The sequence below is a fragment of the Megascapheus bottae genome, chromosome 2 (assembly GCF_031878675.1).
Source record: "Megascapheus bottae isolate mThoBot1 chromosome 2, mThoBot2.hap1, whole genome shotgun sequence".
Lineage (NCBI taxonomy): Eukaryota > Metazoa > Chordata > Mammalia > Rodentia > Geomyidae > Megascapheus > Megascapheus bottae.
In genome coordinates, this window is record NC_143510.1 from 67,867,334 (window position 1) to 67,974,864 (window position 107,531).

The 107,531-nt window shown below is 37.7% G+C and overlaps 1 protein-coding gene and 1 non-coding gene across 4 annotated transcripts; both read right to left on the reverse strand.

Moving 5' to 3' along the window:
• Window positions 1-17,779: 17,779 nt before the first annotated feature.
• Window positions 17,780-84,339, reverse strand: Pawr (pro-apoptotic WT1 regulator). Of its 3 annotated transcripts, none has more exons than XM_090328300.1 (7): window positions 83,661-84,339; window positions 43,380-43,511; window positions 36,998-37,032; window positions 26,707-26,845; window positions 24,587-24,691; window positions 22,809-22,891; window positions 17,780-18,024 (listed from the first exon to the last, which is right to left on the reverse strand). In XM_090328300.1, the coding sequence occupies exons 1-7, from the start codon at window positions 84,183-84,185 to the stop codon at window positions 18,018-18,020; spliced, it is 1,026 nt and encodes a 341-aa protein (XP_090184426.1). In that variant the 5' UTR covers window positions 84,186-84,339; the 3' UTR covers window positions 17,780-18,017. The 3 variants fall into 3 exon arrangements, with proteins under 3 accessions (XP_090184426.1, XP_090184425.1, XP_090184427.1); XM_090328299.1 differs by having other exon boundaries at window positions 17,780-18,027; XM_090328301.1 differs by lacking the exon at window positions 17,780-18,024 and having other exon boundaries at window positions 19,568-22,891.
• On the reverse strand, window positions 62,263-62,369 carry LOC150067284 (U6 spliceosomal RNA). The gene has a single exon (XR_016534662.1). It is a non-coding gene; the product is annotated as a U6 spliceosomal RNA (small nuclear RNA).
• Window positions 84,340-107,531: the final 23,192 nt, after the last annotated feature.

Sequence of the window (107,531 nt, forward strand, 5' to 3'; positions counted from 1 at the left end):
CACGGTACCCTGACATTTGCAAGTTTCATCTCTGGTGTCATGCTCCTCAAAATGTCATGTGAGGAAGGGAATACACACCATAGATTTGTGCTGAGCCTTCTATGATTATATGTATTTATATATAAGAACTTACCCCTGGCCTGTATTTTTAGAAGGCTAGGAAAGATCATTGCACTATCATCCTAAAAATAACATGTTGTCTCTGTCAGTCCTTAAGTATCATTTTGAAGTCAAATGTATTTAAATTAATTCGTTATTGTAAAAAAAAAAAAGTCTAAGAGTGTCTCAGACAAACCATCAAACCAAGCTTGTCAAGCTGGGAGGCCAAAGTTCCTACGGTAAAGGCCCTCCTTGCTAGAACACAGCATAACTCCAACGCAGTAGACCATAGAAATAGTTTGAGACTCTGAACAAATGGAATGTTGTCTGGAATGATAAAGTAGAAGAGCGGGGGAAGTTCCGGTAAACACATCAGGCCATTTAACTTTACAAAATATGTTTTAAATGCTACCTAGTTGCTTTCCAGGCACAAGTCGATTTCTGAGGTTTTTATACAGGCAAGAATACAAAAAGAGCAGCTGACCATACAAAAACCTATGCTGATACATATATGTATACACACATAGAAATATACACATACATACATACACACACATTTTATTTTACTTTAATTTGGGGGGCTTCAAGTCAGAGCCTACTACTCTTGCTCTTAGCTTTTTCTGCTCAAGGCTCTACATTTAAGCCATATCATGACTTTAGGCTGCTTGCTAGTTAATTGGAGTTACAAGTCTCACATGTGTATTGGCCTCAAGTGGCTTTGAACTGTAGTTGTCAGGTCTCAGCCATCTGAGTAACTACAGCTTATAGGTATGAACAAATGCTTGGCTTTTGAATGAATTTTTTAAATGATAATCTACTAGAGTAAAATAGTACTTATCTCTCCTTTTTTCTACTCCTTTTCTCTTGCTCCTCTTTCATGTAATTGCCAATGTTTCCTCTCCCCTTCCCTGAATACCATGAAGTAAAATATATTCGTAAAGAAATATAACATCCTTGTTATTTCTTAGCTAATCATTGCAATGGATTTCAGAAAGCACAAGGTGGCAGAAGTAGACTAGAAATGCTACTGAATTCACTCAGTGACCCCAGGCCCACTTAAGCGTCACAGAAACATCAGCAAAACGTTTTTGGTTTTTATTTAAGCATAAAATGGTTTTTTACACTATAATAACAAATATTCTAATAAGGTTTGAAAAAATATGACAGGAAGATGCAAAGAAGAGAAGTGTATCATGAGAATAAATCAGAATTATAGCATCCAGAATAAATGCTTACTTCTCCTTTCTACTGTGATTATTGTGATTACAGCAGATAAGCTAAACTTTAACAACCATCTAAACATTAACAACCCTGTTGGCACATTTTTATAATGCTAGCTCTTCAAATACTTTGCTTACCAAAAGATTTAAGACATCTTCATGTGTCCATATATATTTATAAACCCTTTAAAAATACATCATTAGTTAAAATGTGGCTTATTTTAGTAATATTCTTCTTAGTAATGACTAAGATAAGCAGTATCAATAGAAATTCCTGAGCTGGTAAATTTAACAACAAAAAAGTCATGTAAATCGAGTTAAGTGAATGAAATAGTAACTGCTTTCATTTCAAATCAGAGAATACTTGACAGTACCTTTTTTATTTGAACATTGGCAGATCTTTGTAACATGTAGAGACTACATTTCTTTTGAGCCTGCCTGTAGGTACTCAGATTTCATGTTCTTATTTTTAAATCAACAACTATGGTATGTATTTGTTTATATGTATATTATCTATATCTATATAGTAGATAGTCATTTTATATGCAGAAATTAAATAAGTCACTTTAAGTGGCAATCAAAACCACTTATACTCTTAGAAGATTGTCACTAACTACTTTTGCTTGTGGAAAATTAATCAGAGCATAGTTTGTTTCTATTGTGGAATCATTATCCTGAATGCTATAAAGAACTGCATTAAATCATTTAGGCATTGGCTGGGGACAGGTGAAGTTGCATTATTTCCTTCTACTAGAAGCTCCTACAAGACTTCACTAGCATCAGACAACTAATTGAAAGAGAGGGTATTCAGAAGCCTATACCAACAAATGGGAAAATTCTATATGGTATCTTCATGTTTTGTGAACTTAATTCATACCTTTAATTCACATATTGAAATATGCTAAGTTAAAAATAACAAAAGACTCTTCCCTCTGTTAAATGAAAACTGAATTGGTTCTATTAGGTGCACTAAACAGGCCTCTAGGAGAGGAAATCCAATTGTTGGGATCAAAAGTTACTGCATTCCAGAGACTCAAGCATGCTTAGTCGCCACTTTCTGCTTTGTAAAAACTGACTAGGCATTCACAGGGAATTTCCTTCAAGGATCCATGCTGCTAACAAATCCTTCAAGCATTCCAAACTGCAGGCAGCTTACCAATGATTTCTCTAGCTTCTTCCTGGCATTTTTCCTATCTAATTCAAATATTCTCAGCCAGGTCTGGAAGGGGATTTCTTGAACTCCTGCACCCCACATTCAATCTCTAATGCTTCAAAACATTGCAGACTGACAAAAATCACTGAAGGGAAGAAAGTCAGCTGAAACTCATTAGTGCTACATATCCATAAACTTTCTCAACATTTCTTCTCCATTGGACTACATATCAAATGAAATGGGAATGTGTGACCCTGAATTCAAGCCTCAATACACACACACACACGAGAGAGAGAGAGAGAGAGAGAGAGAGAGAGAGAGAGAGAGAGAGAGAGAGAGAGAGAGAGAGAGAGAGAGAAATTAAGATCTAAGTTTTGATCATTTAGTCATGAATTTAGCAGCAGACACTTTGTTTGCTTCTCATTGATAAAAGTTTCCCAGAAATTGGACTTATCCATTTCCAGAGCCCTGAAAAGATTTTAAAAACATAACCAATGTTAAGTCATGTGCCTTATCTGTAGAGCATACACATTTTAGAAGCCTGGAGATTCTCGCTTGGGAAAGCTAGAAAAAATAAACACTAAGTAGGATGACTGGAGAAATTAATCTGAATTCCTTTCCTGAATCTTGTCTACAAAGTTGTAATAAAAATAATTTAAGTTTTGGCCCTCAGAACTATGCCTTACTAAAACTACTTATCATTATACAAGAATAGTTTCCCCTATTTTTGTTTGTCTGTATTCCCTACTGTTCTATTCTTTCCCACATAGATTAAACCAAAGTAAGATTAGTCAAACTACTTAATTTGATTCTCATCCAAACCACACATCCTATGTCTTTCATTCCAAATCAAGTTTAACTTTTCTGATTTCTTTGGGTCCCAAATGAATGACCTCCTAGAATACCATGAAAAGGGTCACAGAATAAGGTTGCAGGCCAATAAAAGAATGTGAAAAAAAATACAAGCAAGCTTGGAAACAACTGGCCCCAAAAACATAACTTGCATAAAATATTCCTTGTGGAATTCAAATACAAAACATCAATTTCCCCAATGGCAACTAGCAGCCATAAAGCAGCAGATGCCCCCAAATCCATTCATTCATTCACTGAACCATATGCAGAGACCTCCCTGTTCAGGAATCTTTACTCCACTTGACTTGAGGACAGCATTTCTGGCGCCCAGTTTCACACTTCACCTGAGTATTCTTTCTGCATGTTGTGACATCTGTAAGCATAAACTTTTGCCCTTATTTATCTGCTTTTACTTTTCAGTCATTTGGAAGATGAATTTGAGATCTATCTTCCTTTTGATTTTTGTAATCAGAATTAGATCTTTTTTTTTCTTTTTGGCCAGTCCTAGCTCTTGAACTCAGGGCCTTGGCACTGTCCCTGAGCTTCTTTTGCTCAAGGGACATTTGAGCCACAGCACCACTTGTGGCTTTTTCTGTTTATGTGGTACTGAGGAATTGAACCCAAGGCATGCTAGACAAGCACTCTACCACCAAGCCACATTCCCATCCCCTAGAGTTAGATTCTTTTAACCCCCAAAATTCTGGACTTTAGATTAACCTCTCAAGGATAAAATCAGATCACTTGTTTATCCGAGTGAAGAACAGCTAGACAGGATTTTACAGCAATGTTAAGTCAATATTGTTACAACTCATGATAAACTTCCACAATGTTTTGATCCTCAGACTAACTCTTACAAAATAGGGAGAGGAAGGGAGGAAGAAAGATGGGGGTGGAGAGAGATGACCAGGAACAGTTTGTATTTTAGGTAGTAGGTGCAGATATGGGAAATGACATGACCAAGAAGTCTGAGACTTAAGACTATTTGACCATGTCTGACTCTGCTTTTCCCAATTTAAGGTGAAATTAACTTAAACCTTTAACTTCTGGGTGCTTGGTGCTAAGAATTCAAATTCTTCTGCTATACACATAGAAATGTTTTCCTTACAATTCTGAAGATTTCTGCTCAGTCTTCAACCTTGGGTTTTGCTTTAAAAATAAAAATTAAACACATAATACCACACTACTACTTCCATAAATAGAACAAAAAATGTTCACTCTTTAAAGTATGTCAGTAGGTAAACAGGAAATGAGGGAAACTATTTTAGTTCCTATTTTAGTTTTACTTAGTGAGGTAACTTAGGCAAGTCCCTTCAATTCTGTATCTCAGTTTTACACACCATTAAATGGGCATAATATCGCTCTTTAAAATTTAAAAGCAGCACCAAAGTATTAATCATAAATATTTTACAGAGTACCTGGTTCTAGTGGTGTAAGAATTTTGAAAAGAGAGAGGCAAATGCTCATTCATGTCTAGATTCATCTCATATGCTATCCTTATAAATGAGGAGAGTTTAATGCCCTCTTTAGAAGCTTATGCCCACATTCCTTGAATTCTCTAGATTCCTTCTCCCCATATCGCTCTAGATCATGAATACAATATTATATAGGCATTATACCTGTTACATAAGACTGCTTTGCCTGCGTTATACAATAAGCCAGTGGCCAAAAAACTCTGATCAGTCTCCCCACCAGGCCAGGTCAGACTATTCACTACTGGCTATTAACAAGACCCAACTGTGGCATCCTCTTTATTATCTACAGGATTTTCTGAGAACTGTATTTTATCCATCATTTTCCTTTAATTTCTATGCTAAATCTTTTTTTGAACCAGTTCTTCCTCACCCTTTCTGTATGTTTAATAAGCAATAACACAGATTTAAAAAAGAAAGCTGTCAGAAGGAAAAAAAGCAGCTAGATAAACAACAAGTCAGGAAAATTTGACTGATAAGAGATAATTAGATGTATTTCTTATGAGCCTTGGGTAGGAATACAGGGCACAAAGTGAATTTGTAATAAATCTTTATTTTTGTGAAAGTTTCTTAGCCACAGTTTCAAAATAGAGATGAGAAAATGCATAAGATGTGTTACAATAAAGGAGAAAAAAAACACATGTGGAGATTCCATCAGCAGGAAAGAATACTAAAATCATCATCATCTCAATATAAATAATTGGCCACGAAACAATCTGTTCAAAATGTTGACACCGTCCTTAGAGATTAGGAAAAAATATAGAGTGGATAGACAAAACACAATGAAAATAATACCAATAGTTTTGTATTGGCCATGGGACAAATATTGGCCTAGATAAGTGATTTATTTTTGGATGTTTGTATTGGGGAAGCAGGTCCTGAGGCTTGCACTCAGAGCTTAGGTACTGGCCCTAAACTTTCCCTTTTGTTTAAAGCTAATACTCTAGCACTTGAGCTTTTTGGTGAGTAACTGGAGATGAGGGTCTCACTGGCTCTCTTGCCAAGGCAGTCTTCAATCCTTAGATCTCAGCCTCGTGAGTAACAAGGATTACAGGTGCAAGCCACCAGTGTTTACAGCCACAAGTGCTCACTTAGAAATGGAGTTGTCATATCCGAAAAGTTTTTTTTCAATGAGAAAACATTTTTTAAATGCCTTTAAAATTTTTGTGTTTTTTTCTTTGTAGTGGCTTAGTTGGCCATGATTAGGTGTTCAGAAAAATATATTTTCTTCTTTAAGTCTACACTGCCTTTAGTAACCTCTATCAAATTAAATTCCCAAGTATGTTTACTAAAAGATGCTATTTCTTACATTTAATTTTTATGCTCCATTTCCTTTTCTGTGGGGAAAATAGTTCCCACTATTACTGGTTAATTTGAAAAGAAATTAAGCTTCGTAAAATAGCAGTCAATTCACTATATGTGAGAAGAGCACAGAGAATATTATCCAATTGCAATATAGGCACGTGGTATATAAGAAAGATCTAAAAATTAAAAATGACTAATATATTTGAAAATGCAACCAGATAGAATTAGCTTGTGTGTCTAATTTCAATGGTATATACAGTCAGGCAAATAACCATATTAGAGTTAGATTCTTTTTCTAATTTATAAAACGAACACTACTTTAAAAACTTGTGCAATTCAGCAGGAAGGATGTTTTGTTTCTACATTCTATTAATTGTTCATGTGGCTTTCTGACATGATATAGAAACCATTCTTAATGCCAAATGTACAATTGTTCTCTGTCTTGTGCAAATGTGAGTCACAAAAGAAATGTCTTCTGGTTATACAGAGGCTGTTCAGCAAATAATCACCTATTGCTTAGATGCTTCTCTCTTCTTGACTGTCATAAATACTGGTTTCTGGTAATCAGATTCACTGACAAAAACAGAGGAAGACAATTGAGTTGTTGCCAATCACCTGATTCAAACGAATTCACCATTTATTTAGTTTCTATCTTGGTTCATGATACTGATGTGAAACATTTATTCAGTAGGAAAACAGACTTATGTTGAGCATGAGGATCAGCAAATAAAAAAAATAAAATCAAGAAATACATGGAGCCTTTCAAGTAAACTAATGCAAGGAGTTCTTTCCATGTAACAGTTGTTTTTCTTGGCCAAACTCCCAGCCCCTTCTTTCTCTTTTCTTTTTCTTTCTTCCTTCCTTCTCTCTCTCTTTCCTTTCTCTCTGTCTGTCTTTCTTTTTTTCTTTCCTTCTTTTGCCAGTCCTGGGGATTGAACTCAGGATCTGGTTACTGTCTCTGAGCTTCTTTTGCTCAAGTGGTTTATGTGGTACTGAGGAATCCAACTCAGGGCTTCATGTGTCCCAGGCAAGTACTCTACTACTAAGTCACATTCCTAGCCTAAAAGTTGTTTTTCTTTATCCATAACTTTGCTCAAACTTTCTTGAGTACGTATAATTTACCACTGACTGTAGGGAGTGTGATATATACATCAACAACATTTTTTGACATTGCTCTGATTAGTTTCTAGAATATTCTTCCTAGGAAAAGCAAAAATGTAAGAGTAGATATCCAGAAGCTTCTGCATAGCCAGTTTCTTCAGTATCAAGAAAAAAATGACCACTATAACCTTTACTTGTTTGTTGGTGTAATGGGGGCTATCAGCATACATTAAGTCACACTTACACACATTGTTCCATTATTCACAGTGATTTCCAAAGGTCATGCAACTATTTAATAGTAGAACAGGACTCCAATTCTAATAGGTCTAATTTGAAGCTAGAGTTCAAGAGTTAGAAGCTGCACCAGTTAGAATGGCCATGATCAAGAAATCTAATAACAACAGATGCTGGCAGGGATGTGGCCAGGAGGGATCACTAATACACTGTTGGTGGGAGTGCAAACTTGTTCAACCACTATGGAAAGCAGCATGGCAGTTCCTCAAAAGACTAAGCATAGAGCTCCCCTATGACCCAGCAATTCCACTGCTTGGCATTTACCCACTTGTCCAGAAATAAGGACATACTAAAGCCACTAGCACAATGTTCATTGCAGCACTATTTACCATAATGAAGATATGGAACCAACCCAGATGCCCCTCAGTTGATGAGTAGATCAACAAGATGTGGTATTAATGCACAATGGAATTCTATGCTGCTGTCAGAAAGAATATCACCCCATTTGTAAGGAAATGGAAAGACTTAGAAAACATCATATTAAGTGAAGTAAGCCAGACTCAAAGGAACATAGGCTCAATGGTTTCCCTCATTTGTTATAATCAGTAGAAACCTTGGGCTCTCCTAGCAGAGATTTACAGTAGAGCAAACCTAGACACATAAGGCCATATAGGATGAAGCTAAATGAAAGGACCTCCAGGATATAGAAACAAAAGCCATGTAATGAGTGATTATTGTCCTTAATGTATTATGTTATCTCTCATCTCTTTTGCTGTCCCTTGGTTATTTCATATTGTTACAGTATTTTACTTTGTTATCTGATATATTGTATATGTGCTTATTTATTTGAAATCGAATAGGGAAGGGAGGAAAACAAGATGAGGGGTGGGGTGGGGGGAGAGAAATGGGGACCAAGACATGAGAAAAGGTATCAATGTTTGTGAAGTAATGCACCTTCCATCTGGTGAATATAATGTAACCCTTCTATTAATTACGATAAAAAATACATGGAAAAAATGTTAAAAAAAAAAAAAGGAGTTGCAGCTGAGAAGCTATCCTTCATTACTGGTGTGTGTGTGTGTGTGTGTGTGTGTGTGTGTGTGTGTGTGTGTGCAGAGAGCTGTAAAGGAAGCATTCAGCTGGGCTACCATAGCTGATCATTTCAATGTGTTTTCTGGGTTTTCCTGACCATGTCCAATTCATCTACTCTAATTAAGCTCGCTTCAAGTGCTAGGTCCTAAAAATGTGAGTCCCTCAAGGAACTAGACTTTCTCTCCTCTTTGCTTGTGTTTATTCTATTTCCATCTATTCTCTTTTTGTCAAAGCAGAGGGAGTGACTCATTAGGGTCCTTATTAGCTCCAGTTGCTTTTGCTACAGGAGTAGAGAGATTTTGACACTTAAAGACACATTGCTTCAAACTGTTGTTCGTTTAATACTAAATTGAAATCATGTTTTATGGAAGAACATAGATAAAATTAGGATGCTAAAAATAATTTTTATGGGGGGCCAGGAATTTGGCCTAGTGGTAGAGTGCTTGCCCAGCATGCACGAAGGCTTGGGTTCAACTCCTTGGTACCATGTACATAGAAAAAAAAAAGCCAGAAGTGGTGCTGAGGCTCAAGTGCTAGAGCTCTAGCCTTGAGAAAGTCCAAGGACAGTGATCAGGCTCTGAGCTCAAGCTCTGAGCTCAAGCCCAGGAATGGCAAATAATAATAATATTAATAATGAATAATTTTTATGGTCTTTAAGAAAACTTTAGTTTTTCTTCTAAACAAACTTAGTTGCAGCATTATTTTCAACTATTGGCAGATACATAACTTTTTAAATCATTCTATGACCTCAAGGTAAACAAAACACCTCTCTCGGCTTTATTTCCCCATGTGTTGAGACAATCAGCTTTTTAAAAGTAAGTTAAGAAAATATTAGAAGCAAATCTACTTGAGATTAGTAAGAGAACCTTCTCAAATATCCTATGGGAAATAGTTCTTAACAATTTGCAATTTGTTTTGTTAGGAGTATTTTTGTTTTTGTTTTTTTTTGCCAGTCCTGGCCTTGAGCTCAGGGCCTGAGCACTGTCCTTGGACTTTCTCAAGGCTAGAGCTCTACCACTTGAGCCTCAGCACCATTTCTGGCTTTTTTCTATGTATATGGTACTGAGGAATTAAACCCAGGTCTTCGTGCATGCGAGGCAAGCACTCTACCACTAGGCCAAACTCCCGGCCCCAGGAGTATTTTTTTAAGCAAGGTTTATAAGGAAATAGAAGTAAATTCTCCAAAATGAATCTAACTCCCCTTAAAAAAAAGAAAATAATATTTAAGGAAGAATCACACCAAAAGAATAAAATATCGACCACTCAATAACAAAAGAAGTAAAAAGATGATTCCAACCTGAGGAGTATTGCTCAAGTAAGCAGATACCCATTGCGTGGGAAGTATAGTATATTTAGTTCCACCTCAGTCGCAAAGCTCAGAAGGAAAGAAAAACACAACAAGAAACGTTTTATTTAACCATGAGTGGCTTTGGGAATTTTATGAACTATAAGACACATAATTAAAAACAGACACTATCTAGAATAATACTAAAAATGATCAGAATGTACTAGAAATGTGAGGCTATGACCCTCAGCAAGGACTTGAAAGCAACATCCACCAAAGAAAAATTCAAATCGCAAATTAAATTATTGAAAACAAATTTGTGCTCCAAATCCTCATTCACTCTCAATTACTCAAGATGAGGAACATAATTGGTTTTTTTTTCCCCAAATGTTAGACTTAGTAACATGATTTTCACAAAGCAAAGTGCAGCCCATAATATATGTTGATACCATCTCTATAAATAAATTTAATGGAGTGTTTTGGAAATGACCCAACGGTCACCTGGAAGAATAGCCACTCCCTAATCTGTGTCAACACTCTTTCATTGGGTCACTGAGAAACTGAATGGTATGGGCTAGGATTTCTGCTTTGCCTCACTCACCGTTATGTTCCTAGTAAATAAAACAGATCCTAGCCAAAAGTAGGCACCACAATAAATACGTATGAACAATAGAAGTTGCAAAATACAAGAATTCTAGGTTACAGCTGTTCTGGAAGCTAAAAAGACTTTTTCTTGTTGTTTGTGTAGGTGCTGATGGCTCACTCCTGTAATCCTGTCTACTCAGGAGGCTTAGATGTGAGGATCACAGTTCAAAGCCAGCCTGGGCACAGAAGTTCGTGAGACTCTTATCTCCAATTAACTACCAGAAAACTGGAAGTGGTGCTGTGGCTCAAGTGGAAGAGCCTTGAGCTGAAGATCTCAGGGACAACAGCACCCAGGCCCAGAAGTCAAGCTCCACGACCAAAAGTAAAGACCTCTCTTTTTTATTTTATTTATTATTTCTTTTACCAGTCCTGGGGCTTGAACTCAGGGTCTGAACACTGTCCTTGAACTTTCTCAAGGCTAGTGTTCTACCACTAGAGCCACAGCACCACTTCCACCTTTTTTTCTAAGTATGTGGTACTGAGGAATCTTCCTGCATGCTAGGCAAGCACTTTACCACTAGGCCAAACTCTTGGCCCAACCTTTCTTTTTGAATAGAGGTGGTGATAGTAGCAGAGGAAGGGCTTGCCTGTATTATCAGGTGGTCCCTAAGTAATGGCTGCTAGCAACTGGGCCTAATCCAAGCATTTGAACAGATCTTGGTGACTTAATGAGTCAGAAGTCCATTTCATAACCTGCTTCTAGCTATCACCCAATACTTCCTCCTCTCCAGGACTGGCTTACAACCAGCTGTGAAAACTTTCCAATGGCTGGCACCTCTGAATCCACCCTCCTTCAGCCAAGACGAGATAGATAGGAGGTATCTAGTCTGCAGTAAAATTCTCCAGTCAACTATAGTTCAAATATTGTGAAGAAACACAGATTCAATTTGCAATAAATACCCATGATGTCTTTTCACATCTAACTTCATATATAGATATGTTCACATTCACTTTGTAAAGTGTTTTTAACTATTCAAAAAATAGACAGGCTCATGCCTGTAATCCTTGCTACATAGGAGGCTGAGATCTGAGGATCATGGTTCAAAGCCAGCCTGGTACTAAAGACTGTGAGACTCTTATCTCCAATTAACCACTAGAAAATTGGAAGTAGCGCTGTGGATCAAGGGGTAGGGCAGTAGCCTTGAGCTGAAGAGCTCAGGAACAGTGACCAGGTCCAGAGTTCAAACCCCATGACCAACAGAAAAAAAAATTAGACTATTTTACTCAAGCTCTTGAGGTTTCCAGTATGTGTGAGGAGCTGTTAATTTTTCAGAGAAAAATCAAGAAGTATTTAAAATCTGCTCATCAAGTGCACAAACAAGTGAGAAAATAAATGCAGAAAGGCAGAAGCCAAACAAAAACCACCTCAGATTTTTGTCCTCTTCTTAAGTAGTCCTAAGTAAAAGCAAAAGGTTTACATGTTAGGGATTTCAGTTAGGAACACCACAGCTGCCCTGGGTTATCTGAAAACATAGATGTTATCAAGGCTCTAATTCTCTACAAAAGAAAATAGCTCTGGATTCCACATCCTGAAAAGGAAAAGTACAAGAAGAGACTGGCAACATCTTATGCCAGAAAACAAGTAAGCTATCAATAACCAAAAGGATACAAGAGCCAGCTGAGAAGGGTTCCAACTGTCAGCAATCAGACAATTTGGACATTAAAAAAAAATACTGCAATGGATTGAGCATTAAATATATACAACAAATTCATGACTTGCTTTCCAACGTTGCCAAGCAAGATTCTGGCCCATGATTATAAAACTGAGAAGAGCCAACATGATTTTATATTTCTTGTATTTCAGGAAAACCAAGTGGTTGATGAAGAAATGTTCCTCTTTAAAGAAATCCAACTATGAAAGTAAATGGAATGACAGGATTAGAAAACTCACTTTGCGGGCTAGAAGCTTGACCTAGTGGTAGAGTGCTTGCCTACCATGCATGAAGCCCTGGGTTCAATTCCTTGGTACCACATACCAGAAAAAGCTGGAAATGGTGTTATGGCTCAAGTGGCAGAGTGGTAGCCTTGAGAAAAAAAGTGTCCAAGGACAGTGACCAGATCCTGAGTTCAAGCCCCAAGTTTGGCAAAAAAAAAAAAAAAAAGAAAGAAAGAAGAAAAAAGAAAATTCACTTTGCAATACCAAGTAACATCTTTGCTAAAAACAACACATTAAATGATTAGTGAGGAACATTATGGTAATTAAGCTAATAGCAACTAAGCTTACAAATATAAAACTAGATGTTGGCTTCTAATATGATTCAGTAAGAAGTACAAACAAATTGGGTATCTATTATCCTAGCTCCTGGAGAGGCTGAGATCTGGGGATCAAGATTTGAGGCCAACAAAGGCAGGAAAGTCTGAGGCTCTGATTTCTAATTATCAATCAAAAGAATTGGAAGCGGCTCAAGTAGGAGAATGCTAGCCTTGAGCAAAAGAGCTCAAGGACAGTATTCAGGCAATGAGTTCAAGTCCCAAGACTGGTGCGCGCGCATGTGCGCGCGCGTGCGCACACACACACACACACACACACACACACACACACACACCACAAAACCACCCACTGCATCTAAAGCTTTCTATATTTTAAACTTGTAGAAAATAAAGGGTGACAGGACACGTTAAATGACACCACAATGATATAACCATTCAGATCTAGAATGTAGGAATCCCAGAATAAAATATTCCATTTCTGTAACTGAAAGGGGGACACACTTAATCCCAGTTCTTTTGGACAGGCAGAGAGAGAATGAAGGTTTAAGGACAGCAGCTTGAGCAAAAATATCAAGAAATCTTATCTGAATGAAGCTGGGTAACCAACTATAATGGCTAACACTGAATCTACTGCAAGGAGACGATAGAAAAATGGTGTTGGTGGGTCACACCCGTGATCCTAGTGACTTAGGGGGCTGAGATTTGAGGATCCAGAAGTCCATGCAATGCATATCAATGAATCACTAAAAAGTGGATTTGTGGCTCAAGTGGGCAGAGTGCAAGCCTTGAGCAAGAAATCAAGAGATAGTACCCAGGCCCTGAATTCAAGCCTCAGGACTACACACACACACACACACACACACACACACACACACACACACACACACACACACACACACACACACACACACAATACAAAGTATCGGGGAAATTTGAATATAAAAAAGTAGGTGATGTGGCAGCAGGAAACTTCAGGGTAGGTATTGATTGATTGACAGTATTGGTTGTTATGGTCTAAATTCACTACTATCTTCAGCTAAGGCCAATCTTCCTGCTTCTTGCCAATCATGGACAGAAGAGGAACAGAAAAAAGGTTCATTGAGACCTAAAGGTACAAGCACCTTTGGTTGAGGGCCTTCACCAGTCCTGCTGAAATTGTTTTAAGAACTCTCTATGGATTAACAAATCCTGCCAACTATCCTCCCACATCCTCCTTGGGTTCTGACAGCTTTCAGTCTTTTCTCCTTCCTTCCTAATATCCTCCAATAAATCTCTCACATCCTGCTTCTTAAAAAACCTCAATTAATCAGATTTTAAGGAATCAGTATTGATTTTGTTAGATATGATGATACTGGAGTTCATCAAAAGATGAAATTCCTGACCAGTACTGAAAACTGTCAAAAGCATGGAAGCCGGGAACACCCGACACTCACATTTGGGTCTAAGGAGACGTGACCCTAAGTGTAACACACAAGGCTGGATTTGATTGGTGTTGTACAGTGTTTTAGAGAAAACCTGAGAAAATCTGAACCAAATAATTTATTGATATTGGTTTGCTACTTGTAAAAGACAAAATACTAATGTAAGATGATAACAAGAGGGAAATAATACAAAATGAACACGGGAAGAACCTCTACAATAATTCTGTATATTGAAAAGTCTTCTGAAGTTTCTTCCACAGTATATATGTAAGAAAATCAAATTGCAGAATCATCTAACTTTATCCTTATCCACTGGGAGTGCAAATTAGATTTCAAACTGCGTGCCAGTGGCTCAGGCCCATAATCCTAGCTACTCAGAAGCTGAGATCTGAGAATCATCTTTTGAAGCCAGCCCAGGCAGCAAAATCTATGAGAATCCTTAATCTCCAATAACTAGAAAAATGGTAGAAGTGGAGGTGTGGCTTAAGTGGTAGAGACTCAGCCTTGAGATAAAAAGTGATGAATTTGCTACCAGGCCCAAAGTTCAAACACCAGTACTGGCACACATACACAGAACAAACTGGATTCACTCCACTGAGCCACGAGTTTAGAAGTACCACTGATTTTTATTCTGAACTCACAGAGGCATTTTGAACGTGTAGAGTATTTGATGACCACCAGTGTCTACATATATGCCAAAAAAAAAAACCCTACATAAAACAAAAACACTATGCTTGACCAAACATACATTTATTTATTTGAAACCAGTTTGAACACTTGACAAAAATGCATCATTGTTACCAAGGACCTTCAGGCAATAACAGGGATAAACAGTAATAGAGAACAACAACGTTTTCATTCTCCTGTCTCTGGCATTTGGAAGTCCATTTGAGTTCCAGAGATAATACGGAACTAATGAGGTCGTGTCAAGCTGCCAATGTCCAGACTGAGGCTCTTACTGATACAATCTTTCTCAATGAAAGCAACAAGGAGAAGAGCAGGCTATGTTTTAAACAAGTTCATGTGATGTTATTTACATAATGATACACTATCTGAAAGAAGGAAAAAGGGTATTTGTTTAAAAAATAGAAATGCAGAGAAGGGGTCTGAAATCTGTGACAGCCTTAGGATCACCTGGAGAACTTTGTTAGAAACAACTGGAGGCGTTGAGCAAGGTCAAAGAATTTCTGTATTTCTAACAGATTCCTAGGGCAATGGTAACAATGTGGCAAATAGAAAAACCTCAAAATATATTTATAATAGTTACCATGTTACATCCAGTACCACATAAAAAGCTTTGTGGTCAACCAGACTCACCAATCTTGATCTGCTCATTATACAGGAAGAACCAAATACAATACATACATCAAACACACTAGCATGCACACCTACTGAATTACTAACCAAATGTTATTATGCTGCGCTAAAATCAGGGTTGGAGTAAAGCTTAAGTTGTTGCCAGACTCAGTAGCTTTCTGGCACCTAGAGCATACTAATCTTCTAAAAGGGTCCTAACAAGAAGTCTTTTCTTTCATTTGGTCCATTAAAAAGTTCACTTATTCCGACTTATAATGTGTTTGGCAAAAATGTTCAGTTAGTGATATTGTTTACTGCACAGGGGTTTAAATTCAGGACTTTGTACGCCTTAGGCAAGCACTGTATTTAGGACCTTTCCCTACCCACCCACACCCCAAGACCTTGGACCTGTGGGTTTTTAGGTAGGGTATTGTCTTTTTGTCTGGGGACTATAATCCAATTTACGGCCTCCTGCAGAGTGGAGACCACAGACATTCACCACTGTGTGCAGATTAGTTGAGATGAAGTTTCTATTAACACTTTTGTCCAGGCTTGCTTGTAACCATGATCCTTACCATCTCTACCTTCTAAGCACCTAGGATTAAAGGCTTGTGCCACCACACCCAGTAGTGTATGAGCATATTCTTACCAAGAATTTGTTGGTATTTCAGTATGGATTTTTTTACACCTTTGTGTATACTTTTGCATTACAAAACAAACTAAAACCTGTTTTCAATAATTTGCTTCTATAAATCTTAAGTGTCCACTGCTGACATCATGGACTTAGGTCCACCACAGAACACAGTTCACATTTTAAAGGAACGTAAATATTTTCTTTGGATACAAGACAGTAACCTAATAGAAAGATTGTGACTTAATAGATCCTACAGTATGTCTAAACAAAGATGCCAACAGATTATTTAGTAATTAAGACTATAAATAACTGAGCGTATGTTCAGATGAAGATATACATTGCTGTCAAATAATTTTCATATGTATGAAAAATTCAATCCATCTTTTGAATGTGTGTGTGTGTGTGTGTTTGTGCGCACATACACCTGTCAGGAGCTTGAACTCAGGGCTTGTCCTTGGCTTTTCCCCTGGTTTGGGTTCTATCACTTGAGCCACAGCACCACTTCCAGAAATCGAACCCAGGACTTTATGCTTGCTAGGCAAGCATTCTACTACTAGGCCAAACTCCCAGCTCCCTATCTTTCTTAACTGGCTCATACTAATTTATTTTCATGTTGTTCAACTTCTTTGTTTAAAAGTTTGACAGATGAAGACACAGCTCAGTGGTAGAGCACATGCCTAGCATGCTTAAGGCCCAAAGTTGCATCTCTAGTAACATAGAGATACAACTTTATTACTATGTCATAGGTGTTTTTTTGGTAACAGTAATATGTATTTGATTCAGGATTAAGAGAAAAGTGTTATTTTCGAGTTTCCCTTTATCTCTGCAGACATAAAAATGAATGGATTTTAAAGGATCTAGCAACCTAATCTCTTTACATTACACACCCATACACCACACTCCCTAAGAGTTGACCACAAGTAAATATATGTATATTCCCACACTCCCTAAGAGTTGACCACAAGTAAATATATGTATATTCCATAAGATTGATCACAAATAAATTTAAAGATGCAATCTCTTGCTAAGATGAAGAGTAACTAGAAGGATGAGATTAAGAAATTATATGGGTAATTTACAGCTGTTCCCATACAAGTGCACATGCATGCATGCATGCACAAATACAGAGTGAATTTAGAAAGAAAATCCTCAGGGATCTGATGAAGTATGAGATAAAGTGTTCCAGTTTCAATGAAGACTATGAGAATTTGCAAAGATTTTCAGTAAATTTGCTGGAAGAGTATGTATTACATATGGAAGGCATTAACCAAGTGTACTGACAAGAATGTTGTTTATTAGACATATAGGGTCTTACTGAAAGTCAGAATTTTAGAAGACTAATTTGCTTGGGCAGGTGTATGAAAAATAACATGCCATGTAAACATTAAATGAACCATTTACTAAAAACAAATACTAAATTTTCACATTCTCAAACATTCTTATGTCTCAAAACTATGACGGATCTCTGGTTCTTTCCACTCAGATTGAGTTCAGATTTAGTTTATAACAACTGCAATCACCAATCAAGGAATTGTTTAGTAGTTTTAGAACACGAATATAATTAAGATTTGCAACCAGGATGAATATAAAGCACACTTCTTCATTCATCAAGAAGTCCCATCATTAATATATTCAGATCTTAACAAGTTTGTCTTTTAAATACAATTTCTTCTGAAATAATATACCAAATAGATTATTATTGTATATTGCTTCATTTCTTAAAAATAGTGTAGGGACGAAAAAAATAACCAGTGTTGAAAAATAAATGAAAATGTAATTTTTATTGAGTATTTTTTACATGAAAAGCATATTATAATTAAAGCTATATTATGTTGAATATTCCACAATAAAAACCTAAGCAATGGGAATGATCAGAACTGCATGTACAATACTGTATTCAACCATCCCAGTGTTTTTTCATGTTTAGGTTACCTGAATTAGTGATTTTTCAACAAAACAGCAAGCTGCAGCTTTCATATGATCTTTGCTGGTACCAATGGCTACTTGCTTCTTAAAGAAAAACAAACAATAAAAACCTTGTATAGTATAGCCAAGTCCTTTTAAGATACAAGTAGACAAAAAAGTAATATGCATCTTAGTAGATACCCAGAAAGGAAAACAAAATACAAGCACTTAAAACTCAGAATTATTGTCACTAAACTTTTAATATTATTGGAGTGAATGCGAGTTTGTGAACTGATGGGCAGAGGTTTAAATATGTTTTAAGAAGACCCTAGTAAATTAATAATATATATGAAAATACTAACTTGAAATCAGACTTGGAATAGTGTACGTGACATGCAATTCTTTTTACTTCATTCCTTAGTGTTTCTTTCTAAATGCATTATTACCAAAAATAATATGGCAGGGCACTTTCAAATATATATGTTCTCTCGTGGACTGCCCAGTATTTGACAATATCTACTAACTAGATCTAAAAGACAATGGCTGGATAATTAGTATGAAAAGTGCCTTTGAATGAACTGTTCAGATTAGACAAACATGCTAGCTAAAACTTGCTCTATACAATTAACACACACTATGCAGAATGTACTCTGCTAAGCAAGAGTTGGTTTGTATCCATTTATTTAAAACTTCGATATTACAAGTAACACTATACCACATGACTAGAAAAATACTTGCTGAGATAGGTATGAAAAATTCAATATAACCCCTATATATACACTTTCACAATGATTTGGGGAGAGGGATGAGAACAGGATTTTAATGGGCTAGGAAATTCAGATAAGCAAAACACAAAACAATGTGGGCTAAAGGTTTTCTTACATAATGGTTCAAGTCTTTAATCTCAGAATCAAACATCCAACTTCTATAGATCAAAGAGAAGCCAAACAGCATGGGGGGAGGTGTCTTTGTTGATGTGGTTGATGGGCAAACTTGATTGTCTGTACAGGATTATGCGTTTGAGTTTAATGAATAACAGAAGCTCTCAGATTAAGTATTGTGAATTAAAATTTTCATCAATAGGATGTCCTTTACTTGGGAGAGCATATTCCCAATGCAAACCTAGCTATTTACAACAGTAAATTTATTGTTATATATTAGGATTCAGATATATGAGAGGGGTTAATAATTTTAAGTTAAAAAGTTCTGATTCTTGGCTGCTAATTCTTTCTCATTTAACATATTCCCTCTAAGAAAAGGCTGATGTGTTTTGGCTCATATATTACAAAAATATATACCTAAATCTTGGAACAAATTAGCAAAATGATGAGTGATTAGTAATAAGTGCCAGCACTACATGAAACTGACTAGTTACTAACTCATAAATCACAAAACTGAAAAAGAAAAAGAAAAATCCAAAGATTATCTATGTGAAGGTTAACACATCAGATTAATTGTACAATCCAAGATCTTCACTGTTTTGTCTTATGGTGCTGAGCGAGAGTCTTGGTAGTACCCTAACTCACACTGTTTCCAATGAAGTATGCAGACCCAAAACTTTACCACCTGATCTCTAGCTATAAAAATCCACATTGCTCCAGAAAAGATAAACCACATATAACTGAGGTAGGTTTTCCACCTTACCACAACTAAAAAATTTTAATTATGGAAATAAAGACTATTATACAGTGCTTCATTAAAACTTAATTTTCTATATTTTAATATACTTGGACAAGTGTGACAGTGCTTAATCTACTATTATTTACAAGTACATACCCCAACTCTTTCCCTCTTCCCTCTTATGGTATTACAATGAAATAGTGGTACTATAATAAAAGGATAAAGAACTCTACAAAAATGAAATAAAGACTATAATAACTTTAAGGTAGTTCTCTTATCAGCATTGGAGAAGCTAAGTTATGTTCCTTTTAAACAAATTTAATTTTGAAAATGTCATAAATACATTAGAACTTTGGATGTGCTTTATTTTGCCACAAATTATAAGAAATTATGAGAAATAATATTAATAGGACAAAGATTTCACAAATATGTGTTTTATTAACAATAACTATGTCTTCTACGGCAGTACACATGTACTTACATTACCTGCTTAAAACCTTCCCTTAAAATTTATAACTTACTGGTGAGAAATCTTTGCTGCCCATGAATATTACTATGGTACTGGGCTTTGAATTCAAGGCTTCTCACTCTTGCTTAGCTTTTTCCCTGAAGGCTAAGGTTCTCCCACTTGTGCCACGCCTACTTCCAGCTTTTTGCTGGTTAACTGGAGATAAGGGTCTCATGGACTTTCATGCGGGGAGGGCTTCAAAACTGGATCCTCCAATCTCAGTCTCCCCAGTAAATAGGATTACAGGTATGAGCCACTATTACCTGGCTCTTTATACATTTAAAGAGGAGAAATTGTAATAGTCCTACATTTCGCTCACAATTAGTGTAAAAATCCTACAAGAAATAAACACAGTGGGGAAGTACTACATGTGAAATGCTTTGCCTAAAGTGTGAGGTTCCTGTATCTGCACTGGGGGTCATTACAGCAAAAAAGCAAAAACTATTCCCAAAAATAACTAAAGGGAAAAGAATTTTAAACATCTCAGGCTTTAGAAGCATTCATAACTAGTATACTTTTTAAAAGTGAAATAAAATGTGCTTTTATCTACAGAGAAACTCAACAAAACTGAAAGTAATTCTTTCACTAACATGTTTAATTAAGGTAGGATATTGCCAGCATTTTCACATCTACAGAGTTGATACACATCTGAGCAATGAAGACATTTCTGCCACACACCTAAAAATGACTGAAGAGATGAGTACCCCACAGCTCAGGAAGTGACTGAGCCTGGCACATACCCCAGCAATGGGGGCAGCTGATCATGGTTATGCTGCGCAAGTCTCCAAGAAGGAAGCCGTTCTTCAGGAATTCTTGTAGCTGTATCAAATTTTATGAGCTAACACTGAATGAACTTCATGTGAGCAGCAAACATATATATGGACGTACAAAACCTACCCTGGGGTGAGAGGGTGGGACCCTAGGTTAATTATTACATTAAAGGAGGAAAATACTGGTAGCTAACTGGTCAATTCCAGGACCTTAAATGGAAGATTCACAACAGCAACTGATTTCAAAACTATATACATTACAGTAAGAATCAGATGAGGTTTTAAAAGTCTAGAGTCCAGGTCTCAACGTGAATCCACTTAAGAGCTATTAGCCAGCTGGGTGCTGGTGGCTCACGCCTGTAATCCTAGCACAGGAGGCTGAGATCTGAGGACCCTGGTACAAAGCCAGCCTGGGCATGAAAGCTCGTGAGACTCTTATCTCCAATTAACCACCAGAAAACTGGAAGTGGTGCTGTGGCTCAAGGAGCAGAGCACTAGTCTTGAGCTGAAATGATCAGGGACAGCATCCAGGTCCAGAGTTCGAGCCCCATGACCAACATAAAAAAAAAAAAAAAGCTATAGCCAGGGACTCTTTAAAGTTGCTCAAGTGATTCTGATGGCTGGCTAATCTTCTGATTGCAGAGATGTTTAGAATTTAAAAGCTGAATTTACCTATTAGAATTTTTTATTCTATTTTCCCCCATTGTCTCTCATTCCCTAATTTTCTCAGTAAGTCTGGTAAGTGAAGGAAAAAGAGAAAATTGGTCACCCTAAATGGGTTCACTGACTAGACAAAAGACTAGCAGTACTGCTGATTGATATTCAACTGTGAAAAGACATTTCTTCATGTTAATACATATTAAGGGAGGGGGGTTCTTACTCAAAATGAAAGTATGATATGACACAATTCTAGGTACTAAGGTTATTTAATAGAAGGTAATTCCTCCAAAATAACTATTTTTAAGTTTTCAGTATTAGGAAGAAAAGTCCCTAAAATCTGGGATAGAGGAATATTCTCTCACAAAACTGGTATCACAGTGTTTTCCAGCTTAGAAATTAGGCAAAATATCTGGATACTGTTTCTGCTTATATACTGTTCTGTTAATATATGTACAAATGCCTTTTGTGTGGACAAATACTTTGGTTCTGATCTAGCACATGCTAGTAAGCATGAGTTTCCTTCTCAAACACTGGAAATTGTACACAATTTTGAAGCCTAAGAATGAGTAACTTTCTAAGTCCCCTATATTTAGTAATAAACCTTGAAACTCTAAAGTAGTACCTACATAAGAAATTACATATTGAAAATTACAACCATTTCTTAGGAATTAATGTAAAAATTTTCAATATTCAAACACAAAACAGTAAATTGTCACTTACTATAGCATAATTCAAGTATTTCGCTTAAAGTTTGTATTTAACTAACTAGAACATAGTGACTTTTTACACATTGTTTTTCTCTAAAAGACTGTTATACAAAGTAGTGTTTCTGTTACTACTGTAAATCACTTAGAACAAGAGAGAAGAACAAATGACAGTAGACAAATAGCTTTATGAGTGAATCTTCAACATGTAAAAGGCTGCACATATCGGTAATAAGACATTGATAGGTAATTTTCCCAAAGAATGTTAATTCATGTAAACAAAGACTATGTATATTCCTTTACAGAGAAAATACACTAACATAGATAAAATATATTCAAACAACTGACTTAAAACATATATTATTCAAATACCACACAAAACCAAGAAACATTACCTATCATTGTAATAACTGAAAGATGTTGCTTATTCATGAAATAAAAGGTTGATTTTTTTAAACTAATAATGAAAAGTTTTGAAAATAAACACCCATTCATTTTCTAAAAATAAATATACATAGTTATTTTAAGGTACTGTAACACAGGAGTGTTACATTAGCATTAACCGTAACATTCAATCAGTAGTTTTAAAGTATTTTTTTCCACAAAGAGCCTTGAATCTTCTACCTCGTCAGCTGCCCAACAACTTTCAAAAGTGTTTTATTTTCCTGCTTTAGCTGTTCATTTTCATCTTCTATGTCATCTAGGTCCTTTTAAAGAAAAAGAAAAGAAAAACAACACTTTTAAAAGATGGACTTTTGAGCCACAGCATCATGTCCAGCTTTCCTATGTATGTGGTATCGAGGAATCGAACCCGGGTCTTCGTGCATGCTAGGCAAACACTCTACCAGTAGGCCAAACTCCCTGCCCCCAAAGATATGTACATTTTTAAACACTTTTTAAAGTACACATTTAGTGATTACTCATTTAATCAACTAATTTTAAAATGAGAAGTTCTGAAAGTAACTTTTAATGGCATATGTCCCACCTAAAGCAAGCATCTTTTAGTTGACTTTTCATTGTTATCATAAAGATTTTTTGCCAAATTTCTGTTTTTCTAGTAAAATCAATCCACAAATTGGGATTGTATAATTATTAATCTTCCATAAAATTATTATGAAATTCTGAATTTTCCATCATTAAGCAACTTGCCAGATTTCCCTTCCCCCAAGTTTATGTTAACCAGAACAAAAAAGGTCAGAGGTATGCTCCAGTGGTAAGAGAGCCTTCCTGGAAAGTGAGAAGCACTGAGAAACCTCCATTTTGGGAGGGGGAGAATGGTGAACTTCTTTAACAAAATTCTAGCACAAATGCAGAAATGCTTTGTAATGGAACCAAGAGGAAAGACAACATACTAAATGCAAACACTGGCTCATCATATGTGACTGACGATGGCCTAGAGTAAATTATAAACTAGAAGCTTCACTGTCTTCACTTATAACTTGTAATTATAACCTTTGAGCTTTACTAGAACAAGTTTAGATGTTTAATTTTATTTATTTTTTTGATTTTACTGAGGCAGGGTCTTAAACATGCAAGTACTTTACCACCATCTAATTCTTCTGTGGTTAAGAGATAAGACTGGTTTGTGGGTCTGTGTTTTTCTACCCTGAAGCAAACTTACTTCTGTTCTCCATCTTACATAAAATCCTGTAACAAAGCAAAATTTGGAGATGTGTCTCTTATCACCATTGTCTATGTATGGCTTAGTGCTTTGAACAGGAACTCTAGGTCTAAAAACACACAAGAGCTACAAAAAGGAATAATGTAGAGGTTAGGACCTAACTCTAATATTAGAAATACATATAGTACAAGGAAAATGTGTTGAAAATACACCCAAAGACAGCTGGAATCTCTCTCAGTGATAAAGCACCAATTTTTTATTAATGTAATTCTTTCCCAATCTCCTTTTTATACTGGTAGTGAAGAAGCTGTCTCAATCTCCAGACTTTTTGTTGGTGGTGGTAGTGGTCATGGGGCTTGAACACAGAGCCTGGGTGCTGTCCCTGAGCTTTTTTGCTCAAGGCTAGTACTCTACCACTTCGAGCCATAGTGCCATTTCTGGTTTTACTGGTGGTTAACTGGACTTGGTTGCCCAGGCTGACTTGGAACTATGATCCTCAGATCTCAGCCTCCTGAGTAGCTAGGTTTCACAGATGTGAACCATAGGCACCCAGCTAAATCTCCAGACTTTTAAGTAAATAGAACAAATTCACTAATTAATCAACCCCTCCAGGAACAACCATTGAGTTAAACTAGTCACTGTCCAAAGGAAATACAGTTATGAATATAGTTCTCATCAATAAAAGAACTGAAAAATAAAATTAAGTAATTTCTTCATACTTATGCACTTTCATCCCACTGCAAAAAGGAAATCTTATAATTAAAATACATAAAATACTCACTCTGTTTAATAAATCAATTTCTTCTTTGAGTTTTCCAATCATTTCTTCTTTATCCTGCATCAGTCTCACAAGTCTTAGGTTTTCTTGCCTTTCTCTTAGTACTTCCTGGTAGTTACAAGTACAAAGCATTAATAGGGAAGTAACTTGCCCATCTACCCATCCATTCAGCCTGTCATTGTGCTGGTACTGGTGCTTGTATTTGAGACCTTGTGTTCTGACTCAGCTTTTCTGCTCATTTCTGCTCACATCTTGCTTGTTTTTTTCTTTTTTTGTCGGTTGTGGGACTCAAAATCTGGACCTGGGCATTGTCACTGAGCTCTTCAGCTCAAGGCTACCACCCTACCCCTTGAGCCAGAGTGCCACTTCCAGTTTTCTGGTGCTTAAGTGAAGATAAGAGTCTCATGGACTTTAGTGCTTGGGCTGGGTTTGAACTGCCCATCCTCAGATCTCAGCCTCCTGAGTAGCTAGGATTTACAGGTATGAGCCACTACCCAGCACATCTGGCTTTCTTGAGTCACATCCTTAAGTCCTCAGAATATCTGAGTAGCCTCCTGAGTACCTAGGGCTATAAGCATGAGCCTCCTCCTTGAACTAAGGGCCTGGAAGCTGTCCTTGAGACTTTGTTCATGGCTAGTGTTCTACCACTTAAAAACACAGCTCCCCTTTCAGAGTTCCGTAATTTATGATTTATTGGAGGTTAAGAGTCTCACCAAACTTTCTTGCTCAGGATAGCTTTGAACTGTGCTGTCATCGGATCTCAGCCACCTGAAAAGCTAAGATTATACCACCAGCATTTGGCTTGCACGGGGTTGTTTCTATGTTTTGCTTTTTTAGAACAATTCATTTTACAAAATAGTAATTACCCTGCAGGGCCTGAGGCGGACAGCCACCAGAGTTGCAAGAGGGAGGCAGAACAGGAAAGGTCTGGCTAGCTAGAACTTCACTTCTTTTCTACTGGCTCTCAGATTCAAATCCATCAATTAATGACAACTACTGGTAATTAAATTCCAATTTCTCTATTCCGAAACACATTCCAAGGAAATCCCCTGAACATGACAAAATGTTGTCTGTGCTCTGAAGGTCTAAATTTAAATGCACAGAGTAGAAACAAGTACTAAAGCACAGATATGAACTAAAATTAATTATAATATAAAAAGAAAACAATTTCAAAAATTACATCTCTACTTATTAAAATAGCAGTTTAGTAAAATACTTCTTTCACCAAATAATTTACTATCTATGATATTATAGCTAATAAATGAACATTAATATTTTTCTATACAAGTTTTATACATAATACATAGCAGTTCATTTTGCCAGCTCTGACGTCTAAACTTTTCAAAAAAATTCAACATATTAACAGATGACAGAATGAGACTCCCTTAATATACATTAAGGAATAAAGATCTGCTCTATTCCTCAAGTTATAACTTTGTAAGAACTGGGCAGAAAACATTAAACAATGCTACCTAATTGCTATGTACGTTGAATTAAATATGTAAACAAGGGATGGCTATAAGAAGTAGCTGAGGATTATAGCCGGGCTGCCAGTGGTTCATGCCTATAATTCTAGCTACTTGAGACTGAGAGGACTGCAGCTTGAGACTGGACCAAGCAGAAAAATCTACAAGACTCCATTTCTATGGAGGGAAGCTGGACATGGAGGTACACACCTCTGATCCCAACAATGACAAGACTGATGCTCAAGCACATGCCCGAGAAGGAACCAAGCCCTTGAAAAAAAAAAGAAAGAAGAGGGGGGAGGAAGGAAGGAAGGAAGGAAGGAAGGAAGGAAGGAAGGAAGGAAGGAAGGAAGGAAGGAAGGAAGGGAGGGAGGAAGGAAGGGAGGGAAGGAAGGAAAAAAGCCAGCCCACCAGAAAACAGAACTAGGCTCAAGTGGTAGAGTTCCTGCCTAGCAAACATGAGGCCTTGAGGTCAATTCCCAGTATTGCCAAAACACCAACAACAGATGGAAATACCAGTTAACCCTAATACCGCCCATTAGCACTAGACTTCCCCTACCAATTTCAATTTATTTTCTCTCTTACAGATGTTATTAAATTGAAAAAATCCTTATGATACATTCATCTTACAAACCTTGAATAATTCATAGTTCATACCTTTTCAAGATCTTCAATTTTCTTTTCCAGTGTACTACTTGACACCGAATTGCCTGCAACATTTGCATCTCTGTTATATCTACTTCTATCTGTTCTGGTATATCTACTTGAGACATCCTCTTCTGAGGGAGAAGTTATACTATGGAAAGAAAAAGACACATTTTATAAACCCCCTAATAGTCTACAAGAAAATGTCAGGAATATTTTCTACTTTATCTTAAACAACATTTCCTAAGGATATACTGGTATAATGGACAACTTATTTGTTATTTACAAACTAATCATCGTTTTAATTCAAGGAAAAGAATATAAAAGAAATATTGACTCTTCTAACCAGAATCTACTAAGTAACTGTGAGTTACCAAACATTGTCCTAGGTACTGCATATGTTAATAGCAAGCACAGGCCTGAACTTTACTGCCAGGTGTGGATGGCTCATGCCTGTAATCCTAACTACTCACAAGGCTGAAATCTGAGGTCATGTGTTTAAAACCAGCCTGGGCAAGAAAGACTCATCTTCAATTAAGTACCCAAAATGCCAGAAGTGGAGCTGTGGCTCAAATGGCAGAGAGCTTTAAACAAACAAACAAACAAACAAACACTTCAAGGGGCTAGGAATATAGATTAGGAGTAGAGTGCTTGCCTAGCATGAATAGAACCCTTGTTTCCTCAGTACCACATATACAGAAAAAGCCAGAAGTAGCGCTCTGGCTCAAATGGTAGAGTACTAATTAGCCTTGATGAGCAAAAAAAATCTCAGGGACAGTGCCTAGGCCCTGAATCCAAGCCCTCAGACCTGCACCAATAAATAAATAGCTTTCAGTTTACTATAATAGAGCAATATGACGCCATCACAGTAAGACAAAGCAGTCTGTAAGAACTCTAATTTATATACCCTGAATTAATAACATATATCAATCAATATTAACAATAAGTTTTCATCTTGCTTGCTATATTATTGCTACAAAAATATTATCTCAGAATTGTGTGGCTTAAGACAACACATATTTATTACCTTGAAGTTTCTTCTGGCCAAAAATTCAGAGGCAGCCTAGCTGGGTGATTCTGATTTAGGGTCTATTAGGAGCTTATAGTCTACGTGTTGGTCAGGTCAGTGCTTTAGCCATGTAAAGGGTTCCTTTCAGGGCTAAATCAAATGCAAAATCTGCATTCAAATTCACTTGTGACTGACAGCACAAGTGCTCAGTTCCTCCGTGGCTGCTGATGAGAAGCTTCAAAGATCCCTACAGGGTCCTTCCACTTGGGTAATTTTCCATATGGCAACTGACTTTTGCAGAGTCAAAGTGACAGAATAACTAGGGGAGAAGCTGTATTTATAACCCGATCTCACTAGAGACCAGTTATTCCATATGCCTTATTTTACTAGCCATGCACAGCAAGCCCCATACAATGAGAGAGGACCCCCCCCCCACCCCGGCCCCCGGCAATAGGAACACCAGGAAGTAAAGCTCTTGGGGACATCTTGAAGCCTGGCTACATTTGCTAATTTATTTAATCTAGAGTGTACTGATGATAGTACTCACATAGGCTTTATGTAAATCTATACCACTTGCTTTAATAGCAGAACTATGAAACACCAGAACTAATAGAAACAAGATGAGAAATTTTAAAGGAATTTTATCATATTTTTTAAAGCTTTTATCCAATGTGCAGGAAAATGTGCTTTTCAAAGTTTGTCTGCACTCTTTCATATATAGCCAACTGCTATCTGTTGTGTCTAACACAATCATTTCAAAATCTAAAACTTTTAGAGAAAAAAACTCCTGATTTTAACATTTTCCCTTCTATAAAATTAAAATTATCAAGTAAGTTTATGTCATTTCTGACTATATCTCTTTTTCAAAAATGTAATGCCAAAGTCATAAGCTGACTATTGCTACTATATCTGGAACCCAGACTAACTACCTGTAGAAACTTTTACCCAGATTTTTAGCATATTATGGGCTTTTGAGCTTATCAGCCAATGAAAAATATCAGATATGCCCTCCCTTCATAGAAGGCTAAATCATTTTAAAAAAGAAAAAGAGCTATAAGCCAAATAAGTCTAACTCACTTATTTAAAGAGCTGGCAACCAAAGTAGTTTCTTATCTTGTAAAAACACTAAACACTGAGAGTTCAAACCAAAGTTCAAATATTCTCCACTAAAATTTTCCCTTTGAGAATCAATGTATAATTCAGCATAGTACAGTGGATTAGCCTCACTGATAAGTTCAAGACTTTAACTTCCATTTAATGTTTTTGTTTGAGTAGTGCACAGTAGTAGAGAACTACTGCTAATTCAGCTGACAGAGTACAGGTACTGTGTTATTCATCTGACACAGCATTTTCTCATTTCTCTGTGAGAAAAGTAGGACATTGGTTGTATTTCCAGCACATTAACAGCATACATTTGTCTCTATCTGTTCATAGAGTATATGTCTTATGGAACTGTAACCTTTGTACTTAATAAAATGTAAAAAGGGAAAAGTTTTCTTTTTATCATTTTCATGTTAATAAAATCAATGTATTCTTCAATTCTGACAAAATTCCTTTTTTGTTGAAGAGTTAAGACTTCCTTATCACTATCCTGTTCTTAATACATAAACCTACAGTATTGCTGGAAAATGAGATCCAAATTACCTTCTTTGCTACAGACTTATCCAGTGTTTTCAAGCAAACTCTTGTTATTTATTGTATGTAACTTCTCAATATTGACAAGAGACTATAAGAAACTCATAAATTACTAACTCATAAATCTTAAATATCTTCTTCTAATCAACTAAAGTAATATTTTTTCTTCAAATAGTAAATTTGGGTTTGAGTTCATTTATATTGTACATATAAATGCCACTTCAATTCTAATAGTTTTATTGTTTCACTAGCTAGTCTGTCTTTGCAAATAAACTGCTACAGTATTAGCTCTTCTCCACAGATGATAGTCATATAATATTATATGACTATCATACTCCTCATCAAAACAAGTACCAATTCCAGTGCCTTTAAAATGACCTCACTGTCACATTTAATAGACGGCTTAATTTCACAGTCAGAAAAAGTATCTTTTTGTGTCAAAAAGACTCTTGGTTTGTTTTGTCGTTAGTAAACTAAGATTTAAAACATTATTTATTGTATTTATTTATTTATTTTGGTCAGTTGAGGGGCTTGAACTCTGGCCCGGGGCACAATCACTGAGCTCTTCAGTTCAAGACTACCAGCCTACCCCTTGAGCCACCTCGCCACTTCTGGTTTTCTAGTAGTCAATTGGAGATAAGAGTCTCGGGGACTTTAGTGCCTGGGCTGGCTTTGAACCATGATCCTCAGATCTCAGCCTCCTGATTAGCTGGGATCATAGACATGGGCCATCGTGCCTGGCTTTTATTTTATTTTGCCATCCTGGGGATTGAACTCAGGGCCTGGACACTGTCCCTGAGCTCCTTTTTCTCAAAGCTAGCACTCTACCACTTGAGCCACAGTGCATTTCTGGCTTTTTCTGTTTATATGTAACTGAGGCATTGAACTCAGGGCTTCATGCATGCTAGGCATGTACTCTACTACTAAGCCATATTCCTATCCCTAATATAAATTTATTTCCAAGATTCAGATAATACTTATAAATCAAAAACTTAAAAAGAATGAAAACAACTGTTTTTACTTTTTGCTTTATTTTTATTAATTTAGTTATGGTTAGTTTTAATTCATTTCATGTATAGTAAAAATTATTCTAAGTAAAATTATAACAATAATTTAAACATAATGAATGATTACATTTCCTTTAACTTTTATAAATTTTGAGTTCACATGGCTACTGTAAAATATCCTATGCAGTAACACAGTCCTGGACATGACTAGCCAGCATGCAGCTCACTAACACGTGAACCAGCCCAGACTCTTCCCAAAGAAAACCATGGACTTGCAGGGGAGGATGACAATCTGAAATTCCATCAGGTTTCTTCATGCTTCCTATAGTTTTCTACTGAGCTTGTCATGGATTGTGACAATAGTTCAAGGACCACATTATGAGTGGCACTATGCTAGAAAATGTTTACACTAAGATTAAAGAAGCAGCTAGAATGTGCAAATAACTGAAACTAAGAGTATGTGGCCCACTTAGGAAACAGAAAAGCCCAATATGGCTAAAGGATGAAATGTAAACACAAGAGAGATAAGATAAGAGGCCAGACAAGCAAGCAGGAAACATGAAAGCTATTTTATGAAAGAATTTAAATTAATGCTCTCCAAGCTTTTTTTTTTTTTAACATATATACCTATGTTGGTAACTACACTTACCTATGAATACTTTATGGTATTTACATGGATTATATAAAAAGAATATATTTTAGCAAAAAAACAACATAAAAAAGACATTTATCTTTTTACTTATGGTACAGAACTTTTAAAAATGAAAGTAAAATTGATTATGCTTCAATATTTCTGAAATCCTTCTTTAACAGTCTGTGATACAGAGGACGACCAGATGGATTCTAGTTTGTATATATGGTTACAAACTGACTATCAAAGACCCTTACAATAAGACTTGGAACTTTTTACTCAACATTTCAAAAAAAAATTTATATTGGAACTGCAGTCACTGGAATGAATCAAATATCTAGCACAAAAAGAACAAAAAAAATAAAGTCTAAGACAGATGCATAAGATAATACATACACATAAAGAGTAGTCAGGAATGGGAGAACTCTATAAAGAAGGAGATATCAGAAAAGAGATGATAGTAAGAAAATCAAGAGTAAGGTATCAGTGCGGTCATCTCATATTGTTGAAAAGCACTAGAACTTCTTAAAGACTCTTTTACATTTTTTAAAAAAAAGCCCAGTTGTCTTCATAAACTACAATGTATCCAGGCAGAAACTTTAATGCTGACAACTACCACTACACAAACAAGAAATACATTTGTCTTTTAGTTTTTTTGTATTGTGTATGGAACAAGTTTACACACTGTATTTCAAAAGAGGCTGGAGAAAGATCAAGGACGGCTGAACAAGGGACCAAGCACTCAGCCCCCCTATGGAACAGCCAGAACAGCAAATGTTCTGGTTTCAGGAAGGTGACTGAATAAAAACACTGTATGTCAATAAGGGAGTGACACAAACTGACTGTATAGGGACTAGAGACTTGACAGAGCAGCCTAGAGAGAGGAACAAAACCCACCACAAATGTGACCCCGCCCACCAGCCAAGAACAATTCCAAATCACCAAGACAAGCAGGAGGACATCACAGACCTCTATCAATGCCACAAAGCAAGAGAGGTACCATCGTTATTACTGGCTTTGAATCCAATCTGGAGACTACCTGATGTCTATGACTGTTTTGCTCTAAGAAGCAACTCACTTTGGGCCCCTATCTCCCAGCGTCCAAGATGCTGTAAGTATAGAGCCGCCTCTTCAGAACAGAACCACCATCAGAGTTCATTCTGCCAAGGGACTGCAGTCACTTAATCTGCTCCTCCCTGGAGTCCCCACTGCTCTTACTCTGGACTGCCAGCTCATGACTGTACCCACTCAGCTACACAACTGCAACATCATATCCAAAGAGCACCCTGAACTTTAGAACCACCTGAGGATCTACCTCTACTGTACTACTTCACCACCTTGTCTCAGTGCCTCAGCTGCAGTTATCATCCCCAGCTCTCCTCTGTGAAACCCCAGGAAAGTCTGGGCAGAAGCCTGTGTGTTGCCACCATGAGAGATCACGACTGCAGCACTCACCCCTCACAGCGCTTAAGAACTCACTTCAACATAACCTGGGGCATCCCAGGTTTTGAGGGGTCCTCAAGACTCTAACACCCACTTCTGCAGATATAGCTGCCTTCATTTTACAACTCCTTCGCAATAGGCTTGTCAGTATATGAAAGCACCAATATGCCAGGGTAAAAGCCAGGCATAATTACTACTGGAGAATAAAACCAGTGCTTTATCCTCAGTACATATTAGGTATAAAAGAAGTACTATCATAACTATGAAGAACTGGTGACTTGGTTTTACTGCCAAGTGAAACTGTTTATCTAAAAAATAAAAAGTAAAAATGTTTTTAACCTATTTTGTAGACTAGTAATGCAAAATGGAAAGTATTCAGAATAAAAAGTTGTTTCATTAATTCCAAAAAGATTGCAATGTTCTAGTTAGGAATGTTAACACAAAGATCCAATGAGAACCTTTGGGCCACTTGCCCTCATCTACAACAACACTAATTTTAATGTTCAGAAAAGGGAAAATCATAACCAGTATCAACAAGGATAGAAATCACATTTTGCTGGGGGCTTTTTCCCTTCTGAGTATTTCACGTATGTGGAAAGATGGGTGTTGTGTGGGGGAAAGTGAACTGTTATTCTAAAACTACCATGAGAATGACATTGGCAGCATGAAGATTACAGTTAGAGGAATTTTCCGCTAATATAGACATTTTAAAGCTTAGCAATTAGAAGAAATACAAGACTCTTGGGTAAAATCCTGCTTTAGGAATGGTATCAATATTCAGAAGTATAGACTGGATTGTGAATTTCCTACTTGACCAAACCAGGGCATGAGTGGTCTCTGTATTTTCAGCTTCTCTCACTACCTTGCTCTCTCCCACTACTCTACTTCCTCAGTGTAGCCCAGCATCTCTAAAGGGTTCTCTCTTTTTCTTCTTCCAATTAGATATATACACATAACTACAGACTAATCACTAGCAATCAGAATCATGTCTCCAACACTAATAACAATTTTATATACATATATATATATACTATGCAGAAATACAAATGAGCAATATCAGTAACCCTATCAACCCAGAAAAAATGACTATCATTTTCACATGTTTTTTATTTTATTTTTTTATTTTTCTGGATCACAGAAATCTTCAAACATCTCAGTGAAACACAAGCTATCTTCTTTAAAAAAATTATATATATATATATAAGTATAAATATATGTGTATTTTTTGTCAGTTGTGAGTCTTGAACTCAGGGCCTAGGCACTGTCCCTGAGCCTCTCTTTGCCCAAGGCTAGTGCTTTACCACTTGAGTTACAGTACCACCTCTGGTTTTTGAGTGGTTAGACTCATGGGAACTTTTCTGCCTGGGATGGCTTCAAACTGTGATCCTCAGATCTTCGCCTCCTGAATAGCTATGATTATAGGTGTGGGCCACTGACACCTGGTAAGAAAATATTCTTTGACAGAATTTTAGTAGCACATGACCTCAGGTTAAAAAGCATCATATATATATATGTATATGTATGTATATGTGTGTGTATAATAAATATATATAATAAATAAGCCAACTCTGCAATAATGTACATACGTTTTTATTTATGATACATTTTTAAAGCTCTTCTATTCTACGTCAAATGTAGGCAGGTTATAACTTTCTTATGCAATTTGTATTTTTCTGTCATAATTTTAATAACTATATTATTACTATATACATCAATATACCATAGCTTTAATCTGTCTAACTGTTAAGTTTCAGTTGTTCCATTTATAATTTATGCTCATGTCTATCATGCTAAATACAGGGAATTATTCAAAAAATAAAAATCAAACAGAATAGTTTCTTCATCACAGGTACTTGGCTGCTCAACTATTACAGCTTGAGAGCTAGACAAAACAAATTCAGAAAACATTCAAACTATAGTCTTTATATAAGTCTCTTACACAGGCTTTCACAGCTCAGATTGAGTTAATAAATATTTGACATATGATGTCCATTTTGCTTGGGGGGAAAGCCTTAAGAAAAACAATACAAACATTTTTTATGTACTAAGAGTAAGTCAGGATCCCCAAGAACCAGTGCCTCAGGACTATAATCATGACTCCTCAGGAGGCTGAGATCTAGAGATCACAGTTCAAAGAAGCTTGGGCAAGAAACTTTTATCTCCAATAAACCACCAAAAAGCTGAGGTAGAGTTGTGGCTCAAGTGGTAGAGAGCTAAGCTAGAGCAAAAAAGCTCAGGGACAGTGCCTAGACCCAGGCTCAGGGCCGGGAGGTGAGGATGGGGGTGGGGGATAAAACACAAAATCTGGTATGTTTACAACATCTGGAATGTTTAATGTATATTCTCTACCATGTATTATATGCACCTATAACATTTCACATCAGCCTAAAAATCCACCAAGTGATGAATGGCTAAATAAAATGTAGTAGAATTGTGGATTTTCTGACATGCTAAATAAAGGAACACAGACACAAGGACACAATATATATGTGTGGTTCCACATATATGAAATATCTAGTATCAAAAGCAGTGTGGAGGTTTCTTAAAGAACTGAAAATAGACCTTCCCTACAATCCCGCCATACCACTCCTGGGTATGTAACCCAGGATATGATAAGGACACCTGCTCAGCTATGTTTACCTATGCACTATTCACAATAGCCAAGCAATGTAAACAATCCAAATGCCCTATTGCAGATGAACGGATACAAAAAATGTGGTATATATATATATATATACACATATGTATATATATATATATATACAATGGAATACTACATAGCCAACAGACAAGATAAAATAATGGCATTCGCAGGGAAGTGGATGAATCTAGAGCAAATCATATTGAGTGAGACAAGACCAAAGGAACAAAAGGCACATGGTATCCTTAATATGTGGCTATTAGATCCAAACAGCACAAGAGCGATGACTCAGTATTTGCGTACCCAATGCTATGGACATGGTATTGGAAATATAAACACAACTACATAGACATAAAAATTTATGACTCTATAGACATGTTTTATTACATAGATTAATATGCATCTATGACATACAAACCCTAAGCCTAATTTTAATTATGTTCTAAAATCTAAGTGCCAGTGATTGTATATAGAGATTCCCTTCTTGAATACTTGTTTATAAAATACATCATTTGAAATATGATGTAAAAATCAATGTTAAATTCTTTACTATAAAAAGGAAAAAATATATCTAGTATAGAAAAATCTATAATGACTGAAAATGACTTAAAGCAGATTACGCTAGATTACTAATTGCTAGGAACTAGAGGTGGAAGGAGTAAGGATTGATTCCTTAATGAATAAAAGGCTTTCCTTTCATGGTGGGAAAATAAATTCTGGAACTGGATAGTAGTGATAGTTATACCACAGTGAATACAGTAGTATCTGCTGAATTGTACACCTTAAAGGTGTGACTTTTAATGATGTTTGAGTTACAACTCAATCAAACTCTTCATAAACTGAGAATAAAAACCCATGTGGGAGGTCTTACACCTATAATGCCAGCTACCAGGTAGGTGCAGATTAGGAGGCAGATCCGTACAATATTGATAAGGAGACCACCCAGGCCTATGAATTTTAGAAGTAAACCTTCATGAGTTAAAATTCTGTTTCTGCTACTGACTAGGTTTGCAACACCCAGGAAAAGTATTCTATTTTTGAACATCACTTCCCTCATCTATCAAAGGAAAGTAAAATTTATATCTATTTTAAAAGATTAACAGAAAAACTAAGACTGCTATTGAAGTGTCTTAAAACATTGTAAGAACCCATTAATCTATGCCTTTTAGCACATTACGAGCACATTTTGGCAACTTTTATATTCTCACCAGGGACAAGGAAGTTAACTTCTCTGGTACTATCACTGAACAATTTTTCACAATGATTACAATTTTCTTCCTATGCATGTGCACATATAAACACATTCGTATTTACTCATCACTTAGGTATGGTATAATAAACGGATGTTCAAATCCTAACCACAATATACTTAGCAAAAAGCCTTTGAGATAATCAGGTTTAGATGAAGTCAGGAAGGTAGAAGTTCTCGTGATAGGATTTGTGCCTTTATAAAAGTGACATCAGAAAGCCAATCTCCAACTTCACTACAGAAGAATACAAGACAGCTAACTGCACCCCCAGACTTAATACAGCCCCCATCAAAACCCAGCTAGAGTAGAAATATCATCATGAACTTCTAGCCTTCCTAAATGTGAGAAAACTAATTCCACTATGGCCTTATGGCATTTGTCAAATATAGGTGGAATATTCATATTTTCAATAGCTGAATACATGATGTAAGGTGGTTCTAAGTTTTCATTCAGCAAAGTTCATCAAACTATGCAAATTCACAGTGTGGGCAGTTTTCAAAAACTGCATGGTATGTGAGAATAAGCCATGGTCAGACAGACATTACATGCCGACCTGTAATGTAATTTCTCACAATATTAAGGTTTCTTGCTTTTCAAAAAGCTACTTTAAGCAATTCTCTTAGTTAAGTCATGGTCAGACAGACATACTCATGTCTACAATACAAGTCACAAATTTAGGATTCTTACCTTTTATATCTGCCTGAAACTGTTCTAGATGATTCCTGTAAAATAAAAATAATGACAAATCAGTTTGGATATGTTTAATTACTATTTATGCTTTTTAAAAATTTCATATCCAACAAAACTTGATTGTTAAAAACTTGCTTATGGGCCGGGAATTTGGCCTAGTGGGAGTGCTAGTCTAGCATACATAAAGACCAGGGTTCGATTCCTTGGTATCACATACATAGAAAATGCCAGAAATGGTGCTGTGGCTCAAGTGGTAGAGTGTTAGCCTTGAGAGAGTCCAAGGACAGTGCACTTAGGCCCTGAGCTCAAGCCCAGGACCGGCAAAATAAAACAAAAAAAAAAAACACCTGCTTAGCTGAAATCAATCACTTATAAATTGGTTTTTAATATGGTGTGTATTTTATAAGTTCAGAAAACACATGGGTGACCCATCACTTATCAGTGAGCTTAAAGCTTTTAGAAAGCAATGGGCATGACAATTTTAGTAATTCCTCCTTTTTCTTAGATGCCCCCCTGCTCCAAGTAAGGCTACAATTTATCAGATAAAGTGAAATGATTATTTTTAGAGACTATAGCTAAGCTACAAAAAATAGAAAATTTAAAAAAGATACTTATGGAAGTTACCATTAACCATTGGAATGGTTAACACAAGTCATGGGACTTGAACTCTGGGCCTGAGCGTTGTCCCTGAGCTCTTCAGCTCAAAGCTACTGCCCTACCTCTGGAGCCACAGCCCTACTTCCTCATTTTTAGTGGGTAATTGGAGATAAGAGTCTCAAGGACTTTAGTGCCCAGGCTAGCTTTGGACTATGAGCCGAAACTTTCTGTTCAACTTGAGTTTGCTATATAATTCTGATTTGAAAATCAACCTAGAACAGAACTGATAAGGTCAACCTACTAACTGTTCCACTTTAATAGCAAAAAGGTAATTATTTTTCTTGATAAATTTTAAAGGTAAGCATTTAGGGAGCCACAGTGCCACTTCCAGTTTTCTAGTGGTTGACAGGAGACAAGTCTCACAGATTCTCTAACCCAAAGTGGCTTCAAACCACAATCCCAAATCTTAGCCTCCTGCATAGATAGCATTTCAGGCATAAGCACCAGAGCCTGGCTGACTCTCATTTATATTCCTTTTTTTCCCCGCTGGGGGACCAGTCCTGGGGTTTGAACTCAGGGCCTAAGCAGTCCATGGGTTTTTTCCTCAAGACTAGTGCTCTGCCACTTGAGCCACAGCACCAGTTCCAGCTTTACTATGTATGTGGTACTGAGAAAATCGACCCCTGGCTTTTGTAAATGCTCCCGGCTCTCTCATCTTTATTTCTAAATGAAAATGTAAGTTTAGGGAAGACAGGCAATGACTCCTCCTCCCATCCCAATCCCCTTTGATTTTTTTTTTTCTCAGACCCTAGGAAAATATAATTCTGGGGTGTAAGGGAAGCATCACTTGGGAACCAGATACAGAAAGTAAGCAGATAACAGGAGATGATGTTTGTGAGCAGTCTTCCCTGGAAGAATTACTTCAGGGCCAATGCAAGTAGATTCTAACTCTCCCAAGGACGGTGAAGGAAGTCTAGCAAGTAAACTTCAGAGTGTCTTATCAAAACTGAGGCTGAGGAGGCAGAGGCAGCTCTGTACCTTATAGAACAAACATGTGAAACTGATTATTTATAAAAATAAGGCATTTCTGTAGGATAACAACAAGAATATGTTTTACAAATATATTTTGCAATATACCATGCAAATAGTTTATAAATTATTTTGGGAAATTTAGTAACTAGTTAAGTTTTAAATCTCTGGTTATTTAGATAAAGCAAAAAGAACTAGATTCATATGTATCGCTCACTCAAAGTACATTTACTGAATGTGGATGAGGACATTATATGAAACTTCTCCCTGGAATATCAAACAAGATGTCAACTTCCAATTTAGAAATATGGCATATTTAAATAATAAGCTCAAATATATGCACTCCAGACTGGCATTGAATTTGAGACCTTCCTTCCTTTGTGTCCCAAGTGGTGGAATTATAGGCAGCCACAAAATTTTCCCAGTTAAAGGAACTTACCTCTATAATTACTAGGAACTTATATTAATATCTAGTGTAAACAACTACTGTTAAACTTAGCAATCCACTCTAAATATGCAATAATCTTCCTGGACTTGTACTTATTTCATCTTACTGCATATAAACTTTACTCATTATTTCTGAGTTGTCAGTTCCAATCTGACACTGTACCTGTAATGTTCCTGAGACTTCCTTATTGGCTCTGCTAAGCTTAAATGAGCCAGAATGCTTTCTTTAAACTAAACAAAACAGTCGGTGCTCTGCCAACATTTCCTTAGCTCTACAAGGTGTTTTTCCTCCCTTTGAGCAACCCAAACTATCCCATTACAGAGATGATTGTTTCAGGAAAAACATATTTGGTATCTGTTGTATAACAGACATTGGAGTTTGGAGAAGATAAAATTACAGTCCTTGAAACTTGTGAGACCAGTAGTTAATACTTTCTGCAGGCAGTTTCGGTGGAATAGGGTGTCTCCATTTTTTCCACATTTGAATTTCTTATAAGTAAATATGAAACAATAAAAACCATTGGATCTATTGCTGAATGAGTGATCTACAATGTGTAATTTTTAAAAATACAGTTAATCCTTTAAAATTAAGGAAATACACTGTGTAACTCCTTCAGACTCAAGGAAACTGAAAAGAGTCATGGGTAACTAAAGGTACACAATTCTGAGTTATATCATTTCTACAGCAAAAGACATGATTGCAACAACCTGAGTAAGGTCTCAATCAGTAACAATGCATTAAGTTTGATTTCTTATTTCTAAGAGCAGTGGTATAGTTACATAACATTTTATTTCTGGAAAATACAGTAAGTTTAGAGAAAATGAGGGGTCAGAGTAGTAATTTACTATCAAGTAATTTGTGAAGAAAAAGTGTTCCGTACAGTCTTTCAATCTGTTTGGGGAATGAAAATTATGCCCTCTGAAAATTAATAATGGCACACTCACAAAATGGCATTAAGTACAGAAACTGATTATTGGTAGGGCTACTTTATAAGTAACTTAGGCAGCATATATTGAGGATTTTTTTTTTCTGTCGGAAGTGGGACTTGAACTCTGGGCCTAGGCACTGTACCTGAGCTCTCCAGCTCAAGGCTACGGTCCTACCCCTGGAGCCACAGAGCCACTTCCAGTTTTCTGGTGGTTAATCAGAGATAAGAGCCTCAGGAACTTTCATGCCCAGGCTGGCTTTGTATCATGATCCTCAGATCTCAGCCTCCTGAGTAGCTAGGAATACAGAAGCAAGCTACCATGTCCGGCTATATTAAGAATTTTTAAAAAATCTTTAAAATGGTTTTTGGTTTTGTTTATGGTACAGTTAAGTTTCACTCCAGAAATCTGACTAAAGAAATTAAATTCAAACCACATTTATAACAATGTCAATGCAAGTATTATTTAAAATAAATTTTAACTACTAGATTTACCATTAATTTGAAAACAAATTTAAAAAGAAAGTTCTATGCTACTGTAAACATTACTTCTGAGTAAAAGAAAAACTTCCCATACTACACAAAGAACACTTTAAAATATGGTCAAAATTACAAAGGCACATTTCTTTTCATCCAGCAATTCTAATTGTAGAATTTTTTTCTACAGACCTATACATACAATACAATACACACACATACACACACACACACACACTTAGTGTTTCACTGCTGCCTTGTTCATAACAGCAAACAATTATCAACAACCTTAATGATCAGGTGTAAAAATCATAGTTCATCATAGTGAAATGGCATATTCTGCACTTATGAATATATGGATATCTTTACATACTGCAATACTAAGAAGACTGCAATACTAAGAAAAAGGGCAAGTTGCAAAACATGTTTACAATACCTTTTGACCCACCAAAAGTTTACAAAGGAAAAGGTAACCTAGGATGAATTTCATCAAAATACATTATATACAAGTTGTAACTATCACAAAGACACTTCTTGTATAAGTAATTTATGCTAATAAGCCAACTCCTGTGTTGGATTAAGAAAAAAAGATTAAAAATAATTTAATCTTCAAAAGAACAGTGAAGTACCAAATTCATTCCCATTTGTTCTTCATTTTTGAAGATTGACTTTAAGGGGTGCAAATTCACAGATAATATTAAGAAACATACTCTCTCCTAATCAAAAAATCCTTGCAAACATCTAATGATGTCAGCACTAATTTTATCTGCCATAAACCTGCTCTATTGCTTTTGATTTTGGAGTTGTTAGCAGATATTTATCCTTTGTGAGTAATGGAATATATGACTTTAGATAGTAACTGGGATGACAGGCAGGTCATCTGTGTGGACCAAGCATTTCCTGTTCCCACTTGAACTCTTGAGGAGCCAATTTGGGGACCCATGGGAGCTCCTTAGCCTCACTGTGATCCTAAGCAAACAGCCAGGCAAAACAGATACTTGATGCCAAGGACGCCAATGAGGAACACAATCACTAACCCCAATTGCTAATAAAGCAAACAGACAAACACCAGAGTAATGAAGAGTAGGACTAGGAAAAAAAAGCAGAAGAACTACAGCAAAGATAAAGTAGATGAGGCCCAGAACTTCAGGCTCCTGTCACCTATGCTCAAAGAATTCATTCCATATCTTGGAGTATATTTGAACAAAACATTAGACTTTGTGAGTGGGTAATGCTCTCTTTCTTCAGAAAGAAACCAGCTCTGTTTCTAAAGCCACTGCCAGATACTGAGTATTCTACCATTTGAGTATTCTAGAGTAAGAAAAAGACCAAGAACTGAAACTAGGTGTGGTGTGCACTCTTAGTTAAAATGGGGTGTGCGTGTGTGTGTGTGTGTGTGTGTGTGTGTCTGTGTCTGATGCATATATATATATCTTAATAAATAAAAGCTTTCAACTTACAGGAAATGTCCACTGAAATAAGTCCAGATTTAATTTAACTTTATGAGACAGAAGGATGTTTTGTACTACAATTAGTCACAGATGCGAGAAACAGTTGTTAGCTTACAGCACATTAAAGTATGGTATTACTTTTTCCCAAAGCTGTGATGATTATCTATCAAGTCCTAAAAAAATTGTTCAAAAATTGTTTACATCTCCTTCAAAATATTTTTTCTCTACCTGAAGGCTTCATTAATAGATGATTATATTTTGTATCTCTTTTCACCAATAAAATGGGAAATATATTCCTTTGAAATTCCTTTCAACTCTGAAAAAGCACATATAAATCTAGGGGCTGAAAATCTCACCAAGTAATTTAGTAACGTATTATATCCAAGATATTCCTAAAATAGAGTTTATATAAAATGGTTCTCAGGCTGACACTATAACTCTATAGTAGCTTAAACTTGTGTCTGATATAAGCAAAGACTTGGATTTTCTCCCCAGTACAACCAAAAAGCAAATCAGTAGTAAGCTGTATACACTCAAAATAACAGCTAATTATCTTATAATTAAACAGAAATCAATATTTTAGCAATTCACAATATTGTATATTGTTTGTTACTTTTTTTTTTTTTTTGGTCAGTCGTGGGGCTTGAACTCTGGGCCTGGACGCTGTCCCTGAGCTCTTCAGCTCAAGGATGCCACCCTACCCCTAGAGCCACAGCACCACTTCCTCGTTTTCTAGTGGTTAATTGGAGATAAGAGTCTCAAGGACCTTAGAGATCAGGCTGGCTTTGGACTATCAGCCTTCTGAGTAGCTAGGAGTACAGGCGTGAGCCACCGAGCCCAGTGTGTTTGTTACTTTTAAACCTTTGATTCCGACGAAACTTTCTGTTCAACTTAATTTTGCTATGTAATTCTGATTTGAAAATCAACCTAGAACAGAACTGATCAGGTCAACCTGCTAATTTTTCTTCTTTAATAGCAAAAAGGTGGGGCCGGGAGTTTGGCCTAGTGGTAGAGTGTTTGCCTAGCATGCACGAAGACCCGGGTTCGATTCCTCGGAACCACATACATAGACAAAAGCCAGAAGTGGTGCTGTGGCTCAAGTGGTAGAGCCCTAGCCTTGAGAAAATCCAGGGACAGTGCTCAGGCCCTGAGCCCAAGCCCAGGATTGGCAAAAAAAAAAAAAAAAAAATAGTGAAAAGGTAATTATTTTTCTTGATAAATTTTAAAACTGACGATGCTTAAATTAGCTTGTCAGTCAGTCATCAAATATTCCTTGTTTAGGAACTATGAGCCAAACATTGCTTGAGTCAACAAGTATTAGAATATAAAGAAAATTAGTGGTTAAATCCATAGAAAACACTTACAAGAAGCTGATGCTACCAAAATTACACTGGAAATATTAACAGCAACTTTAAAGCAGCTAGTGGCTTCCTGGTAGTTTCAAGTACTTACCTGTGGTAGAAAGGAGCTGCCTGGATCTAATAAGCTTATAGCTTCATTCTGCATTGTGTTCTGTTGAGTAATTGCATCCTCTCGTTTCCGCTCTTTCTGTCCTGCTTCATCATCTTCATATTCATCTAAGCACTGAAAGGAAGAAGAGTTTCCAATTCATTTTCATATATAATTAGGAGTGTTTCGATCGTGTATTGTAAAAAAAAAAACAAAACCAAAAAAAAAACACATACTTGATGGAATTAAAGAAACCTTTGTGCATTCAGGAATTACACAATAAAAATGTTCCTTTCAGCAAGATGTACATTTAATTCCACTAAATTAAATTCTCTGTTTCAAACCAATACCTACACACACACACACACACACACACACACACACACACACACATTCACACCCCTGGCAACATGTCTTTCCTCTAAACTCTAATTAGCAAGGACAAATTTCTTAAAGGGATGCTTCATTTATTCTTCATTACTTCTTCAATGATTAAAACCACTGTGTCTACTTTATACAGACACCCTGAGAGTAATAAATGATCTATTAAAACACATATTTACAGTTTAATAAGGAAAATAAATACGTCAGTGTATATATGGATATGGGTAGAAATAATCTAGTGATAAAGATCACTTTCTAGCTTAGTTTCCCCATGGTAATATAAAGAATATTATCACTGAGGGAGTTAGGAAAGGACTATGTAATTCAAGGATGGGTATAATATGGAGCCAATAATTATCTATCATCATTATCTATCTCCAGACTTCACACATGAGAAAAATAAATTCAGAACAAATCCATGTCCTTATTATATGTAGGTTATATGTGCCTTACAAAACATTTGTAACTAACACACTGATCTAAAAAGCCCACTGAGAGACACAAAATGGAAAGAAAAAGACTCTTCAGGCCTTGTTTACAAAGGCATTAAGACACTCCCCAAAGCACAGTATGCAGGGAAGACAGCAAGGTTTACAAACACTGTGTAAGAGAACAAAACAGATGCCACTGTATAAACCAAGAGAAGTCACTGGATGATCTACAGACAGGAAGAACTGAGGACAGGGTGCTTGCTTGATATGAAGCAATGTGGAATGCAGCAGTGGTAATCACTATGTTGAAAATAAACTATACAACTTGTGGGTAGGGACAAAGAGAAAAATTGGGAGAGGAAGGGAAGAAGTGACACTGTCCAAAAAGAAATATATTCATTCCCTGACTTACGTAACTATAAGCTTTCTGTATATCATCTTTATAATCACAATATTTTTAATAAGCAATTTGGAATGCACAGGTTTTAAAGAAAGCATGTGGAATCTTACATACTTCCGTGACGTGGAGAGGAAGTCTGGGAACAGAATGAGAGAACAAACAAAACAGATGAGCAGACTGAGACTTCAGGTAACTATAGGGTATCAATGTAGCAAAAAACAGTAAAAGAAAAATTGTGGGACCAGTAAAAGAAAAATTGAGCGTGGCCTATTGGTAGAGTGCTCACCTAGCATGCCCGAAGCCCTGGGTTCGATCCCTCAGTACCACATACACAGGACAAAGCCAGAAGTGGCACTGTCACTCAACTGGCAGAGTACTAGCCTTGAGCAAAAAGTATCCAAGGACAGTGCCCAGGCCCTGAGTTCAAGCCCATCAGAACTGGCCAAAAAAAAAAAAAGGAAAATGATGATACTGTGACTGTCTTTGCTGTGGGTCTATTTTGTTCCAGACTCTAACCCAAGAGACTAAAAAGCTTCTGCCAGAATCCACAGGATAACATTCTAGCTTGCAAAAAGGTGAGATGACAAAGCCTCACAATTCCTGAGGTGAAGACTAAAAAGACATACTCCATAATCTCCAAGAAACATGAGTAATTGATCACCTGAGACATTTACACATTTCCTTACATAGCACAGAAGAATGTTAGTATTACAGTTCCTTGGAATATAAGCACAATAAAATAAACAAGGAACATAAACACAATATAATAAAAACTACATTTCAGGAAAGAATCTAGGTACAGTTTATTGCTACTGAGAGTATACATTAATTTATTAGTAATTAATCGATTAATACTAGTTAAACTACAACAGTAATTTGATCCCATGAAAAATTATTAATGTAGGTCAAAAACGGCCATTAGTAAAAGAAATCTCAATGCATGCTACAAATATGTTAGCTAGTCCTAATTTGAAGTCTTTCAGGATATTTAAAAATAACATTCTCATTGGAAGATGGGAGGTTAGACAGTCCCTATAGGTGGGTAGATTTGTAGGAAGGGGGTGTGCTACAGTGAGGAGAAAAAAAATAGAATATTGTCAAAATAAACTATCTGTAATAATAAAATGAAACAAGGAAACTTGTTGGGGATGCTATTTCTTAAGGGTGCAAGAGTATGATACGGGAGTGAAACTGAATAGAATACAGTGTAAACATGTATACAGATTAACAATGAAATCCTCACCCCTTGTATAATTAATACAAGACAATATAAGTCAATAAAGAAATTCTCAGATGGTATATATAATAATGACAGTATTAACAATATGTTATGAATAAAATCAAACTCAAGATATCGATGTCTGCTGTCATGATTCTGGAAGTACTGATAAAATCAAATAAGAAAAATAAGTTTCGATATTAAGAGGGACTCAAAACTTAGATATTTTTATTTAAACTATTTTAGGATGAATTAGTAAGGTGCCTTTCCTACAGTAAGTATGAAAACAAATACATTTCTAAAGTAACATCCATAACAAACTGAGGTAAGTTCATTTCAAGATTAGTATCATTTTATATGACTATAGAAATTCTCAAGTTCTAGATCTAACATCAATAGGCTAAAGTTAGAATTCTAAAGTCATAGGTTTGTGCAGAAAAAGGAAACATTGAGGCAAGTAGCTAGGAAGTTACTGAGTACTGACATATTATTTTATTTATCTTTACTCTCAGTTTTCCCTCCACTCATTTCCCTATTAAAATACAGACTCCCTTTCTGGGTGCCAGTGGCTCATGCCTGTAATCCTAGCTACTCAAGAGGCTGAGACCTGAGGACTGCAATCCAAATTTAGGCCAGGCAGGGAAGTCCATAAGACTCTTATCTCCAACCCAAAAGCCAGAAGTAGAGCTGTGGCTCTAGTCTGACACTTAAAATAGTAGTAGTAATAGTACTAGTAATAGCATATTACTGCTTGACTAATTTTTAGATGTAGGGCACTGTAAAGCACTAAATTCTAGTATGTCTTATAATTCCCACAAATCTTTCAGAAGTAACCATAAAAAAGAATCCAAGAACCAAGTTTAACTAACAGGCTTACTAAAGACATGAAATGGTTGAGTGGTAAGGATAGAACTCCAACCCAAAGCCATTTAACACCAAACCCTTAATTTTCTAATGGTCAAATATAATGTGTTTGTTAGTTATGACCTTGATGTGTGCTGCAATGGAAGTTTTGTTTTGGCCAGTTCTGGGGGCTGACCTCAGGGACTGAACACTGTACTTGGACTTTCCTCAAGGCCAGTGCTCTACCACTTGAGTCACAGTACAACTTAATATCTTTTTTTTTTCCTGGTAGGCAAGCACTAGACCACTAGAGGTCAAACTCCTGGCCACAATGGAGAATTTTTATGAAGAAATAGAAACAGGAAAGAACAGAAATTACCAATGAGTGTTTTTCAAATCTTTTGTTTTGCTTACCTATGAGTTTACTAGGTCACTCTATAGAATCACTGGGCAGTGCAGTCAGTGTACAGGATGATGATTAGTGCAGCCAGATGACCATTACATAAGAGGTCACATGTTCTAGGCTTTTCTGTGTTTACTCTTGTTCCTCTTTAAAGTTCATTTCCACATCTATCTCAGTCACTGACAACAGACCCTCAAGCTTCATCACCACTACACAGGCACTTGTTTCCCTATCCCTAAGATAACCCACATCCTGCTCTCACCCAGCAATGGTAACCCTCGGCTCCCCTTTAGATTATTCCATTGTGTCCTTTACATTTTTATAAGAAACACACTTTGGCCGGGAGTTTGGTCTAGTGGTAGAGTGCTTGCCTAGCATGCACGAAGACCCGGGTTCAATTCCTTCGTACCACATACATAAAAAAAAAGCTGGAAATGGTGCTGAGGCTCAAGTGGTAGAGCTTCTAGCCTTGAGAAAGTCCAAGGATAGTGCTCAGGCCCTGAGCTCAAGCCCAGGACTGGCAAAAAAAAAAAAAAAAAAAAAAAAAAAGAAACACACTTTGTTAACCTCAGATGCAAAATGAAACCTAGCTGGCTCCCTGAATGACTGGGGGCGATTACGGGGGTGGGAGAGAATAACAGCTCTCTACAGCTCTCTCAACAGGAAATGGTTTACTTTCACTTCCTTCACACCTGGTGGTGCCTTTAGTGTCTTCTCTGCCATGTGAACTAAATCTCTGGAGCCAGCCTTCTTTGCTCACAATGCCAGATCTAAGCCATTCTTACTAAATCAGTAGTAGAATTTTTTGGAGGCAACCTTTTGTTCATCTTGATGTGTGAAGAGATGCTACTCGGTTATGGAACTGAAATTTGAAATACTACATTGTAATTTGGAAAATTTGTTCTGGTAAGAACAAACTGAAAGGCTAGGGGTATCTCTATGCTCAGCGGAAGAACACTTATCTTTACAAGTCCTATTCTATCATGGAAGTGGGGGTAAAGGAAAAGAAAACTTACTTATAAACACAAAAGAGGAAAGGGGAGAGCAGGATTTTATTTTACTTTTTAACTGGCAGTGTTTTATGTTTATTACAACTTTTATTAGTACCAAGTGCACAAGGGGATTTCACCTCGACATGTCCACACAATGTACCCTGACCAGATTTCCTCCTTCCATCACTTTCCTCTCTTTCTATATCCTTCCTGACTTCCCAAACCAATCTAGAGCGTCATTGTTCCATTTTCATACATTTACGTAAAGATCTGGACCATTTTCACTCTCCTTCCCCTTCTCTCCTCTCTCACTAGTTCTCCCAAGCCAAACATGATCTGTTTTGCATTCTTGTCTTTTGTTGTTGTTGTTGTTAGGGGTAAGATTTTTAAATATTATCATTATGGAGACTTTGGCAATTCAGTAACAGCAAGTCTATTTATGTAACTTGCATCATATATTTTTCTGTCTAAAAAGTTTGAAAACCACTGTACAATGTTTTTATAGTTACGGGACCTTGTTGGGGGGGGAAACAAGAAACACAAATGCAATTTCAGCATCATTACAGTATTTCATACTCTCATTATAAAACATATACAATAAACATAAGCTGAACTCAATACTGACGTGTGTGGTGTAGAGATTAGACTGATTGCATCAGACTACCAAAAGTCAATTAAGGCTAGTAAGGAAGTATTATTGAATTTCAAAACATAAAGAAACTAGGCAACAATATAAGAAGTTCTTGAACAAAATGTGATATAGGCCACTGGTTTTGGAAGACCAACAAAAAACAAGTTTATTCTCTTTTATACAAATGCCTTAATTTATGTGTCATACACACATCTGACCTTAATAAGTTCATTAGGTATATTCTGTAGTTTTCCAATAGATTTCTGCAAATTCTTAAGTACTTGTCTATGAAGCTCAAGTACAAATTGTTTCTTTCCTCTATTGAATTGAAATGAGGAACAGAATCACAAAAGAATAATTGTGCTTCAAATGTATTGAACTTCAAGGAAGTTCAAATGTATTTATGTATAATATGTCACTTAAATGTGACCCTAAAAGAATGATTGCCAACTCAGTTTTAGACATAGCAAATGACCTTTAGCAAAGCTTTTTAGGAAAACAGGGACATTTATCTATCTATAAGTCTCTACCTGTGGTTGAGACCACATTAAGTACAAACCATAAATGCAAATTAAGAGTCTATGCTTTCCAAAAGGAAAATTACTATGCCCATGACAGGTATTAGTTAGCAGTGTTATGACAGATTCCACTTGTTTCCTTCATCAAGAACCCATCAGTTCTATCTGTCTTGCTGCTGCCTGATCTGCCTCCTGTAGTAACAACCCCCTTTCATCTTCCACTGGACCTTTATCTAGAACACACTGCTGTTATCACTTGGTTCCTGCCCTGCTTTTCTTTACCTTCCAATCTCAGCTCCAAAGACAACATGATTTTTAGAGAACTGAACAAAAACAATTCTCCCCCCAGAGAGAGAGGGGAGGAGGAAGGGAGGGGGAGAGCGCACCAGAGAATGTTTAAATAAGACCAAGTTAATCAGCACCTCTGTGAAAACATTGGGCAAAAATAAACAAGTGATCTCTCATTAGGGAGTGGGCAGTAGAAAAAAAAACTATAGTGTATATCCATGCTGCAACAATTAAAAACTGTTATACACTTACTCCTAAAACAGAAAGTATAAAAGTTGAGTGGAATTAAAGTATCTGAATATCATCAAATACTCTGGTTCTCCAGATGCTAGTGGCTCATGCTTGTAATCCTAGCTACTCAATGCTGAGATCTGAAGTCCATGAGACTTTTATCCAATTAACAGAGAGAAAACCAGAAGTGGTGCTGTGGCTCAAGTGGTAGATTGCTGGCCTTGAGCAGAGGAGCTCAGGTATAGTGCGCAGGCCCAAGAGTTCAAAAGTCCTACAACTAACAACAACAAAACAGAGTCTGGTTCACCTTGCAAATATGCTTGCTACTAATTTGACTTATCACACTGAACTAGCATGCATTTTATAGCAACTTGTCTTGAAGGACTTGATTTTATTGATTTAAAAAAATAAAAATTATTATGTAGAAAAAAATCTTTACTGTAACAAATTTGATCCTTCAAAACCAGAAAAGGGAACAGAGAATTTCCTCCTCCTTTCCGTTCCATTATAATTCTTTATGATCACATCAGATATAATCCAGGCACAGTCAATATCCCACCACACTACTGGGATGGTATCAGATCTCAGAGCAACCCATATCAAGTTCTCTAAATATTCATGATCAGAAAGGCAACAGTCTCTCTGTCATTTGTTTCAACAAGAATAAACTAGAGCTAGGTTCTTTCTGTTTTAAATAAACAATGGTATTTTCCTAATTGTGAAGTTAATTAATGAATACTAGAGAAAACTACAAACAGAAAAGAAAAATAATAATTTCCCAATCTTAAACTGTTATCAGTGTGATTAAAAAAATCTTTTTATTGGGATCTTAATTTGGAGAGTTGTGAGCATCTTGTTTGGAGATGTATGTGCATCACCTCATCATATGAAACAAAATTGCTACTGGCCCCAGTTGTCACTACAGTGTGATTTACTTGTGCGTATTATGAGATACAAAAGCTAGTTTTCACATGAAAGTCGTGCTGATACAAACCTAGATCACCAGCTACACAGGAAGCAGGAGATGGGAAAATCATGGTTTTAAGGTCAGCCCAGGGGAATATGTCTGCCCTATTTCAACCAAGAAGCCAAGAATAGTGGTTTATGCCTATAATCCCAGCTGTATGGGAGATGAAAGTAGAGGAGACTCATAGTCTTACATGCCCTTGGGAATAAGACCCTATCTAAAAATAAACTATACAAAGGGTGGTTGGTATGGTCCAAGTAGGTAAAGTGTCTGCCTAGCAAGTGTAAATCCTTGAGTTCAAACCCCAGTACTGAGGGAGAAGAAGGAAAAAACAAAAGTAGTCAAAGGATCTAAAATTAATTTGGACCTAAAACAATTACAAATAGTAGCCCCAAAACTTTAAATAAGTTCTGAATTACTAGTTCTTGTGGGAATATTTACTTATGAAAACACTGAGGATTTCCCATAGTTAAATTACCCATTGAGATGTGTGTCTATACAAGGTTAAGACTATAGAGCTGAAGGCAATCTACTATCTGTTGAGATTTCTCCAACCCAGAAGGAATCTGCTGAGAATTTAAAAGTATTTGGAGGAAAAACTCTTGACAGAGTAATTTGTATATGTACTTAGACAAAAGGAATGAGAGCAATGAATTTGGGGTTTGTTTGGTGATCCTGGCATCATTTTTATTCTTTGAGAAACAAAAGCAATTTGCTTCTGTCTCCTTTAGTCAGAATTTCCAACAGAATTTAACTTCTGATAAATACTACTAAAACAAAGTTACTAAGCAAGAGAAGATTATAAGAAAAGGAATCCTAAAAGAAGAATGAGCTAGGGGCTAGAGGCATGGATCAAGAGACAGAGCACCTGCCTGGCAAGTGCTCAGTTCACACCTAAGTAAAAAGGACAACGATCAAGTTGATAGTCAAGCACACCTTAAAAGCTCTATGTTCAGATTCTATGTAACATATAATTTTTTTTGTTTTAGTGACTATACCTCAAAACAAGGAAAAAATGATTCATTCTACATTTGAGGCTAAAATAACTAACTGCATGAGATTTTTTAAAGTTAGTTTTACCTCATGAAAGTGACCTTATTTTTGGTGCTTGCTACCATGTGTGTGTGTGTGTGTGTGTGTGTGTGTGTGTGTGTGTGTGTGTGTGTGTGAATCCTGGGGATTGAACTCAGGGTCTAGGTGCTGTTTTTAAGCTTTGTTTTGCTCAACACTAGTATTCCACCATTTGAACCACCACAGCTCCACTCACTTCCAGCTTTTTAATTAATTAGTTAATTGGAGGCAAGAGTCTCATGAACTTTCCTGCCTATGGACTTTGAACCACAATCCTCAGATCGCAGCCTCCTAAGTAGCTAGGATTACAGGTGTGAGCTAGAGAATTTTGCATTAGGAATGGGAAGCTTACTTTCAAAGCTTTCACACTTCTCTACAGTATATAAGAAAAAGACCTATTTATCTTTGACACACTACCACCCTACAATGTGATTAGTAAATAATATTTACTCACTAAATATAGGGGGAGGGTTAGAAGGGAAGAAAAATGGTTATCAGTTCTGACAGTAGCGTTCATTACTGGTATCTGCTTTAGTTTGGTAATCTGAATCTGCGCATTCAATGAAGGTATGAAAATGCAGAATATAACCAACTTTGCCACCTGTAATCTTCCACTTCATACCTCTTACAAATACAAAGCAGAAAAATATTCAGAATAAATTATCTAGCTTCCCCTGTCAACATGTAAATGCTAGTTTGATGAGAAAATTTGTGAAACCTTTCAAAACAAATAGGAGCACAGAATTGCCAGAAAGTCCTCTCAATAGTTGTTTTGGTGGTGCTGGAGATTAAACCCAAGCTTTGCATGTGCTCTATCATTGGGCTACATCTCAGCCCTAGATTATTCTTTGCATCCAACTAATTCTGCTGTTTCAACAAGAATTTTTTTTACAAAAAAATGAGAGTGCGCCCTTATGAAACACAGCATCCACATATAATACTTATTCCAAACCCTAGATATTCAGAAAACACTCACTGTCAGCCCAGAGTTTATTTACACTTGTAGGTTAAGTCTACAAAAAAAAAAAAAATGGAATCACAGTAAATTAAAAAGACAGCTTAAATGGTTACCTGCTATCAACAGTGGAAAATCCTACCAAACTTTTACAAAGCAAAAACTAAAGTGGTATCTCAAACGCTGAGCAGTAGAGAGGGTGGTGAAATCTTTTAGCTGTATGAAAACTCCTTGAATGACACAGGATTAAGAGTTACCATAACAATCAGATCATTTGGTCCATACCTCTCCAAAAATTTCAATAGTTTAGAAGGAAACAATGCTAAGGGACTAACACTACTTTACAGTCTCATAAGTGTCAAAACAAACATTAAAACAACAGTATTTAGAAGGGAAAACATTCCTGTGGTACAATTGTGCTTATTATGTGGTTTCTCTTCTTTATAATTGAAATTTAAGATTTGTTAAAATTGCCAAAATCCTGTACCATTGGGTTTTAGTTTGACTTAAAATTACCCAAAGGTCTTGATCTCATGTCAGCACAGAGAAGACTTTCATAATGAGAAAACAAAATGTCTGCAGAAAAGAAGTCAATTTTTTCTTAATTTGGACTTATACTGAAAAATGCTCTAGAGCACATTCTTTCCCAAGTCTTTTAAAGAATGATAATAACATGCCTTTCTCATTACACAGTTCAAATCAAATTATATGCCTAACAATCACAACTGTGAAGTACTCATTTACATACTTTCCTTCCGTATTCAGAACACCTTTACGTTACTGTTGACCACACTAGAAAACTTAAATAGGTAACACTAGGTATTAAAAAAAACAAACATTTCTTCCTACCTCAATTGTTTTCATATTCTCTTTATCAAATAACCAGTGGTTAGATAATAAATTTCTTCAAAAACAAAACCATTATTCATATTAATGATTCCCTTAAAACAAATCTGTGAGGAGAGATAGGGACATTTATGCTTATTTTACTTTAGCTTTGCAAAAATCCTTTCACTTTAAAAGACTAAAAATCCAAGGTAAGACAACTTGAGATTTAAACTAGGTTTAAAGTTCCCTTGGATTCAAAACAGTCTCGAGTTCATACATCCTAGTGTTAATAATTCTTAAATAAGAATGGCAGTTTCCAAACATTGTACCAAAGGGTGATAAACTCAGGATTCCTCAAAAGACAGTTTAAATATTTGAGGAAAACGCAATACTGGTTTAACAGAATACTGAGGAAAACAGAATACTGGTTTAACAACTAGCTCAAGCTAATTTGGTTTAAAAAAAATTAGATGATGCTGTATTTCTCCCCAGGTCACCCTATCTTCAAAAAACTAGGTCACCCTATCTTTACAAAACTGAGTCTCTATTAGAAATAATAATAAACACTTATAACATTTGCTTGCTATAAAAACAATCTAATAAATACATCACCCTTTCAATATTTTTATATAACGTATTGTGTTGGTCAGCGGAGACATGCAGTTCTCCATATGGAATTTAAGACTACAATTAAGCAAAAAAATTAAAAATTATATTTAATTAACATGTAAATATGTTTAATAACTTCCACCTAAGCATCAATGAAGACATTTTAATGACATTAGCATATAATAAAAAACAGTCCACAAGAAACAGAGAAAAAGAAAAAAGGAATTTCAATGATTAGCAAAAACATCCAATCTGGCATGCTTTATCTAATGAATAAGGTATTAATTCAATGTGAGTTTGGCTACTACATAAACAAAATGGCTTTTCCTTTTGTTTTCTACTGGGGTTTGAACTCAGGGCCTAGGCATTCTTGCTCAGCTTTCTTCCTCAGGGCTGGCACTCTACTTGGGTACATAACTCCCACTTCTGGATTTTTGCTAATTAGTTGGAGATAAGAGAATCTCAGATTTATCCTCCCAAGATGGCTTTGAATGTATATCCTCAGATCTCAGCTTCCAAAGTAGCTAGATTATAGGTATGAGACTCCAACACTGGACTAATGAAAAAGTAAGGCTGGTGCATGGCTCAAGGCAGAGCTCCTATCTAACAGCCACAAGGCACTTAGTTCGAACCCAGTATCACCAAAAAAGAAAAAAAGAAATCTAGTATTGAATCCAAAATTGCAGAGATATTATTCCTTAACCAAGCTTTAAAAGTTTAACTAATCCTAGCTATTCAGGAGGCTGAGATCTGAGGATCATGGTTCAAAGCTGGCCCAGGCACAAAAGTCCACAGACTCTTATCTCCAATTAACCATCAGAAAAAAAACTGGAAGTGGCATTGTGGCTCAAGTGGTAGAGTGATACAGCCTTGAGCTGAAGAGCTCAGGGACAATACCTAGGCCCAGAGTTCAAGCCCCACAACCAACCTCCCAAAAGTAAGTAATTATTAACCCACGTGCTTAATAGAAATGACAGTAATAGGGCCGGGAGTTTTAAGAGTGCTTGCCTAGCATTCATGAAGAACTGTACCATATACATAGAAAAAGCCAGAAGTAGCGCTATGGCTCAAGTGGTAGAGCACTAGTAGCCTTGAGAAAGCCCAAGGACAATGCTCAGGCCCTGAGTTCAAGCCCCAGGACTGGGGTGGGGGGAAATGACAGTAATATAAAAATGTCTGTGAGCTTACTACTGCAGAGATGGGTACTAAACTGAATTGGCAAAGTTAAGGCCAAATAAAATTCTCACAAACTTCAATGACCCCTTCAAATGTAATTCTAGAAACTTACTTTATTAATACACAACTTTACGAACCAAATGCTTTTGGAGTTATGACATAATGTAAGCTGGCTAAACATTCTTCCTCAGGGACAATTTTCCCCAGTGAGTGACAACATTTGGTAAAATTAATTCTTTGAACTATGGTAATTAAAAGTTGTAAAAATAGCATAACAGTAATGGCATGCACAGGGAAGTGGATGAATCTACAGCAAATCATGCTGAGTGAGACAAGTCAAGACCTAAGGAACAAAAGGCACATGGTATCCTTAATATATGGCTATTAGATCTAAACAGTACAAGAAGGAGGACTCAATACTTGCATACCCAATGCTATGGACATGGTAATAAAAATATAAACATAACTATATAGACATAAAAACCTATGACTCTATAAACATGTTTTATTTCATAAACTAATATGCATCTATGACATACAAACCCTTAGCCTAATTTTGATTAAGTTCTAAAAACTAAGTGCCAGTGACTGTATATAGATTCCCTTTCTGAACACTTGTTTGTTAAACTTGTCATTTGAAATATAATGTAAAAATCAATGTTAATAAATTCTTTAATAAAAAATAGCATAACAGACTATAGGAGGGAAGAAGAAAATTGTCTTTCTGGGATTCCCCCTTTATGGATTAAAAAACTAAAGTCCCAGAAGTTAAATAATTTACTTGTAGTCTAAGTTGAGGGGGAAGACAATGCTGAAAGGAGAAAATGAGTATCAAAAGGGAAGAACTCTTTGGTAACTATTTATAATAGTTACTAAGCTGGTTAACATTCCTATATGGATAACATTCCTAATTTAAAAATCGTATAAAATTCACAAAGTAAAGTTACTAAAGACTAGTATGTAAAAAATGGCCAATAAATCAGGTTTGTTTCATTTGGTATTCCTTTTTATCTGTACCCAGAAAAACAGAACAAAACATATCCTTAAATTTGATAGGTCAAAATCATCCTGCTCATTTTATCCTAGCTGAGGACTTAATTACATTGCTGGTTGGTATCAATGAAGAGCCACTGCCAAAAGAATGCCCCTATTTTTTTTTAATGGCCACAGATCTATTTTTCAATGAAACAAAATCTGAAGTTATTGAGCAACCCAGTCCCCCCAAATAAAAACAAACCTCTTGGCTGTATGTATTCCAATTGTATAGTTTGTGTCCTTACAAAGCCAAAGAACATTTAACAAATAACTCCCATACCTGCCTTTATCATAAAAAGTAGTAATGCTGAGAAGCTGAAGGGAAATCCTGATATTCATGCTTTGTAAGTGTGCTTTTAATTTCTCTGATGACTAAAGGCTATAATAATGTCACTAGGAAAACATAAGAAGGCTGAGTGAGCATCTGAGGGTACAGAGGAATGTTTTCACAGGCACCATTGGTAAATACCACTAGCGCTAGCTGAACATTCTTCCTTAACTGAAAGTCAATCACACAATTTAATTTTAAAAATCTTCTTGCTGAGCGAGAAGGGGCCAGAGCGAGCAGAGCCAGGAGCGAGCGAGAGCTGGCCGGGCCGGAGCGAGCGGGGCCAGAGCAAGCAAGGGCCTGAGCGAGCGGGGCCAGGAGCGTGCGGGAGCGACCCGGGCCGGAGTGAGCGGGGCCAGGAGCAGGGCCGGGCCGGAGCGAGCGGGGGGCCAAGAGCAAGCTGGAGCGAGCCGGGCGTAAGCAAGCGGGGCCAGGGCGAGCGGGCCGGAGCGAGCGGGGCCGGAGAGAGCGGGGCCGGAGCGAGTGGGGCCTGAGCTAGAAAAGAGGGCCTAGCCGGGCTGGAGCGAGCAGGGCCGGAGCGAGCGGGGCCGGAGCGAGCGGGGCCGGAGCGAGCGGGGCCTGAGCTAGAAAGGGGGCCTAGCCGGGCCGGAGCGAGCAGGGCCGGAGCGAGCAGGGCCAGAAAGAGAAAGGGGCCAAAAAAAAAAAAAAATCTTCTTGCTACATACAGAAAGGAGAGGCCATACTTGTCCCAATTTAATATACTGTTCCTTGAAATAAAACTCATGACGTTAAACATCATAAATGACTATTCCTTTTTATGCTGTTTCCAATAGAATCTATACCAAAGGGATTCAAGAGGTCAGATTCCACTGTAATTCAATCAACAGGTTCATAAGTTATTCCTCTATGTCTCGTAAAACAAAAGGTTCACATTAAGTTGCTTATATTCATTTTGATTATACATTCAATTTGTGAGTCACATACAAGTACTCTAAAAGGAAGGGTAACAGCTAGTGGGATCCAACACTAAACTTTAGTATCAGAGAAGTCCTTCATTGTAGTATAGGCTAGCAGGGTGAATTAGGCCAGGATAATAAAATAGAATTCTCCACAAACACATCCTGTTGTTACAAATGTGTTATCTAGTTGAGTATTAAGGTGCACACCTTGATAAGAAAAAATACTTGAGGAATGCATAAATCAAAAACACATAAATAAGAACACTGTAAATAAAGTGTTATGCTTGTAAAACACAAAATGTTTTTCTTCACACTTTAAGACTAAGTGACTGACTACTGGATATACTGTGAACATCAACAGAAAAAGAGCACAAATGGCCACACTGCCAGGGACTCACAACTGTAATTCTAGCTACTCAGGAGGCTGAGACCCAAGGAAGGCTGTTCAAGCAAGTGTGAGACTGTACTCTCCAGTTAGCCACTAAAAAAGCTGGAAATGGAACTGAGCCGCCAGTGGTAGTCACTAGCCTTAAGCAAAAAAGCTCAGTACCTAGGCTCTGAATTTAAGACCCTGAGTAGGACCAAAAAAAAAAGGCATACAAACACCCCCAATAAGTATAAAATGTTTACAGTCCCAAAGCAAAGCATCACAAAGAAAAAAAATTTTTTGGTAAGTAACTTGCATTTGAAGCATTTCCTCCATATGTCTGACTCCCAGAGCCCAAATGGGCTTCAACATCTCAGCTCCAACCCTCCAAATGGAGCTGCCTCAAGTGCTATGACTCTGGACCAGGCTTTGGATTAGTTTGTGTCATATTCAAGCAGAGCCAGCAAAAATCTTGAGTGACAATGGGAAAAAAATCAAAGAGGAAAGAAGTAATCCCAATGCTTAAATTCATTGGTCCTTTCCATAGTAGAAATTTAATATGGTAGTTAATGAGTGGATCAACAAGATGTGGTATTTATACACAATGGAATTCTATGCTGCTGTCAGAAAGAACGACATCGCCCCATTTGTAAGGAAATGGAAAGACTTAGAAAAAATCATATTAAGTGAAGTAAGCCAGACTCAAAGGAACATAGGCTCAATGGTTTCCCTGATTTGTCATAATCAGTAGAAACCCTGGGCTCTCCTAGTAGAGATGAAATGAGTGATTGTTGTCCTTAATGTACTGTTATCTCTCATCTCTTTTGCTGTCTCTGGGTTATCTCATAGTTACAGTATTTCACCTGGTTATCCGATATATTGTAGGTATGCATATTTGGTTATTTGAAGTCGCATAGGGAAGGGAGAAAAACAAGATGAGGGGCAAGGGTGGAGGGAGGGAAATGGAGACCAAGACATGAGAAAGGGTATCAATGTATGTGAAGTAATGCACCTTCTATCTAGTGAATATAATGTAACCCCTCTATTAATTACAATAAAAAATATATGAAAAAAAGAAATTTAATATGGTAATATAAGGAGTATTTTATGCATGTGCTATAAAGGGAAAGAAAAGGAAGCAACCCAGTGTCCATCTACTGATGAAAGGATAAACTGTTATATACATTGAGTAAGTTAAACAGAAGATTATTACTGTACATGCTACAATATGGATAAACCTTAGGTGACATTATGCTAAATTAAATAAGCCACTCACAAAAGATCAAATATGGGATTCCACTTCTATGACATACTAGAAAACTCAAATTGAACGGTGGTTGCCAGAAAGTGGAAGAGTTGTAAGGGAAGACAGAAAATTGTTTAATTGCAGAGTTTCTGTTTGAAAAGATGAAAAAGTATGGAGACAGTAGTGATAGCTGAGCACTTAATGCCACTGAACTATTATTAAAATAGTAAATTTTTCATTGTGCATACTTTATTTAAATTTTAAAAGGAAAGCAATACAGCTAACAAACTGCAGATACTCTGAAACAATTTCAAGAGCATTAATAGCAGTTAAATATTTAATGTACTAAATAACACAAAAATATTCTGTAGCAAAATGTACCTTGCAATACAGACTACAACCTGATGGATGTGAGGATTTGAGCTGATTAAGGAAAGGCTTTCAATCACTTTAAAGCTTTTATGTAGAAAAAAAAAGCTTTAAAGATTTGTGATTCTGAAGAGAATGTCTCCTTTGAAAAGACCTTTGGAAAGAGTTTAATCATAACATAAGATAAAAACGTCAAACCCTAACATTTTCCAACCTCTATATTAACCTCTTCCTGAAATGTATTTACAAAGAATGCATATTCTGCAACAAATCTTTTCATCAATGGCCCTGTGGAAACCTTTGGCAGGGATACTGTGCATTCCTAGGAGGATTTAAATTAAGTTAGTGAGTGACTGAAACCTGGCTTCTAAAACCTGGTTTTAGGATTGACAAAGAGTATTCATTTCTAAACAATTTACTGTTTAACCATGACTTTTCATATTTATATTCTCCACCATCAGCAAAAGAATGAGAATATAAAACCCAAATTAAAATTACTGAGACAGCCTCATACACTTATTGTGTAAGCTTTGTCTATTTACCACACTATAGCATTTGAAATCATATCTCTACTTTTAGTAAAAGAGAAAGCAAGACAAAGAGACTAAATTAAATATTCCAACCACAGGAAAGCCTACTTCAATGCATTTATAAACCTCTTAACTGATCTATTTCAGAGGAAAAGGAGTTCTCTACGAGCAAGCACAATCGTCTTGTTTTGTTTTTAATCAATAAATTTCCAATTACCTTAAATACTTTTCACCTGAATATTTTCAATATTTACTTTCTTTTTTTAAAAAATCACCCTGTTGATCTACTTTTTACTCCAAATTAAAATTCTTGGGTTTTTTTTTGAAAGGTTGGTTTTACAAATTACTTTAATTATAGGCTATAGATACTCATCCTATCCTGCAATTTTTACTTTATGCCTGAAAACAAATGGAAAATACCAATACTGTGGCAAATCTCTCTCTCTCTCTCTCTCTTTCTCACACACACACACACACACACACACACACACACACACACACACTGAATGTACTATCTGAATGATGTAAAATCTCCCTGACAATTGCCAAATTGTCAGATCAGCTTAATTTATGTAGTGAAACATATTTAAAAAAAAAAAAAGCTGCTGCAAACCTGAGTGAGCAAGATGAAAAGATTAACAAAAGTGACTTGACAGTCCTTAAAAGGGCAGGGGAAAACCAAGATTCTTGTGAATAGTACAATAGGTCTATGACTCAGGGAAACACCATCCATATTGGCATTCTAACAGTAATTAGGATAATGGATGAAAATCTACCCACAATGTTGGCAGCAACCATTCAATTAACATAAATATGTTTGGTTAAATATGCCTGCATTTAAAATGTATCTTAAGTACAAATACTAAACCAAAGACTAAGTAAAAAAAAAAAAAAAAGAAGAAGGGAGGCATGGTCAATCCAATGGCTATAATGTGAACAAAAATTACCAAAAAGGCAGAGCATGGGATCAATACCTTTTTTTTAAAAGAAATGTGCTTCTAAGGGGGAAGGGGGAGTGATGGAAGGTGTGATAATGATTGGGATATATGGCAAGCTTATATGGAAATGTAACAATGAACCCCACATAACTAATGCAAGCTAAGGATAATTTTTAAAGGAATGTGTTTTATATAACAAAGCTTTGCATCGATTCTAACACAATGGCCCAAAGGACAGCGTTTTTATTCCCTATACAAAAAAGCAATGTGTTACTTCTTCCCAGGAACCAACTGAACAAAACTCTAGTAGGTTTGGATTCCCTTAACCCAGAAAGATGCTTAAGAAACCTGGTTCTGGTAGTGTTTAGATACTGCTTAGAAGGGGGAGTTACCACTTGGGAACTGGTAGAATTTAAATGCCTTTTATTCTTTTCAGAATTTTTTTTTTTCAACCGGATAAAAAAGGGCTGGGAGTTTGGACTAGTGGAAGAATGCTTGCCTAGCATGCACAAAGACCTGGGTTCAATTCCTCAGTACCACATACAAAGAAAAAGCCAGAAATGGTGCTATGGCTCAAGTGGTAGAACTCTATCCTTGAGAAAGCCCAAGGACAGTGCTCAGACCCTGAGTCCAAGTCCCAGGACTGGCCAAAAAAAAAAAAAGTGTGCTAAAGTTACAGAAGTGGAAGTGCAAATCTGTTTTGTTTTTTTTTATGTATTTTTATTGTAATTAATAGAAGGGATACATGATATTTGCCAGATAGAAGGTGCATTAATTCACATATATTGATACCCTTTCACATGTCTTGGTCCCCATTTCCCTCCCCCCCCACCCCCACTCCTCATCTTGTTTTCCCCCCTTCCCTATCCAATTTCAAATAACCAAATACAAATATATCCAATATATCAGATAACAAAGTGAGATACTGTAACAATATGAGATAACCAAGGGACAGCAAAAGAGATGAGAGATAACATAGTACATTAAGGACAACAAACATTCATTATATGGCTTTTGTTTCTATATCCTGGAGGTCCTTTCATTTAGTGTCATACTATATGGTCTTATGTATCTAGGTTTTGCTCTATTGCAAATCTCTGCTAGGAGAGCCCAAGGTTTCTACTGATTATGACAAATGAGGGAAACCATTGAGCCTAAATTCCTTTGAGTCTAGCTTACTTCACTTAATATGATTTTTTCTAAGTCTAAAAATATGGAACGCTTCATGAATTTGCGTGTCATCCTTGCACAGGGGCCATGCTAATCTTCTCTGTATCGTTTCAATTTTAGTATATGTGCTGCCGAAGCGAGCACAGCAAATCTGTTTTTATTTAAGTCACTAAGCAACTGGATTACTTTTTTAATGAACACCTAGAAGCTTGTTAAAAATGCATTATCTGTTTGGTGTTGGTAGCTCATACCTATAATACTAGCTACTCAGAAGGCTGAGATCTGAGCTTGCAGTTCAAAGCCAGGTAGTACAACAAAGACCATGAAACTCTTATCTCTAATTAACTACCAAAAAACATAAGTGGAGTTTGGCTTGAGTGGTATAACACTAGCCACAGTGTCCAGGCCCTGAGTTCAAGCCCCAGAACTCATACAGATAAACACACACACATATCACCACCACGACCACCATCAAACCTTTAAACAAATCTAGTTTCTTAAAATAAAATCTGCATTTTAACAGGAGATTCTGGTCTCCAGTAGTCACATCTGCCAACCAGATATCCTCTATTAGCCCTAGGCTTCATTGAGTAACACCTCAAGCTAAACGTTTAAGCTTTAGAATAGAGGTGAGATCAGCCACAAATCTGAATATGAAGTGACACTTTCAACTTCAAAACTTATATGGCAGGAACTTGAACTATATATAGCACAGCTCCATAATTTGGACTCTATTTGGCATCCTCAAACCAGCTTAACAAAAAATAGTGGTACCCAACACTTACATATATTAAATTACAAAGTAATCAATAGCCAGACTAGGTGACTCACACCTGTAATCCTAGCTACTCAGGACGCTGAGATCTGAGGATCTTGGTTCAAAACCAGCCCAGGCACTAAAGTCCATGAGACTCTTATCTCCAGTTTAACCACCAGAAAACCAGAAGTAATGCCATGACTCAAAGTAGTGCTGTGACTTAAGGGGCAGGGCAGTAGCCTTGAGATGAAGAGCTCAGGGACAACGCCCAGGCCCAGAGTTCAAGTCCCATGACAACAACAAAAAAGTAAGCAACAATAGAGTCAACAATATCTAGAAAGCAAAATATTTATGACTACATGTGGTGAATGAATGTACATTACATGAGGTGGAACAGCAAATAAGAAATACATGTTATTTCAGAACATTCCCGACAGTGATTTAGAAGAACTAGGTAATGGTGATACCACTTAAAGTACTACTTCCAAACCAGGGAATAAAAGAATAACATTTAGCAAGAAAAAAAAATTTTTTTCCCAGTGGGGGAAAAAACAAAGGGTATCCAATAGGCAGATTAGAAAATAGATTTCAAGCTCAAGGGGAAAATCTAGGCTGAAAATGCACAGTAATGCAGTAAGGACTCCACTTCTAATTAAGTTGGAAAATGGGCCAGATTAAAAAACAGAGGGGAAAAAAAGATCAAATATACAAAATAATGTTTTTCAGACACCAAACATAGGAAAGCAAATAGTATAAGTTAATTAATTTCTGGAATAGCTCACAGGTTTCTCCTTATATAATTTTTTTTTTTTTTTTTGCCAGTCTTGGGCTTGAGCTCAGGGCCTGAGCACTGTCCTTGGACTTTCTCAAGGCTAGAGCTCTACCACTTGAGCCTCAGCACCATTTTTGGCTTTTTTCTATGTATGTGGTACCGAGGAATTGAACCTGGGTCTTCGTGCATGCTAGGCAAGCACTCTACCACTAGGCCAAACTCCTGGCCCCTCCTTATATAAATTTAAGCACCAAGCAACCTATGCACAAGGAGGAAATACTCAAGTCAAGGTAGAGAAGTACACCTACGAAGATTAGAGGAAACAGACCTCAAGAAAGTTCAATTAGAAGCCCTGTGGATTTCAAAGTAACTGTGTTGAGAGACTTCAGACATGGAGAGAGGAGGGCACATAATGTATGGAATGCATCATTATATATATATATATATATATATATATATATGATGTAGACTACATATATGTATAAAGGTAAGTAAATGTTTAAAGGTTGTTGGATTGTTCCTTCAATATCTTGCCTGTGTACTTCAAATAAATTCAATAAAAATTTTAAAGAACTATCAGTAACATAGTTGTGCAGGTGGTTAAGACTGCCAAAAAAAAATCCTATTATAGATTTACAAGAGGGACTAGAATAGGACAGTAACTAAACTAACGTTTAAGGATATAGTAAGCAAAGAGATTGGGAAAGAATGCCCAAAAAACTAAGAAAAGAAAATTAATGAGGGCTGGGAGTTTGGCATAGTGGTAGAGTGCTTGCCTAGCATGCATGAAGACCTGGGTTCGATTCCTCAGTACCACATACATAGAAAAAAAGCTGAAAGTGGTGTTGAGGCTCACGTGGTAGAGCTCTAGCCTTGAGAAAGTCCAAGGACAGTGCTCAGACCCTGAGCTGAAGCCCAGGACTGGCAAAAAAAGAAAAAGAAAAAGAAAATTAATGAGTGTGGTATCATTAGAGCAAAATTAGGAGAATTTGTCTCAGTTAAGAGAAAATGAAAAGGTGATCTACAATGTCAAATATAAAATAAAGCTTAAATCCAAAGTACAAAAGAGAAAGATTATGATGTAGGCATCATGATGTAGGAGAAAGAGCACCAAGACAAACAATCCTGATATGTCCAATGACATCTGTCACTTCACATAGGATGATCAAGAAATCGGATACTTTTTTTTGTTTTAATGTGCGATACAGTCGAGGCAGGTAGAGACTATATAGCCTAAAGGCTATGTATGGTCTGTCAAATCATTGGGTACATGTCAGGAAAGACATGTAATACTTCTCATCAGCTGTTTGCAACTTGTCTACCTATACTGTTAAGTGTGTATGGCTCATAATGATGTCATAAATCTCCAAATGGCCCTTGGCAGAAAAAAGTTCACCATCCACTGAATTATATCATCAGCGCTTCTAGAGAATTTTTATTTCAGATTTGACACTTAAGAAAAACTATGAATCCTAGATTCTTTTTTTTTTTTTTTTTGCCAGTCCTGGGCTTGAGCTCAGGGCCTGAGCACTGTCCTTGGACTTTCTCAAGGCTAGAGCTCTACCACTTGAGCCTCAGCACCACTTCCAGCTTTTTTCTACATATGTGGTACCGAGGAATCGAACCCGGGTCTTCATGCATGCTAGGCAAGCACTTTAACCACTAGGCCAAACTCCCGGCCCCGAATCCTAGATTCTTGAATCTGGCATTGCCTCCTATCATGCTACATTCAGTATAAACTATAATTAATTGTCCCTAATTGGGCATTTAAAAGAAATTGTATCAGAATCAGGCTGAGTTATTAATTCACACACTCATTAAGCACAAGGTCTTCAACTTGAAGACTTCATACAAAACAAAATATTTGAAATTCTTCCAGACTTTCTTTTAAATGAGTTATTTATGTCCCACATCTCAGACAAATAAGCAGAGGAAGCAAGATTTTTTTTACTTAGGTTAAAATAAATTTATGCTCACATCATAAGTAAACCTGAAAATTTAAACAAATAAATTAAATTTGCTGAAATTAAACAAAAAAGATCTATTTTATATCACACTAAAATTTTAAGAGTAGAGTCATCCTTCAAGATAAATATGAAATGAACAAACAAGACAAAAGGAAAAGAAAACCAAAATAGCAACGAAAAAAAATAAAACCTCTTGTTTCCATTTTTTGGAGTTCATTTTATTAAGTAAAATATGATCAGACAGTTATCCTGCCTTTGTGATTCCCTATCTGTCTTTGGGAGGGTAAAAAGGGGCAAAGAAATGGAGAGACAAATGATGAGTAAGTGCAGCAGTGACTAAACACTATGTGGAAAATGAGCTATACAACATGTGGGTGGGGAGGGGAGGGAAAAATGGGAGAGAGCAGGGAAGGGATGACCTTGTTCAAAAAGAAATGTACTCTATCTAACTTATGTAACTGTAACCCATCTGCACATTACCTTTACAATAATAAACAATTATTTTTGGTTCATTGTGGGACTTGAACTCTGGGTGTGGGCGGTGTCCCTGAGCTCTTCAACTCAAGGCTATTGCCCTACCCCTTGAGGCACAGTGCCACCTCAAGTTTTCTGATAGTTAATTGGAGATAAGGGTCTCAGGGAAAAACCAGGTGAGGTGGCTCACTCCTGAAATCCTAGCTACTCAGGAAGCTGAGATCTGAGGCTGACAATCCAAAGCCAGTCCTGGGACTAAAGAACAAGAAACTCTTATCTCCAATTAACCACTAGAAAGTGGGAAGTAGGGCTGTGGCCCAAGGGGTAGGGCAGTAGCCTAGAGCTGAAAAGCTCAAGGACAAGGCCCAGGCCCACACTTCAAGCCCCATGACCCATTAAAAAAAAAAAAAAAAAAAAAACGGACTTTAGTGCATAGGCTGGCTTTGAACTGCAATCCTCAGATCTCAGCCTCCTGAGTAGCTAGGATTGCATGTGTGAGCCACCACACCCAGTTAATAAACAATTTAAAAATAAATAAATATGAAAAAGAGCCATGTTTAATTGCTTATTTTAAGTGTTTATATCCAACTTATTAAATATATCAAAATGAAAAAATTTCATCTTTGGACCCTTGACATTCAGTTGTCTTTTTCGGATTTTTAGAATTTTACTTCAAGTGAAAAAAAAGTCTCTGTGATACAGCAGGGACATGTTAAAATAAGTAATCTAAAGGTCCAAATACAAGTATAGTCTTTTACAAACAGACTGGCTTTATTTGTTAATGATAGTAAAAACACTGCTCTGACCCTCTACCTCATGTCATCAGCCTAATCTCCATTTGTACAAAAGAAACACTAGTGAAAAGCTAATAATCCACACACTGTCCAAACCAACCAATCCCTAAAGACTAACACATTCAACTATTTTTTCACAGTAAACCCATTTTACAACCATACACATTTTATCTTCAATCATTCAGAATATTTATTGCATTCTTACACAACTAAAAAGGAACAACTTAGTCACTTGAGCATTCACATTAATTATAAACTCTTAATTATAAAAGTATTAATCAAGTTTTTAAAAATTATTTTATGATATTGAGAAGACTGTGTCTGTGGCTCATCCTGTTTATATTTTTTCTTTTCTGATATTTGACAAAGAAAATATTTGGGTTTAAAAGCCTAAATACTCCTCCAAAGTATTTTTTAGAAAGAAATTAAAGAGGGCAGAGGAAAGACAAGAAAAAAACTTCACCCTCTGTAATAAACTATTTTATTAAATAAGGCTATAAAAATAATAAGTAGAAAATGCTAAAAGTTTCTCATAATACTTAATGTTAGACCCTATGTTAGTATTTTGGAAAACATGCTAAGCCACTAAAAGGCATTAAATGAACATACTACAAACAGGGTATCTGTAAATGTTAATATTTAGGAAGCTTGAAATCATTTACAGGTTGCTGTCCAAAGACGGACAAATTTCTTGCCTAGCATGCACCAAGCCCTGGGTTCAATGCTTTCTGAAAAAGCCAGAAATACTGTGGGTCAAGTGGTAGAACTCTGGCCTTAAGAAAGTACAAGGACAGTACCTAGGCACTGTAAGGAAGCTTGCTATATACAATAAGAATGGTACATAAATTTTTTCTCTAATCTGACATATTTACATGGAATGATAGTACTGCTCATAAGATCAAAAAAATCTAATTTTCTTCAAAGATATTATATAAGTACAAAAATTATTTTGTGTGCCAATACCAAAGCTTAAACTCAGAGCCTTATACTGTTCTTTAGCTGTTTCATTCAAAGTTAGGGCTCTATCACTTGAGCTGTAATTTCATAGTTTCGCTTCTGGCTTTTTAATGCCTAACAGGAGATGAGTCTCACAAACTTTCCTGTACCACCTAGTCAAACCATGATCCTCAGATCTCTGCCTCCTGAGTACCTAGGATTACAGGTATGAGCCACTGTGCCCCACAAGTTTTTTCATTTGCTTATACTCTACAAATACATAACTAAAATAGATCTTTAAAGCAAAATATGATATTAAATTCTTATCTCTACATCAATTTTCATCAGGTCCAAAACCAACAGAGTAAGTCTAACTGGAAAAGATCTTTATGCTGACAGATTATTCCACTTGGGTCAGCTTCCTTCCATCCTTCAACTCATATCTTTCTTCCTGCCAACCCACATTAAATAACTATTTAAACTGCCAAATATTTTAAGATCTATAGATAGTTGGCTCAATAAACTCATCTCAACATATTTCTATCATATCATAAAAATTCCAGAAGTCAATTAAAGTACAGGAAAACAGACTTCACATTTCATCTCAAGTATATGTAAGTAAGGAATTAAGATGACCTTCCCCTTTCATTTGTGTTTAAGGGCAAAAATTAAGTTTATTATGCCTAATTAATCTATTGCTTATGCTCCTCTGCCATATATCTCCTCTCTGTAGACTTCATTCCATTCCAAGTTCTATTCTCTGGGTTTTATCATTTGTGACAGGTTCCAACACATATCTTGCTTCAAGACTGACCAAAATTTGGAAGTAATTCTGGAAGCAAATTAGAAACAGTTTAGTTTAAAAAAAAAAAAAAAACCAACTTCAGCAAAATTCTACAAATCCAAACAGCCTATGTTTTTTCCTCCTATGCAGTTAACAATAACAACTCTCCACAAAAGAGAACTTTAAGCAATCCATAAACATTATCTTCTTAATCATTATGTTTCTATAAAGGAAGCAAACAGGTGACAACATCTGATAACTTGAAAGATTCTCATCCCTTTTAGACTCCTCAAGCAAGTTTCTTAGATTATGTTATTTGATATAGTACTAAAATAAGAACCCTGTAAGACACAAACTACACGTTAATAATTTAAGAGGGCAACTGGAATGAGCAGAGGCCTTCGTTTAACTTGTATCACTCTCTAAGTGGAAGTAGTTCAATTAGTACAAATGGGGTTCAGTCCTCTTATCTTTTTCATGTAGTGAAACAAATGTAATAAAGATTCTATCTCTTCAGCATTTCACCTACCTTATTTGTACAAAATTGTCTCAAGGTAAATTACTGATGACAGAAAATTTCTAAACTATGAAGGAAAAAAGCAGTAACAGACTATCCCATTTTACAACCACTAGTAAAAATGGACATAAGCCAGTATCTACCAAAACACAGTCCAGGAACACTCCTGGGGATCCCTAGGATTCTTTCACAAGGTCTACATATCAAAATTATTTTCCCAATAACACTAAGCTGTTACCTGACCTTTCCACCCTATCTCATTCTTTCATTATTGTACATGTAGTCTCCTTGGGCTACATGATATGTGATTTCACAACAAACTGAACAGTGAAGCAGATAGGCGAATCAGCTGTATTCTGTTCAGCAGGACAATCACAGGAGCTACAAAAATATAAAACCACATCAATCTTTAAGTTTTTATTTTGGCAAATAGTTTTAAAAACTGTTATTCATGTAAGTATGTAATGGGTTTCTTGGTTGTTATGATATTTGTGTGTACTGGGGCTTGAACTCAGAACCTGAATGCTGACCCTCAAGAGCTTTTTCTCTCAAAGCTGGTGATCTACCACTTGAGCCACAGTTCCACTTCTGGCTTTTTGCTTGGCTAACTGAGGATAAGAGTCTCATGAACTTTCCTGCCCAGGTTGGCTCTGAATTGTGATTCTCAGATCTCAGCCTTCTGAGTAGCAAGGATTATAGGTGTGACTCACCAAGGCCCTACTTGCAATAAGTTTCTTATTATTTTTAAAAAGGCAAACACTAGTAAACACAGTGATATTCAAGCAACAAATGAAGTGCAAGAGAAAGAGAAAGAAAGGGAGAGGAAGGGAGGGAGAACATAAAAACTAAAAGGCAAGAGACACAGTAACCAGTTGCAGCATAGACTTTTAGACAAAACATATGTATCAGACATTCATAAAAATTTGAACAGTGGATATTTGATATTAAAAAAAATTACTACCTGATGGACCAGGAATTTAGCCTAGTGGTAGAGTGCTTGCCTAGCATGCACAAAGATCCAGGCTCAATTCCTCGGCACCACATACATAGAAAAAGCCAGAAGTGGTGCTGTGGCTCAAGTGGCAGAATGCTTGCTTTGAAGAAAAAGCCCAAGGACAGTGTTCAGGCCCTGAGTTCAAGCTCCAGGACTGGCAAAAGAAAAAAAAAATACTACCTGAGAGGCAGAGATAGGAAGGTCATAATAGGAGAGTGCAAAAGCATAAAACCCTATTTAAAAAATAAACTAAAAGGAACATAGGCTCAATGGTTTCCCTCATTTGTCATAATCAGTAGAAACCCTGGGTTCTCCTAGCAGAGATTTACAATAGAGCAAAACCTAGATACGTAAGGCCATATAGTATGTCACTAAATGAAAGGACCTCCAGGATATAGAAACAAAAACCATATAATGAGTGATTGTTATCCTTAATGTACTGTTATCTCTCATTTCTTTTGCTGTCCCTTGGTTACCTCATATTGTTAGAGTATTTTACCTTGTTATCTGATATATTGTATATATGTTTATTTGGTCATTTGAAATAAGATAGGGAAGGGGGGAAAACAAGATGAGGGGCAGGGGTGGGGGGAGGGAAATGGGGACCAAGACATGAGAAAGGGTATCAATGTTTGTGAAGTAATGCGCCTTCTATCTGGCAAATATAATGTAACCCTTCTATTAATTACAATAAAAATATATGAAAAATCATATAAAGGGGGAAAATAAATAAACTAAGTATATATTTTACATATAACAGGTGCATTGTAGTTATTTAAAAAAAAAAAAAACAGCCAGGTGCAGTGACTCATGCCTGTAATGCTAGCTACTCAGGAGGCTGAGATCTGGTTCAAAGCCAGCCTGGGCACAAAAGGATCTGAGACACTTATCTCCAATTAACCTCTAGAAAACTGGAAGTGGGGTTTGGCTCATAGGTAGGACAGTAGCCTTGAGATGAAAATCTGGTGAACTGTGGTTATCTTTTAAAAAAAAGAAAAAAACAGAACCTTTATCATTCATAAATTCATACTGCTTACACCTGAAATAAGTATGTAGGATTTCCTAGAAATAATGATAATTTTAAAAGCTAGAAAAAATACAATTGCCCATAAACTGATAATTATTGACAGTGGGTGCTACCAATCATCCATAAGATTCTTTATATTACCTTATTTTCTTCTACTTGGTTGTTTTGTTTTTTCTAAAATGAAATTTTATAAGTTTTTGTTGCTGTTGCTGATTGTAGGACTTGAACTCTGGGACTGAGTTTTGTCACAAAAAGCTACCACCCTACCCCTTGAGCCACAACGCCACTTTCTGTTTTTTGGTGCTTAACTGGAGATAAAAGTCTCATGGACTTTTTAGTGCCTGAACTAGCTTGGAATCACAATCCTCAGATCTCAGCATCCTGAGTAGCTGAAATTACAGGCATGAATAACAGCAACCAGCTAGAATGCCTTTAATGTTTCAAGCTATAAGAAATTTTCTTTGCCCTGGTAATGCGAATCATTTACTCGTAAGCCTGAGGACATTAAAACCTATGTTTCTGCCAAGCGGTGGCTCATGCCTGTAATCCTAGCCACTCAGGAGGCTGAGATCTGAGGATCATGGTTCATATCCAGTCCGTGCACAAAAGGACCCTTATCTCCAATTAACCTCTAGAAAGTGGGAAGTGGGGCTTGACTGAAAGATAGGGTGGTAGCCTTGAGCTGAAGAGCTCAGGGATAATGCCCAGGCCAAGTTCAAGCCCCATGAATCACAAAAAAACAAACAAACAAAAAAAAACCTATGTTTCTCTCTTCATCCAGTTGCCTGATGAGGTGATGTCACTGTCACTTCAATGTTGGATGACTATGCTACAAGTCAAATTTTTCACTGTGGTAAAATAAACCTTCTCGTTTCCCTAATCAGCTTGCCTTTGTCCACAGGCTACTCAACCTCAGAAGAATTACATGGGTAGACTTCAAGTATACAAGAAATGTTTAAACCAACATACTAGAAACATTGACCTTATGTGTATTTAAGGTAAAAACAGCTTCTCCAAATTAAAATATATGCCATCTAGAAATGAAGCTAGGCAAAAAGAAAGTACACAGTCTCTTCTAAAATTACATTGAATCAATAGAAACTAATAAGTAAAACATTTCTAAGGAGCTCTAGAAAGCTAAAGACTTTGGATAGTCAAAGGAAGACTCTAATTTGCTTCTTTTTAAAAACATTTGACCTATATCTAGTATCTGCCTTCCCTGACACATATATCACTCTAGCTATGGACACTTTCCCCTGATTTTTTTTGTCAGCCCTGGGGCTAGAACTCAGGGCCTGGGCACTGTCCTTGGGCTTTCTCAAGGCTAGTGCCCTACCACCCGAGTCACAGCACCACTTTCAACCTTTTCTGTGTATGTGGTATCAAGGAATATCGAACTTAGGGCTTCGTGAATGCTAGGCAAGCACTCTACCACTAGGCCACGCTCCTGGCCCCCTTCCCCTGGTTTTTACATGAACACTCCTTCCTGAAATTCAGATTTCAATTCAAAAGCTTGGTTCCTGAGAGGTTCTATCCCTGACTCCCCTCGGCCACCACCCTGTAGCCCCCATTCTCCAGCTTATCCTAGGATTTTTATCACCAGACTTACTGTCTGCACAGGTTGCACACAAACCTCTTAACCAGAATGTTTTAACATGCATGCATCTCCAAGAAGATTTTTATTTTTCTAGAAAATTTCATACATACATAGCAATAGAGAAAACAATAAAATGTGTCCTCGTTTGTGCATCACCAGTTTCAACAACTTCCAGTTTCACTGACACTTCTATTTGGCTGTACTACTTGGAAGCAAAATCCAAGCATATCTTCATCTCTAATATACTAATGTGTAATCTTTAAAACACACTCTCTTAATGACAACTAAAATATGAATGACTGTTTCTCAATATTACCAAACAGGCAGAAGTTAACTTCCTCAATTGCCACAATTATTAAGTGAGCCACATTAATCACATTCTTGTTATACAAAGCTAGAGGGAAACTGAAAGGAGAAAGGATCTGCTCCTTCCATTCTGCTTCCAGGGACTTCCTCTCTCCCTGTTTCTGTCCCTTTCACCTAAGCCTGACTTTTCCTTCTGACAGTACTTATTCAAGTGGCAGCAGCTGAGCCAGCCTTACTAGCCCCCTAATGTGCCTCCCTCCAGAGTCTAGAGAGCAGAGTTGGAGGCCCCTCTCCACAGATCTGAGTCTTTGAAACTTAGTAACCCAGGAAGAGCTAAACAAAGCCTCCTTCTCAGATGTCTGAGTCTCAGCCCCACAAGCTCAACACACTTCTAGACTTTTTTTCCAGCACTTTTTTCTCAGTAACCTTTTACAACTTTAAAATTTTTAATTTTCTTAATTTTTGAAAAGTAAAAAAGGTTTCTTCTAATTGTTACTTCCATGATATCTTAATATTCCCATTTACCTTCTCTGTTCTCTAACAATACTATTAAATTGTATCTGTTAAAATTTGGTGTGGTTTCGTCTCATAAACAGAGACTAAGTGCTGATTGAGAATGAAATTTCCTAACTCATTGACACAGATAAAAGTCAGTATGAAGCTGATGAGAAAATAATTATCATTCACATCAACTTGGAATAATAACCAAATTAAGTTATAAATTAGTCAAACTTTAAAGTTTGTCCATATCCTGAAACTAATAGTAAGAAAGTGTAAGCAACTCAAAAGGACTAGTACAATGTCTAACACATGACATGAACTTACAAGGCAACTCAATGGAAAATCCAAATTATAGCACTCGTTATAGTCATTAAGAATAACAAGACAGCTACATATTACAGGTATACAAAGATGCTCATAGGATACTGATAACAAAAATGTTGTAACTATTTGCAGAATGATTAAATCTCTACATATCTAAATACTCATTTTATGTGTATAAAAAATAATTTCACAAAGTAGATCTCAAAACTACAAATTACAGTCATTAGATTATGTAAATCACACTTATATACTAAACTAAAAGAGATCATTAACATGTCTGCTTTCAAAAAACAAGTTTAAGGAAAGGTTTTAAAAAATGTATATACAGCTTAATCCCAATGTATAAAAATAAGAATGAAAGAAAATGTGCCAGACATAAATGGTAATCTACATTTCATCTTTCACAATCCTGATTATGCTTATTTCCAATTTTCTACATTATTATAAAAAAATACGCATTTCTTAAAACATGACTTAGAAAAGAATTTTAGTTCCCCAAGTATATAAAAGGAAAAACAAAAGAAAGGAATATTTGTACAAACTAAACAATAAATATTTAGGAAAAAATTCAAAGACAATGATTTCATCCTTTAAAGACATTCAAAAATATGGGAAGAACCTGAAAGTTCAATAAGTGTCTACTTGAATATTAGTGCAGGATAAATTCCAAAGTAATGAACTTCTAAACTTAACTAATAAACTTCTCCACAGTTAGTTATACTCACAGCAGCCTAACAATTTACCATCACTAGAGCCCCTCATCTCCACTCCATTCTATCCACCTATCATGAATCTGGGTTATTCACATACTTATATAAATAACATTTAGTTCCACAGTTAAAAGAATCAGTATCATTTTGCCAGATCCTATTCCCTAGTTTCTAATTTATGATTTGTTTTCTTGCAGGTCTATTAGTTTTAGACCACTTCTTGTCATTCACTATTATTGAATAGATATGTCTTTTCCTGAACAATGATTTCATATTAGGAAGGAGTCACTGAAAACACAAGTGTGAAAAAAGTGGAAGGAAATGTCTAGTCAATAATACAAAGGACAGCAGAATACTGTCTCAATTCCTTGACATGTCATTGGGATCCCCATAACTGGTCCAAGTCATTCCTTCTTACCTCTTATCCATTCACTCTCACCACCATTTTTTCCTTTGTTGGAACCTATCATACTTATTTTCAACAATGATAACCAATGCGTAAGCCCTGGCATCCAAACAGATTTGAAGTCAAAGCAAAGTTTTGCCAGCACGGCCTTTAGGCAAGTCACAACTTCTGTGAGGTTCAACTTCCTCATCTTGTAAAAAGAAAAAGAAAAGCTGCCTTGGGAATTGTAAAGATGAGAAATAACACGGAAAGCCCCCTGCTCAGTGCTGGGTATATGGCAGACATTCACTACAGAGCTATAATTTTCCAGCTGAGCCTCTCTACACATGCCATTTGTTCTACCTAAATACGATGTTCCTGGTCCTTTCATCTGGAAAAATCCTTATGATCAAGAAAGAGTCAGGACTCATCTTGTGTAAAGCTGTCCCTGCTTTTGTTAAATGATGACTCCCTCTTCTCTGCTAGTTCAGTATTTGTTCTTTTCTCTATTATTGCACTGAATTATAACTGCTTTGGTTGGTTGTTTTTCCCCCTTGAGAGAATACTAGAAGTTCCTTAGAGAATACCCTTGTAGCACTGACTCAAGCACACAGCAGAAATGCTGAATAAACTAATTTAAAAAGAATCAATTAACAAATGTTATAAAGCCAGGCCCCAGTAGAATATCCTTACATGGTAAAATGAACTAAAAAGCAGGGCTGAATATCTGAGAAAGGAATGAAATGAGAAGACCTCCGATCCCCAATGGGTAGGAAGTATTGTTAAAAGTGACAGTGGGAGCAGTGGGAATTTTCTAGAGGTAAGATCTGCTATAAATAAGAAACCTGGCTCACGCTTATAATCCTAACTCCTTAGGAGGCTGAGATCTGAGGATCTCCCCTTCAAAGCCAGTCTAGGCACTAAAAAGTCCCTGGGATTCTTATCTTCAATTAATTACCAGAAAACTGGAAGTGGCATTGTGGCTCAAAGGATAGGGTGGTAGCCTTGAGCTTAAGAGCTCAGGGACAGCGCCCAGGCCCAGAATTCAAGTCCCACAACCAAAAAAAAAAAAAAATAGATAGATAGATAGAAATATGTATATGTATATGTTTTGAAGTAAAAGCATTCTGCAAAGACTTAATGCTACTGTTTAAAAACAAAACAAAACATGAACCAGAGATCACTCCCACTTGTACTCCCTAGCTTTTCAGGATGCTGACATCTGAAGATCATAGTCTGAAGCCAATCTGGACAGAAAAATCTTTGAGAGAGCACAAGATCCTGAATTCAAGTACAGGTACTGGCATAATAAATACAATAAATGAACACATAAATAAGATAGTTCCTTTCTTCAAAAAAAACCTTTATTTTAAAAAATTATCTTTAAAGTAGTAGATCAAAGGGAATTCAATTCAACATTTCAGTTTAAAGACAGGATCTTGCCGTGTAGCCAAACTGGACTTCAAATTTTCACTATTTCAGGCTCCCAACTTTCAGATTACAGGTATGGAACCACAGCCAGTTTTTTTCACTAGATCATTTCTAAAATCTTTTTCTGTTCAAAGCATATAGTTTTGTGACTTTTTTCTTTTTTCTTTTTTTTGCCAGTCCTGGGCTTGAGCTCAGGGACTAAGTTGAACTTTCTCAAGGCTAGAGCTCTACCACTTGAGCCTCAGCACCACTTCCGGATTTTTTTCCCCTTATGAATGTGGTACCGAGGAACAGAACCCGGTCTTCGTGCATGCTAGGCAAGCACTCTACTACTAGGCCAAACTCTCAGCTCAGTAACTTTTAATTCTAATGAAAATATCTCTCATTTCAATCTCTTCCTTTCCTCCACTGTCATAGCAAACACTATCAGTATAATTATGTGTATTTAAAATAAAACAGGTGACACTAGGACAAGGGATCAATCACCCAACTCCAGCCCATCTTTTAAGATACTACTTTGCTATTTGTAAGCCTGTAAGCAGTCTAAAACTCCATGTTTAAAACTATGACTCAATTCCCAAATGGTTAAGGCAGAACTCTGCAAACTCCATGTAAAAATTGAAATAAATTGAAGAAATTCCAATCCACTAAACATTCTTGATACCAAAGTCAATACAAACTAACTGTAACAAGCGCCCACATTTTGAGAAACCTAAACGGAGAATATTCCATCACCATTTCTTTCATCACTGTACTAAATACAGAGCTAACACTTGGATACCACCCATTCTGAAGACATAATGAAAAATGAAGATGAAAAAATAAAAGCATTTTATGCCTGATTTTGTGTACTTCAAGAAAAAATAAAACCATACATTTTTTTTTCTCTGTGCTGGGGATTGGATTCAGAGCTTCATAAATAGACAAACACTATTCCACTGAGCTACACAGCTCCAACCCCACACTGTACACTTTAAATGGATTAATTTTATGGTGCGAGAACGATACCACAATTTCTAACAGGAACAAAATGCACTGACAATATTAAGGTGATAATAATTACAAATAATTTTGAATTCTAGAAGACTGTATCAGCATTAATATTAAAAAGCCTAATTACTTTTCAGCTTATATCATAGCTGGGAACCAATATCAAAACAACAAAGAACATGAACAAGCCATAAGTTTGATAATAATTTTAAGTCAGAATTTTAAAGTTAATATTTAAAATTTAGTTCTCAATTTGTTCCACTAAAGTTCCACTTTATCTTTTACAAAGTCTAATTTCAAATTTTATATTTTATATTTCAAATTTTATATTATAGCTGTTATCTCAGCATCTTAAATTGTGCCACACGATCTTAGTGTTTCTTACATGGTGTGTACATAATGCAGCCAAATATAATAAGGCAGTTAGTAAGGACAGACTGCAAAGGCATACTGTCTCTACTTGTCACTACACAGATAACCTCAGGCAACATAGCAACCTGCAGTCTCTGCCCCATTTCCCCTTAGGGCTGCAGTGACAATTAAATGCACCAGTATGTGCAAAGTGCTTAGAATACCACCTGACAATGATCGTATTATCAAAGTAATCTGCACTAAGAATTATTATTTTTATGAGAAATAGCATCCTAGATCAAACAAAGCATTACAAACCCTGGTAATGTTGAAATTTCAATTTGCTTTACTAATAAGCTCAAACACACGTACTTTGCATCTGACTAAGCAACCACGGTGTTTATCCTATATTGACCCCATTCAAAAGCCAAATTTTCTCCAACTCTGAGTCATCTTTAATTTCTCTCTTGACTCATCACATAGCAAGGTGGATAGTCTGGAACATAATGGGATTACCAAAATGCATTTCTTAATTTACCTGGATTTACAGCTTACCAAGTAGAACATGTACTATACAGTACTCAATAGATACCCTGAATAATCATACTCTCCATTGTGATTCTGTGTAAGCGTGCTCTGCATAGTAAATGATTTTTTATCCTCCCTTTTGCTATTCAACTTTAAATTATGGAGTAGACAGCTCATTCTGACAGATTAATGTTTCATTTAAGTAATACCAAAATCTACATTTTTTAACTGCTAGCCAAAAATAATTTTATACTTTGCTGGTGGTCTAGTGTTCAAAATCTAGCCAAGTAAACTATAGATGAGAGGGTAGAAGATCAGAAAGCCATCTCCATACCTACAAATTTCACTTCAATTTCTATTGCTCCACTTTCACTGTTTTCTTCATGTAGATGTTTACATTAATTAAGATGACTTTGATAACAACTGAAGGGGGAAAAAAAAACCTAAGGAAATATGCTAAATAATGGAAGACAGGTAAATTCTCTAAAAATCCCCTCAGATGCACACTTATACAAAACACAAGAATATCTAAAATGCCGTCCAATCACTTTCTTCCTATGCAATCTTTATAAAGTGACAAGTAATTGCACATTTGATTTTGAGGCATTTATTCTCTATGCCTTAATTTGTTCCTCTGAAAACAGAGATAAAATAATAATCAGTGGGGTGCTGATGGCTCATGCCTATCTACTAGCCATTTAGGAGGCTGAGATCTGAGGTTTGCAATGTGAAGTCAACCAAGGCAGGTAAAGTCTGTAAGTCTTTACTAAACTACCCAAACTGCCAAATGACTTTAAGTCTTATCTACTAAACTACACAAAATGCCTGAAGTGAAGCTGTGGCTCAGGTGGTAGACCACCAGCCTTGAGCACAAAAGCATAGGGACAGTGCACAGGCCCAGAGTTCAAACCTCAGAACACACACACGCACACGCACACGCACACACACACACACACACACACAATAATAACCACCACATGAGACAGATAGGATGAGACTGGTATTCTGAATACTACAGCACCACTACACAAATGCAAGCTTTCAATATAGGTTTACTTTTTATTTTTTTTTGGGGGGGGTGGTCATGGAGCTTGCTATAGGTGTACTTTTTAGACTTAAACCAAAACTTTAGTGTCACCACTACCAATGGAGAGCTCCTATTCACTGTGGTACTACCGCTATTAACTCACTGGTATAAATCTATGCAATGGCAGTAACTTCACAGACATTGTAAGAACATATTCACAATTGTCTAGGAAGTTGTGGCCAACTTCTCTGTGAAAGCAGGTATGCTGCTCAGACACTAAACTATATTCCTTGTGTTTTTTCATATTCCCTTATTTTACTTGAGAACACTTGGTGGGCAGTGCCTGTTTTCTACTCCTTCCTATATCCTCAGAATTCCTAATAGTTCTTAACCCGAACTCACATTAGAATTACATGGGGAACTTATAAAAACATCAATGTCTGGGATCCATCCCAGAACCATTAAATCATAAGGGAGTGGGGGAGTGGAGGGCAGAAAGGGCAAGGGGAGCATTTATTTTAAGATCAGCACGTGGTATCATCGTGGTGCCAAAGTTAAACCCTGCACTGTGAAATGTAAAGTACTATTCTCTGTATAGATGTATATGAGGATACATGTATAAATACAGAGGTACAAAAACATATGGGACTCAATCCAAGACTCTCGTCCTCAATAGTATGTCCTAGCACAATTTTTCCCTTTGTATACATAGTAGTCTAACAATCAATTATATGCCTCATTACCACGTTTTTAAAACTGTCACACAGCACTTTAGGTTTTTCATGTAATTATGCCTTATCATTCTTTCTAGATTACAGCTCAATGAGAATGCACGCTGCCTTATTTTTCTTGTTGTCTCCAGTTTGCATAGGATGGTACCCGGAATTGACATGTCAGTAAACATTTGCCTAATCTAACGAACATACACAAAAATTACTAGTAGGAAGTATGTTGTCATGTCTAAATTACCAATCTCAGATTAATCATTACCAAAAAAGTAAATAAAATAAAAACAAAGTAAAATCTAGGAAAAAATTTTTGATTTTTTTTTTTACTTAATAAATGAGAACAAATTTCCTCATTAAAGAGTCCAGACCCAAAGGAACATAGGCTCAATGGTTTCCCTCATTTGTAATAATTAGTACACAAATAGGACTCTCCTAGCAGAGGATTACAATAGCTCAAAACCTAGGTACATAAGGTCATAGAGGATGAGACTAAATAAAAGGAACTCTAGGATATAAAAACAATAGCTTTATCTTGTGTGATTATTGTTCTTAATGTACTATGCTATTTCTCTTCTCTTTTTTTGCCCTTATGATTAATCTCATTGTTACTGTATCTGACTTAGTTACCTGGTATATTGTATATACGTTTGTGTATTTGAAATGGAAAAGGGAAGTGGGGAAAACAAGATGATTGGGAGAGGGCAGGGGGAGGGAAAGGGGGACAAAAATATAGAAGGGAGTATCAATGTGTGAGAAGTAATGCACCTACTACTTGACAAATGTAACTATAACCCCTCTAGACATTATCCTGACAACAAAAAAGTCATCACAGACAATACCCACCCTATTCCCTATCTCCACATCAGTCAGTTTCAGCTCTTAACCTGCTTTCTTTATTAAAACTCTCTGCTACTTGATTTGGGTATCTTTGGCTGCCATTAACAATATTACCTTTACAATAATATCATATAATACTGTCACTCATAACATAAGTTAGTGAAAGCTACAGTGAATGTGTCCTGGAAATGTTTCATATATACTTCCTGAAAGAACAGTCTTTCTGTCTTTCTTTTTTTTTTTGCCAGTTTTGGGGCTTGAACACAGGCCCTGGACACGGTCCTTGAACACTTTTTGCTCAAGGCTAGCGCTCTGTCACTTGAGCCACAGCACCACTGCCAGCTTTTTCTGTGTATGTGGTACTGAGGAATCAAACCCAGGGCTTCATGAATGCCAGGCAAGCACTCTACCACTAGGCCACACTCCCAACCCAAGAACAGTATTTCTTAACCACCAAAATAGGTCCTCTGCCATATGGTAATGTAATATAAACTTGGTTGGGAATATTATATGGAAGTCAGAAGAACCTTACTCAACATCAAATGAAATATATCTACTTTTAACTACCGACAGACTGGTGGGTTTCATCCCTTTACATATTTTTAATACCTGGAAGATTTATAAAATATAGTATGACTTTATGAAACCACAGTGCAAAACTATATTACAACAACAAACCCCTTCTCACTGTTGCAAACTAGGAGAAATAGTATATAATTCTAAAAAAAAAAAAATCTGAAGACCCATAGGAAAGGACTAGCTTCTATGCTTTGCAGTAAATGCCTGAAAAAACTGGAAAGGAGGCATTCAAGAAGTGTGCCTGCTAATTAATTACTGTGGTAAAATATTACTTTGTTTTGTTTGTTCCTACAGCTTGAAACACAGAGAGCCATAGTTACCACTGAGAGAAAGCAGCCCTCAAATCCCTAGTCAATAAAAAAGGTTCAAATTCCACAGACAAGAAAAAAAAATGGTACCCTGGGTTGTTTGTTTTTAAGGAAGATTAAATTTAGGAGTTGCCAACACCCAAACGAAAAACATTCCAAAGCATTAGACTCAATTGTAGTGGGGAGTCATCTACATTCTCAGCACTGGGTTCCCTCACAGAAAGGAGTTAACAAAGGATGATTCTTCAGATCTCCCAATGTACACTCTTCTGATTTCCCCTAGTGAAGATCACTCTTGGCTTTTTAAAGTACTTTAAAATATAATTTTAGTACAGACAGCCAGACAGAAAGTGAAGTTTAACATCTGCCAAGATATTTCCCAAAATAAGATCCCTGTCAGATGAACAATGAGAAAAATAACAAATTCTTTTATTTGGCCCATAAGCTACTTTTTAAAGTCAAAGACTGTAGCATTTTCAAAGTCTTGTCTTCCATTTCCCTTTAATCCCCATATTTTTATGTCTAAAAAAAAAATCCTGGAAATTTGATTACCACTCATAAATTCCTTTGAAAGCAATTTAATGAATAGCAGATATTTTGTACAAGTAGCAAACCACAGAGGACAGTTCTTCTGGCTGATAATCTCTAAAAACATTCAAAGGAAAGTTCACCCTACAGAGGCACTCCAGGTACAGAAATGCTTAATATTTCAACATGAGGTATATTATTGCAAATACTTTCACTTAAATCACAAAGTTAATTTTTCCTCAAGACATAGCTGAGTCCAGTGTGGCCTTGAACTCATGACCCTCCTGTCTCAGCCTTCCTAGCACTGACATAACAAGCCTGTGACACCACACCAGGGTCCTACAAGGCTAGGGATCAAACCTGGGACTTGACACATGCTTGGTGGGAGGGGGGGAAGGTGAAATATAAAAATCTATTCAGAAAAAGTTGTGAAGACTTGAATGAAACAAGGTAGTTAAACCACTTTGCAAACACAGGCACTATAAAGAAGTTACCTAAACTTGTCTGGGGTTGTTCTGTTTTGTTGAATCGAGTTGATTATGCAGATTACACACTACATACATTTTTGTGTGTGTATATCTCCAGGCAGCAGCTGACTGACGAAATGTTTTTAAACTCATCAGAAACACACACAGAACTCACACCTATCACAGACACTTAAATACCAGAAGAGGTCTTTCTAAGCTTGTTGAGTTGTTTCAGCACCCTTTGCTGACCCAAATATCACTCATGGAGAAAAAAAATTTTTTTTAAGTCTGTTGTAGAGCACTAGTTAATAAAGAGCTGATTCATATAGGACCGGGTATGGATGCGATATTCCTAAGGCCACATTTTCTTTACAGGTGCTTGTAAACACTGCTAAGAGGGAAGAGATAAACAATCTTGATAACTTGGCGTGGGCACGTGGGAAACTCCATCATCACTGCCAGGAATGAAATTTTCCTAACTGATCAAACATAAACGGATATGTCTAGTAGGCAAGCTGTCTCTTCCAGCATTAGAAAGCAGTTTTTCTAGCATTCTAAAGCTCTGAGAACTGGAGGGGGGGTGGGTGGGAAGAGAAGGACGTGTCGTCCTTGGGGTTTGGGGAACTTCCCAGGAAGCATTTGCTCAAAGTAAAACTCCATCCACCCTTGCCTGCCAGACTCGGAACAAGGAGAGGCTGCGCGAGCTGGAGCAACACAGAGGGGAGCTAGCACGGCGCCGGGAGGCACCGCAGGCAGGCGCCCCCGCTGAGCCCAGCCCCGGCCCCCGGCCCCCGACCCCGGCCCCGCTCGACTCACCTCCGCAGCGGGAATGTTGACCACGCCGGTGGAGCGCCGCTTCTCCCGCAGCTTCCTCTTCTCGATCTGCCCCTTGCCTTTCCGGGCACTAGGGCCCGAGCTCCTGCCCTTCTCCGGGGCGCCGTCCGGGTCTTCTTCGTCACCCCGGGGAGTTGCGATGCCTCCGGCGGCGGCAGGGGGGTCGTCCTCGGGTCTCCTCGGACCTGGAGGACCGGCCCGGGCCAGGGCTGTGGTGGCAGCCGCGGAGGAGGAGGAGGCGGAGGAGCAGTTCACGCCCCCGGGGCCGGGGACAGCAGGTGCGGCCGAACCACCTGGGAGGTTGTTGTTGAGTTCGTTGGCGGTCGCCAGGGTGCCCGGCGCCCCGACTGGGGGCTTCCCGGCCGGGTCGCCGCCGCCGCCGCCGCCCCCAGTCGGGGCGGCCGAACTCGAGGGGTTCTGCTTGGCGCGCATCTTCTCGCGCTTCGCCTTCCATTCCTCCAGGAAGTCTGTGGTGCTGCTGCCTGTCCGGTAGCCACCGGTCGCCATGTTCCCTAAGGGACCGGCCGGGTGCTCACCTCGGGCCACCTACCCGGCTCCTCCTTCCCGCAGCCGAGGGGAGGCAGAAGGCAGCGACCCCCCCCTCCCTCCTCCTCCTCCTCCGGGCCGGGCAGTCCGGACTCCCGCCGGCAAGCTGACGGGGTGTGTGAGCTACGGAGGTAAACACAAAAGGGGGCGCGGGAGGAGAAGCGTCAGTGCCCCGCGGGTCTGCCCGGGCCGCGCCCCCAGAGCGACCCCTCTGCGCGCGCCCTCGGGTTCCCCCGCCGGCCCAGAGCCGCCGCCGCCGCGCCCTCACCCGCCCAAGTCTCCCCGCGCACCTTCACCCGGGGCCCCGACGGTCGCCGCCCCTGGAGGGGAGGGGAGATGAGCCGACCCCACCCCCGGGGCCCGCCCCGTCCCGTCCCGCCGGGGTCCGCAGCCCCGACCCGACCCCGCCGCCACCTGTTGGCGCGTCCAGCCGTCTCCCGCTCCAAGGTCCGGGCACCGAACGCGGAGCCTCCCCGCCGCTCCCGGAGGAGGCGGGGACGCAGCGGCTGCCCGGCTGAGTGGGGACAGTGAGGGGGGGAGGGCGCGGGTCGGGCGCAGCCCCCCTTACCTCTGTGGAGTTGGCGGGGCACCGGGCGCGGGGCTGGGAGGAAACGCCCAGGTGAACCGATGGCTCTCCGGGCACACGCACGCACACGCACGCACACGCACGCGCCCGCGCAGCCACAGCGGCGGGCAAACTCGCCGTTCCTGAACTCGCGGCGGTCTCGGGGCGAGTGGAGAGCGGTGAGGAGAGAGAGGGAGCTGGAGTCAGGGGCGGCCGAGACCCGAGTGGTGCCGAAGTCGGACGGAAAGAGCCGAAGCGCTGCGCCGGGCAAGGGGCCGCGGAGGGTGGGCGGGGCCTGCCCGCTGACGCCACGCCCACCCTCCGCGGGCCCGCCCACCTCGCGCTCAGGTGCGCGGCCCGGCGTCCGGCCCCGCCCCTCCCCGCGGCCCTCCCTCCTCCTCCGGCGGACTCCGACCGCGCATTCCTGGGCTAACAGCCTGGTGGCGTCGGAGGGGGTGGGGGGGCGGGGGCGGGGGTTGCGGCGCCTCGGATTCCGGGGCGGGAATCGAGCCTGTCTACGCCCCTACTCTCTCTTCTCCGCCTCGTGCGTCTCCCACCGCTCTTCCTTTTAAGTACAAGATCCGCGTGATTCCTGGGAAAGTTTCGGCTGGGGAAGCAAAGTGCGATCAGTTTGGGATGATGATTCAGGATGGGAAAACACCCGGGCGATCGTGTTCCTCCTCTCCGCGCACACACACCCCACCCCACCCCACCCCCCACGTTTTCAGACCTGCTAGACTCGGTAGACAGGATTACAGAATGGATACACCACCGGGCACCCTCCCGATCCCTAACTAGAGGGCCCTGGGTGGCATTGATCAACATGCATTGTACTTGGGAACTAAATGTTGATTGGTGACCCTTTTTGCACGACTACTAAAAGTTTAAGAGAGCTTGAGAGAAGGAAACAAGTGTCCTGGGGAAAGGGCTGAAATTAACAGGGAAATTACCAAAACGTTGCTACTAACCTTAGGCTTTCAGGCTTGTCAAAACTCCTGACTATATACATATATATAACACGTATATTATATATAAATTATTAACATATATTATATAATAATTTAATATAATATTATATTAATATATAAAAATATATTATGTGTATATATATTATATATAGTCTTGCCTATCCTGGTCCCACTTGATATATGACTCTTAATCTTATCTCTACGGTCGCTTCTTTATCAATAGTGGATTAAGCAGCAAAACTCCCTGCCAGAGAACTAAAGCTGTACGGATCTTGGTTGGAGATGAGCCAGAGGGGCTCACGGTCTCTTATTTCTCCATCCTTTTTGAGCCACAGGGTAAATCCTAGATGAAAGTCACCTAAGGGCTCTGGATCAGAGTTGGTGGGCCCACACTGACAACAGAACTTGTGATCTCCAAGTAATGTCAGGGTGCCATTTTGGAAGAAAGGAAGGAAGGAAGGAAGGAAGGAAGGAAGGAAGGAAGGAAGGAAGGAAGGAAGGAAGGAAGGAAGGAAGGAAGGAAGGAAGGAAGGAAGGAAGGAAGGGAGGGAGGGAGGGAAGCCAGCCCAAGGTCAGAGGCTTACCCAACACAAATCCTTCCTCCTACTTATGCGTTTTGCCCAGGTGGCACATGGTAGGTAGGTGTCATTATGTGTCTGCCCCAGGAATGGGAGCAGGAGAAAATAATTCATGTGCTCTGTATCTCCCAGAGAGAAACTCTTGCACAGTTCTAGCCCTTTGATCTAGCTGTTGGAATGAATAGTTTGGGAAACCAGAAAATGGAAAATTTCTTGGAAAAATGTAAAGGCCTTCATTGGGGGTAGGTTTAAAACGGTAATTGGCTATCTGGCTAGCTGGGAGAATTGTCAAGGCATCACCTGAAATTGCGCAGTTCCAGTCTTCCAATTTTTTGTTTTTTTGTTTCTCTTTTTAAGTTTTAAAGATTGTAGGATGAAGATAGAAATATTAAATGTATGCAACTCATGTGCTTTCTAACTTAGAGAATATTGTTCTTGGAGAGTATGTTGGGAACTTGAATTCAAACATATGCTAAGTAGCTAAGATATCTTGCACATATGTTTAAATCTTTGAGCAGTTTTCCTTACTGTAAAATCAGGGCTTAAAAAAAAAATACTTTTGCTTTTGCTGGTGCTGGGGTTTGAATTCTGGACCTGAGCTTTTTTTTTTTTTTTTTTTTTTGCTAAAGTCTAGTGCTCTACCACTTGAGCCACAGTGCCACCTCCAGCTTTTTCTAAGTAGTTTATTGGAGAAGAGTCTCAGACTTTTCTTCCCAGGGTGGCTTCATAATGGCATATTTGAAAGCTGTTTTAAGAACTGGCATTGTATATAGAGTCCTTGGTTCAAGAAAGACAATCTAGTCAATCCTATAAATCAACTGGGAAACAGAGGTTTTTTTTCTTCCATATATTTTTTATTGTAATTAATAGAAGGGTTACATTACATTCGCAAGATGGAAGGTGCATTACTTCACATACATTGATACCCTTTCTCATGTCTTGGTCCCTATTTCCCTCCCCCCATCCCCCTCATCTTGTTTTCCCCCCTTTCCTATCCAATTTCAAATAACCAAATACGCATATATCCAATATATCAGATAACAAAGTAAAATACTGTAACAATATGAGATAACCAAGGGACAGCAAAAGCGATGAGAGATAACATAGTACATTAAGGACAACAATCACTCATTATGTGGCTTTTGTTTCTATATCCTAGAGGTCCTTTCATTTAGCATCATACACTGTATGGCCTTATATATCTAGGTTTTGCTCTATTGTAAATCTCTGCTAGGAGAATCCAAGGTTTCTACTGATTATGGCAAATGAGGGAAACTATTGAGCTTATGTTCCTTTGAGTCTGGCTTACTTCACTTAATATGATTTTTTTCTAAGTCTTTCCATTTCCTTACAAATGGGGTGATGTTGTTCTTTCTGACAGCAGCATAGAATTCCATTGTGTATAAATACCACATCTTGTTGATCCACTCATCAACTGAGGGACATCCGGGTTGGTTCCATATCTTTGCTATGGTAAATAGTGCTGCAACGAACATCATTGTGCTAGTGGATTTAGTATGCCCTTGGGAAACAGTTTTGGTTCTCTTAAAACGTGTCATCCTGGCCGGGAGTTTGGCCTAGTGGTAGAGTGCTTGCCTAGCATGCATGAAGACCCAGGTTCAATTCCTCGGTATCACGTACATAGAAAAAAGCCAGAAATGGTGCTAAGGCTCAAGTGGTAGAGCTCTAGCTTTGAGAAAAAGAACCCAACGACAGTATTCAGGGCCTGAGTCCAAGCCCAGGACTGGCAAAAAAAAAAAAGTGTCATCCTATAAATCAACGAGGAAACAAAGTCTTGATTCTCTTAAAAAATATCTTGCGAGACAGGAAGGCATAGAAGAAGAGGTACTAATATGAACTTGAAAACAATAGACTGAATGAACTAAAATAACACTTATGCCACATAAATTTATCACTGCATCTTTTATACCAGTTATCTTAGTATTAACAGGCTGTGAGTCAGGAGTGTTGGTTACTCTTGCCGTGCATGGCTTTGGACAAGTTACCTCTGTTTACTTACATATAAAATGGGGATAATAATACTTCCTACATTGTGGGAGTGTTATGAAAGTGTTTAAGGGCCTGCGATAAAAGGTAGTAAGTGAGGACCAAGAGTAGTTATTATTAGTCTATAAAGTGCCCAAGGAACTGTGGATGAAAGAGATTATTGAGGTATAAAGCATTATGTTTTGTTATGATTACCACTTATTATAACTCTGTCTTCACCATTCTCAGTATTCCCAAAGATGCATTTCACACCCAGACCGCATCCAACATTGGGCCAAGATATTTAGCTGAATCAGTGCTTAATTGCAATATGCTTGCTTATCATCCGTCTTTTTGTGTAGAGTTTTGATGAAATAATCCTCAAAGACAGTTTGTCAGCTTCTGTTGGGGCTAGATATATCTGTGGCTAAGGGTCTTCCCTGCCCACTGTCATTGGCTTCTGCCTTATAGAGACATCCCCTAATTGTTCTCTGGGGAGCATTTGAGAGCCTACCATAACTAGTTTTAGTGCCCTACTTGCCTTAGTAATAATGGAAAATATGACAATGCTAACAAAATGAAAACACTGATTTTAATATGTCAGTGAAATTGATTATAAATGTTATGGCTTGCTTAATGTTTTTCAGAGAACTAGTAATGACATGAAACACCCAGTTCATAGGTGTTGAAACAATGATAGCACATTGGGAAATAGCCATTTTGACTTTTATGCAAACATTTCTGAAGCTCATGCATTCAACTTTGAATCAAAATAAAAATATAGTATAAAAAATTTAAATACATTAGTCCTATTGAGGCAGAATATTCTAGGGAAAATGAGACATGGTAAATGGCTGCCCGGAATTCAAAGACCCAAGCTTAAAGCGTGTCCATCCACTTCCAGTACAATTAAGGGAACAAAGTCATTTTGAGGGAAATGAAGTCAGATAGAGTAGGGAAAATGAGGTACAGTGAGCTTACAGCAAATACAGGAGATATTACTTCAAGTACTTCCCTTAAGATTAAGAGAACAAAAAGTCATTTTAAGGGAAATGAAGCAGGATAACTTAAGGAAACTGAGGCCTGGTTAAGGCAAGTAAAAAATATGGTATTTAGAAATGGTATCTTTGCTTCAAAGAGAGACAACTAAACGCATATCTCACCCAATTTAACAGCTAACTGTATGTCTTCCCGAGAAAACTCAACCTACCTGCCCAAAATACAGATAACAGGGTGTCTCCTTTTCTCAAGGATAGGCTTCTGTTTTATGGCAGGATGCATTCGTTCTTGGAAACTCAAAGTAACACCAAATGTAATTAGAGGAAAGACAAAGCACCTATCTTTGCATACCCCTTGCCTTTACCCTATAAATACCCCCCCAACAACCCAAGTAGCTGTGTGCCTCTCTATCTCCCTGTGAGAACACCCAGACTCTGAAAGAGCGTGCCCCTGCCCTTCTGTTTGTCTGTTTTTTGTCTGTTTGTCTGATTGCCTGTTTATTTACTCAATAAAGCTCTGCCAAGTTTTCTTTACTTGTCCAGAAATTCTTATTCTGCAATCGAAGTCAAGGACCCTAAGTGAAGAGGTCCTGTATATAAAATAAAGGGAAGCTCTGTCTGGTAACACTAAGAGCACTGCAACAAGACAGCAATCCTTATCTTCCATTCCTGCTACCAAAATCCCACCTAGAACTTTGAACTTAAACTGGAGGATACCAACCTTCAGGGATTTTTTTGTATGTGTGTTATTGTGCTTCCCCTCCTCTGTCATTTTTAGACATTTCATTGTAAGAGAATTTAGCTGCCTTGTACTAGTTACATATTGTCATTCTTTTTTTTTTTCATTCTTTTTTTTTGGGGGGGAGGGTCATGGGACTTGAACTCTGGGCCTGAGCGCTGAGCTCATCAGCTCAAGGCTACCACCCTACCCCTTGAACCACAGCCTCACTTCCTTCATTCTTTCTTATACTCGGGTTTGAACTCAAGGTTTTATATGTGCTTGGCTTGCTTGCTTGCTTAGCTAGCACCCTGCTTCCCATTTGTGCCCCACCCTGCTTCATACTGGTTATTTTGAAGATGGAGTCTCATGGGCTTTTCTGCCCCAGCTGGCTTCAAACCAGCATCCTTTAGATCTTAGCCTCTTGAATAACTAGAGTTACAGGTGTCAGCCATTACACTGACTATATTCACATCAGGATTTTTATTGAATATGGCTCCACTGAGTGCCCAGCAAAGGCATATAGTATACTCTGCATTTCTTTTGTATTTTCTTAAAACTATTTTTCCTTGTTACATAGGTATTTACATTTCCTGAGGTTGAAACTTTCTTCTTTAAAAAAAAAAATCACTGGCATAGTTTTCTGTATACTCCACACAAATTAGGGATGGAGTTGTGTCTGAAGAGGTAGAGTACAAAGGCCCTACATTTAAATCTCAGTATTACCAAAAATAATACAAACATATTGTACAAAGCAACACTACAAAAAGATAAACCCAAATTTTCTTTTTCTCAGTGCAGCTTATCATCAACATTGGGAAACTTATCAGTTCTGTTATTATTAGAAACATTTCTCCTGGAGCCCTTAATACTCTGCTTTAGTGGACTGATTTTAAAACTATTATTCTGTGGTGATTCTGGAATTGTTCTTTCCTGACATCTTGCAGTCATGTGTGTGTGTGTGGGGGGGGGGTGTCGGTCTGTCCGTCTGCATGCAGGGATCCCTTATTATTTTTTGTATGTATGTATGTGTGTGTGCTTGCTCTGGTCCTGGAGCTTGAACGCAGGTTTCTGTCCCTGAAATCTTGCTCAAGTCTAGCACTCTACAACTTGAGGTGAAGCTCTACATGTTACTTTGGGTGGTTAATTGGAGATAAAGAGTCAAGTACTTTCATGTCCAGGCTTGCTTTGAACTGTTTTCCTCAGTTCAGCCTCCTTAATAGCAAGCACTTCAGACATGAATCACTGGCACCTATCTTTCTTCCATATATTTTCCTCTCATTTTGCCCTCATTTTAGAGAAGTACATCCATAATGTATTCCGGAAATGGTAAAAATAACACATTCTTGGAGATCTTGTATGTTGGAAAATATTTTTATCTTCATATTTCTTTGGGGAATAGAACTCTAGATTGAAAACAGTTGTTTGTTTATTGCCAGTCCTAGGGCTTGAACTCAGGGCCTGGGCACTGTCCCTGAGCTTCTTTTGCTCATAAGTACCCCTCTACCACTTGAGCTACATCACCACTTCTAGCTTTTTGTTTATGTGGTACTGAGGAATCAAAACAAGGGCTTCATGCATGCCAGGCAAGCACTTTACCACTAAGACAATTCCCAGACCCCTGATTTGGTCTCTTTTTTTTTTTTAACAATTACCATGTTAGGTTTTTAGTGAATCATTTTAATATGTGATCTTTCTTTTAACTGGGAAATTTCCTCATCCTATTTCTCCGTTTCCTAGTTCCTTTCTTTGTGGCTTGCTTTGTCTCTTTCAGGAACTCCTAATTAGTAAATGGCTAGACTAGTGAGGATTTTCTAATAAATTTTTCATCTTTTCTCTATTTTCCATCTCTCTGGAATATCATTCTACTTTCTGAGACCTGGTCTTTACTTTCAGTGTTGGGCTCTAGTGAATTTTTTGTCTGCCACACATTGTTCTTTCCTGAGAAGACTTTCTGTTCTCAGATGTTCCTTTTCCACAGTTCTTGTTCTTTTGTCACATATCCAGCATCTTTTCCCTCCTCTTACTTTTCTTCTGCTTACACTGGACTGTGTTTCTTGTCTATACTTCCCTCCCTTCCTTTGTTCATCTTCATCTGTTATGTCAGAACGTCCTTCTGCCAATTCACATTTAAGATTAAGGAACGGACGGGTGGTTGGAAGGTCTCTGACAAGGTGGAGCCTAACTCATGGGCTGCTTAGGGAGCCGGTGTTTTTCTAAGGCATTGTGTAGAGACATGTGTCATGCATTAGCATCTTCTGAGCTTGTCTTTGGGCCGGATCAGTTTCCCTGAGACAACCTGTTTCTGCCTGTTAGCAAACTCTTGCCGGTGCCAACTGGGTAGTGTCATTACTCGATGTACCTTTCCACTCCATCCCTATGCTTTATGTAAGTGGTGTGTCCCACTTTAGTATGTTTATGAGTCAGCATCTACCATGTGATCTTTCCATCCTTCTCTGGGATCAACATGGACTGCCTTCTTGCTATAGAGCCATGAACCCCTGCCACACATGGCTCTTGAGAATTGGTCTTCTTTGGACACTTTTCAACTAAGTCTTGTGGATTTTATTCCAATTTTTGATACTTTTTCAGAGGTACATATTTCTGCTTTCAGAGGTACATATTTCTGCTTCCAGACTCTGAAACCCTTTTCAGGTATCTGGAAGAATAAACAAACAAACAAAAAAACAACAACAACAAAAACCCATTTCCATTCACTGTATTCTTTTTGCCAATCCTGGGACTTGAACTCTAAGCCTGGGTGCTGCCCCTGCACTTTTACTCGAGCATAGCACTCTACCACTTGAGTCACCATGCCACTTCTGGCTTCTTCTGTGATTAGTTGGAGTCTTACAGATTTTCTTGCCCATGCTGGCTTCAAACCTTGATCCTCAGATCTCAAACTCCTGAGTAGTTAGGGTTACAGGCATGAGTCACTGGCACCCAATTAAAAAATATATTTTATTGACTTTTTTACTCCCTGTAAGGCTTTAGAACTCACTTTATTTGATCTGCTAAAGTCTATCTGCTTTCCATTTTTTATCATCCAAAATTTTGTGCTTATGTTCCATTCTGTTAGCTGTTCATGGCTTACCATTTTACTTTTGTTTCAGTCAAGTTATTTGAGAGGTATAGATAAATGTATTTAATCTATTATGCTTCATAGGAAGCCTTTTTTTTCTGCTTTGTATATTTGCAGGTTGTCCATCAGCACAAATCAATAGAGACCTCTACTTGTATTTCCCTCTTAAATAAGTTATATCCTAAACTCATAATAATTAGCACGGTGAGAAATGTTTTTCCTTATTTTTAAAGATGTGATCACTTTAAAACAGAATGTTTCTGGGTTTGTTTCCTTGTCGCTTTGCTTTGCTTTGGTCTTTAAAGGGAAAACAGGATGCTGGTGACTCATCCCTGCAATCCCCGCTACTCAGGAGGTTGAGATCTGAGGCTCACAGTTTCACACCAGACTGGGCCAGTCTGGGTAGGACTGGCTTCTTAACCTTCCATTAACTGCCAGTCTGGGTAGGACTGATTTCTTAGTCTTCCATTAACCAATGATAAACTAGAAGCAGAGTTGTAGCTCAAAGTGGTAGAGTACTAGCCTTGAGCTAAAAGGCTCAGGGACAGTGTCCAGACCCTAAAATCAAACCCCACAACTGACAAAGAAAAAAAGGATATGCCACTCTTTTGTTGTCTTTTTCTTAAAGCTATGTTTTATTTAACTGGTAAAATTTTCCTTTTTCAATTGTATACAGGCCATTGTATCTTAGGCCAGATTTTGGCCAATCTGGGAAGACCTGGATTTTATGGTGTCTAAAGTTTATACAATTAAAGTTTCAATTAAATTAAAGTTTATACAATTAAAGTTATACAATTTGATAGACATTCTTTAAGAAAGAATAGGAACAAACATGGTGGCTCACACCTGTAATCCCAGTACTCAGCAGAGGCAGGAAGATTAAGTTTGAGAACAGGAGAAAGAGAAGCAGAAAGTAGGGGAGGGAGAGGAGAAAAGGAAAAGAAATATTTTCAATAAACATGATTTGTTTTTAAATTATAAGCTTAAACAAAGGGACAAATACCTTAAATACAAAAGCCAGACATTTGTACATTATTCATTTACCTATTCTATAATATTTCTATAGTACTATTTCAATGCAATTTATTGTTTGATTCTATTACTCATTTTGGATGCAGAAAATATGTGAATTTACATGAAGATGTACCCACTAATCATAGTGCAAGTATATTCAGGTTTACTTAAATAGAACACAGATGAACTCCATATTATTTCCATCAAAAAGAAAACAATGTGGACATTCATAATTTTTATACTTTATATTACCCAATATATCCATGATTTCTTATTTTAAAAAAAACTTCTTTTTTGAGTACTATTTTGTCAATAAAAACACAAGTCTCTTCATACTTTACACATCTGATGATGGGAAGACTATCCCACCTCAGACTGACTTTAATATCATCAGAGTATGCCACCCCTGTAAGCAGTTTCCTTGTTTCTGTCACTTGTCTACTTCCCACTCATTCTAATATACCAAGGAGTGCCAGGCTCACTATCTTCCTCTTCATTCCCACTTAGGGTCATTTCTCATTGAGGACATTTAAAAAGACAAAGTACTGCCAGGCACAATGGCTCATGCCTATAATCCTAGCTACTCAGGAGGCTGAAATCTGAGGATCGCAGTTCAAAGCCAGCCCGGGCATTAAAGTCCATGAGACTCTTATGTCCAACAACAACAACAACAAAACAAACAAACAAAAAACCCACAAGGTACCAAATCACCTAGAAGCTCAGATACTGGACCTACTTCTCCCAATAACCCCCCCCCTTTTTTTTTCTTCGCCCTTTTTAATCAGGCATTCCTATATCTTGCCATTATCATACCTGTAAATGTATCTCCAAAATCTCAGTTCTAAAATCTGTGTGTTGGAGAGGAAAGGACTAGAGTTTAAACTCAAGTGGGTTTTCCACTCAAGGCTGGTGCTATACTACTTTATCCAACACCTCTACTTCTGGTTTTGAACCATGTTCCTTCAATCTCAGCTCCTAAGTAGCTAGGATTACAGGTGTGAGCCACCAGCATCCAGTTTGACATCTTATTTTTCAGCCACTACCTTCCACAACTTACTTACTCTAGTACTCCCATTCCAACCATTTTTAATTCATTGATCTATTAAGTTTTCATAACCTAGCATTGCTTTCCTGTCTTTCACTTGGCTTCAGTCCTGAGGTTTATCATCAGCCTTCTTTCTGTATGCACCTGCTCTGATAAATGAGATTAAAACTGGCAATGATGTGCCTGAAGGCATAACCATGGTTGACTGGTAGTCCATACTGTCTGGCAATTCCATAATCCTATTAAGACTGCTCTCCTGCATGCCAAGAGGACTAGTTCATGTTGGTGTTTTCAACTCCATCACCTCTTTATTCCAACCTTTTTCTCAGTTGTTGTACATGCCTTCATACTTCACGTGTACTTGGTCTTCTTATGTTTTAATTAAAAAAAAAAAAGAACTTTCAGCCTGCCAGTCGCTGGTGATTCACACCTGTAATCCAAGCTACTCAGGAGACTGAGGATTATGGTTTGAAGCCAGCTCAGGCAGAAAAGTCCCAGTAAAACTCTTATTTCCAATTAACTGGAAGTGGACCTGTGGCTCAAAGTGGTAGAGCAGTACCCTTAATCAAAAGAGCCTTAGGTCCTGAGTTCAAGCCCCACAACAAATCAAACAAAAAAATGAAAAAAAAAAAAAGCTCTCAACCTCAAAGACAGTCATACCATCAGTGTCTCCCCCCTTCAAAGGTTTTGCTCCTACCATTATATACAACACCTTCTAATGCTTGGATGCACTAGCTGGAAGTTGAACCTTCAACACATAAGCCTTTAGGGAGATGCTTTATATTCAAACGATAACATTTATTATATAAAATCAATTTTCCCTTCTCTATTAAATCATTTTCTTCAACATACAAATAAGCTGTAGTGATTCTCCCTATTTTAGTTTTTTTAATTATTATTTATTGTAAAGGTGATGTGCAGGGGGACAGTTACACAAGGAAGGTAATGAGTATATTTCTTTTTGAATACTGTTACCCTCTTCCTCATTTTCTCCAGCTTTCCCTTCTCCACTCATGTCCCCACTCACAAGTTGTAAAGTTCATTTTCAACGTAGTGTCTAGTATCATTGTTTCATTAGTTTGTTCTTTTCCCGCTGTTTCTGTGATCCTTTTTTTTTGAGGATCAGACAAACTTATACACAAGACAAAAGGTGCAGAAAACTTTTTTTTTTTTGTGGTCCCAGGACTTGAACTTTGGGCCTGGGCACTGTCCCTGAGCTCTCCAGCTCAAGGCTACCGTCCTACCTTTGAGTCAAGCCCCACTACTCATTTTCTAAAAGTTAATTGGAGATAAGAGTCTCAGGTCCTTTTGTGCCTCGGCTGGCTTTGAACCTTGATCCTCAGATCTCAGCCTCCTGATTACAGGTGTGAGCCGCCGCACCCCAGCTAAAAAACTTAAAAAAAAAAAAGAATAGAAATAACTGCAAATAGTGTCTAATGCAAACCTCTTGGAGTTCATTTTGATATGCTTCATTATATATGGTCATATGTACCTAGCAATTTGGGCTATTGTGATTCCCTGCTAAGAGTATCATAGACATGTTCTAGTTAAATGCTAACAAGTTTGAGAATATGGAAGAAATGGAAGAATTTCTAGCAAAATAGATATATTCAAACTAAACCAAGAAGATTTAAACTAAAAAAATAGACCCATAACAAGTAGTGAAATAGAAGCGGCAACAAGAGACATCCTATCCAAGGACCAGCTGGATTCACAGCCAAATTCTATAAGCCTTTGAAGGAGAACTCACTCCAATATCCCTCAAACTCTTCAAGGAAATAAAAGGTTCACCACCAAATTCATTCTATGAAGCCAACATAACCCTTACCCCCAAACCAGACTGGGACTCATCAAAGAATAAAAACTATTGACTCATTTCTTTGATGAACATCCATGCAAAACTTCTCACTAAAATTCTGACTGTAACAACTCATCAAAAAAAAAAAATGACACACTATGACCAAATAGGATTCATTCCAGAGATGCAAGGTTTGTTCTATATACACAAGTAAATTAATGTACTTCATCACATTAATGATCACCACATGATCATGTCTATAAATGCAGCGAAAGCATTTGACAAGATCCAACACCCATTTATCATGAAAGCTCTGTAGTTCTCTTTTAAATGTTCGACAGTTTTCTTAGATTTAGCACATGATGACTTTATCATCTTATAGTTTTAGAGAAATCTCCCTCACTAGACCCACTGAGCTAAATACAGAGGCTTCATTCTAAATCTTTTTTTTTTTTTTTTGCCAGTCCTGGGCTTGAGCTCAGGGCCTGAGCACTGTCCTTGGACTTTCTCAAGGTTAAAGCTCTACCACTTGAGCCTCAGCACCACTTCCGGTTTTTTTTCTATGTATGTGGTACCAAGGAATCGAACCCTGGTCTTCGTGCATGCTAGGCAAGCACTTTAACCACTAGGCCAAACTCCTGGCCTTCATTCTAAATCTTTTTTCCTTTCCTTTTTCTTTTCCTCTCCCATATCTAGGGTCTTCCCACATTCCTTTGCATGGTGATTCTCTTCCTCCTCTCCAAAGCAAACAAAGGAGCATCTCTCTGTTACTTTTCTCCATAGTCATTTCTCCCTATGGCTTTCTCTTTGATCTCCCTGCTCTATTTTTGAGGATCCTTGGGCCCACTTGGATAATCCAAAATAATCTTCTTTTAAGATAAATTTATTATTAATTTTAATTCCTGCTTGCATGTTCACAAGCTGTAGGGGTATTAGAGCTTGAAAGGAACCACCATCTGTCTAAAATACCCTCTTAAAGAAACAATTATCCCTTGATGCCAGTATAGTCAGGATTCTATTTTCCTATTGATGTTTATCTTTAGTCAGTATTTCTTCTTTCCTTTCTTCCTCTAAATCTTTGCAAATGTTACCAGGCATTCACTTTATATTATGCCCAAGAGTCATATTGTAAACTTTGTAATTCATTATCTAGTCTTAAAGAATTTTGTATGTGTTTAAATTCATGATTTTGTATAATTGAGAGCACATAATATTATGCAATTTTAAAATTAGCAAAAAAGCTGGATGCTGGTGGCTCAAAAAAAAAAAGATTTGCAAATGTTCTTTGGTCCTTACCATTCTACTTATGACTCAGCACTCTTGTCAAAATCATCAACAAACTTTATGTTAGTAAACACAGTGCTTCTATTTTTTTTAAATTCTACTTGGGTACTTCATTTATCTGGAACAAATAATGTGAAATTATTTTTGTTCTTCTACTTCCTATTAATTTTCTTATCATCCTCACTGGATTCTTCTTAGCCTTCTTTACGCATTTCTTTTCTATGGGTTAACCTCTAAAGACTAAAGTCATCTTAGGACATAGTCATTACCCCTCTTTTTTCTCAAGCAGCACTCTCCCAAGATGATTCCATGGAATTTGGTGGTTTTAGAAATCAGTGCCAAGTGTTTGTCTCAAAGTAACCTTTTCCTCTTTAAATTCCAGACTTCCATATGCCATTTTCCCATTCAACAACTTCATGTTGATAATTCTAAATGAATATAGCCAAACAAAACTCTCTCATCTACTTTTCCATCTGCTCCAACCCCATTCCTCCCTCATTTCTTCACTTATTGATAACAAAGCAAAAGCCTTGACAATTTCTTTGATTCATCTCTTTTCCCTTACTCAATAAGTCTGTTACCTCATCCTATGACCAGCCATTGCAAAATGGAGTCAATACTCAGAAAAAACCAGAATGTTCTTCTCAAACTAGAATCAGACCTATGAACTGCTTTAGGTTTCATTTCCCTGTATTTAACCTCCTATGAATCCAGGACAGCCACTGCGATTCAAGAAGGCCTAGGTATACCTCATACTGGTAGAACTTTTCAGCATCTATGTGGTACTTTGTAGGTATGCAAATGCAAAAGTCATGGTGTCATGGCCCAGTAGAAGTTTGTTGCTGTTGGAGCCTGCAAAGCTCAACCAATGGAGTGATGCTTTGTGAACCTGTAGGAGTGGAGCTGCAACGAGACCTCAGCAGGGCAGAATATCTTGGAAAGCTGCCAATATCAGTGTATGGCAACCATATGAATATCAAGTAGGAAAGCCATAGTGACAGAGCTGCTTAAAGGTATGGGGGCCCATGCTCAGGACCTGAGTTCAAATCCCAGTACTGGCATGCATGTGCAAACACACACACACACACACACACACACACACACACACACACACACAAAGACTGCAACTCTAACAAAATTGGACTTGTCTCCTCTTGTCATAGAGTAGCCTTAAAACCTTAACATATGTATATATAATATTTTATTATTTTATTATATAAATGTAATTTTTATATATGTAATTTTTTATTATTGATTGTGGGGCTAGAACTCAGGGCCTGGACTCTAAGTTCTTTTGGTCAATGCTATCAATTTATCATTTTGAACCTTATCTCCACTTCCGGGTTGCTACTTGGAGATAACAGTCTCAGAGACTTTGCTTTTCAGGCTGGCTTTGAACCATGATCCTCAAATCTAAGCCTCCTGAGTGGCTAGAATTACAGGTGTGAGCCAACACAAATACACCTAGTTTGGCTGCTTTGCTGAGGATGCCTCACACTGCTGTGACTCATGGCTGTCTCCATCAACAGGGATTGAGCTGCACCAGTAGTTCTGAAAGGAGTCTTGTCTGCTGCTGCGGAAGTTATCAACTTTACCAAGGCCCAGTTCTCACCTCAGCTTTAAAAAAAATAATAGCCCAGGAAAGAAATTATAAAGCTTTTATTTTTCCTCTCAATCACACATAATTCCCTGAATTTCCAAGAAATAAGTTTTAAAAGTGGAGCTCAGTCACAGTTTTGTTACACTCTAGACAGTTTTGATCATGAGACTAATATGGATCTTTTGATCTAAGATACCAAAAAGAGTATTATGGATGATGGCGAAAGACACCCTCACTATCAGAGGTGTTAGTGGTTCCTGCCTGTAATCTAACTACTCAGGAAGCTGAGATCTGAGGATCATTGTTTGAAGTCAGCCTGAGCAGAAAAGTTGGTGAGACTTCTATCTCTAATTAGCCAGCAGAAAGCCAGAAGTGGAGCGGTGATTCAAGTGGTAGGAATGCTAGTCTTGAGCAATAAGAGACAACACTCAGGCCCCAGCTTAAGCCCCAGTATCTGGAAAGAAAGAATGGGAGAGAGACAGACAGACAGACAGACAGACAGACAGACAGACAGACAGAGAGTGAGACAGACAGACAGACAGAGAGGAGGAAAGAAGGAAGGAAGAAGGAAAGGAAGGAAAGAAGGAGGAGGGGGATGGAAGGAGGGAGGGAAGAAGGGAAGGGAAGGAGGAGGGTTTGGGTGGGGTTGCAGGGAGGAAGGAAGGGAGGAGAGAAGGGAAGGAAAGGGAAAGAACCACACCAACTTGTAGAGCTTGACCATCATTTCAAAGAGTAGTGGTGAAATGTAAAATTCCTTATATGAAGGACTTTCTGTGGCCTGAAAGTTCTTCAAGCAGAAGTCTTCACTATCTAAACATACCACTAAATTCTTTTCAATGTTTCTTCTGCTCATATGAATGTAAAATTAAACTTGAATTTACCGTCCTTATTGTCTTACAAAAAGCCTTCAATGCTATATATCACACCAAAAAATGATTCCATAAACCAGTGCAGTGGCACGCTTGTAATCCTAACTACTCAGGAGGCTGAGATCTGAGAATAGCGGTTCAAAACCAGCCTAGGCACTAACGAATGTGAGAGACTCTTATCTCCAGTTAATCACTAGAAAACAGGAAGTGGGGCTGTGGCTCCAGGGGTAGGGCAGTATCCTTGAACTGAAAAGCTCAGGGACTGCACCCAGGCCCAGAGTTCAACCCCATGACCCACAAAAAAAAGAAAAAGATTTTGTAGATGTACAGTAATGATAATCCATGAATCCAATTCATTCTTAGAGTACTGCCATGTGTGAGTTAATATTTTTGTTTTATGAAGCCAAAAATATGAACTCATCTGATGACATAATTTAAAATCAAAATCAGTCTTTCACTGCTATTGAGCAAAATTAAAAGCTGACATTTATTTTGTTGACAGATTTAGATATAACACAGGTCCCCAATAGATATAATTCAGGTTCATTAGTAGAACGAGATATTATTGTTTCTTACCATGCTAACCATTTCATTTGCAGTACCTAACTGAATGCTTTTTATTCCAGGACAGGAGCGTCAATCTTACTTTCCTTTCACTGATGAGAAAAAGAGACAAACAGAGATTAAATAACTTGTCTATTGTGGTTTAAAAGCTAGTACATGACATCACATATTTCAGCATATGTCTGCCTGATTCTACAGCCCCTCCTTAGCTTATAGCCCAAACAAATTAATTTTTCAAAGCAAGAAATTCAGTAGAATGCCAACACTTCAGCACCTGTGCATTTTTTGATGATTTGTTTGGATTTCATCAACTGTTTAGGGCATCATAATCAAAGACTAATAATCACTGACTAACTAACTACTTTTGACTTCCTAAGGAATCTTTGTCTGCACCCCAGTGCCTAGCATAGAGCAGAAGCTTTATGGGTAAATACCTGTCAACTGGCAGTTGTCAGGATGCCTGCTCTCCATTTAGGAAATTATTTCTTGATGCATGCACTATCATGAGAATTGGATGCTCATATTTGTGGGGCTTTTTTGGGGGGGAGGGGTAGTAGAGTCCTGGAGCTTGAACTCAAGGCCTGGGTACTGTCCCTGTGCTTTTTTTGTTTGTTTGTTTTTGCTCAAAGCTAGCACTCTACCACTTGAGCCACAGTGCCATTCCAGCCTTTTCTGTTTATGTGGTACTGAGAAATTAAAACCAGGGCTTTATGCATGCTAGGCAAACACTCTTAACACTAAGCCACATTCCCAGCCCTAGCCTTGTGGATTTTTATCAATATTCAAAGGGCCCATTAGTGTACGTTCCAAGATGACAGACCTACATAGGAATGAGACATTTACCTAGTAAATATGTAAAATGAACGGGAGGGGGGGAGGGAATGAAATGAATATAGGCCTCAGATTGATTGGTAAGCCAAAGACACAGCTCTCTACAAATAATGAGAATCCTACCAAAGTGAATGGAACAGAATGGCTGTCCCAGAACCTCTGCAATACAACTCTGTTTGCTTAGACAGCTGCCTAGTTCCACTTACCAATGGATAGGTTCAAACCTTATTCATGCTTGTGATTTTAGTTTAGTTATAGTCATGTATTTTAGTTAGATCCCTTTCAAGTTAATTTATATCTCTATTAGAAATCAATTATTTTTAAACCTTATAAAGGTTTTATTCTCTCAGGACAATTTTATTGATGAGTATGCTAGTATAATTTCATTAGGCTAATGACTACATTTTTCTCCCCCCGGCCCCCGTCTCCTCCTCCTTCTCCTCCTCTTTTCCTTCTCCATTTTTTGACTTTTTTTTTTTTTTTTTTTTTTTTTTTGCCAGTCCTGGGCTTGAGCTCAGGGCCTGAGCACTGTCCTTGGACTTTCTCAAGGTTAGAGCTCTACCACTTGAGCTTCAGCACCACTTCCAGCTTTTTTTCTATGTATGTGGTACCGAGGAATTGAACCCAGGTCTTCGTGCATGCTAGGCAAGCACTCTACCACTAGGCCAAACTCCCGGCCCCTCCTTCTCCTTTTTTTTAAATGCCAGTCCTTGGGCTTGAACTCAGGGCTTCAGCATTGTCCCTGAGTTTTGTTGCTCAAGGCTAGTGCTTTACCACTTGAACCATAGCTCCACTGGTGGCTAAAATGGAGATAAAAGTACATATGGATTCTAGTTGTAACTGGTGTTATCTTGGCATCTTGGTGGACAATGGGGATTTTACAAAAAAAACTCTTAGAGATGAAATTCACTCTTCCATCCTCTCACCCCAAGGTGATAGGCATGCCTAAATGCCCAGAAGCAAACAGGGCAGGGACTTGGACAAAAGGTTTCTGGACCTGCCAGACCTATACCGTGAACTCACAAGTACCTTTGTACTCTTAAGCTCCCTGTGACTCTGCCCCCTGACTATGGCCCTATTTAGACTCCACCACCCCAGCTGCCACTGCACGGTGCCTTGTGTCTCCACACTTTCCTCAAGCCACCATGGTGCCCCTCTTTAACTCTGTTGATCTTGTTTGTTGAGATTGTTTTTCTGCTCAATCTGTGCTACTCTTGTTACTCTGTTTCTGAATAGTATTGAGTATATTTGAGGCTGCAAATTTTGGGGGGGACATGAGTTTACTTTCAGTTGTCAGCGTTCAAATGAAACTCCCAATTCAACTTCTCAAAATGCGCTTTTTTTGTAGCTTGCCATCAAATTCCCCTTTAACAAGAGTCTCGCAGACTTTCCCTTTCCTGGCTGGCTTTGAACCACAATCCAAAGATCTCAGCCTCTCCAGTATCTAGGATTACAGACATGAGATCTTAGTGCCTGGACTGATTAATTTTTCCAAAGACCACTCAAAAGAGTTCTCTTCCCCTTCATCTTCTTGAAGAAATTTCTTCTAATTTTATTTTATTCGTTTTAATGGATCTTGTTTTTAAAGCCAAGAATGAATTTTAAAGCTGTAGGTTGAGTTGAAGATCCACACTTTTAATGTTTATCAGGTGAATCACTAGGCTTTTTTTGTTGTTGTTGTTTTATTTTATTGTTATTATAAAGGTGATATACAGAGGGGTTACATTTACTTAAGTCAGATAATACATACATTTCCTTTTGGTCCGTGTCATCTCCTAATTTCTTATTCTCCTAATCTTAAAGTATATAAGCATAGAGGCCGGGAGTTTGGCCTACTGGTAGAGTGCTTGCCTAGCATGCATAAAGACCTGGGTTCAATTCCTCATACATAGAAAAAGATGGAAATGGCGTTGTGGCTCAAATGGTAGAGCTCTAGCCTTGATAAAGTCCAAGGACAGTGTTCAAGCCCCAAGTTCAAACTCCAGGACTGACAAAAAAGTATATAAGCATATATATACTATATATAAATGTATGCAACATATGTAATATATAAGCTACGTGAAGAAAAATATTTCAGTCCTTCACTGAAGAAACACTTGGAAGATATACCTACTGTGTGCTACCCTTATTCTATTCAGAAGCCAAAACAAAATATTAAAAAAAATTTGTTAGAGATTTGGTTGGCTTTTATTTGCAATTTATGAATAAGACCAATTTCTACTCTAAGCTTTATAGAACAGAATTCCCCCTGAGCCATAGAATCATGGGTAACATGAGGATGAGAAAATAGAACAACAGAGAAGAGAAAAACAAAAGCCCTTATTAGTTAACATTGGATTACTTTTTTGTAAAGATTAAAGCAGATGGAACTTCCTTATATTGACTTGGCTACTCTAGAATCTTTTATCTTCAGGAAAAACTGGTCTGTTGGGAGAACTGCTTCCTTAAAGCTTCAGTTTGGTGATGTGACCTTTACTGTGACTGACAACATTTTGATTTGATCTGCTTTGTTATTGCAAAAGTGAAGTCTAAAGCAGTAATATTCCATAATTTTTGTTTAACAATAAACAGCTCTACCTGCAAGGAGCTTGCAAGTGTATAAACAAATATACAAACAAACCAAAACAGACACATAAAAAATAAATAAGACTTGCCAAAAAAAATGATGGCATTCAACTTTAAACAGAAATATGAACAAATGGCTGTGGGAAGCCTAGAATGAGGAAAACTCATGACTTCGCAAAGAACGAAGAAATTTTTCAAGTAGATGAGATAGGAAAATGAATTCCATGTATTCCATTTCTGTGCAAAGGCACAGAAATTTGGAGACTGCAAAGAATGTGGAAGACAGCCCCCCTGGGATGTTAAAGGAGGAATGGAAGAGTGGGGAGGAACAAGCTCAGTGATGAGGCAATCTAAACTTGCAGAGACAGCGCTTCCTCCTCTTCTACGAATTCTCTGTCCCTTTCTATTAATTCTCCCTACATTCCTTGAACCAACAATTTAAATATTAGTTTTGAAAGCAAAATGCACATATTTAACACAATGTACAAGCATGATTAGGGCAAAGAGAGAAAAAGAAATCCCAGTCGTAATGGCTCAGCTATTATGTTCTGCTTAGTTGGTCCTTGAGAAAAACCATTGGATGGACTTGCTGTATATCTTCCCACAAAGTCTCTGAACAGATAAGCACACACTTGCACAGGTATGTACATATATGGATAAGTATTATGTATGCAAACCTTTGTTACATCATTTTTACATGGAGAACACAAATAGGTCTTGATTTCTTCACTCTAGATTATATGTGGGAGCTCTTTCTGTTTTCATTCATTCCTTTGCTCATTTTTTTTTTTTTTGTGGGTTATGGGACTTGAATTCTGGGCCTGAGCGCTGTCCCTGAGAGCTTCAACTGGAGGTTACCGCCCTACCCCTAGAGCCACTGCCCCACTTCCCATTTTCTAGTGAGTATTTGGAGATAAGAGTCCCACAGTCTTTTGTGCCCAGGCTGGCTTTGAACAGTGATCCTCAGATCTCAGCCTCCTGAGTAGCTAGGATTAGAAGCGTGAGCCACTGCTTCTGGCTAACTGGTAAAATTTTATTCACTGACTTCTCTGTACCACTGCAGTGCACCAAATGTCCAATATGTCACTTCATAGAACTTACATTTTAACAGAGGGAATGCAGGTAGGTCACAGGAAAACCAAGTTAGAAATAGTAGACCAGATGGTGATTCATGTAATGAGAACTTAAGAAACAGCTAGATGGATCTAAGTGTTAGAGGAGGAGGGAGAAACAGAGCCAGACAGACAAAGATAGACAGAAACACAGAGCCAACCTCTATCATTGGCCCTATTACATTCTGTCAGGTGGGCATAGCAATGCTTCTGATATTCATTCTTGCTTCTGATATTTTGTTACTGTATGCAATTCCTGGGCACAGTCACTTGACACATTTAAGAGTAAATGTCTGTGTTAAATCGAATTTCCAGTTTGTTCTCATTTTAACAGTATTGCCAATCGACCTCTAACGAAGCAAGTTTATTCCTATCCACAAAGCATGAAAGTGCCAGATGCCCATCAACATTGTGTGCAGTCAAGCAGCGTATTGGTGAGTAATATATGAAATCTCACTGGATTACCTAGCCTGCATCTCACTTTTTGTCATGGAAACAAAGTGTCTTCTCAGCATTTAAAGGTCATTTTTTAAAACTTTTTCTATTTTCTACAAAAAGATCTTTGGGGCTGGGAGTTTGGCCTAGTGGTAGAGTGCTTGCCTAGCATGCACAAAGACCTGGGTTCAATTTCTCAGTACCACATACATAGAAACATTTAAACTATCATATTATCTGGGATTCACTCTGAATAAGATGTGAAAGCACAGCCTAATATACATACATACATACATACAACACAAGAAGAATTAGAGGGTATATACAAAATTTTCTAACTACAAACTTAATTAATAAAATTTTCACTTTATTTCCCTGAATTGCTAGTTGTTTAATGGATAGAATGGTAAACAATGGAATTGCCAAATGAAGGAAAAGAAAGTGATTACAAGTTTTAAGTTACTTAGCCATACACTAACTCATTAGTCCTTAATTAATAGTAAAACAGTAAGTAGTATGTATCAGTGCTCCTGAAACTTTAATGTGCATTTAAATTATCTGAAGATCTTGTTACAAGTGGAAAGCTCTGGTATGGAATGTAGCTCAGTAGTAAAGCACACATGATTAGGAAGCCTGAGACCTTGAGTTCAATCCCCTGCATAAAACAAACAAAACCCACCTCCCCCATCTTTCATAGGGGATGAACTTTTCTCTCCTGTCCAAATAGGACTATCATCTATGAAAACTGCTGACCTTCTTTCTCGTATTATACTAAATTTAAGGTGTCATATTGTGGGTAGTATACTATTATTTATTACATCACAGAAAAGGTAATAAAGAACATGATGCCAACAAACAGGTAAACTATCAGCTAGAAAATGGATCTTGATTTCAGAGAATCAAATGTGAAAATGTACTGCTTAAAACTGAGGGAGCAGGCTATGAGTTTGGCCTAGTGGTGGAATGCTTGCCTAGCATTCACGAAGCCCTGGGTTTGATTCCTTGGTGCTGTGGCTCAATTGGTAAAGTGCTATCCCTGGGAAAACCTAAATACAGTGCGACATCCTGAGTTCAAGCCTCAGGACTGGCCAAAACCAACAACAACAAAAACAAATGGATGAAGTATGGACTGTTATAACTGAGCACACAGTTAGAAATTTAGAGGTCTTCATGCATTTCCGTTTCTGCACTCTCATATCCAGCACTGGAGTTTCTGTTTTCCAAGCCTCATAAAATGCCTGCTTTGTTTTATATTTAGGAAAACGCTATCTGTTTGACTCATTAGCCACAAGTTA

Excerpts from the sequence above, each read along its gene's own strand:
- Pawr (XM_090328299.1), bottom strand. The coding sequence starts at position 84,185 with ATGGCGACCGGTGGCTACCGGACAGGCAGCAGCACCACAGACTTCCTG. Across the intron at positions 37,033-43,379 it reads GCAGCTCCTTTCTACCACAG|GAATCATCTAGAACAGTTTC; the intron begins GTAAGTACTTGA and ends TTTATTTTACAG. Across the intron at positions 22,892-24,586 it reads AAATTGATTTATTAAACAGA|GACCTAGATGACATAGAAGA; the intron begins GTGAGTATTTTA and ends TTTCTTTAAAAG.